General features: G+C 40.9%; 3 protein-coding genes, 1 long non-coding RNA gene and 3 pseudogenes across 4 annotated transcripts; 4 read left to right on the forward strand and 3 right to left on the reverse strand.

Annotated features, from left to right (window-relative positions):
• The first annotated feature begins 14,756 nt into the window (after positions 1-14,756).
• On the forward strand, positions 14,757-54,744 carry LOC129037256 (uncharacterized). The gene is made up of 3 exons (XR_008502765.1): positions 14,757-14,990; positions 48,433-48,574; positions 54,531-54,744. It is a non-coding gene; the product is annotated as an uncharacterized LOC129037256 (long non-coding RNA).
• Positions 54,745-59,787: 5,043 nt separating this feature from the next.
• Positions 59,788-60,381, forward strand: LOC129036140 (TATA-box binding protein associated factor 11 like protein 2-like; annotated as a pseudogene).
• A 4,191-nt stretch (positions 60,382-64,572) lies between these two features.
• Positions 64,573-65,606, reverse strand: LOC129037198 (histone H3.X). The gene is made up of 2 exons (XM_063664677.1): positions 65,478-65,606; positions 64,573-65,385 (listed from the first exon to the last, which is right to left on the reverse strand). Exon 2 carries the CDS (start codon positions 65,296-65,298, stop codon positions 64,855-64,857), a length of 444 nt encoding a protein of 147 aa, XP_063520747.1. The 5' UTR covers positions 65,299-65,385; positions 65,478-65,606; the 3' UTR covers positions 64,573-64,854.
• Positions 64,997-73,252, forward strand: LOC129037199 (TATA-box binding protein associated factor 11 like protein 2-like). Its single transcript, XM_054489113.2, has 2 exons — positions 64,997-65,178; positions 72,156-73,252. The coding sequence occupies exon 2, from the start codon at positions 72,231-72,233 to the stop codon at positions 72,609-72,611; it is 381 nt and encodes a 126-aa protein (XP_054345088.1). The 5' UTR covers positions 64,997-65,178; positions 72,156-72,230; the 3' UTR covers positions 72,612-73,252.
• A 5,163-nt stretch (positions 73,253-78,415) lies between these two features.
• On the reverse strand, positions 78,416-91,429 carry LOC129036141 (histone H3.Y-like; annotated as a pseudogene).
• On the forward strand, positions 81,976-83,684 carry LOC129037197 (TATA-box binding protein associated factor 11 like protein 2). Its single transcript, XM_054489110.2, has one exon. It carries the CDS (start codon positions 82,565-82,567, stop codon positions 83,159-83,161), a length of 597 nt encoding a protein of 198 aa, XP_054345085.1. The 5' UTR covers positions 81,976-82,564; the 3' UTR covers positions 83,162-83,684.
• A 5,929-nt stretch (positions 91,430-97,358) lies between the features above and the next one.
• LOC129036360 (histone H3.X-like) lies at positions 97,359-98,069 on the reverse strand (annotated as a pseudogene).
• Between the last annotated feature and the right edge of the window lie 4,322 nt (positions 98,070-102,391).

Here is a 102,391-nt window from a genome sequence, read left to right on the forward strand (position 1 = left end):
GAGCTCAAGTGATCTGCCCACCTGGGCCTCCCAAAGTGCTGGAATTACAGGTGTGAGCCACCGGTCCAGCCTAGAATGTCCATATTTCTAATCTAATGGTTGCCAGGGGCATCACAGCATGCCATAGTGGTTAGTAATGTGGGCTCTGGGAAAAAAGAGTTTGAGTTTAAACTAAGGTTTTGCATTTCCCACCTGGGTGATCTTGGACAGATGGCTTCATTTTATCATGTCTCAGCTTCCTTACCTGTAAATGGCATCTGATAGGAATATCTTCACCTGAAGGTACCAGAAAGTATGACTTACAGTAGCTTAAACAAAGAGAAACCCAAAGAGCAGGTGCTGCTGATCAATAGTGTGAGAGAAATGAGGTTTTTTGTCTCTGCCATACTTTGTGTGCGATTCTACTTTTCATACAAAAAGAAGGGAAAAGAGACATGGGAGAATTTTAGCTGAGTCGGCCTTTTTATCAGAAAATCAAAACTTTTCACAAATTTCCAATAAGCAGAAACTCCCTATGGGCCTGATTTGTGTCTCCTGACCACCTTTGCTTGAATTTGGGAGAGAAAGGAGATTATAGATAGGGCTTAAGTCAGATAATCGAGTGTGGGTTATTGTGTGTTACAGGATTCTGAATATTAAATGAGCGAACAGCTGTAACATTCTTAGAAAAATTCACAAGTGCTCAATTGTTAGCTTGTTATCATTATTGGTAATACTAATAGAAGTAGAATTTTTATGTACATATTGAAAATATCATCAGAAATAATTTTGATAAGACCTGTGGAAACAGGGGAAAAAGGACGAAGTCAACAGCTCCTTCCTTAGTTTCACCCTTGGAGAAGGCTTAGAAGGAAGTGAAGCATTGATGTGTAAACCACCTACATGCTTGCAAACACCTGTGACTGACCCGCTCTGTAGGCCAGGTAGGACTGTGGGACCTGCTTCTATAGAGAAGGGCTTGTAGATTTCAAAGAGGATGCTGGGATCCCAGAGTAGCACAAGTGGATGCACTTATTCACTTACTTTGATTATAATAATATATGTGGTCATCAGTTTCTCCCTTATTTTCCATGTGGATGGGCTATATTTATTTTGTTGGGGTTGGCTCAAAGTAGACACAACAATCTTTGCCTTGAACATTTTCGGTGAGCCATGTTGCCCCTCCTGGAAGTGGGGGTGCTTTGTCTGTCCACTGGGGCTCCACGTACACAAGTACACCCACATTTTATTGGTGGCTCTTTTCCAAGTTGCTAGCTTGGCGCTTTTCAAAATGTGCTGAATGGCTGTTTGGAACTTGTCTCTGCTGACTCCGCTGGGCTCAGTTTCAAATCTCTCCTAATCCACTAATGAACCTTTATTAAAGTGGGAGAGAGAGGTTGAATCAGTCTTTGGACGTGTTATTAAAATAAAGTAGGAGCAGTGAAATGATCAAAAGAGAACAATAACAAAGGAAAGCTCAGTCTCTCCACCACTCTCTATTCAGTTCTTTAAAGCTGATATTTTGGGGGAAGAAATGCCAATATTATTAGATTAGTTTTCAGTAGTCTTTAATTTTGTTTTATTTTAACTTTAATTTTGTTTTATTTTTCAGGGAAGAGACTGTCATTCACCAGCAAACCACTGCCCCCTCACTTTTTCTTTTTTGTAATTGGAAGTTCAGGTTGAACTGCTCTGTAGTTATTCACCCACTTCTGCCGGTCAAAGGCCCATGAGGATTTAAATGACTAAATAGGCCATAAAATGCTAAACTTTTAGAAGTCTAAAAAGTGTCTGCTGGATCAAACAGTCATCACGAACCACCCTTAGATTCCTCTGCCACCCACTTTGCTCCCTGTGTCTGGGACACCCTGAGTCCACAGTGACTCTGTGCCAAACTATAAAGAAACCACCATGTACCTTTTCAAAAATGTCCACTCATCCTTAAAGTCATGAATCAAGGAAGAGATGGCTTCCAGATATGCAACTGGACTTCCGACAGCCATCATCCTCTAAAATTTCCCTGTATTTTGACTGAAGTTATCCACTCACTTCTGCTGGTTCCTGGCTCAAATAAACACTGAGCAAGTAACTTTCCATTAGACCCAGAGGATAGACTAGGATAGACTTCTGAATGTCTGAAAATTCCTGGTCCCCAACAAAGCTGTGTTCTGCTCAATAGTTTATTTCGTAAGAAGAAGTTATAATAAGTCTAGTCATTAAATCGAAAGAGAAGAACCTTAATTAAGTATAATATTGCTTGGTAATTGTTTTTGTCCGTTCCATTCCTTCATTAACTTTTTGATTGGGAAAATAAAGATCATTACACAAATCTATTCTCAAATTTAGCCATGGATGATTTGATTTCTCTTTCTGTCTCTGTCTGTGCATACACACACACACACACACACACACACTCAGAGAACAGAGTTGTCTCTTTCTCTCTCTGTATATACACAGAGCATATATATGTGTATATATATATACGTATATGTGTGTATGTGTATATATATACATATATATATATATAGAGAGAGAGAGAGAAAGATAAAGATGCTCCTCAACTTATGATGTGTTATGTTCTGATAAACGCATGGTAAGCTGAAAATATTCCAAGTCAAAAATGCATTGAATGCACCTAACCTTTCAAAAACCATAGCTTAGCCTAGTCCACGGTAAATGTGCTTCGATACTTAACATGTAAATGTGGAATACTTACATCGGTCTACAGTTGGAGAAAATCATCTATCACAAAGTCTATTTCATAATAAAGTGTTGAATATTTCATGTAGTTTATTGAATTCTGTACTGAAAATGAAAAACAGAATGGTTGTGCGGCTACTTGAAGTACAGGTTCTACTGAATGTGTTTCACTTTCACACCATTGTAAAGTTGAAACCATCATAAGTTAGGGACCATTTGTGTATATACCTATATGAGATATATGTAAGTAAGATATGTATGTAAACAACATATATGTAAATGAGACATATAAAAACATATAAATAACACATAGATCTTGTTGAATCCTACTGTGTACAAGACATAATTTTTTATGCTGGGATTCAGCAGTGAAGAAAAGGGAGGAAAGCTCTTGGCTTCACAGAGCTCACACTCTGGTGAGGGAGACAACAAATATACAGAATATAAGGAGGTGAAGGCTGGGCATAGAGGCTCATGCCTGTAATCCCAACACTTTAGGAAGCCGAAGTGGAGGGATTACTTGAGGTCAGGAGTTCAAGACCAGCCTGGCCAACATGGTGAAACCTCGTCTCTATTAAAAATACAAAAATTAGCCAGGTGTGATGGTACATGCCTGTAATCTCAGCTACTTGGGAGGCTGAGGCATGAGAATCACTTGAAATCAGGAGGTGAAAGCTGCAGGGAGGCGAGATCGCTCCACTGCATTCCAGCCTGGGTGACAGAATGAGACTCTATCTCAAAGAAAAAAAAAAAAAAAAGAAGAGGGGAAGTATCGTATGCAAAAGCAGAGCCAGGTGGGGGACAAGAGTCTTGAAGAGTTGTTATTTACCCATTTAGACGATATGGTCAGAGAGGCCTCCCTGAAATGGTAATGTCTGAGCAGAGACTTACAGGAGGAGAGAGAACAGGGTGAGAAGATCTCTGGGGGAGGAGTAGAAAGTGCAAAGACACAGAGGCAGCGATAAGCCCCATCCGGTTGGGACAGAGTGAAAAAGGGGTTCAGCTGGAGGGGCCTGAGAGGTGAGGGTGGCAGGGCAGGTGGAGGTGTAAGCTCAGCAGATGGTGGACCCCCTGGAGGCCATTGTGAGGCTCTGGTTCTCCCTCTGTGTAATTTCAAGATCCATTGCATGGTTGCAGCTGAGAAGTGAACAAGCCTTATGACCTGGTTTCTCTTGAAGAGGATCATTCTGGTAGGTGCCTTGAGAAAAACATAGGAGGGACTGGGAGGATGTAGAAAGTCCTATTTGTAAGGGTTTGCGATCTGGGTATATGTCCACTGAGCCGTGAACTTACCGTCTCGAGTTCTGTATTCTAGTTGGGACTCTTCTGCTAACTGCTGGAGGATATTGACACAATCACTTAATGTTGTATTCAGAAGGGAAATAGAAGTGAACACTTAGCATTTAAGTTTGAGCCAGTTTCTTCTTAATCCTTATGATCTGTAGCCTGCTAGGATCCTCAAGTTTTTCTTTTTTTCCAACACCAGAGCATGTGTCTTTGCTTGCCCCACCTCTGTCCTCATAGTTTCTTTACTAACAGCTCTGACTTCCCTTCCCAACCTCTCTTAGCACATGCAGAAGATGAGAAGAGTGGACAATGGCTTTGCTAAGCCCTGAATTGTTCCGAAGTTTGAAGTTGTAACCCATGAGCTATCTCTTTTATGAAAACAGTCAAAACTGGATGTTAGAAAGGATCAACAAAATTGATAGACCGCTAGCAAGATTAATAAAGAAAAAAAGAGAGAAGAATCAAATAGAGGCAATAAAAAAGGATAAAGGGGATATCACCACCGATCCCACAGAAATACAAACTACCATCAGAGAATATTACAAACACCTCTACGCAAATAAACTAGAAAATCTAGAAGAAATGGATAAATTCCTCAACACATACACCCTCCCAAGACTAAACCAGGAAGAAGTTGAATCTCTGAATAGACCAATAACAGGAGCTGAAATTGTGACAATAATCAATAGCTTACCAACCAAAAAAAGTCCAGGACCAGATGGGTTCACAGCCGAATTCTACCAGAGGTACAAGGAGGAGCTGGTACCATTCCTTCTGAAACTATTCCAATCAATAGAAAAAGAGGGAATCCTCCCTAACTCATTTTATGAGGCCAGCATCATCCTGATACCAAAGCCTGGCAGAGACACAACAAAAAAAGAGAATTTTAGACCAATATCCTTGATGAACATTGATGCAAAAATCCTTAATAAAATACTGGCAAACAGAATCCAGCAGCACATCAAAAAGCTTATCCACCATGATCAAGTGGGCTTCATCCCTGGGATGCAAGGCTGGTTCAATATACGCAAATCAATAAATGTAATCCAGCATATAAACAGAACCAAAGACAAAAACCACATGATTATCTCAATAGATGCAGAAAAGGCCTTTGACAAAATTCAACAACCCTTCATGCTAAAAACTCTCAATAAATTAGGTATTGATGGGACATATCTCAAAATAATGAGAGCTATTTATGACAAACCCACAGCCAATATCATACTGAATGGGCAAAAACTGGAAGCATTCCCTTTGAAAACTGGCACAAGACAGGGATGCCCTCTCTCACCACTTCTATTCAACATAGTGTTGGAAGTTCTGGCCAGGGTAATTAGGCAAGAGAAGGAAATCAAGGGTATTCAATTAGGAAAAGAGGAAGTCAAATTGTCCCTGTTTGCAGATGACATGATAGTATATCTAGAAAACCCCATTGTCTCAGCCCAAAATCTCATTAAGCTAATAAGCAACTTCAGCAAAGTCTCAGGATACAAAATCAATGTACAAAAATCACAAGCATTCTTATACATCAATAACAGACAAACAGAGAGCCAAATCATGAGTGAACTCCCATTCACAATTGCTTCAAAGAGAATAAAATACCTAGGAATCCAACTTACAAGGGATGTGAAGGACCTCTTCAAGGAGAACTACAAACCACTGCTCAAGGAAATAAAAGAGGATACAAACAAATGGAAGAACATTCCATGCTCATGGGTAGGAAGAATCAATATCATGAAAATGGCCATCCTTCCCAAGGTAATTTACAGATTCAATGCCATCCCCATCAAGTTACCAATGACTTTCTTCACAGAATTGGAAAAAACTACTTTAAAGTTCATATGGAACCAAAAAAGAGCCCGCATCGCCAAGTCAATCCTAAGCCAAAAGAACAAAGCTGGAGGCATCACACTACCTGACTTCAAACTATACTACAAGGCTACAGTAACCAAAACAGCATGGTACTTGTACCAAAACAGAGATATAGATCAATGGAACAGAACAGAGCCGTCAGAAATAATGCCACATATCTACAACTATCTGATCTTTGACAAACCTGACAAAAACAAGAAATGGGGAAAGGATTCCCTATTTAATAAATGGTGCTGGGAAAACTGGCTAGCCATATGTAGAAAGCTGAAACTGGATCCCTTCCTTACACCTTATACAAAAATCAATTCAAGATGGATTAAAGACTTAAATGTTAGACCTAAAACCATAAAAACCCTAGAAGAAAACCTAGGCATTACTATTCAGGACATAGGCATGGGCAAGGACTTCATGTCTAAAACACCAAAAGCAATGGCAACAAAAGCCAAAATTGACAAATGGGATCTAATTAAACTAAAGAGCTTCTGCACAGCAAAGGAAACTACCATCAGAGTGAACAGGCAACCTACAAAATGGGAGAAAATTTTTGCAACCTACTCATCTGACAAAGGGCTAATATCCAGAATCTACAATGAACTCCAACAAATTTACAAGAAAAGAACAAACAACCCCATCAAAAAGTGGGCGAAGGACATGAACAGACACTTCTCAAAAGAAGACATTTATGCAGCCAAAAAACACATGAAAAAATGCTCACCATCACTGGCCATCAGAGAAATGCAAATCAAAACCACAATGAGATACCATCTCACACCAGTTAGAATGGCAATCATTAAAAAGTCAGGAAACAACAGGTGCTGGAGAGGATGTGGAGAAATAGGAACACTTTTACACTGTTGGTGGGACTGTAAACTAGTTCAACCCTTGTGGAAGTCAGTGTGGCGATTCCTCAGGGATCTAGAACTAGAAATTCCATTTGACCCAGCCATCCCATTACTGGGTATATACCCAAAGGACTATAAATCATGCTGCTATAAAGACACATGCACACGTATGTTTATTGCAGCATTATTCACAATAGCAAAGACTTGGAACCAACCCAAATGTCCAACAATGATAGACTGGATTAAGAAAATGTGGCACATATATACCATGGAATACTATGCAGCCATAAAAAATGATGAGTTCATGTCCTTTGTAGGGACATGGATGAAATTGGAAATCATCATTCTCAGTAAACTATCGCAAGAACAAAAAACCAAACACCGCATATTCTCACTCATAGGTGGGAAGTGAACAATGAGAACACATGGACACAGGAAGGGGAACATCACACTTCGGGGACTGTTGTGGGGTGGGGGGAGGGGGAGGGATAGCATTGGGAGATATACCTAATGCTATATGACGAGTTGGTGGGTGCAGCGCAGCAGCATGGCACATGTATACATATGTAACTTACCTGCACGTTGCGCACATGTACCATAGAGCCTAAAGTATAATAATAATAATAATAATAATAATAATAAAAAGAAAAAAAAATAAAATAAAATAAAAAAAAAGAGAAAAAAAATAAAAAAAATAAAAAAAAAAGAAATATTTTGGAGGTTAAAGGAAGAGCGACTTGAACCTCCCTACCACCGAACTGTTTAATATTCTAGAATTTATGTTACACAGTAAAAGATAGACAACTCTGTCTGCAGTTCTGGGACTGGGATATGCCTGTGCGTACACGCATCTGCTCTGTTTTGGTTTCACTTCACTTTAGTTATTTGATTTGGTGTCTGCAAAACCCTGTGTGCGCATTTTTATGAGCCTTGGGACAATTTACTGCCAAGCTTGCTTGAACTCTAAAATATGCCTCCAGTTTCGGAAAACCACAAATTATTTACCAAGGAGGCAAGGAAATGGAGGTCACTGGGCTCATTTCTTACATAATTTTCAACTTCCTTTCTGAGGCCTGACATCTCCCGGCAGTCACAGTGATGTCTTCTTTAGATAGATTCAATAATGGGGAAGAACAGATGAAAAGTGGCGAAAGTTGCTAACTGCTGTGTTCCTCTGCTTGCTTTTCATGCTGTGTGCCAGGAATCAAAGCTGGAGGAATGGAAGGTAGATAGAAAGTAACCCTATTTCCTAGGTTATTGTGTTTATAAAGCGTTAAATAGGAAATGCTAAAAAAAAAAACAAACCCTCTACTTTGTGGGAAACAAGGTTATTTAAGGTAGGATAACAACAGTATTAAGCTAAAACAATAGAATAAATAATCACTAAAATGAAAGTACAGAACAGGTATAGAAAGTCAATCTTTGAAACATCAGCTGTTGTCAGTTTCTTTCAAGATAATTCAAGGGTGGCTAACATATAAGTAGCAGATACATTCAACATACAAGAGAAAAAGAGTGAGGATAAAAGGGGGTAATAAAATAAATAGGGGAATAAGTGATGACCATAGATCAAATGGAAAGGACAAGGAAGGAGGAAAAGATAGCTCCTATGTGTCTAGCTTGGAAAGATAATGACTCAATTGAGTGAATAGGGGAGACACATTGAGGGTTTGAAAGCCAGGAACTCAGGAATTTTTATTTATTTTTATTTTTATTTTTGAGACGGAGTGTAGTTCTGTCGCCAGGCTGGAGTTCAGTGGCCTGATCTCAGCTCACTGCAACCTCCGCCTCCCGGGTACAAGGGATTCTCCAGCCTCAGCCTCCTGAGTAGCTGGGATTACAGGCATGCTCCCCCACATCCGGCTAATTTTTGTATTTTTACTAGAGATGGGATTTCACCTTGTTGGCCAGGGTGATCTCGATCTCCTGACCTCGTGATCCACCCACCTCGGCCTCCCAAAGTGCTGGGATTATAGGCATGAGCCACTGTGCCCAGCTGGACCTCAGGAATTTTTAAAGACATGGCAACATTCTTGTTGTACGGGTTTACTTATGACAGATGGGTACATAGGTCTGTCCAAAGGGGCTGGGACACTTTGTTATGTTTGAGGCATTTTTTCTGCTAAATTCTCTTTTCCCTTTCTTCTAAGGAGGCAGGGTAAGGAGAGGTACCAGGTGCTGGTGGATTGTTTACCCTGGAGATTCCCGCCTTACGGAGGAAATAGCTGGTAGAGTCAGCAGAGACCTCTTCTGGTGGGCCTCAGAGTTGTGAGTTGAGCACTTGGAGCAGGGAAATATTGGATGTTTTCATGACATCAGTAGGATTTAATTCAATCAATGAATAGGACCCAGAAATAAATTAGCTGAGACAGTGGGGGAAGAGCGGCAGAATCCCAACTGTGCTTAGTTATAATTTGAGATGTAGAATAAAGAGTGCTCCAGGAAGCACGGCTCCAGGCAAATGATGAGTTTTTGAATCCCTTCATGTTTATGATTTCATTTTTTTTCCCTTCATGCTTATGATTTTAATTATCTCTGTTTCCCAAAGTGATTAGCGGAGACAGTTTAAGACGAAATGAATATATGTGCTGGAAGGGGAGGCAAAAGTAGGGTGACATCCCACTTCATAGTCAGGCTTGTGGGTGGGGATGGGATGGTGCAAGTGAAGAGAGAGAGGGCTTGGTAGTGTCTGAGAGGAGGAAGAAGAAGAGGAACATGAGCTTAGTTCCTGAAGAAAGAAATCGATGGGAATCCAGGCTGATTCCACTCGGATCTGCAACACTTCAGACAAATCCAGAAGCTGGCAACTCGAATGAATGTTTATTTCTCAATGGAATGAAAAAAGAACTGAGATGGAGCTGAAGATATTGTACTGTCTGAAATGATTTACCTTATGGGCATTCAGGCTAATGAATGAGTTCATTTCCACATCCATGTGTGGTCTATGTGAAGTTCATTTCATATCTGCAATGCTCTCTGTAAGAAATGTAGTCTAATGCCTGGCACTATTAAGGGCTCAGTAAATATTGTTTTCTTACTTCTGATTCTACTTCTGATTCTACAATTATACCTGATTCTCTATTATTCTGGTATGTGAGCAATCTCAGTCAAGCTTTCTACAGTGTATATCTGTGCTTTCTACAGTGTATATCTTACTTTCAACATACAAAGTGTATATCTTACTTTCAACATACAAAGTGTATATCTTACTTTCAACATACAAAGTATATTGTACAGTGTATATCTTACTTTCAACATACAAAGTAAGAGTTAAGGCCGGGTGCGGTGGCTCACGCCTATAATCTCAGCACTTTGGGAGGCCAAGGTGGGTGGATCACCTGAGGTCAGGAGTTCGAGACCAGCCTGACCAACATGGTGAAACCCTGTCTCTAGTAAAAATACAAAAATTAGCTGGGCTTGGTGGCACATGCCTGTAATCCCAGCTACTCAGGAGACTGAAACACGAGAATCGCTTGAACACAGAAGGCAGAGGTTTCAGTGAGCCGAGATGGCGCCATTGTACTCTAGCCTGGACAACAAAAGCAAAACTTCATCTCAAAAACAAAAAACAAAACAAAACAGAACAAAGTAAGAGTTAAGATGTAAAGTTCTAAACTCCACTTCTTTTGAATTATTTTCTCAATGTTCCAATTCACTCATACTTGTCAGGCATAAAGTTTCTCCTTAAAATTGGTTTTATTTATCTCAGTTATGGGACAATTAGAAACAAATAGTTTCTATTTGTTTTGAAAAGCAGCTACAACCTTCAAATGATAAACACAATTTATCCATCTTTCATCTGTTCCTTGTTTTGACTTTGTTGAAATGAATTTCCTTTTTAAACTAGCGATATTCAAATAATTTGTGAAATATTTTATTTGGGTTTAAAATAAGGACTGTGGCACATTGATCATCTAGCCCATTAGAAACAGCAAGTCTTTCATCTTCAGCAGTTTAGTTGTAAAATGCCTAGCTATCCTGAGTTGGCTGAGATTCTTGAATGTGAAGATTGCTAGCTTTAAGAGTTTTGGGAAATTCTTGACTATGTTTTCTTTACATATTTGTCTCTCCCTATTCTTTCTCTTTTCTTTAGTAACTCCAAGAATAGAAATAAAGGGGTTTGCACTGTGATTTGCATGTGACTGATATGTGTATTCTTTTGTGTTCTCTGTGCTCTAGTCAAATACTTCATGTTGATCTGTCTTTGGGATCACTGAGCCAATATTCAGCTATACTGTTCAACTCATCCAATGAGGTCTTCATTTCAAGTATTGTATTTTTCAGTCTTAGAATGATTGCTTTTTACAGATTTTGATTCAATGATTAAACCCCACATCTTTTCATCACTTTCATTCATATTGTCTTTCAATCTCTTTAATATATTGATCATTGTATCAAAATGTAATTTTAAGATGCTAAATAAAATATCATTTTCTTTTTTTGCATCTGCTTATATTGTTTGTATGTTTCACCTGGTAATTGATCACAATCTCTTGCCTCTTTTTATATTAGTAATATGTGACTGTATGCTAGATATTGTGGACAAAGCACATGTCAAAGCTCTGTATGATGCTACTTCGACCAGATAGGAATCTGTGCTTTCTCTGTGGGGCAGGTAAGGTGAGGAGGTCATCACCCCAATCCAAGAGGCTGAGCTAGATCAAGACTGGGTTGACATTTTAGTAAGATCCCCTCCACCTCTAGCTATGTTTTTATTCCTCAGGCCTGTCTCTTCCACTCTGTTGATTGACGGCTCTGAAAGAAAGTGGAAGTTTCAGGCTGTGTGGTATCCTGCCGTATGCTCCATCCAAATTTGATGAGCATCTTGGGGAGACCAGCCACGTTCTGAGCAGACTCCTTTCCTCCAGTGGAACTTTTCCTCCCAATTATTATGGGACTTCTGAAGATTTTAACTTACTTTGCAGAAACTCCTAACCTTTTACTCAGCCTCAATTTAGCAAGGGTACTATGAGGAAAATTGGCAAGGCATTTGGGGATACTTTTGTTTCCAAATTGTTGTGGTTGCTTCTATGAATGCCACAAGCTTTGCTGGCTTCTCTTTCCTTCCTACAGTGCTTCTGCATGAACCAGATCTGATATGTGTTTCAAATCAGCAAACATCCCAAGAAAGCAAATAGCCTGTGAAAGGTAGCTAATCTTGGCAAAACACTCTGCTCTCTGGAATTTTTGTTCTTTTAATTCTTTTTGTTTCCATAATTCACTGATCTCTTTAAATGGATTTTTTGCAAGTAATTTGTTGTTTTTAGTTAGTCTAACAGGATTGTGTTCTCCTGCAACCAACGGCATTCTACTGATAACCACAAGTCCCCTTAGGGTCAACTTTTAAGAAGCCTTGGGCAGCTATGTCCTTCCAACCTAACAGTCCATAAGATCTTCCCCTATTTTTCCAGAAGCTTCAGATGAAACTATCACAAAGAAAAGTATGGACATATGTGACAAATAGAGGTTACAAATTAAATTCTTACTGTCCAACATGAAAAACTTGACTGTCCTTTTTTTCTGTGTGTCTAGAGATACGAGGAGTCCACGGAGCCTCCCCTGCAAGCATCAGTACAGAAGTCGATGATAATCTGGATGCAAGCCCAGGAGTGTGGAGTCCACTGACTCAGAAGACCTGCATCTAAGGAATTGGCTGTCCTTATCCTTAAGAATGATGACTGTGTTTTCAATTCCAGTAGACCCTTTGATGTGTTCTGAATAAATATTCCTTTTGGAATTGAACTTCTAGAGCCCTTAACTTTGGCCCACTCTAGCTTTCTGTCTGTTTTTTTTTTTTTAAATAATTTTTTTTTGTAAAGATAAGGTCTTGCTTTGTTGCCCAGGCTGGTCTTGAATTCCTGGACTCAAGCAATCCACCTGCCTTGACCTCCCAAAGTGCTGGGATTATAGGTGTGAACCATTGTGTCCGACCGCTCTCTGGTTTTTCTAACATCATGTTATTCCAACTCTGTTCTTTATGTAAATTTCCCTGATCACATGGTTGTATCTTGGCATTTCAAAATCCCTGACAGACTTTGTTTTGTTTGAATTTTACAATGAACTTACATGACTAGGCACGGTCCCCAGTTCAGTTTTATAGACAAGGATTCTGCAGGTCAAGAAGTGAAACACAACCAATAACAGCAGGTGACAGGATTTAAACCTGGGTCACTTTACTTATTTTTTTTCTACCCTATCATTACCTGAATCTATCCTACCTCTGCAATGACAGATGGCCCTAGAGCAAGAACACTTCCTTACATCTGGTATACAGTCAAAAAGTAAAAATTCCACACAAATAAATATGGAAAGAATTTTTACCTGCTCCTATAGCTTCCTTTCAGGGACCTGGCACCCACAAAGGTTGGGTAACAGAAAGAGGACTTATGTAACTTAACTCAGAGCAGAAAAGTTGCAGAGACTGTCTTAGCATAATATAGCATGGAGTGGTCATGCTTGGATGTGCAAAACGTCTGATGGTCTTGGACATGGCTTGACCCCGAATTACACTAGTGGGGCAAGTTGCCTGGGGCAAAGCAAACTTATTGGACCCAAAGCTCTCATTTGAGAATTTTGTTGCCAAAAATTATAAAACATCAGCAATTTCATATGGTTCAGCCTAATATTTTATCACTCTTCCTTTTTCTATTCTAAAACAATAATTTTTAATAATGTAAGCTATACACGTACATGCTTTAAACATACAACACCCCGACTATTATATAGTGGATATTTCAAGAAGTAAATGTTCAGCATGTCTTCACCCCCACTTGAAGACATAATGTATGTATTAGGCTGTTCTTGCATTGCTATAAAGAAATACCTGAGGCTGTGTTATTCATAAGAAAAGAGGTTTAATTGGCTCACGGTTCTGCAGGCTGTACAGGAAACATATTGGGTCTACTTCTGTGGCGGCTTCAGGGAACTTTGACTCATGATGGAAGGTGAAATGGAAGCAGGCACCTCATGTGACCGAAGCAGGAGCAAGAAAGAGAGAGCGAGCGAGGTGCGACACACTCTTAAACAACCAGAACTCTCTCTTGAGAATTCACTCACTGTCTTGCAGACAGCATCAAAGGGATGGTCCTAAACCATTCATGAGAAATCCTCCTCCATGATCCAATCACCTCTCACCAGGCCCTACCCCCGACACTGGGATTACAATTCAACATGAGATTTGGGCCTGGACACAGATCCAAACCCTATCAATACATTAGCCAGACACTTGCAGCCATATGAAGAATACCCTGGTTACCCAGCTACAAATGCAGATGTTATTGATAAGGGAGGGGGGCAGGGAAGTGCTGGGAGGAGAAAGGCAGGTCTCTGGTGAGGGCTCCACCCCGGTGCCTGTGCCCACAGACCTAGGTAAGGGCAGGCACTCCTGCCTTTGCGCCCAAATGTTGCATTTCCCAAGACCACCCTGGCCCGCCACGCCCCCATCTTGTGCCTATAAAAACCCCGAAACCCTAGTGGGCACTCACACAAGCGGCTGGACATCCAGAGGACGTCAAGAAGAGCATGCCGACAGGCAGACCCTGGCAGGCCATCGAGTGGCGGAAGGACATGGAGTTTGGCTGGGCGGTCGGAGGTGAGCCAGGCAGCTAGGTGGCCTGGCTCCAGGAAAATACACCTTCCCACTCCATCCGCCTTCTGTCTCCCCTGTCTGCTGACAGCTACTTCCTCTCAATGAAACCTTGAACTCATTCTCCAAGCCCACGTGTGATCTGATTCTTCCGGTACACCAAGGTAAGGACCCTGGAATACAGAAAGTCCTCTGTCCTTGAGATAAGCCAGGGGGTCTAATTGAGCTGACTAACACAAGTCGCCTACAGATGGCAAAACTAAAAGAGCACCCTGTAACACACGTGTGCCCACTGGGGCTTCAGCTGTAAACATTCACCCCTAGACACTGCTGTTGGGTTGGAGCCCCACAACCCAGCTGTCCGCATGCTCCCCTAGAGATTTGAGTAGTGGGGCACGGAAGAAGCGAGCCACTCCTCCTGTTGCACACCCTGTGGGTGGCGCAAGGGAACGTTTCCTGTTTCATCAACAGGGATATTGTATCGGTGTCTTAAATAACACTAGCATTTTGCCATATTTGGAACTGCTACTGGGCCAGCTCTGTTTCCAGGCCTGCCTTTCAATCTTTTCCTTGCTTCTGGCATGAGTTACCATCTCTCTTGAGAAATCGGTTATGCATTTGAAAATACATGTAGCTATACATACTTTAAACATATCATTTAGCAAGGATGCTCCTTATCAGACTGTCTTTCACGTTGCTGGGAACAGAGGACACGACAATTACAGGTGAGCGAAGTAGTGTGATCTCATACATGATGAAAGCTAAGCAGGCAACAGTTTTTCCATAAGTAAGCATTTCAAAATGTATTTGTAGAAAGGCAGTAAAAGAATAAGGTGCAAATCAAGCTATTTTTAAACCATCGTTTTCAGGGCCAAGGAAGAAATTATGAGAATGAATTTTTTAGAAAAACATTATAAGGTCTTTAGTGGTGTTTTTAGTTGAAATAATTTAGAGATGATTAGGTATTGCTATTTTTGATTCAATTCTTTAGAACAAAAGCTTACAGAAATAGAAAGCTTTGCCATTTCTTTTCCCCACAACTTTAAAAAGTAAAGAGTGAGTGTTGGGTCACAATAACCTTTCTTTTTTAGTCTCCTTTTTGTGCAAATTCATCCACCACCAAATTACATCGTACTCCTTCCTCCTCTGTGACTACCTGTGGAAGAATGTTTATATAAATAAACCCAAAGGCCTGTCTTTTTGTCTGTTGCTCTGAGTAAATGGTGCAAAATAGATGCCTTAGTCTGGTGATTTGATTTAATACAAATGGATCTTGTTAGAACACTTCTTTACACCTGAGATATTGAGAGATTTACTTGTAACCTTCCTTGCTATGTGAACAGCAGTAGTATTTGCTGTTTCTAAGATGTGTTGTAGTTTGAAAGATTTTGTTTGTATCATGCCAAAGTGACTGCATTAAGAAGTACCTAGTTGACTGATTAAAACAAAACAAAACAAAACTCCTTTAAATCATTCAGCTGTTTGACCTATGCTAGTGTATAGGTGCTATGCATAATTATATATTTTGATGCTTTCTGTTTTATTATGTGGCAGTGTGTAGTCCCAGTATTTATGCTAATTATATAGTTCTTTGGACTCCAGTTTTTCTTTTTGTAAATTTGGATTAAAGTCTATCATGGCTCCTTTCAAAGAGAGCACTAAATGTAAATGGAGGGTACTTTGATACCATTAGAGGGATGGGACTGAGATCTCAAAGAAATAGGCTGCACTGGCTCTGGGATGAATGGGTCCTATGACTTGTAGGGCTTCAGAGCAGGACACACAACTCTAGGGCTAAAGCTCAGGGCATTGGCCATGCAGTTGAACATTTCTGTCAGTTCTTTCCTGGTCCTGCCCTGTGCAATTTCCAGCTTCTGTAAATACATGTTGAAGGTATGTATACATAGCAAAGGTGTGCCAAAGTGTACAGTTGCTCAGATTATTTGCACAACTTGGTTTGGCCCTGGCCAGTTGAAGGAGTCATGAGGAAATACCTTGCTGAGATGACTTCTGTCGTTCATTTCTCTGTGTATATTGGTATTAATTGATTTTTTTTGGCAGAGTTTAAAGTACTTTTGAACTTTTCCCCTTTCTTCTCTCTTCTGCTTCTTTTTCCAGACTGTTTCCAAGATTGGATGAAGAGAATCAATTGACAATGCTGTGAAGAGAGGGATTTGGAGCATGTAGGGGGAGGTAGTGTTGACTTCCTTGTGCAATCTAAGATTAAGTGGGGGATGCAGTTGGAAGGCAAGAGAAGTAAGACTCCTCCATCTTCCTGGTCCAGAGAAATTATGCTGGATCCCCCTACCCTTAATGAGAAAGGAGGTGTTTGTGTTTCCACCATATTTGAGATCTGATTGCTAATGTAGCTACCTTTAAAGAATTCTGCTATTTACAATAAAGGTGAGATCTTCTTCCTCCATCCTGTGTTACACAGCCTGGGATTGCACCCTTGTTCCTGGCACCTTTGCATTGCAGGAGCCTGCCTTTGACTTTCTTTCCTCTCCGCACATCTTCTATTCCTGCTGCTTCTCTTTTCAGAAAATGCTGAGCTTCTAGGCTAGTGTCCCTCCCAACGGATGAATATTCAGCAGAGAATGGAGAGCTTTCTACCATAAGAATCAGTATGTGGCTGTTTATAAAGTTATTGCAGTTTTTTGAAGAGTGGCTGCAATTAGTTTTGGTGTTAGGCAGCAAAAACCCCAAAATGTTCTTTTTGATTTCACATTGCTTGCATAATACAGATACCCATTTACTGGAAGAAATCTTCATGGGTAAGTGTATGAGTGGGTATGCATAAGTGTGTGTGTGTGTGTGTTTGTGTGACTCCACATATATTTCTAGGGTGCCTTCTATGTGCCAGGCATGGTGTTAGTTGACATATGTAATTGAGAGTAAAACAGTCATGATCTCTGCTGTTAACCAATTTACAATCTAGGATAAAATAGACCTTCCATGTTCAAATCCACAATGACATTAATTGCAATATGTTCATTGTTGTGTTTGAATAATAGCTAAGAAAACACAAAGAACTTACAAGATGGCTTAACAGAAGAACTTCATCTAGCTTAGAAGCCTGGATAGCCCCTTTCTAAGAAAGCGTTATGAGTAAGGATGAATAAGAATAGGCTAGATAAAATACGAAGCCAGGAGTTGGAGGTGGACACGGAGGAGGGAGGTGACATTGTACTGATGGAGAGATGTGGAGAGCTGAGGAGGCTGATGAATGTAGAGAAAGTTGAAGTGTCACTGGATTGCAGTTCTTGGTAGGTAAAAGTGTTGTATGAGGGGACGAAAACAAGGCCATTGGAAAGGGAAGTTGAAGGTGGTGGTGGTGGTGTTTATGAAGGTATTTATATTATTGCAGAATTATCTGAAGTACAGTTTCCAATGTTGACCAAATTCATGGTGTGACTGTGGAAGTTGGTGCTTGAGGTGAATGATGACAACTATCAGTGGGTATCAGGGTAAGGAACTGCTGGGCAAGGTGTTGATGGTGCATCCAAGTGATGTTAAATCTGCTTAGCATGATGGTAGGGTTGGGTGAAAAGGAGACTATGAGTTGGGTGCTAAATTCTTTAAGGAGTGACCAAATGAGTAAGTGACGACTAGAGGGAGAAGAGGCTCTTATTGTCAACTACTCAAATGAGCAGCTTACAAAAGAGAATGCAGTCATTTGTCTGCAAGTGGCATTGGGTAGTCAGGAGGACATTGCCTTGGTTCTGATACTGGGCTATTTGGAGTTTGACGGAAAACATCTCCCAGCCCCCGCTTGAGAGGAGAAGCAGTATCCTTAGGGGACAGTGGGTTTCAGTGAAGTCAAGAAAGTGTGTGATGTGTGTGTGTGTGTGTGTGTATGTGTGTGTGATAACTTTGAGATAATGATGGGTTAGAAACATGTAGATTAAGGTAAGAAGAGACTACCCTCAGGCATTCATCCAAACTTTGAATTTCTTCTAGAAACCTCCTATCAACTCACAGTCAAGTGATCCAGCAATTGCGAAATCACTCTCTTCTAATGTGTACCATTTCACTTCATAGCTCTTTCTGTTGAATAAATGATACTCTATATAATAGACACGCAAACATTCTAGTATTTTCTATGCAAATGTGTAAAAAAAAGTGTTTGGGGGTATGAAGTCAGAGTAGGTAGGCTGAAAGATTATTTTATTTATTTATATTTGTTCCTGTAGTGCTCATGTGATTTAAAATATAAAAATTAGATATATATGTTGGAAAAGTGCATCAAAACCTGAAAAATTAATTTACAAACATTTTATGCTATGGCTGGAGTTATGAATGTAACTCGTCTGAAGATGCTTCCTGATTATTGTGCTTCATTTTCTTCTTATTTGTACTGTAAACATTGTACAGTTTTTATTTGACAGATGAACATTAGCACTGAAGAAGCAAATTGAATAAAATATAGACATTTAAGTTAATTTAAAATGTAAGTTTTTTATTTTTGGTTGGGGTCTTGACTACATCCTGAAAACATAGCTGATGTTTTTATTACCTTAGTGTAAGCTGTGTAGTCAAAAGAATAGTGGGAATGGTCACTGTGTGTGGATATTGTTGTTCCCGAGGTAAATTCTGTCCTAGGCAACTACTAACCAAAGGATCTTTCAGAAATGCCCTCCCAAACCACTGCCCATTGGATAGCAAACGCAGTATCTATTTTAGAGGAAATTATTGCATCAGATTAAAATGGTTAAATTGTCTTAATATGCCAGGATCTTATCTCTTCATGAAAACATTTTTTATTAACTTTTTTAAGGAGGACAACTGTTCTTTAGATTTTTCCCATGAGAACTGGAGATTAAACTTTGATTTTTCTCCTTTTATCCTCCCCGACAGAAGCTGTATATTTTGAGGATAACCACTTGGTTAAAAGCAAAACAGCCCTAAATAAACACACATACCTTAAAATGAATGAGCATTTCTGGTATAGTCTTAGATTTCACAGTGTCAAACTGACTGGGTTGAGAAAGCCACCAGAATTTCATAGCTCAAAGTTCAGGTTTTATACAGGGTTTATATGTCCTGTAGAATATTTTGTTTGCTGCTGTTTGAAATGATAGTATCTTCTTCTCTAGGAAACTAATGTTTAACAGATAAGTGCAACCAGATTGCTAACAGGAGCTGCAGGAAAAAATTTCACCATTTTGAATGGGGTTTGTGTTTACTAGTACACAAAATGTATGCCTGTATTATCGCTTATGTGAAATATTTATAATTGTTAGAAAGATAAAACCCATGTTTGCCAGGAAAAATCAATTTTTTCCATATCTCTCTTTGTGCACTGTGGTTTTAAAATTTCCTTTTCATTTTTAATGGTGTTTTCAGTTTAAAAAAGCTTATTTGAAAAAATTAAACAAAGAATATATGCATTTATTGTGCACAATGTAATATTTTAAAATATGCATATATTTGGAATGGCTAAATGTGGCTAATTTTCATATACATATTTATGATTTTTGTGGTGAGGACACTTAAAATCTACTCTGTTAGAAATTTTCCAGAATACAATACAGTACATCGTTATTAACTGTAGTCACCATATTGCACAATAGAACTCTTGGACTTACTACTCCCATCCAGTTGAAATTTTGTATACTTTGACAAACATCTCTCCAACCTCCACCTCTCTCCCCACCAGTTCCTTGTAACCGCCATTCTACTTTCTGCTTCTGTGAGTTCAACTTCGTTAGATTCCACGTGTGATATTTGTCTTTCTATGCCTGGCTTATTTCACTTAACATAATGTCCTCCAGGTTCACCCATGTTTCACAAATGACAGAGTTTCTTTTTTAAGGTTGAACAGTATTCCATTGTGCATATATATCACGTTTCCTTTATCCATCCCTCCATTGTTGGACATTTGGGCTGATTCCATCTTTTGGCTATTATGAATAATGCTGCAATGAACATGGGAGTGCAGATATCTCTTTGACACATGGATTTCATTTCCATTGGATATACGTGGTATGCTCAGAGATGAGATTGGTGGATCATATGGTAGTTCTTTTCAAATTTTTTTGAAGAATCTCCATATGGGTTTCCATAATGGATGTACCAATTTACATTCCCATGTGCATTGTTTTCTGACATTGATAAAGCAGTAGATCTATTCATTTCACAAACCTTTATTGTATGCTTAGTATGCATCAGCATAATGGGAGGTGCAGTTGATACAAATAAAAGGCACAGTCTTGCTCAGAAGCAGATATGATAACTATTTATTAAGCAAAGATGGCAGAGGTGGGCAACTGACCACATGTGAGAAGAGTAACAAGGAGAGTCGAATCTAGGATGATGTATATTTTGGCTTGGGCTATTGAGCTGATGGGGAATATGTATTTTTTGAAGTGGAATATACTGTCACCTTATTTCTAAGTAGGGTCAAGTTGGAAGCCAAATAAAACTTTCCAATATTGGTTCTTCTAGCACATTAATAAAATGTACCTTGTGATTATGAGCAGCTGGTTTGAAGATTGATTCATTTCTACTCCTGTTACCTTGATAAATAAGAAATAAATTTCATGGACAAGAACTCATCATTTGAAATAGATGGTAACAGTTGGATTGTCATTGATTACATGAGGTGATTTACAAGGAGGTCCAGCATATGCATGTAGTGTGCTAATCCTTGCCATGTCTGTTTTCTGTTAATTAATACAAATGTTGTTGTGTAGTTTTTGGTATTCTGACTCAAATTGAGAAAATGTATACACTTTTACATACGTGTATTAATGTAAAACTTGGACCTGGAAAAGCAGAGGTTTGTAATAAATTAGCCAACATTTTCTTTGAAGAATTTGTGGTACCCTGAAGCACTTTCTCTAATTATTGAATTGTTATTGTTGGAGGTCAATTCTCCACAGACTTTTTGTATTTCTGCATCTCTTGTGAGTGAGTGACTAATTGTTCTTCATTCTGAACTATCTTTTCAGGGATATTTGTGTTGTGAACAGTCTTGGAACATAAAGCCAGTGTCTCTCTCTGGAGCAAAGGCCAGGCATGCTCACTGCCCATTATAAAGGATTCAGATTCCCTAAATTCAATATTCCTCTTCTATAGCACAATCACTGAACATGTAGATGCCATCTGGTTCTCTTTGCATTACTTTGCAAAAATGGAGGCCTGGTTAACTGGTATAAAAAATGCTAATACTTTTGCTACTGCTATTGTCATGAGTACCAAACTATTCTTTGTCTGTGACCCAGGAGTCTTGTGTCTTCTACCAGCATTCATGAAACTTTTGTCAGGCTAACTGGTTAGTTTGCAAGAAGGGTGAACTCTCAGACCCTTTGCAGTTTTTGTTTGTTTATTTGTTTTGTTTTGTTTTGTTTTTTGAGATGGAGTATCGCTCTGTCACCCAGGCTGGAGTGCAGTGGTGTGATCTCAGCTCACTGCAACCTCTGCCTCCTGGGTTCAAGAGGTTCTCCTGCCTCAGCCTCCCGAGTAGCTGGGACTACAGGCGTGTGCGACCACGCCCGGCTAATTTTTTGTATTTTTAGTAGAGACGGGGTTTCACCATGTTAGCCAGGATGGTCTCGATCTCCTGACCTCGTGATCCACCCGCCTCGGCCTCCCAAAGTGCTGGGATTACAGGCGTGAGCCATGGTGCCCGGCCTCCTTCGCAGTTTTTGATGGTTAATGCACTTTAGTGTCTTATCTTCCAATCCATAGACTCTATTCAACCATAAAATATGAAACATTCCAACTTTTCCAGCATTGAGAGGATGGAACTCTAAGTTGTAGATTGACATGGTTTGGCTGTGTCCCCACCAAAATCTCAACTTGAATTGTAGCTTCCAGAATTCCCAAGTGTTGTAGGAGGGACCTAGTGGGAGGTAAATGGATCATGGGGACTGGTCTTTCCTGTGCTATTCTTGTGACAGTGAATACATCTCATGAGATCTGATGGGTTTATCAGGGTTTTCTGCTTTTGTTTTTTCCTCATTTTTCTCTTGCTGCCACCATGTAAGAAGTGCTTTTCACCTCCTGCCATGATTCTGAGGCCTCCCCAGCCATGTGGAACTGTTAGTCCAATTAAACCTCTTTTTCTTCCTAGTCTCGGGTATGACTTTATCAGCAGTGTGAAAACAGACTGATACACAGATGAAATAACAAAAAGTCAAAAACTACTACATCTGTTTGTCCTTGTGATTGCAAATGAATATGGTGCCTATGATACCTCACATTTATTACATATCACGATTTTTGAAACCTCTCGCTGAGAAATATTGGAGTGTAAGTGTACATTTAAAGCAATGGCTTTTGTGAAATGTGAATATTTACTACCACTCATAGTTCATTTATTTTCAGTGCATTTAACTTTTATCTAAGCACCACAAAGAAGTGTTTTGCTTTCTTCTTACATTCAAGTTTATTGAGGTGTAATTTATGTGTAATAGATTGCATCCAGTGTACAGTCTGATGAATATTGACAGTTTAACATGCCTGTAAGATCACCATCACCATCAAGACACAAAACACTTCCATCACCCCCAAAAGCTTACATGTATTCTTTGACTAAATGGATTTCGATAATGTGTGTAAGCCCTTGATATTGAGCAATTTGGGAATAATTTCTACTGAGGAGTTTTTTGCTAGTTTCCTATTTTATTTACTTTTTTAATTATCATAAGCATTAATATTTTTTTTCCTTGGTTATTCAGTTTGATTTCTGTTTTCCTTTTAAGGGTCCTCTTTTTGGTATTTCCTTCTCTTTCATATCTGTTGGAGCAGAAAGACCAAATAATATTTTCATGAACTCACGTAAATGAGATAAATAGAATAAATTTGAAAAAACATCAAGATTAAGTTGCCTCGAAGGAAAAAAAAAAGTCACACAAAAAAGAAGGTGGGAATTAGTGTACTTGAGTATGGAAATTGGTTAAGCCATAAAACTATAATGACATTTATTTTTGTAATTCAGTTATGAATTATGCTTAAAATGTGTACTTTATTCACTTTAATTATGGTGTTTGATTTTAAAGTTTTTCCTTCTCTCAATTATTGATACATTTTCTAGGGAAGCCTTTCTCAACTATTTGTTTTCATCTGACTTTTTATAATCATGACTCTCAAAAATCTAAGGATGGATTTTGAACAGCCTATTTCTCTCAGCAGTGTAAAATGAGTCACGTGGGTCACATTTGTCTTGAGTCCCTTCAAAGACTGGAATGTGAGTAGAAATCGCAGAGCAACTTTCCCACGGCACTAATTGCATGTGAAGGACAAGACACTTCCATATTGTAATACCATAGTGCAAAAAAAAAAAAAAAAGTCTTTAGTTAGAACAGTTCCATTTGTCATACGCCTTCTAATTTGTAAAACAAGAATTTTTCTCTCTTCTCCCACCCTGTTGGAGGATCAGCTTTATTTTTCAAAATTTGGATGGAAATCAGTCTTCAGTCTGCTCTATCTGAAAAGAGAAGAATGCTTGCAACAATTTGAAACACTATAAATTGGAATACTTGAAGTCAGTTATCTAGGATTTTTATATCACTCCTCTTCCAACCTCCCGCTTCTCACTGATGAGGTTTCTTTCTTACTTTGAGGGGAAGAATACATAGCAACTGTAAAAATGTAAAATAAAGTGAGTTCATCTGATTAGTCTGCAATCTCTCTCTTTTCGTTTGCATCTGGAAATTCTCAAGTAGACACATAGAAACTTGCAGCAAGCATGCTTTCTTCCTGTGTGTTTGTCTGCATCTTCCATGCCATTTTCCAGCCATGCTTGTCTTTTGTTGGGAATTAGATGGTCAGAATGAGAATAATTTAAAACATTTTTTAAAAACCTTATTTTTTAAGAACACTTTTAGGTTCATAGCAAAATTGAGAGAAAAAAACAGAGATTTCCCGTATATCCCTCCTGTCCCCCTCACCTGGCCTCCCCCATTATCAACACCTCTGACCAGAGTGGTACCCTTGTTACAATCCATGAGCCTATACTGACACATGATTATCACCCAAAGCCCAGAGTTTACTTTAGGGTTTCCTTGGAGTTGTATGTCCTAGGGGTTTAGACAAATTTGTAATGACATGTACACAGAAAAATAAAAATTTTAGCTCAACATCTCACCTTTCCTGTTCAGTATTAAATATGAAGCAATTGTGCCTTTTCCAAAAATAGTCTGCCATAAGGAGCAATAAGTAATCAGAATTTAAGGCGGAGGAAAACGGAAAATCAAGAGGCCTGCTTTACACGAACACACACACGTTTTATAACTTCTATTATACTTTAGAACGTTATTCCACTGGATTCTGGATTTCTAGATATCACACGAAAGTTTAACTGTAATTAGGAAGTACTTAGCCCAGGGTGTGGCAGGGTAGTCTGGGCTCTGTTTAATAGAATTGGGTCAACTTGCGATGCATTAAACACTCAGAGCAAGTATTTTTTTTGGGAATCATCCACCTGAACAGGGAAATTTTCTAATTTGCACTAAAGTGCAGTACCTGCTCTCAGAAAATGAGGAATTGAAGACAATCACACTCCCCCTCCTTTGCAGCAAAAGCATTTTTTACACTGGAGATCTCTGTGGAATTGTGCCTAGTTGGTATTATCTATGCAGGTTATAAGTATGAGATGTTTTGATCCAAGAAAAAAAGCATTTTTTGCCTTTTTCTTGTTTTTGTTTGCTTGCTTATTTTTATTTTTTTGTTTTCACTACTGTACCAGTCCAAGGAATCACTGGCCAAAAAGGAGGACAAAGTCATAATTGGGAAATAAAGGAGGCTGGCGGGAACTGGAAAGACCTGAATAAGTGGTTCATCAAACTGAGAAAACTGAGAAAGCAAAGCTCAGGGAAAGCAAAGCTCACTACTAAGAAAGCAAGGTTCACTACTGAGAAATTGTAGTAAGGATGGGAATGGGGTTGAAAGAGATGCAACTTTATTGTAGACAAGAGAAAGATCAGTTCAGTCACTAACTCATAAAGGCAGTGCATCTGCCCTGGTTTTCCTTTCATGAACAGCTAAAATACTAGGTGGCACTGGACATGGCAAAAGCACATAATAGGATGAGGAGGTTGGTTTTGAAATTTGGACTAGGTCAAGATTTCTGGCTCATAGAAGTTAGTTGATCGTGGAGCAGTCAATGTGCACAATGGGTCTCAGCAGCTAAGGCAGGCAATGGGGAAGTCAGGCAACGGATCAGAAACCCGGAGGAGAGGTGTGGTGAACCCAGAGTCTAGACCTACAGGCTGGGAAGAAAAGATCAATAAGCCTGGTCAAAGATTCCAGGAAGGAAAGATTTGGATATCAGCACAAGTGCTGAGTTGTGGGGTGTCAAGTACAAGAATGAAGCTTGATTCCAAGCTCAGTGCCGCAGGATCTTCTCTTTTCTGTGTATGCACAGAACTGATGTACAATTTCGACAAGGCCTGAGCATGCGGTTTGCAGAAAGTAAGTTCTGCCTGACCTAAGTGTGGTGTTTGAACAAATGGAGAGAAGTAAATTTCTGATGCATAATTCGAACTGGAATATATTTATAATTATAAAGGAAAACCAGAGGGGCACTGTCAAAGTGGATGGTTATGTTCAGGTAAGAAAAAGGTGTAATCCTCCTCAAAGTATCATTTCTTCATATTAAAGCCTAGAAATATTTTCTCATTCATTTATTCATTAGTTCATTTATATGTTCATCAAATATTTATTAAATGTCTACTACATGTCGATATGTTTAACATCTTGCAAATTCACTTTAATTAATAACTTTCATTATTTGTCTTTTTCAATTTTCAGTAATGAAGTCCATCTCTCTAATAATGTTAGCAATTAAAAATGGAGCCACTGTTGAGGTAAGTTCAAGCTCTGGGGAATTATGAAATTTACCAGAAAACATTGATGACAATGGAGAGAAACAGGATAAAATTATAAGAGCCTGAGGTGATGGTTTATAACTAAAATATTGATTTGAGAATGAATTAACTGAACCACTTAGCTACGATAATAGTGAGGTTGGACATCCGTAATGGGAGTCATGACTGATGGCACGGTCATATAGAAGCTGGTCAAAATCCCCAAACTGGATGAAGAAATCAATTTGGTGGCTTCCTTTACATTTATTATTTGAAATAATTTTAGCAGGAAATACTAGACTAAAAAATGTAATGGCATTTTTTTTCTGGGCTCCGGCTCAAGTGGTTTGCCAGAAATAAAGTCTAAAAGGCTCTCCTTACTGTTATATTTGTGACTTGCGTGTATGAGCCAGTTATTGTATTCTCCTGAAAGAATGGCTGTTTTTATTTAGTTCTGATTTTACCACAATGTGTGTGTGTTAGTGTGCATGAAAACACAGCATAGGATGTGTTGGGGTTGCAAGGAATAAACCTAGAACTGAGGCACGCTCCTCTATAAGCAAAGACTATTTTGAGTAGCAAATTATTTTAAACTACGAATTCTACCCAGGTGGTATTATAGTATTTTTCTTGGCCAAACTAAATGTGAATTATTCATCAGATAAAAATTCTATTGAAAGGAGATAAGGTAGGGATTTGGAAAGAGAAGTGTTGCTTATTTTTGTTTTGTTCTGGTAAACATGAGGGACTTTGGACAGCCAATGGGCAAGATGATGATATTGGCAATAGGAAGAACCATAAAGAAGAGGGAAGGGAAGTGGAAGGTTTCAGAAGGGAAGTGAGAGGATTCATGTTTGCCTTGGAACTGAAGTGCCACTACACACCGACTCTTCTTCCCAAGTTAAATTATAAGGAGAATTTGTATTTATACATTTAGGTGTCCTTCAATTTAATCCTTTATACCAGAACCATGTTAATTCAGCCCAGTCTTTTTCTGATGGGTTACTCCCTATCTTCTCCTCCATTTGGTGGGAAGAGAAGAGGAACAGACAAGAGGAAAAACAAACTAAAAATAAAAGTACTATGAGAAATTTATGGCTGAGCATGGTGGCTCACATTTTAATCCCAGCATTTTGGGGGGCCAAGGTGGCTGGAACGCTTGAGTCCAGGAGTTTGAGATTAACATAGACAACATAGCAAAACCTCATCTCTACAAAAAGTACTAAACATTAGCCAGGCATGGTGGTACACGCCTATTGTCCCACCTACTCGGGAGGGTGAGGTGGGAGGGTCACTTTAGCCCAAGAAAGTTGAGGCTGCAGTGAGCTGTGATCACACCACTGCACTCCAGCCTGGATGACAAAGTGAGAACCTGTCTCAAAACAAACAAAAAAAGAAAATTCATGGCCGGGCTTGGTAGCTCATGCCTGTAATCTTAGCACTTTGGGAGGCCAAGGTGGGCAGATCACCTGAGGTCAGGAGTTTGAGACCAGCCTGTCCAACATGATGAAACCCCATTCTGCTAAAAATAGAAAAATTAGTCAGGCATGATGGCCTGTAGTCCCAGCTACTCAGGAGGCTGAGGCAGGAGAATCGCTTGAACCTGGGAGGCATAGTCTGCAGTGAGCCAAGATTGTGCCACTGCACTTCAGCCTGGGCAACAGAGCAGGACTCTGTCTCAAAAAAAAAAAAAAAAAAAAAGAAATTCATAAGAAATATTTATCTGCATTTTCTTTGTTGTTAATGTCCTTAATTATTCATGAATACATGGATCTTTTCCCGATTTCTAGGACCCAGTGAATGCTAAAGCTATGCTGTTAAGAATAAACTCTCTTGACACAATGGATTCACGTTATATGCCCATTTAAGACATGCAAATTCTACTATAGCTTGACAAGAAATAAGAATTTACATATAGAAAATGACTATGCCTTTCATGTCACCCAGTGAGCATGTGCTCTGCCATGAGAATGAGATGGGTGATGTAAAGCTGTAATCTCAGCCTCAGTTTCTGGGTGTTACTCATGGCATGAGCATCTGAGTGTGCTGAGATTCTGGTAGTATTATTTAACCAGCCAGCTAATGGACTGGCCAACCAACTGACCTTTAAATACTGACCCTTGGCTAGGCAAGGTGGTTCACTCCTGTAATCCCAGCACTTTGGGAGGCTGAGGCGGGAGGATCACCTGATGTTGGGAGTTCGAGACCAGCCTGACCAACAAGGAGAAACCCCGTATCTACTAAAAATACAAAGTTAGCCAAGTGTGGTGGCGTATGCTTGTAATCCCAGCTACTTGGGAGACAGAGGCAAGAGAATCACTTGAACCTGGGAGGCGGAGGTTGCTGTGAGCTGAGATCACGCCATTGCACTCCAGCCTGAGCAACAAGAGTGAACTCCATCTCAAAAAAAAAGAAAAAACTGACCCTTATTTGGTCTTTATTGCCCAAATACCATTTCCTGTGCTCTTTTCTTCTTTTTTTTAATTTTTAATTTTTATATTTATTTATTTATTTTTGAGACAGAGTCTTAGTCCATTATGCAGGCTGGAGTGTGTTGGGGAGATCTCAGCTCACTGCAACCTCCACTTCCTGGGCCCAAGCAATTCTCGCACCTCAGCCTCCTGAGTAGCTGGGATTATAGGTATGCACCACCACAGCCAGCAAATTTTTGTATTTGTATTTGTATTTTATTTTATTTATTTATTATTTTTCTTTATTTCTTCTATTAAAAAATGGGATACATGTGCAGAATGTGCGGGTTTGTTACACAGGTATACGTGTGTCATGGTAGTTTGCTGAACCTATTGACCCATTCTCTAAGTTCCCTCTCCTCACCCCCCCACTCCTCAGCAGGCCCTGGTGTGTGTTTTTCCCTTCTCTGTATCCATGTGTTCTCATTGTTCAACTCCCACTCATGAGTGAGAACATGCAATGTTTGGTTTTCTGTTCCTATGTTAGTTTGCTGAGGATGATGGCTTCCAGCTTCATCCATGTCCTGGCAAGGGACTTGATCTTATTATTTTTTATGGGTGCATAGTATTCCAAGGTGTATATGTACCACATTTTGTTTACCCAGTGTATCATTGATGGGCATCTGGAGTGGTTTCATGTCTTTGCTATTGTAAATAGTGTTGCAATAAACATATATGTGCATGTGTCTTTATAGTAGAATGATTTATATTCCTTTGGGTATATACCCAGTAATGGGATTGCTGGGTCAAATCGTATTTCTGGTTCTAGATCCTTGAGGAATCACCATACTGTCTTCCACAATGGTTGAACTAATTTACATTCCCACCAACAGTGTAAAAGTATTGCTATTTCTCCACAGCCTCACCAGCATCTATTGTTTCCTGACTTTTTGATAATCACCATTCTGACTGGCGTGACATGGTATCTCATTGTGGTTTTGGTTTGCATTTCTCTGCTGATCAGTGATGTTGAGCTTTTTTTCATGTTTCTTGGCCACATAAATGTCTTCTTTTGAGAAGTGTCTGTTCATATCCTTTGCCCACTTTTTGATGGGGTTTTTTTCTTGTAAATTTGTTTACATTCCTTGTAAATTCTGGATATTAGACCTTTGTCAGATGGGTAGATTGCAAAAATTTTCTCCCATTCTGTAGTTTGCCTGTCACTCTGATGATAGTTTCTTTTGTTGTGCAGAAGCTCCTTAGTTTAATTAGATCCAATTTGTCAATACTGGCTTTTGTGGCAATTGCTTTTGGCATTTTTGTCATGAAGTCTTTGCCCATGCCTATGTCCTGAATGATATTGCCTAGGTTTTCTTCTAGGGTTTTTAAGGTTTGGGGTTTTACATTTAAATCTCTAATCCATCTTGAGTTAATTTTTGTATAAGGTGTAAGTAAGGAGTCCAGTTTGAGTTTTCTGCATATGGCTAGCCAGTTTTCCCAGCACCATTTACTGAGTAGGAGATCCTTACCCCGTTGCTTGTTTTTGCCAGGTTTGTCGAACATCAGATGGTTGTAGATGTGTAGTGTTATTTCTGAGGTCTCATTTCTGCTCCATTGGTCTACATGTCTGTTTTGGTACCAGTATTATGCTGTTTTGGTTATTGTAGCCTTGTAGTATAGTTTGAGGTCAGGTAGTGTGATGCCTCCAGCTTTGTTCTTTTTGCTTAGGATTGTCTTAGCTATACAGGGTCTTTGATTCCACATGAAATTTAAAATAGTTTTTTTTCTAATTCTGTGAAGAATGTCAATGGTAGTTTGATGGGAATAGCATTGAATCTATAAATTACTTTGGGCAGTATGGCCATTTTAACGATATTGATCCTTCCTATCCATGAGGATGGAATGTTTTTCCATTTGTTTATGTCCTCTTTTACTTCCTTGAGCACTGGTTTGTAGTTCTCCTTGAAGAAGTCCTTCACATCCCTTGTTAGCTGTATTCCTAGGTATTTTATTCTCTTTGTAGCAATTGTGAATGGGAGTTCATTCATGATTTGGCTCTCTGTGTGTATATTGTTGGTGTAAAGGAATGCTTGTGATTTTTGCACATTGGTTTTGTATCCTGAGACTGCTGAAGTTGCTTATCAGTTTAAGGAGTTTTTGGGCCGAGATGATGGGGTTTTGTAAGTATATAATCATGTCATCTGCAAACAGAGACAACTTGATTTCCTCTCTTCCTATTTGAATACTCTTTATTTCTTTCTCTTGCCTGACTGCCCTGGCCAGAACTTCCAATACTAGGTTGAATAGGAGTGGTGAAAGAGGTCATCTTTGTCTTGTACCAGTTTTCAAAGGGAATGCTTCCAGTCTTTGCCCATTCAATATGATATTGGCTGTGGGATTGTCATAAATAGCTCTTGTTTTTGAGGCATGTTCCATCAATACCTAGTTTACTGAGAGTTTTTAACATGTAGGGATGTTGAATTTTATCAAAGGCCTTTTCTGCATCTATTGAGATAATCATGTGGTTTTTGTCCTTGGTTCTGTTTACGTGATGGATTATGTTTACTGATTTGTGTATGTTGAGCCAGCCTTGCATCCCAGGGATTAAGCTGACTTGATCATGGTGGATAAATTTTTTGATGTGCTGCTGGATTTGGTTTGCCAGTATTTTATTGAAGATTTTTGGATCATGTTAATCAGGGATATTGGCCTGAAGTTTTCTTTTTTTGTTGTGTCTCTTACTGGTTTTGGTATCAGGATGATGCTGGCTTCATAAAATGAGTTAGGGAATAGTTCCTCCTTTTCAATTGTTTGGAATAGTTTCAGACGGAATGGTACCAGCTCCTCTTTGTATTTCTGGTAGAATTCAGCTGTGAATCCATCTGGTCCTGGGCTTGTTTTGGTTGGTAGGCTATTAAATACTGCCTCAATTTCAGAACTTGTTATTTTCTATTCAGGGATTTGACTTCTTCCTAGTTTAGTCTTGGGAGGGTGTATGTGTCCAGGAATTTATCCATTTCTTCTGGATTTTCTAGTTTATTTGCATAGAGGTGTTTATATTACTCTTGGATAGTAGTTTGTATTTCTGTGGGGTCAGTGGTGATATCCCCTTCCTCATTTTTTATTGCATCTGTTTGATTCTTCTCTCTCTTCTTCTTTATTAATCTAGCTAACGGTCTGTCTATTTTGTTAATTTTTTTAAAAAACCAGCTCCTGAATTCATTGATTTTTTTGGAAGGTTTTTCCTGTCTCTACACCCTTCAATTCTGCTCTGATCTTAGTTATTTCTTGTCTTCTGCTAGCTTTTGGATTAGTTTTCTCTGGTCTCTCTAGCTCTTTCAATTGTGATGTGAGGATGTTGATTTGAGATCTTTCTAGCTTTCTGATGTGGGCATTTAGTGCTATAAATTTCCCTCTTAACACTGTTTTACCTGTGTCCCAGAGATTCTAGTACATTGTCTCTTTGTTCTCATCAGTTTCAAAGAACTTCCTGATTTCTGCTTTAATTTCATTATTTACCCAGGAGTCATTCAGGAGCAGGTTGTTCTATTTCCATGTAATCATGTGGTTTTGAGTGAGTTTCTTAATCCTGAGTTCTAATTTGACTGCACTGCGGTCTGACAGACTGTTTCTTATGATTTCAGTTCTTTTGCATTTGCTGAGGAGTGTTTTACTTACAATTATGTGGTCGATTTTAGAATAAGTGCCATTGGCACTGAGAAGAATGTATATTATGTTGATTTGGGGTAGAGAGTCCTGTAGACGTCTACTAAGTCCACTTGATCCAGAGCTGAGTTCAAGTGCTGAATATTCTTGTTAATTGTCTGTCTTGTTGATCTAATACTGACAGTGGGGTGTTGAAGTCTCCCACTATTATTGTGTGGGAGTCTAAGTCTCTTTGTAGGTCTCTAAGAACTTGTTTAATGAATCTGGGTGCTCCTGTATTGGGGTACATATATATTTATAATAGTTAGCTCTTCTTGTTGAATTGTTCCCTTTACCATTATGTAATGCCCTTCTTTGTCTTTATTGATCTTTGTTGGTTTAAAGTCTGTTTTGTGAGAGGCTAGGATTGCAACCCGTGCTTTTTTTTTTTTTTTTTTTTGCTTTCCATTTGCTTGGTAAATTTTTCTCCATCCCTTTATTTTGAGCCTATGTGTGTCTTTGCATGTGAGATGGGTCTCCTGAATACAGCGCACCGATGGGTCTTGACTCTTTATCCAATTTGCCAGTCTGTGTCTTTTAATTGGGGCATTTAGCTCATTTACATTTAAGGTTAGTATTGTAATGTGTGAATTTGATCCTGTCTTCATGATGCTATTTGGTTATTTTGCACACTAGTTGATGCAGTTTCCTCATAGTGTCATTGGTCTTTATATTTTGTTGTGTGTGCAGTGACTGGTACCAGTTTTTCCTTTCCATATTTAGTGCATCTTTCAGGAGCTCTTGTAGGGCAGGCCTGGTGGTAACGAAGTCCCTCAACATTCGCTTGTCTGGAAAGGATTTTATTTCTCCTTCACTTATGAAGCTTAGTTTGGCTGGATATGAAATTCCGGGCTGAAATTTCTTTTCTATAAGAATGTCAAATATTGGCCCCCAATCTCCTCTGGTTTATAGGGTTTCTGCTGAGAGATCCACTGTTAGTCTGATGGGCATCCCTTTGTAGGTGACCTGGCCTTTCTCTCTGGCTGCCCTTAACAGTTTTTCCTTCATTTTGACCTTGGTGAATCTGATGATTATGTATCTTGTGGTTGATCTTCTCATGGAGTATCTTAATGGTGTTCTCTGTATTTCCTGAATTTGCATGTTGGCTTGTCTTGCTAGGGTGGGGACGTTCTCCTGGATAATAGGCTGAAGTGTGTTTTCTAGTTTATTTCCTTTCTCCCTGTCTCCTTCCGGTACTCCAATCAATTGCAGGTTTGCTCTTTTTATGAAGTCCCATATTTCTTGGAGGCTTCATTCGTTCATTTCCATTCTTTTTTCTCTAATCTTGTCTGCATGTCTTATTTCAGCAAGGTGGTCTTCCAACTCTGATATCCTTTCTTTTCCTTGGTTGATTTGGCTTTTGATACTTGTGTATGTTTTATGAAGTTCTCATGCTGTGTTTTCAGCTCCATTAGTTTGTTTATGTTCCTCTGTAGACTGGTTATTCTAGTTAGCAATGCCTCTAACCTTTTATCAAGGTTCTTAGGTTCTTTGCATTGGGTTAGAACATGCTTCTTTAGCTCAGCGTAGTTTTTTATTACCCATCTTCTGAAGCCTACTTCTGTCAATTCTTTTATCTGATCTCTTATCTAGTTCTGTGCCCCTGATGGAGAGACTTTGTAATCATTTGGAGAAGAGGCACTCTGGCCTTTTGGGTTTTCAGCATTTCTTCACTGATTCTTTCTCATCTTTGTGAGTTTGTCTAGTTTCAGTCTTTGAGGCTGCTGACCCTCAGATGGGGTTTTTGTGGGGGCTTTTCGTTGCTGTTGATGCTGTTGTTGTTTTTTGCTTGTTTGTTTCTCTTTCAATGGTCAGGTCCTTCTGTAGGGCTGCTGCAGTTTGCTGGGAGTTCACTTCAGGTTCTATGCATCTGATTCGCTCCGGTGCCTGGAGATGTCACTCAAGGAGGCTGGAGAACAGCAAAGATGGGTGCCTGCTCCTTTTTCTGGGACCTCTGACCTCGAGGGGCACTAACTTAATGCCAGCAGGACTGCTTCTATATAAGGTATCTGACAACCCCTTTTGGAGGGTCTCATCCTGTTTGGTGGCACGGGCAGCAGGACCCATTAACAAAGCACTTTGTGTCTTGGTGGAGGGGTTGTGCTTCTCTGGGGGGCAACCCATTCTCTAGGCTGCCTGGATTCCTCAGAACTACTGGGAGGAAAGGTTTGCAGAGATTGTGGCCACCCCCTTCCAGAGGAGCTAGGCCCAGGGAGATTCAGCTTATTTCCCTGAGGCTCTGGCTGGAGTTATTGGAGTTCTGCAGGGAAGCCCCGCCCAGTGAGGAAGGATGGGTCAGGGTCAGGCCTGAAGAGGCCCTCTGGCCGCTGACTGCCACAACTGGTGTGTTAGGCTGTGGGTACAAGTCTTGGGAGCAAGCCGTCCAGTCTCCTTGGCTCCAGCAGGGGAAAAGAGCAGCCTGGAGCTTTAGAGATGGATGCCACCCTTCCCCCACCCAGGGAGCTTCTGTGTTAGGCAGTTGCAAGTCCTAGTGCTGGCTGCTGCCCCTCTTCCAAGGAGCTCAAATGGCTTAGCAGGCAGCCTCAGCTGTGTTGCTGGTTGACCCTCCTCCCAGAGGTTCGGTGGGTTTAAGCAGATTCCAGCTGTTGAGAATCTGTGTGTTCTGGGGTTGGGACACTAGGCCCCGGTGGCATGGGTTCACAAGTGGGATCTTCCGATCCATGGGTTGCACAGTTCTGTGGAAAAAGCACAGTTTCCCTGGCTAGGTAGCACGCTCACTCACCGCCTCCTTTGGCTGAGGGGAGGGTGCTGCCCTGCCCCACGTGGCTGCAGCACCACACTGTTCTTCCTCCTCTCCGTGGGCCACACCGGCCTTCTAGTTAGTTCTGATGAGAGAGCCTGGATACCTTGGTTGCCGGTGAAGGAGTCACGTGCTTATTTTTTTTTACTTTTTAAAATTTTTTTTTAATAGGAGCCACCCAATGCTGCTGTTTCTAGTCGGCCATCCTGGCCCCTCCTATTTCTGTATTTTTAGTAGAGACAGGGTTTTGCCATGTTGGCTAGGCAGGTCTCAAACTCCTGGCCTCAAATGATCTGCCCACCTCGGCTTCCCATGCGGGCGTGAGCCACTGCACCCAGCCACTCTTTTATTCTTTTCTGCAGATTGGGCTTTTCATCTGTTGTCATTTCCTTCAGCCTGAGGAACTCGCTTTAACATTTCTGGTAGTGAGGTTTTGCTTACAATAAAATTCTCTAAGCCATTGTCTGAAAATGGCTTTAATTCACCTTCATTTTTGAAAAATGAACAGTTAACATTTTTCATTTAGCATTTTAAAGGTATCACTTCATTATCTTCTCTCTTTTTTCTCATGAGAAGGCAACCATCATATTTATTTCTGTCACCCTGAATGTAATGCATAATTTTTTTCTTTAATTGTTTTTAATATATTTTATTTTAATGATTAGTTTTCACCAGTTTGGCCAAAAAGTTCCTAGATGGGTTTATCTTTGTGTTTGTCCTGCTTGCAGTTTGCAAATTTTTTGGATCTGTTGATGTATTTTTATCAGTTTTAGAGTAGGTTTTAGCTATTATCTCTTCAAGTATTTCCTCTGTTTCATTCTAATCTCTTTCTGGGACCTCAATTACACATATGTTAGATGATAAAATATTGCCCCAGAGGTCTTGTATGCTCTGTTCCTGTGTGTGAATTTATTCTTTTTTTTCTATATTTCTGTTTTTAAGTTAATTTGCTTATTCTTTCTTCTGTAGGTCTGGCCTGCAATTAAACTGATTTAACAAACTTTTTATTTATGGTGATGTATTTTCAGTTTCATAATGTTTATGATTTGGTTGTTTTTTTCTTTTAGGTTTCTACATCTGTGCTGAGGTTCCACATCTGTTCACCTATTTTGTCCACCTTTTTCCCCAAATTTTTAATCAGAATTTTATTAACTGTTTTAAAGCCTTTGCTAATTTCAACATCAAAGTCAACACGTCAACATCACCAGTCTGAGGGTCTGCTCCTATTTACTATTTTTTTTTTCTGTTAGTTGTGGGTCGTATTTCCATGTGTTTTTGTATGCCTAGTAATTTTTGATTGGATGATAAACCTTTTGTTATCTTTTTATAGAGTGTTAAATTTTGCTTTGGAAGGAGACTAAGTTACTAGCATATTCCGTTGATCTTTTGGAGGCTTGGTTTTAGAGTTTTTGAATGGGCATCTGTTTTAGTTTTTCCCTTAGTTCTGTGCCATAGACCTTAGTCACGGTATGTGTTTCTTACTCCTAATGTGTGGTCCTTGTAGAGTCTTAATGAGCAGCAACGGTATTTATCAAGCTCCTCTAACCTAGCCAGACTTGAGCTGTAGGCTGGAGAGTCACTAGGTAGCTGCTGAGGTAGTTTCTCAGTTCTTTATCCTTTCAGGTGCTGCTTTCTTCCGGATTTCTTGGATTCTCACCATGAAAATAGACAGTTTAGGTAAAAGCCAAGGATTCCAGGACAGTTTGTTTGCAGATTTGGCAGTATCCCCTCTGTGTCTCCCTTTTTTTCTGAATATTTTTCTTCCAATTTCATGTTCTGCTAGAATCTCTGAACTTCAGTCTTCCTGTCCTTTTCCCAATAGGATTACATTTCTTGGTTGATTTTCATTTTCTCCGTGTACTGCAGGGAGCCTAAACGTGTTATCAGGGGAAAAGCCAACTAATTACGGAGCTCACCTACTGTGCTCCTTCAGTTTCTGCCTGCTTTGGATTGTACACCAGTGCCTTCAAACAGTTTAAAAAAATTTTGTCTGGAGTTTATAATTCTTATTATAGGAGATTTAGTCTGATACCAGCTATTCTACCACAAATGGAAATAGAATTTTTGCATAAACTGATATCTAATATTAGTTGCCTGCCAGTCCTTTGTCATGTGCTGTGGGAGAGATTTATGTACCTTAACAATGATCCCCATAACAACACTACAAGGTAAGTATCATCATTGTCATCATCATCATCAATCATCACCATCGTATTACTGAAAAGAAACTGAGGCAGAGAGTGATAAAAAACTTGCCTAAGTTTATAAAGTACGGGACAGATGCAGGATTCAATGTTGTGTGTGTGTATACGTATATATATATATATATATATTTTTTTTTTTTTTGAGAAGTAGTCTTTTTTTTTTTTTTTTTTTTTGAGATGGAGTCTCACTCTGTCACCCAGGCTGGAGTGCAATGGCATGGTCTCAGCTCACTGCAACCTCTGCCTCCTGGGTTCAAGCGGTTCTCCCACCTCAGCCTCCCGAGTAGCTGGGACTACAGGCATGTGCCACCACACCCAGCTAATTTTGTATTTTTAGTAGAGACGGGGTTTCACTATGTTGGCCGCGCTGGTCTTGAACTCCTGACCTCGTGATACGCCCGCCTCCGCCTCCCAAAGTGCTGGGATTACAAGTGTGAGCCACTGCGCCTGGCCTTGAGACGGAGTCTTGCTCTGTCGCCCAGGCTGGAATGCAGTGGCAGGATCTCTGCTCACTGCAAGCTCCGCCTCCTGGGTTCACACCATTCTCCTGCCTCAGCGTCCCGAGTAGCAGGCATTACAGGCGCCCGCCACCACACCTGGCTAATTTTTTGTATTTTTAGTAGAGACGGGGTTTCACTGTGTTAGCCAGGATGGTCTCGATCTCCTGGCCTCGTGATCTGCCCGCCTCAGCCTCCCAAAGTGCTGGAATTACAAGAGTGAGCCACTGCCCTGGCCCCCACCCGCAATGTTGTATATATTTTATGTAACACTTGTAATTATGCCAGTGATCATCAGACTTGGTTGGCTGCAGATTGAAATTTCTTGGGGAGTTTTAAAACTACTGATGGTTTGATCCCAACTCTATAGACTTTTTTTAAAAATAACCAGTTGTAACTATGATTTGGCTATTGAGATTTTAAAAGTTCCTCAGATGTTTCAAATGTGCAGCTGAGACTGAGAACCACGGTGCTATGCCATGGTTCCCATGATACCAACTAAATCCTGTAATCAGGTCCGTTGATGTTAATTTAATTTTTTTCTTTCTAAATAATTACAGAATAAAAAGATGTTTTATATAGTTACTATTCTGATACCATAATGATTAACAATGAAAGAAAGACTTTTTGAATATCTGAAATCAGTTTTTTTAAAAAGCCAATCCATTGCTAAGGGTTCTGGTTGCCATTATCTATATATGAGTGATAATGTTTATGAATGTAATGTATATTTCTATTTATCATGTAATAAGAGCTTTATTCTTGTTCACTTGTTTTGTGAATAAGAATAGGAAATAAAAGTAATCCAAGAGCTATTGGATTACTTTTTTATCTTTGTTACTTAATATGAAGAAAATAAATAGCTAATAATGGGAATAAAAGCCAGCCCAGAATGCGAGTCACTTGCCGATGCCTAATGACCAGTTGCTGATAGCGGCTGCTTCATGTTGATAGTGCAGTAAGGGGGCAACACATTGTGGGTGATGAAAAGTTTCTACAGAGAGTCTGGGGGCCTCAGTTTCGGTTTGAGATATTAGCCTGGTTTTCTAGTGTGACCTGAAACTGCCTCAACTTCTCTATACCGAGGTATAGAGACAGTTCCAAGACAGCAGTTAGAATTGAGGCCCTTCTGGCTCCAATGTTTTATAATTATAAAATTATTTCCTCCCTGAAATACTCTTTCTCTGCTTTCTCTGAAGACAGTAGAACAGTCAAAAGTCAAAGTATACCATTTGAATATGTTTTTAACTGCACCTATTTTGATGAATAAATCCTGTAATAAACTGATGATTTGGAAGTAGAGTGGATGCTGCTAAAAGCTCAGTTCATCTGAGAAAATTCCAGATAGGGGAAGCTTGATGTAGGCAGAGAAAATGAAGAACTGTGGTAAAATTTAATGAATAGCTGATGAAGCCCATCTGACCCTCTGTGTCAGGAGGTAACCAAATGTGTCTTTGTTGAGAAGTCCTGTGACACAGAGCTGTGCTTCCACCTGGCAGGAGATGCTGGTACTGGTGGCTGCCTGCATTCAAGCCCCTCTTTCCAGAATGGTAACATTGTGATTTGCTTTAGTCAGGGTTCCTATTCTTGCTGGGGGAGGTATGGCTGTGATAGAAAGGTAATAAACCCACCAGGAAAGGCTGATTTGCCTTGGCTGGCTGCAGCATTGAATTGGGAACAATAGATGGGATAATAATGCAGTGGTTGGAGGCTGTTTGGCTTTGACCTGGGTATCATTCATAGGTTGAACACAAAGCTGTTTTTACTCATAGTTAAACATTTGGCAATTGCTGATCAGTAACAATGTACTAGATGTCCTACTGGAGTAGCATGGTTCAGTGGGAAGAACATTGATTGAACTAGAATGTAAAAATATTTGTACTTAAGTGTGTCTGTTTTGCTATTGATTGCTCTTGTGAATTTGGATTCATCCTTTGCCATCTTGGCGTGTGTGTGTGTATGTGTGTGTGTGTGTGTCTGTATTCATTTGCTTTGAGATGTGAAATCAGGGGAGAGGGTAACTTCAGTAAGATGAGTTTGAAATACTTAAAGGAATGAACCAAAATGAAGGTCAAAATAAAAAAATTAAGAAAAAAAGATCAAAGATATGAAAAAGCTGAATGACAGTATATTTTTATGTAAAATATTTTCTAGACAGAATATTTGAAACATTGAGGTCCCAAAGCTCCAATGGTTAAGGCCCCCAAACACCAATGGTTAAGAACATAAATGCAATGAAAAGACAAAGGATTGTTGACTCATATATTTACTAGGTACATTACATATTACTTTACTTTTTACAGTCTTTGGGTAGTGTCAATTATGTGAGTATATTACCCTGTTCTTTTGTTTGTAAATCAAGGTTGCCAGTTTACAGGTGGAATTTGAGGCCATATTCCATTCTTTGAAGAAGCTCTCCAACATATCAGAGCTCTGCACATTTTACTCACTTGTTGCTAACTCTTACTTGGAATAAATACATGCATTCTGGAAAGAATCTTTAGTGTGCGTGTGTGTTTGTGTGTGTTGATTATTTATACTTAAGCAGCATTTTTATATACCTTCATTTTAACAAGAAGAACACATATATGTGATAAAGGCAGCATAGGTGATGTTGGGAGGAACATGAGTAGACAGTATGAATTCCAGGATTCTTCAGATCAGAAGTATTTAAGGGTGTGATATAGGTGTAACCCTGTTTATGTTCTACAGAATAGGGGAATTTGTTTTCAGCTTGGACTAAATGAGTAGTTCTTCGCTTGATTACCTGCCACAGGAGTTCAAGGGTTCAAACTTTTAGAATGGTGGTTTATAGCACCTGGAAGTGGGGAGGCATGGGGAATGGAGGGGATGCAGCCTCAAAGGCGGGTAGTCAGAACAAAGCCCTCTACCAAGAATAAGGAAGGTGCAGGATTGTGTGACTAGAACTCTCATCCCCAGTCCATTCCCAGGAAAATACAGCATATGAGCTGAAGCAATTCTTTCATTGGGAAAGAGTCAATGCTTTGAATAAACCTGGGGAAAGTGCATAATCAGTAACAAACTTTCTATCAAAAAAACCCCTACAACACAGTGAAGGGGCAATCTAAATATTGAGGCCAGGTTGTATGAGATAGGAATTACATAAGATACATAAAAGGGAGGATAAGAAAGCACTGAAAGAAGCTGTATCCAGAATGCAAGCTCTGATAATTTACTGTACTTGGGGCCCAGTTCTAAGCTGTAATTCTCACTCTGGCACAGGTGTTACAATATTTCACCTACTGGGAGTGCAGCTGCTCTCCCTAATCCAGAGGCAGTACTGGGAGTGCAGCTGCTCTCCCTAATCCAGAGGCAGTACTGGGAGTGCAGCTGCTCTCCCTAATCCAGAGGCAGTACAAGAGACAGAATAAGAGTTCAAGCTGTGCACAGTCCCTAATGCTGACTCTTCCACCTATTATCCATGATGCTGGGCAAATTTCCTATAGTCCCTGTACCTCAGTTTATTCAATTGTAAAATGCAAACATTAAAGTACTTCCCTTGTGCATTTTTGTAAGTACTAAATGAGATAATTCATGCCAGGAATTAGGAGAGTGCTCAATCAGTGTTAGCTATCAGTAAGATGGTGATTTCCTCTGAGAGAATGAGAGGCAAAAGGATTTCGATTATTGAAAATGTAACTGGGCCCTGGTGAGCCAGGAGATGGCTCATCATGAAGATGTATCACTATATGAACAGACAAAAGGATGCAGACAACTAACAGTACTTGGATTGGAATGAGAAAATTGACAATTTTGAGAGTTTCAAGAAGTATTGAGATTATTCTAACTTCTAAATTTCAGCCTCCATTGGAATTTACCACTTTTCTTATAGACATAGATACAGGTTGATATATAGATATAGGGATATCTATTTTGGTTTTGGTTCCTGGAGTGTAAGCTCTCTGAGGCAAGATCTTTGTCTGACTCTTCGTTCTAACCTCCCCTGTGCTTGGTGAAATATAGTGTCAAGATAGAAATACACTTTCGGTTGTGATAACATTCTGTAAACGGCTCTTGTTTTCTGGAGTTGCTTATTGTGGAATGCTAGACTTTGATGACAGAATTTATACAGTGATCTACATTGCTCTCTGTAACTGTGATTACACATTTTTTTTAAAACCCCATGGCATTTTGAGATGACTAAAAGTTTGATTGAGTATGACTGAATTATACCATGTAATATAAAGTATATTCATTTTACCAGGAAGTTAATGGAAGCTTAAATTGCTATAAAACCTTAAAACATGATTGCATATGATAATAAACTCATTTGCCTTCTAATTAAAGATCAGTGAAAAGCCCTCAGTTGGATATGATATAGAAAAATTTCTATTCAGATTTATCCTAGAATCCACTTTTTGTGTTCTACAAGTTCTTTAGAACGTATTTCTCTACTACTTATTTCTCTCATTGTTTCTGTTTTTGAGCCATGATAAAATCCAGTGGCTTAAGACTAGAAAACCCAGAAAGAAATCCATACATCTGTAGTGAACTCATTTTTGACAGATGTGTCAAGAACACACATTGGGGAAAGGACTTGTTTCTTCAATAAGTGGTGCTGGGAAAATTGGGTATCTGTATGCAGAAAAACGAAACTAGACCCGTATGTCTCGCCATATACAAAAATCAAATCAAAATGTATTAAAGACTTAACTCTAAGGCCTCAAACTATGAAACTACTAAAATAAAACATTGGGGAAACTCTTCAGGACATTGGTCTGAACAAAGATTTCTTGAGTAATACCCCACAAGCACAGGCGACCAAAGTGAAAATGGACAAATGAGGGCATACCAAGTTAAAAACCTTCTGCAAAGCAAAGGAAACAAACAACAAAGTTAAGAGACAACCCACAGAACGGAAGAAAATAATTGCAAACTATCCATCTGACCAGGGATTAATAATTAGAATACCCAAGGAGCTCAAACAATTCAATAAGAAAAAAAATCTAATAATCCAATTAGAAAATAGGCAAAAGATTTGAATAGACATTTCCCAAAGAAGACATACAAATGGCAAACAGGTATATAAAAACCTGCTCAATATTATTGATCATCAGAGAAATGCAAATCAAAAGTACAATGAGATATCACCCCAGTTAAAATGGCTTGTATCCAAAAGACAGGCAATAATGAATGTTGGTAAGGATGTGGAGAAAACGGAACCCTTGCACACTGTTGGTGGGAATGTAAATCAGTAACCACTATGGAGAACAGTTTGGAGGTTTCTCAAAAAACTAAAAATAGAACTACCATATGATCCAGCAATACCACTGCTAGATATATACCCAAAAGAAAGGAAATCATTATATTAGAGAGAGATCTACAGTCCCATGTTCATTGAGGCACAATAGCAAAGATTTGAAAGCAATAGCAAAGATTTGAAAGCAACCTAAGTGTTCATCAACAGACGAATGGATAAGGAAATCTGGTAATATACACAATGAAGTGCTATTCAGCCATAAAAAAGAATGAGATCCTGTCATTTGCAAGGACATGGATGGAACCGGAGGTTATTATGTTAACTGAAATAATCCAGATACTCAAACTTTGCACGTTCTCACTCATTTGTGGGAGCTAAAACTTGAAACAATTGAACTTGTGGAGATAGAGAATAGAAGTATGTTACCGGAGGCTGGGAAGAGTAGTGGGGATGGGGTTAGGGGGAAGTGGAGATGGTTAATGGGTACAAAAATATAACTAGACAGAATGAATTAGACAGAATGGTGGTAGAACAGGGTGACAGCCAGCAATAATTTATTGTACATTTAAAAATAAGAGTATAATTGGATTGTTAGTAACACAAAGGAAGGATAAATGCTTGAGGTGATGGATACCCCATTTACTCTGATGTGATCATTATGCATTGTATGCCTGTGTCAAAATATCTCATGTACCCTATAAATATATACAGCTACTATGGACCCATAAAAATTAAAAATAAAAAATTATTTTTAGTGCAATAGCTCGTGCTTGTAATCCCAGCACTTTGGGAGGCTAAGGTAGGAGGACTGCTTGAGTTCAAGAGTTCAAGACCAGCCTGGGCAACATAACAAGATCCTGGCCTCTACAAAAAATAAAAAAAAATTAGCCGGGAGTGGTAGTGCATGCCTATAGTCCCAGCTACTTGGGAGGCTGAGGTGGGAAGATTGCTTGACCCAGGAGTCTGACGCTGCAGTGAGCTGCAATTGCGGCACTGCAGTCATCCTGGGGGACAGAATGAGACCCTGTCTCAAAAAAAATTTTTTTTTTGAAATTTGTTGGTTAGAATGCTTCCTTCAGTGTTTCTATCAGGTCCCTCCTTAGTATCCTATACATATAATATAGAATTACATACAAAATACAAAAATTGGAAAACTTAGATGGATAAATTCCTAAACACATACACCCTCTCAAGACTGAGCCAGAAAGAAGTCCATTCCCTGAACAGACCAATAACGGGCTCTGAAATTGAATCAGGAATAAATAACCTACTAAACAAACAAACAAAAACCAGGACCAGACAGATTCATAGCTGAATTCTACCAAATGTACAAAGAAGAGTTGGTACCATACCTATAGAAACCATTCTAAAAAATTGAGGAGGAGGGACTCCTTCACAACTCATTCTATGAGGCCAGCATGATGTTCATACCAAAAACTGGAAGAGACACAACAAAAAAAGAAAACTTCAGGCCAATATCCTTGATGAACACTGATGCAAAAATCCTCAATAAAATACTGGCAAATCAAATCCAGCAGCACATTAAAAAGCTTATCCACCACGGTCAAGTAGGCTTCATCTCCAGGATGCAAGTCTGGTTCAACATATGCAAATTAATACATGTGATTCATCACATAAACAGAACCAAAGACAGAAACCACATGATTATCTCAATAGACGTAGAAAAGGCTTTTGATTAAATTCAACACTCCTTCATGTTAAAAACTCTCAGTAAACTAGATAGTGAAAGAACATACCTCAAAATAATGAGTTATCTGTGACAGACCAACAGCCAACATTATACTGAGTGGGTAACAGCTGGAAGCATTCCCCTGGAAAGCCAGCACAAGATAGGATGCCCTCTCTCACCACTCCTATTCAATATAACATTGGAAGTCCTAGTCAGAGCAATCAGGAAAGAGAAAGAAATAAAGGGCATCCAAAAAGGAAGAGAGGATGTCAAAATATCTCTGTTTGTAGATGACATGATTCTATATCTAGAAAACCTCATAGTCCTGGCCCAAAAGCTCCTCCAGCTGATAAATAAGTTCAGCAAAGTCTCAGGATACAAAAATCAATGTACAAAAATCATGAGCTTTCCTATATACCAGCAACAGCCAAATCTCGAGCCAAATCAGAAAGACAATCCCATTCACAATTATCACAAAAAGAATAAAATACACAGGAATATAGCTAACCAGGGAGGTGAAAGAATTGGCAAAATATTGTTCAATTACAAATTATAAAGAGAATTGCAAAACACTGCTCAAAGAAATCAGAGAAGACACAAACAAATGGAAAAACATCCCATGCTCATGGAGAAAAAGAATCAATATCATTAAAATGGCTATTCTCTCCAAAGAATTTACAGATTCAGTGCTATTTGTATCAAACTACCAATGACATTCTTCACAGAACTAGAAAAAACTATTTTAAAATTTATATGGAACCAAAAAGGAGCCTGAATAGCCAAGGCAGTTGTAAGAAAAAAGAACAAAGCTGGAGGCATCATGTCACCCAGCTTCAAACTATAGTACAAAGGCTACAGTAAGCAAAACAGCATGGTACTGGTATAAAAACAGGCATATAGACCAAGGGAACAGAATAGAGCGCCCAGAAATAAGGCTGCACATCTATGACCATCTGATCTTTGACAAAGCTGACAAAAACAAGAAATGGGGAAAAGACTCACTATTCAATAAAAGGTGCTGAGATAACTGGCTAGCCATATGCAGAAGATTGAAGCTGGACCTTTTCCTTAGATCATATGTGAAAATCAACTCAAGATGGATTAAAAACTTAAATGTAAAACTCAAAACTATCAAAACCCTGGAAGACAACCTAGGCAATACCTTCCTGGACATAAGAACGGGCAAAGATTTCATGACAAAGACACCAAAAGCAATTGCAACTAAAAGCAAAAATTGACAAGTGGGATCTGATTAAACTTAAGAACTTCTGCACAGAAAAGGAAGCTATCAACAGAGTAAATAGCCAACCTACAGAATGGGAGAAAATACTTGCAAACTATGCATCTGACAAAGGTCTAGTATCCAGTATCTGTAAGGAACTTAAACAGATTTACAAGAGAAAAACTAACAACCCCATGAAAAAGTGGGCAAAGGACATGAATGCACACTTCTCAAAAGAAGACCTACATGCAGCCAACAAGCATATGAATAAAAGTTCAATATCACTGATCATCAAAGAAATGCAAATCAAAACCACAATGAGATACCATCCCACACCAGTCAGAATGGCTATTATGAAAAAGTAAAAAAATAACAGATGCTGGCAAGGTTGTGGAGAAAATGAACATGTATACACTGTTGGTGGGAGTGTAAATTAGTTTAACCATTGTAGAAAGCAGTATGGTGATTCCTCAAAGAGCTGAAAGCAGAACTACCATTTGACCCAGCAATCCTATTACTGCTTATATACCCAGAGAAATAAAAATAATTCTACCATAAAGGTACATGCACACAAATGTTTATTGCAGCACTATTCACAATAGCAAAGACAGGAAATAACCTAAATGCCCATCAATGACAGATTAAATAAAGAAAATATGGTATATATACACCATGGAATACTATGCAGCCGTAAAAAATGAGATCTTGTCTTTAGAGAGAACATGGGTGGAGCTGGAGGTCATTATCCTCAGCGAACTAAAATAAGAACAGGAAATCAACTACTGCATGCTATCACTTATAAGTGGGAGCTAAATGATGAGAACTTATAAACACAAAGAAGGAAACAATGGCCTGGCATGATGGTTCATGCCTGTAATCCCAGCACTTTGGGAGGCCAATATGGGTAGATCACTTGAGGTCAGGAGTTTGAGACCAGCTTGGCCAACATGGTGTGAAACCCCATCTTTACTAAAAATACAACAATTAGCCAGGCTGGTGGTGCATGCCTGTAATCCCAGGTATTCAGGAGACAGAGGTGCAAGAATCACTTGAAACTGGGAGGTGGTTGCAGTGAGCCGAGATCGTGTCACTGCACTCTAGCCTGGGTGACAGGGTAAAACTGTGTCTTGTGAAAAAGAGAAACCAAAAAACAAAGAAGGAAACAACAGACACTGGGGTCTACCTGCAGGTGGAGGATGGGAGGAGGAAGAGGAGCAGACAAGATAACTATTGGGTACTGGGCTTAGTACCCAGGTAATGAAATACTATGTACCACAAACCCCCATGACACGTTTTTACCTGTTTAACAAACCTTCACTTGTACCCCAAACCTAAGATAAAGGTTAAAAAAAATTCACTGGTCTAAATGCTTCCTTCAGAGCACCCATGAGGTCCCTCCACAGTATAAAATACACATGTATTGGCCAGACGCAGTGGGTCACGTCTGTAATCCGCACTTTGGGAGGCCAAGGCGGGCAGATTGCCTGAGATCAGGAGTTCCCGACCAGCCTGGGCACACAAACTCCATCTCTACTAAAATGCAAAAAATTAGCCAGGCATGGCGGCATGCGCCTGTAGTCCCAGCTACTCAGGAGGCTGAGGCAGGAGAACCGCTTGAACCTGGGAGGTGGAGGTTGCAGTGAGCCAAGATCACGCCATTGCACTCCAGCCTGGGTGACAGAGCAAGACTCTGTCTCAAAAAAAAAAAAAAAAGCTACATGTATTACATACACAATCATATATTGTATGACACAGTGAAACTGTCTCAAAAAAAAAAAGCCACATGTATTACATACACAATCATATATTGTATGACAGAGCGAGACTCTGTCTCAAAAAAAAAGCCACATGTACTACATACACAATCATATATTGTATAAAATAATTTATATATAATTTTATAAAATATTAAATATATTACCCAAAATAGTATTGTATACCAATACATATGAAATAGTAGTATATACATGTAATATATAATATTTGGCAGTATTTAAATGCTATGGGATAAAGACAATAAGGAGAAAGTGGCTAAAAGATAGATATACATGTATGTGTACATAAATTTCAATATGTTAGCATATACATATTAATATGTTTGATGTTATTACTGTGTACTAATATCTATCTATATTTAGCTTGTTAGTAAATATGCTTGCTCAAGGCTAGGTTAGAGCCTTTGTTAATTATGTTGCTAAGGCGCTCTTGCTTTCCTCTGATATCCATCACCAGGCAGAGCTTCAGTTTATTTCCCATCACTGTCTCTAATTATTTGGTAGATGTACTATGGCTCGTTGCCTCTCATTCTGCTTTGAGAGGTTCTGTCTTCACCAGCTGCCAGGGTATTCTGTCCCTGGGTCTCCGCCACACTGAGGTATAGGGGAAGCTTGTTCCACTCCCACTCCCCACTTTTTTTTTTTTTTTTTTTTTTTTGCTGGAAGAATCATCTCTGAAGGTTTTTCCCTGACAACACACTCTCCTTGAACTGAACATGTCTAAGCACAGCTGGTTTCATGGACATTTGATCTGTGCAGTTGCACAGGGTCCATTCTCAGAAGAGCCTGGTACTTGACTTAATTCTCTGCTGTTTTGATATTCTGGATAATTTTTGAACAAGAAGCCCTACATTTTTATTTTTCACAGGTTCCTGCCAATTATAGAGGCAGTCCTATTTCAAAATGCCATTAAGCATCCTTCTGAGCTGCGGAAGGTCACAGGACCAGTCTTCAGCCATGCCCATTACAGTAGCAGTGACAGCACACCACTTTGCTCATGATATGGATCAGTAAGTGTTTAAGTGAACTCTGCTTTATCTGCAGATGTTAAGCACTCACTCCACACCCCCTCCCACACTGAGGCCCATGCAGTGAAGGGTAAGGGACCTTCTTATAGCCTCATGTGATGAATATTGAAAACTCTAAGACTGAACCTTACTTCATGCAAATAAGTTCTTGAAGGAATCCTCTTAAAGTCTGTCATCATGTTATTAGAGACACAAATTCTCTTCAACTCTAAGGTAGCAGCCAGTAGGATGTTGCATAGCTGAGTAGCTTTAACAGAAGGAAGGAAACGTAGCACTGCATTAGTTTCCCAGGACTGCCGTAACACATCAGCACACATTAGGTAGCTTAAAACAACAGAAATTACTTTCCTCACAATTCTGGAGACCAGAAGTCTGAAATTAAGGTATCAGCAGAGCCTTACTCCCCAGAGGCTCTAGGGATGAATGTGATCATTTCCTTTTCCAGCTTCTGGTGGCTGCAGATGTCCCTTGGCTTGTGGCTGTGTTTCTCCTTAATCCATCTTCATGTCACCTACTCCTCTTATGTGTATCTCTCCTCTGTGTGTCTGTCCCCAAACTCAGACCCTTTCCTAAAAGGATACAGGTAGTTGCATTGAGAGCCCAGAACATGTGATTGCACTGAGAGCCCAGACAGATGATACTGGATGTGCATCTTTTTGAGTGCCACCATTCAGCCCACTACAGGCACCTATGTTGATAGGAGTGTTTAAGATATTCAAGCAGGAGGCCAGGTGCGGTGGCTCACGCCTGTAATCCCAGCACTTTGGGAGGCCAAGGCAGGCAGATCACCCGTTGCCGGGAGCTTGAGACCAGCCTGACCAACATGGAGAAACCCCGTCTCTACTAAAAATACAAAAATTAGCCAGGCTTGGTGGTGCGCACCTGTAGTCCCAGCTACTCGGGAGGCTGAGGCAGGAGAATCACTTGAACCTGGGAGGCAGAGGTTGTGATGAGCCAATATAGCACCCTCACACTCCAGCCTGGGTGACAGAGAGAGACTCCATCTCAAAAAAAAAAAAAAAAAAAATTCCTGCAGGCAATGTGACAACATTTGGGAAGGTGTTCAGTGCACATGCAAGAAACCTTCATTTTTAAATGAGGTGTCTTTAAAGCACAAAACCCAAAGCTGTCTGTCACCTTCTCAAAGCTGATTCAGAGATCCATGTTTTCCATGTTTTCAGGAGTAGAAGGATTTGTGGTGTGCTCCTTTCTCTGCGATTTTTGTAGCAAACCTTAAAGATGTCTGCCCTAAATGTTCTACATTATTCTAGCTTGCTCACTTGTTCAAAGGCTGTAGTATATATTTTGCACAAATGGTTCATCTCAATTCTCTTGACCCTTGGAAAGGGCTCAATACACAGTCAGCTCTGGTTAAATTTCATGTTTAATACATGAGTTTATATGCTGTCATTTTCATCAATACTTTTGTGTAAGAAACTAGAAAACATGAAAAAGTCACTTAGTTTCTCTAGTTCCATTGAAGGGTGATGAGATTAGGTTAATTTTTGTTCAATTCCTTTGAATTGAGAATTCTTTATTTTGTAAAGTAGCACGTAAGCACTATGAGGGTAGAAATTAAAAAGAAACTTTTTATTATGGAAAATTTAAACATATGCTAGATAATGTGTCCCTGTGCACTCATTACCCAGATTCAACATTTAATAATTCAATTCAAAGTTAGCATCATCTAACCCCTCTTGTCATATTACTAAACATATAATAAGCAGTTTGTTGACAATTTAATCTCCAGTTTAAAAACATATACTGTGCAAAGAATTCTGCTTTTATCAAGATCTTCACAACCAAAGCCTGTAATGCAACATTTAGATGCATAAATGCTACAAATTTTTGGGGAAATAAAACAACTTCAAAGTTGGTGCCAGACCTATGGTGTGAGGAATACATTTTTTTATTCCTCTTTCCGTTGTGTTTCTTCAATTTTTGAAATTCTGTGAGCTGAAAATGAAGGGAGAAAATGGGAGGTGTATTAATTGCATAGAGATGGTTGTAAGAGGCAAGAATGGATGAGGTTGTCAGGAGAACCAGGAAAAGGAGGAAAGTAAGAGGCTGAGAGAGCGACCCTGATAACTGATGACCATTCAGCCAACTAGAAAAAGATGAGCTTAGTAGGAGATTTAGAAGTATGTCGGCCTAGCGCGGTGCTCACGCCTGTAATCCCAGCACTTTGGGAGGCTGAGGCGGGTGGATCACAAGGTCAGGAGTTCGAGACCAACATGATGAAACCTCGTCTCTACTAAAGATACAAAAAATTAGCTGGGCGTGGAGCATGCACCTGTAATCCCAGCTACTCAGGAGGCTGAGGCAGGAGAATCACTTGAACCCAGGAGGTGGAGGTTGCAGTGAGCCAAGATGGCACCATTGCACCCCAGCCTGGGCGACAGGGTGAGACTCTGTCTCAAAAAAAAAAAAAAAAAAAAAGGAAGTATGTCAACGCAGGGAAATCAACCTAGAATAGCTTGGGAACCTGATCCAGAAGCCACAGGAAGAGGATTTTTTTTAAAGGAAGTGAGTGGTGAACATTGTCAAATCCTGCATTTGACATATGAGAGGAATGTCAGTGGCATGATGAAGGCAGAAGCCAGACTTGAGAAGTCAACAGAAGTTGACCGAGAGGAGACAGGCCAGATTGACAACTCTCAGAAGGAGCCCAGTTCTTAGGTGGGAGGAGAATAGCCAATAGCTAGTGGGTAGATGAGGAGAGTGTAGTTAATTATTTTCAAGGCAGGAGATATTTGACAGTATTTAACTGCTTCTGGGATAAAGGTAGTAGAGAGGAAAGACAGAAATAAATAAGGGACATTTTCAGAGAGGCTACTGTGGGACTTAGACCACAGGTAGAGAATAATTATAGGTGGGGGAGGAATCATCATTGTGATGAAAGAGAAGGGAGAAATCTGAAAAATCTGATCTGGACACAGATGTAGACACCTTTAAGGGTAGGAACTGATGCGTTTCCATCTAATATATATGTGCTTTATATATATATATATATATACACACACACACATATACACACACATATATAGGTGTGTATATATCTATATAGGCATATAGATATACATACCTATATATAAAAATTATATATAATATATAATATATAAGTACTATACATTATACATATATATAATTTTTTAAGGGAGGTGACAATGTGGTCTGCTGAGAAGCTGGAGACTATTGCTATAATCTCGTGAACACTAAATACTTATGGAATAAATGCTAATAAGCAATGTTAAAAAAACAGATGTATTCTTAACAATTTGTTGGTAATTACCTTTTTCTCCCTTTTTTTTCTTTTTAGCTTGCATTTTTTCCCCTTTTTAATAACACTCAGTGATGGTACCTAAACAGAAATTATAAAATAAAAAATCATTTATTTTTATGGAGAAAAAGTAAAATAATTATTTATTTTTGTGGAGAAAAAATAAAATAAAATCAACTAACCGAAGTGTTAAATCTAAATTGGTCTTACTATATTCCAGAGAGTTTTAGTGGTAATACAATCCTTACACAACACATACATGCTCACACACACACCCCCCCCCCCCCCCCCAGAAATCAAATCATCCAAGGTAAATGCACCCTACAGTCAACCTGAAAGCCTTTAGGAATAAATACGTGTTTCTTACCATGCTCTGTGATTGTTACCCCCTTGGATCTTCACGCCCAATGCTAAAAACAAGTGAAGCATATAAATCTCTAAGACCCAGAGTTTGTCAGCTGATTCTCATTATTCAAGGATGGGGGGAGAGCTGTTAGAGGAACAAGGCAGGGGAAAGCTGGCACAGCATTGTTAGAGATCTCAGTACTGTGGTTCAGAGGAGGCAGCTTGCTTCGATAGGGAAGAGTTAGGGGATGGAGGGGCATAGTTGGGTTTGAATTTTCTTGTTCCACTCCTAAGGAAATGCCAGTTCCTATAGAGCATACGGCTCTTTCTTTTCTGTTCCCTTGCCCCTTATTTTCTTCTTCTTTTATTTTCTTCTGTCTTGATCTTTCCATACTCCGAAGTTAAAGGATGGGGGTGCCCACTAGAGAGCAGAGTCAATTCAGATCTGGTAGAATGAAGAGTTGGAATAAATCTTCCCAGTCCATGTAGCTCCTGTATTCTACCATGAAGGGAACTCATCTTTCTTTTCCAGCTGCCTTTTATATTGTTCAGCTAAAAAAGGAAGCATCAAAATAATTTGTAAGCACTGTGTTGGTTTTTGTAAACTTCAGCTTCGTTTTAGAGTCATCAGTGAGCTAACTTCTGCTTATACCTATTTGATACCCAACAAGAAATCTTGCGACAATAAAATGAAACACTTATGGTCTCTGAATATCATAAGCACTTTCAATTATGTGTTTAAATTCAGTGCCTGTGTAATAATTAAAGAAGTTACAACAGGATAAACCAAGTAGGAAATAAATGCCTGGAACTATGCTTGGTAGATTTAGGGCACCTAAGGCATTGACTGGTTTTCTGGAAGACCATGACAGTTAAGAAATTCCCCTGCCAGGGATAAAATTAAAAAAAAAAAAACCTTTAAAATATCAGATCTTTCATGTCTAGGCAGGAAGAGTTTAAATTTTGTACATATTCACACCATTTCCTCCACAATACATAGCATGTAGAAAAATGTTCAATAGATATTTGTTAAAAATATTTTTTGAGTATGTATTCAAAACAGAGGATACATCTAAAAAGAGCCTGTCAAGGATCTGAAAAACAGCCACCTAATTGGTATGTTTCTTTCTTATTTTTAATTTGAAAACCAGAGCCACATCATTAGTTTGGGGGAGTAACAGTTTTACCACTTTCCTCTGCCAGCACCTTTATAGATGTATCCAGAAAGGCTCTGATTGTCATGAATGCTTTTGCAAACATTCTGCAAAATAATAATGGCAGTTCTGACATAAATTTTTTTTAAATTTAATTGGGCATAGAACAGAAATGGAAGAAATGCTTTAAAAACATTACAAGGCATTTCAGAGCAAGAATAATGCTCTGAAATAAGCATAATGGGATGAAGAATGATGACAATTTTTAGTGGAAAAAATTTTAAGTGCTTTTATCCTTTTAAAAAGCAATTCAAAAATTATCCTGACACTGATGCTTAGAAAGTGTCTGTAATTTTTCTCTGGAGCACTATAAAATATGAGCTGGTTTTCCCCCTCTGTGATAGTTTACATGGAAGGTTATCTAATCTGTGCAGAAGATCACGTCCTTTTTTTTTTTTTTTTTTTTGAGGCTGAGTCTTGCTCTGTCATGCAGGCTGGAGTGCATGGGCGCAATCTCCGCTCACTGCAACCTTTACCTCCTAGGCTCAAGCTATCTTCCCACCTCAGCCTCCCAAGTAGCTGAGACCTTAGGCACAGGCCTCCACGCCCAGATAATTTTAGTATTTTTTGTATTAGCCTGGTGCAAAAGGAATTGAGGTTTTTGTAATAAATACAGGTTTTCACTATCTTGCCTAGGTTGGTCTCCAGATCCTGGGCTCAAGTGATCTGTCTGCTTTGGCCTCCCAAAGTGCTGGGATTATAGGTGTGAGCCAGTGAAATATTTTGGAATAAACCAGCACATATCTTGTTATTTATAAACTTTATTTATGTGCTATATTTTGTATATTAAATATTAGAAATTTAATTCTTGCTTTTTAGATAAAAATAAGCATAAATGGACATTAATTTTTTTCTTTATGCCTCAATTATCTCGCATATTTCTTGGGGTATATAGCCTCTTCATCCCCACTTCATTTTAGAAATCATAAATGTAGGCCTTTCTCTAGCCTGTAGGTAAAGAACCACATAGTCTTTAAGAGAGAAATGGGGGATATAAAAAGCTTAGATACATTCAGTCTCTCCTTAGAGTATAATGAGAGATAACTGTATACAGTAGTTTATTTTTATTAATAGATTATGTATCTCTGTTTTATTTCAGGGGTTAATTTTCAAGTTTTGGATGGCTCTCCCTCTTTGAGTTACCATTTGTTTCTGCTTATAACCTACTGATCATGCCTTTCATACTAGTAAATATTGAAAAGGGAAAGCCTTAGGTGGCTTGTGAAGGCTCTGATGCAAATATGTGTTGCTGAGATGGGGAAGTGAAGGTGTTGGATTATGCATGACTTTCACAGGTGTTCTTATACCACATTCATGCTCCCTCAGGTGAGTTAAGTAAAACTGGTTACTTAGTATCAAGGTATAATAAGGTCTCAGAACTTTGAGTCACTCTTTTCATTGACTGTCATAGATTCCATTTTAAGCTCTATTTATTGAAGACTATCACTATGTTATTCTCATTGTTAATCTTATTTCCGAAGCACTAGTAATCCAAGTGATTAGATTATCCTTAATGTTACAGCAAGGAAAAATTTTCAACAATGTTAATATTAAATGAACTTGAATTAAATATCATTGTCACATGAGTTCCAGGTCTTGCTGTCGTGTTCTGCATTCAATTAAATACCAGAAGGCAAGTCAAAGAAGCCCATATAAAACACGGACCAATTTTTACATTGAAGTATTAAAGTCTAGTTTCTTTAATACTTAGTATGATGTTAATTAGAGGCCAATATAATAAAATGTAAATTTATTTTTATTTTCTCAACAAAAAATAAAGAAAACCCATCAAAAGAAAGCTTCAACTACTTGATTCAAGTACAGACTAATATCTTCATATGCAGTGAAGTGCTGCCAAGTTCTCAGATTCTTTTAGGACCTTTGATTTTGTACCAGCAAAATCAGAATTAGGAAAGAAATGTTGAGAAGGCAAATTGCTTAGAATTTGAGTAATTCTAAGTTTAACATTTATATTAATTTATTGAACTGAGAAGCTGAGTAATTCTCAGTTTAGTAATTAATGGCATAAATAAAGTATGGGGGGCATTGGTCTTTAATCTTTAAAAGTTTTTAAATCTTTATAGTCTTCATATATTTTTATGTAGACATCTAAGTTTTCTTTTTTTTTTATGTTCATTGCATCTTTATTTATAATAGCAGAAAATTGGAGACAACTGAATATCAACATCAGGGGAACAGTTAGGTAAACCGGGCTACAGGTACTTGATAGAATAATATCCTGGATTTTAAAATTATATTTATAAATGATGTTATATACTTATGCTGTAAGATCAAGTGACAAACACTGGGTACAAAACTGAATATACAGAAGGTTGGGAAATTAAGTTAAAATGCACAGAGAAAATATGAAAAGAAAATGCAATGAAATGTTAGCAGCTCTGGGTGGTGGAATTATGGGTGATTTTTATTTTCTTCATTATACTTTCTAAATCATTTGCAGTGAACACCTATTACTTTACAATTAGGAAAACAAAGGAAAATGAAAACAAATGGAAAAGAATGAATCATGCCTTCCTCTCCATTCTTTTAATTTAATTTAATTTAATTTAATTTTATTTTATTTTGAGATGGAATCTTGCTCTGTCACCCAGGCTGGAGTGCAGTGGCATGATCTCAGCTCACTGCAATCTCTGCCGCCCGAGTTCAAGCGATTCTCCTTTCCCAGCCCCCCGAGTAGCTGGGACCACAGGCACACACCACCAAGGCCAGCTAATCTTTTTGTATTTTTAGTAGAGACAGAGCTTCAGCATCCTGGCCAGGCTAGTCTTGAACTCCTGACCTCGTGATCCACTCGTCTCGGCCTCCCAAAGTGCCGGGACTACAGGTGTGAGCCACTGTGCGCAGCCATTTTTGTATTTTCAGTAGAGACAGGGTTTCACCTCTTTGGCCGGGCTGTTCTCAAACTTCTGACCTCAAGTGATCTACCTGTCTCGGCCTCTCAAAGTGCTAGGATCACTACCGTGCCAAGCATATGCATTAAATTTAGCAATCACGTAAGCGTGAGGAAGAAAATACCTAAATAAATGGGCAAGAAGTATTACATTCCTTGCTAAACAGTGTAGGGTGGTGGCAAAACACTTTTAAATCTGTCAGATCTACCATCAGAACTTGCCGCCACTTTTTTACTGGCTGGAGATTTTTTTTTTTAAATTAAGTATTTATTGATCATTCTTGGGTGTTTCTCGGAGAGGGGGATATAGCAGGTCATAGGATAATAGCGGAGAGAAGGTCAGCAGATAAACACATGAACAAAGGTCTCTGGTTTCCTAGGCAGAGGTCCCTGCGGCCTTGGGCAGTGTTTGTGTCCCTGGGTACTTGCGATTAGGGAGTGGTGATGACTATTAATGAGCATGCTGCCTTCAAGCATCTGTTTAAAAAAGCACATCTTGCACCGCCCTTAATCCATTTAACCCAGAGTTGATGCAGCACATGTTTCAGAGAGCAGGGGGCTGGGGGCAAGGCCATAGATCAACACCATCCCAAAGCAGAAGAATTTCTCCTAGTACAGAACAAAATGGAGTCTCCTATGCTTACTTCTTTCTACACAGACACAGTAACAATCTGATCTCTCTTTCTTTTCCCCACATTTCCCCCTTTTCTTTTCAACAAAACCGCCATCGTCATCATGGCCCGATCTCGATGGTCGCTTTCTCTTCGGAGCTGTTGGGTACACCTCCCAGATGGGGCCGCATGGCAGAGGCGCTCCTCACCTCCCAGACAGGGCGGCCGGGCAGAGGCGCTCCTCACTTCCCAGTCCGGGCGGCCAGGTAGAGGCGCTCCTCACTCCCAGATGGGGCAGCCGGCCGGAAGCGCTCCTCACTTCCTCCCAGACCCAGTGGCGCCAGGCAGAGGTGCTCCTCACCTCCCAGATGGGGCGGCGGGGCAGAGGCGCTCCTCACTTCCCAGATGGGGCGGCCGGGCAGAGGCGCTCCTCACTTCCTCCCAGACGGGGTGGCGGCCGGGCAGAGGTGCTCCTCACTTCCCTGACGTGGCGGCCGGGCAGAGGCGCTCCTCACTCCCAGACAGGGCGGCCGGGCAGAGGCGCTTCTCACTTCCCAGTCGGGGCGGCCGGGCAGAGGCGCTCCTCACTTTCCAGACGGGGCGGCCTGGCAGAGACTCTCCTCACTTCCCAGACGGGGCGGCCGGGCAGAGGCGCTCCTCACTTCCTCCCAGACAGGGTGGCGGCCGGGCAGAGGCGCTCCTCACCTCCCAGACGGGGCGGCCGGGCAGAGGTGCTCCTGACTTCCCAGATGGGGCGGCCAGGCAGAGGCGCTCCTCACTTCCCAGACCTTGGGCGGCCGGGCAGAGGCGCTCCTCACCTCCCAGACGGGGCAGCCGGGCAGAGGGGCTCCTCACATCCCAGACGATGGGCGGCCAGGCAGAGACGCTCCTCACTTCCTAGACAGGGTGGCGGCCGGGCAGAGGCTGTAATCTTAGCACTTTGGGAGGCCAAGGCAGGCGGCTGGGAGGTAGAGGTTGTAGCGAGCCGAGATCACGCCACTGCACTCCAGCCTGGGCAACATCCGTCTGCAATCCCAGCACCTCGGGAGGCGGAGGCAGGCAGACCACTCGAGGCCTGGAGCTGGAGACCAGCCCGGTCAACACCACGAAACCCCGTCTCTACCAAAAACACAAAAACCAGTCAGGCGTGGCGGCGCGCACCTGCTGGGCAGGCTGAGGCAGGAGAACCACAGGAGCCCGAGGCAGGGAGGTTGCAGCGAGCAGAGATCACGGCAGTACAGTCCAGCTTCAAGTCCAGCTTCGGCAACAGAGGGAGACCGAAGAAAGGAGAGGGAGACCGAAGAGGGGAGAGAGGAGAGAGGGAGACCGAAGAGGGGAGAAAGCAGAGGCAGAGGCAGAGTTCTAAGTTTTCATTACGAGTTTAAATAATGCAAAAGATGTTTGACATATTGCAAATTCTGTTATTTAAAAATAAAATAACTAGATCATTATTTTAAATATGTTCAGCATAATGGCAATAATATAGTAATTTCATATCTTCTACCAAATATTTTAAAATATATGAAAGCTCTTTAAAAGTCAGGTATTTTAGTGTCTACTTTATCTTCTGAACTAATTTTATGCTTTTTACCCAACATAATTTTCTCCAAATGTGATACATATTTTTGTGCTTGAAATAATTTTATCTCTTATGTGCTTCTCTGCAACCTGTGTATACATATATGTATATAATATAAAAATTGAAATAAATATTTCCATATTCCCCTTACCAGCCCAGTTTATCCTCAGAGTACCTGATAAACAACTTGTTGCTGAATCAGTGGGGGATTTTTGCTCAGACATTTAGGTTGTCTAACATGCGACTTCACAAAATGTCAAATTTTCAGAGAAAATATGTTCTTTATTATTGTGAAATGCAAACATTCAGAATATCTGAGGCGGACAGAATTCTGAAATGTCCCATGCATTTCCTGCCCCTCAGAGGCACGCCGGGAATCTGCCCCTCCCCTGAGCGTGGATGAAACCATGAAATTAACGTGTCTATAAATCCCTGATTAGCTTAGGAATACCCTGAAACAATGGACATTAAGTACTGGTCTAATTCAATCATCTGAGCTATCATAATGAGAGATAATTGTATATAGCAGTTGATTTTTATTAAAAGATTATGTATCTGTTTTATTTCAGAGGTTAATTTTCAAGTTTTGGATGGTCTCCCCTCTTTGAGTTGCCATTTGTTTCTGCTTATAACCCCTGAAATGACAGAGCTCTCCAGCCAGAGGGAGACTTGCCCCCTTCCCCCATGTGGGAGATTCTCCTGTGCCGGCTCTGCAGATCCAGGGAGCCCCATGACCAGACCTGGGAGAAATTTTGGAAGCTGAGAGCATCCTCACAGCAGCAGGCAGAACAGACAAGCGGGCCTGGGTCTCACAACCCTAAGGCAATGGAATCAGATCACAGCCAGACCTTTCCCAGGTCAAGGCAACATCCACGCAGCCAGGCCCACCCTAGAGGTCCATTGTTCGACCTTGTGCAGGAGGCAGTCACTCGGCCTAGTGGGACTTCTGACCTGTGAGCTGGGATTTGATTTAAATATCCAAAATTTGTGAGAATTTATTATGCATTGATCTAAAACTAATATACTCTCCATCCACAAGTTTCTTCACATTGTGGAAGTGAGAAAAACCAGGGTGTGTGTTTGTGTGTGGGAGTGGGAGGCAGGGAGCTGTGTCCAGTTGTGGCTAAACTATGGCTCAGCAAACACAGCAGCCAAAATCTTTGAAAGGTTCTCACTGCACATCCATAATCAAACCACCCCAGCCGGAACTTCTGCCTCTACAGCTGCTGTCATGGAGCAGACTTGAATCTCATCCATGGAGACAGGCAGGCAAGCAGGTATGTCTGCTGAGATGTTTGCCATGCCCCGAGGTCTGAAGGGCAGCAACAAGGATGGAATTCCTGAGGACCTAGATGGGAACTTGGAAGAACCCAAGGATCAGGAAGGTGAGCTCAGGAGTGAGGATGTCATGGACCTCACAGAAGGGGACAAAGAAGCCTCAGCCTCAGCTCCTCCTGCAGCCAAAAGACTGAAAACAGATACGAAAGGAAAGAAGGGGAAGCCCACCGTGGATGCAGAGGAGGCCCAGAGCATGACAACCCTGCTGTCTGCCATGTCTGAGGAGCAGCTGGCCCGCTAAGAAGTGTATCACTGGTCAGCTTTCCCAAAAGCATGCATTGCAGGTCTGATGCAGTCTATCACCAGCTGATCAGTGTCTGAGAACACCGCCATTGCCATGGCTGGAATAGCCAAGGTCTTTGTTGGAGAGGTGGTGGAAGAGGCCCTGGACGTGTGTGAGATGTGGGGAGAAACGCCCCCGCTGCAGCCCAAGCATTTAAGGGAAGCTGTTCGCAGGTTAAAGCCCAAGGGCCTCTTCCCCAACAGCAACTACAAAAATATCATACTCTAGGCCCAAGGCCAGAGGGAAGGGTCTGTTTGTGCAGGAGTAAGTACTACATCAGTCTGCTATGATAGGACTATGTTTGCTGGAGCTTCTGAATCTGTCTACCCTGGATTTAGCCACAATCTTTCTCAAACTGTGACATTGTTTCATAATCGCCTTGACTAAATATTTGGGTTGCCTAGGACATATTGAGTCATTTTTATGTGTCTTCCTAGTTGGAAGAAGAAAGATGCATGGGTCTTGATCATCCTGTAGACAGATAGCTGCTTTCAGAGAGGGAAATCCCTTCCAAGAGTCTTGTATGGTTTCCTACTGAATCCTGGAGTTGCTGTATCTTAGCTTGTATGCTTATGTCTGCATTTCAATAAGTGAAGCCTCCAAAAACTTTTCCCTAGTGATGTTCTGCCCTGAAGGCTGTGCCTGAGCAGGGGCACTGGAATTGTTGTCCTTGTATGTATTTCAAATTCTGGTATGGATTTTGGTGAGTCATCTTAAAAACAGTTAAACTGTTTTCCAGCCTGCAGAAATAAAGATAAAATCACAAAGCATTTTTTTTCTCTCATTTGACTGTTCTCATATTCCTACTTACTGTGCTTTATATCAGCTAGTGATCCTTTACATTATTATAAACTAACATAATACAGGAGCATCTTATAAGACTAGAGTGACAGAAACAGAATCCAAAAACCACCTTTCTGCAAAGAGCCATTTGTAATGATCATCTGAGCAGTTGAAAAGACACAAATAGAAAGAGTGTATTGATAGTTCAGGTTTGCTGTGGTGTTTCTATAGGTACCCAAATTTGGTTCAAAACATTGCTTTAGAGTATTCTTTTTTTTTTTTTTTTTTGAGATGGATTCTCACTCTATCGCCCAGGCTGGAGTGCAGTGGCACGATCTTGGCTCACTGCAAGCTCTGCCTCCCAGGTTCACACCATTCTCCTGCCTCAGCCTCCTGAGTAGCTGGGACTACAGGTGCCTACCACCATTTTTTGTATTTTCAGTAGAGATGGGGTTTCACCGTGTTAGCCAGTATGGTCTCGATCTCCTGACTTCGTGATCTGCCCGCCTAGGCCTCCCAAAGTGCTGGGATTACAGGCGTGAGCCACTGTGCCTAGTCTAGAATATTCTTGATTTTATTCATTCTACCAGTGATCTGTTCAGAAAATCAAACCCAAGTATAGCAACAGAGGAAAAGAAGTTATTAAAATACCAGACAAAGTAGGTTCATCAGGAGTTACAAAGTTATTCCACACTCCACTTGTTCACACTTTACTTTACCTTTTCTGTGGAAAAGGGTACTTTTTCATCATAGCATAAAGATCTGAGATTTATTATGGAATCACTGTGAACCTTCCCAGCACAGCTCACAGATATCCACGGTGCTATTTCAGTCTGTTTACCTTTGCCATGTGCCCCCTGAATCACAGAGTATAAGCAAAAAGGATCTAAAAGCCCCCACAGTTCAGTCTCTCACATTGAGTGGAGAATAACATCTAGTCTTTCTACTTGAAGCCAAAGATACCTCCACAAAATGTTGTTTTATTTCCTCATACACTCAGCTTTTGCTCTTAAAATAGAATTTATTGTACATAGAATCTATCTTTGGCTGAGCATTACATAAATTTCTACATTTTACCAAGCATGGGGAAATTCTGTTTCATACCTCCATATTCTGACATTATTTAGCTTTCATTTTATTTTACCAACTTCCGTGTAAAGGCATCTAACAAGTTAGACCAGCGTGTCTTAGAGACACAAGGAGGGCACAGGTTCTTGGAAGAACTGATGGAGATGGGAGGGCTCTCTCAGGAATTAAAGTGCTCGAGCAACCAAAAGAAGTAAGATCCAAGAGACTCATTATCTCCCAGTCTTTAGATTGCTCTCAGCTCATTCCTTTCCCATGGCATTGAGGAGTCTTGGGAGCTGTGTTCTGGCAGACTTGGCAGGCCTAACAGTCTCTTAACACTAGAGAAAAGAAAACCTGGCCCCAGTAGCCTGAAGTGGGGATGAGCCACTGCAGAGAGCAGTGACAGTGGAGATTGGACACACAAGCTTAGAATGTTTTTCCTGCCCCCCATAGAACTCAATGCTTTGAGTGGGGTCTGAGTAAAGCTGAACTGCTGAAGACAGAAACAAGTTCCCATCAAGATCTCAGAGGTCAGCTCAGGAGCAGGAACACAGTGCTGTTTCTCAAAGAGGAAAAATGGATTAGCTGGGAAGGTTCAGTGTCCCCACACATTCAAAATCTTCTCAATATGTAATATCATATAGCCACAGCTCTCGAGAAAGGAATCTGTAGAAGGTGGTATCTTTCTAGGCAAAATCTTTGATAGCTTTCATGGCTGGTTGTATTACATGTTAATGACAATAAAGTTTTTCCTGGAGCTCCATTACTATTCTTAAAGTCTATCTCATAATGTGCCTTTGGAGACTGCCTAGAAAAATGTGGTGTCTGGTAAGGTGGTGATGAAATTTCTAACAAGTAAAGTGACTGTACTTGAATATTTTCAATAATTCAATATTTTGGGATAAGCTTAACATCCTCACTGCCTGCCTTTGCCCCCACAAAATACTTAGCATATGGCCAAATAAAGTTTAAGCAATCTATCTCCACTATTCTCAAGCACATAATATCTAGGGTCTAGTCTTTAAAAGTACAAAGCAAAAAGTTTAAAAGTATAACTCACAAAAAGTTGTATCCAAACTAAAAAAGCTGAAATGATAAATTGATGGATTTGTGTTTTCTACAGAAGAGAGTACAACGCTGAGTGCTAACATACATATATAGGAGAGAAGAGAGCAGGGCTTTTATAAAATGAATGCAGTCAAATCTTTTGTAGTAGTTTCTTAAGTAACATGAATATTAGAGAGACGATTCATGAAATTTTAAGTTAGTGCCATGTCTAGGAATATCAAGACATAGCTAGCATTTTGTAAAAAATATTTTTTTCTAAACAAATCTATTAATGAGATAGATAAGGTGTTTCTTTTTTCTAATTACTTAGTTTTTCTTAGTCACATATTCAAGGGAACATACTAATGTTGGGTAAAATGGTGTTTGTCAAATTCTACTTCTCACTTTCACCTACCATGCCATGTTCAACTATTGTACTTGTGAGTATTGGAAATTCAAGTATTGTTCATTTTAATATACTTTCACCAAAGTAGTATTTTTTATGAGAATGCCATAATCTCATCAGTAAGCCCTTTTAAAAATATCCAACAGAAAATATAAACTAGTAACTGATTATGATAAGAAAAGAAAACCCAGAAATAATCCTAAGGCAGAACAACTTCAGGCTTCAGTGTGAAATCATCACAGTCTCTTGGGAGTCGTTTCCCTCTCAAAGCAGCTGTCTGTTCAAAAGGTGCTCAGGGACCATGCACTTTTCTCCTTCCAACTAGGAAGATGTAGAAAAATGACTCAATTCACCCAAGAAGAGACAAATATTTAGTCAAAGTGATTATGATAAAGGCTGCCTCCATGATCTAGGTGAGACTGCCAGAGTTTGAGGAAGATGTTAAAATGGAGGGTGAGTCCAGGGTAGACTGAGATACGGAAGCTCTAGCACACAGAGTCTTCTGTCATGAGAAGATGGAGCCAGTACTTCTTCCCTCAGGAACAGAATTACTTTTCTAGTCTGGGGCTGGAAATCACATAATTTTTTGGTACTTGATAAAAATGTGGCTCTTAAACTTGAATGTGCAGGCAGGCTTTCTCAGGGGCATCTCTTTTTCAAATCTACACATGTCCAGAGCCTCTTCTACAACCTGCCTGACCAAGGCCTTGACCATTCCAGCCATGACAATGGTCACACTCCGGGATATAGACCACCAGGAACGGACTGCATCAGACTCCCAATGGGTGCCTCTGACTCCCTTCAACACACAGATATACCCCACTGGATTTTACCCACACAGCTTCCACAATGTGCAGTAACTTGTAAATAGAAAAGTCTATTCACATTTTAGAAAATAAAGCTTAATGTATTTTCATAGCCAACTCGGAGAAAGAGCACAGGAGAAAAGAAGCACTGAAAACATCTAGTCGGATACATAAAACCTCCAAGTATACTTGGAATCTATTGTTTCAAAAAACGCAATAAACACCGTTTAGCTCTCATTAATAAGAAATTTATTTTGTTTACAGAACATATATGCAGACATAGTAAAGAAAACAGAAACCAATTTCTTTATAATTTTATAGAGTTGAACGGAAACTCGCTCACAGAGACATTTCCACTTGACACTAGTGCCTTGGGAGCCTCAAAGTAGATGAGACGTTTACTAGCAAGCACACACAAACACAACCGCCACCTGATTTCTGCCTACGTTTCCACTGGCAATCCTCTGCTTAGCTACCTTTGGACCCCCGGAGGGAAAAGAAACCAAAACAGAACAAAAGTTCTCACATCAGAACTACCAGTTACAGGGGGAAGAGAAAAAAGAAAACACAACCAAACAGAAAAGAAGTCCTCTAGAGTGCAAGGTTTCCCAGGAGCGTGGGCTCTAAAGCACCCTCTCCACGGAGGCGGCGGGCCAGCTGCATGTCTCTGGGCATAATTGTGACGCGCCTGGCATGGATGGCACACAGGTTGGTGTCTTCAAAGAGTTGCACCAGGTAGGCCTCGCTGGCCTCCTGCAGGGCGCCAATGGCCGCGCTCTGGAAGCGCAGGTCCGGCCTGATGGCCTGGGCGATCTCCCGCACCAGGCGCTGGAAGGGCAGCTTGCGCAGGAGCAGCTGCGCGGACTTCTGGTACTTTCTGATTTCCAGCAGCGCCCGGGTGCCAGGCTTGTAGCGGTGAGGCTTCTTGATCCCTTCTGTAGGCGGCGCCCTTTTTCTGGCGGCTTTGGTGACCAGGGGCTTCCTGGGGGCCTGCCAGGCGGTGGCTTTGCGGGCGGTCTGCTTGGTGCGTGCCATGTTGTGGGGTCTTGTGCTCTCTCCTCTCTGAGGCTGAGCCTGGCCTGCTGCAGGTGGTACTGGCGTCAGAAAACAAGGGCAGTGGTGCTGTGGACAGGAATCAGAGGGCCTGTGAGTTGAGATCCATGCGCATGAGTCTGCCACACCCTTAGCCCCTGTCAACCCAGCCCCACACTTACCAGCTCTCAGGTCTGTGGGTCGGAGGCCGGGCTGCTTAGTCTTCCCGGAGGGTCCTGGGTTTCCTTGGTCTACACAGCAGCAGCCAGGAATCTCCCTCGCAGGCAGTCTCTTTCTGACTGGAGATCTCTGTGGTCTCAGTAAAGCCCTGCCTCTTATAAGGAGCTCAGATGATTGCATTAGACTCACCCAGCTACCTTCCATTGTACTCACTGCTTCACTAGATCCTCAACCTAATCAGGGCTGTGAAAACCCAATCAAGTCGCTGGGTTCTGCACACACCCCAGGGAGGGAGGAACCTCTGCCGTGTGCATCATGGAAGGGATGGTAGGTGCGAGTTAGATAAAATCTGAGTGCCAAGGAGATTCTGAAAGTTTACACATCATGACCATCATGGAAGTCATTACAATGAAAAAGACATTTGAATAAAATTGCATGTTACACGACATCGGTGACTGCTGCAAAACACCAAGGGTGTGATCATGAGGTGTCTCTCAGGTTCCCTGAGGATGAGGTGAAACGGGGAGGGAAAGATGGAAAACCTAAATGGTCACTCTTCTAACAGAGATGCTCCTGGGGGCATTTTTCTCCCCCAAAATGACATTCATGGGAATCTGCGGGTAGCCTTCAGGCAAAGCTATGGCTTTTTGATCAAATGGTCCTATGTGCCTGTCACTGAGGCTCTCTGGCTCTTTTTTTTTTTTTTTTTTTAACTTTGGTACCATAACAGTATATTGTTAACTATAGTCACCACGTTGTACCATAATTCTTGAGCTTGTTCCCGCTATGTAACTGACGTGTTGTGTGTTTTGACCAACATCTCCTCAAATTCCCCATCCCCAGCCACCACAGGCCCAGACAACCATCTTTCTTATTTTTTTGCATCTATCAGATTAACTTTGTGAGATTCCAGGTACATGGAGACCATGTAATATTTGTATTCTTATGCCTGGCTTATTTCACTTAGCATGATGTTCTCCAAGTGCACCCATGTGTACACAAAAGACAAGATTTCCTTCTTTAAGGCTGCATAGTATTCCCTTGTGTATGTATATCAGATTTTCCTCATCCTGTTATCTGCTTTTGGACATTTAGGTGGATTCCCTATCTTAGGTCTTGTAAATAGTGCTGCAATGAACATGGGAGTACAGATATCTCTTCAATAGACTGATTTCGTTTCCTTTTGATATACACTTCCCAGTGTGGGATTGCTGGATCATATGGTAGCTGTATTTATGTAGTTTTTGGAGGAAGTTCCATACTGTGTTCTACAATGGCTCCCTAATTTACATTCGCAGGAATAATGCAAGGGTTCCCTTTCTTCCACATCCTCTTCAGCAAGTGTTGTCCTTTGATGTTTTGATCATAGCCATTCTGAAGAGAGTGAGGTGATGCCTTCTTTTAGTTTTTATTTGCATTTCTCTGAAGATTGGTGATGTCAAGTATATATATATGCCTGCAGGTCACTTGTATATCTTCTCTCCCGAGATGTCTATTATTTAGGTCCTTTGCCCAGTTTTAAAACTGTGTTGTTTCTTGCTGTTGAGTCCTTTGAGTTCATGGTATATTTTGAACAGTAACTAATTAATCCCTTATTGGATATAGTGTTTGCAAGTATTTTTTCTCATTATGATTTTGTCTCTTCATGGTGTTGTTTCCTTTACTGTGCAGAATTTTTTTTTCATTTGGATGCAATCCATTTGTCCATTTTCCCTTTTGCTGCCTACGCATTTGGGACATATTTCAAAAATTATTGGCTTAACCAATGTCAATGAGGATGTCCCCTGTTTTCTTCTAGTAGGTTCATAGTTTAAAGTTTTGACTATATTTTTGTTGATTCTTGTATATGGTAAGAGATTAGGGCCCAATTTCATTTTACTGCCTGTAGATACCCAGTTTGCTATCACCACTGATGGAAGAGACTGTCCTTTTGTCATTGTGTGTTGTTGGTGCATTTGTAAAAATGTAATTGGCTGTACACATTTTGAGTGATTTCTGGGCTCTCTGCTCTGTTCCATTGGCTTTGATTTCTGTTTTGATGCCATTCTTGTGCCATTTTTGTTCCTACAGCTTGATAGAATACTTTGAAGCAAGGAAGGCATGGATTTTTTTATTTTCTCTATGGTTTGTCCTATGACAGCACCACTCAGACCGATGTCAAAGAGATATAGATTCTTTATTTTTTCAGTTTTTTACTGATTGTTAAGACAGAGTAATGACATGGAATCTTTTTTATGGGCCATCCTGAAAACTGGAACTCCATTTTATTGTTGCTATTTGTTAGAGTTTATCTTATATTCAAGATATTTGATCAATTACTTGTTCATATAATGACAAATAGGGTTCAATTGTAGAAAATACTCAATGGTCAAATCCTACAGAGAGAGAAAATTTTGTTTTTTATTTCTGCATTTCTTATATAATCATTTGAAAAATAAAGTAAAAATAGAATATTATCTGGAATAAAATATATTATTATTATATGCATTTCTGTTTTAGAGAAGGACAAAACAGAGATCAATATGTTATTTCAGTCATAAACAAAGGTTACTTTGGGACCAGTTCTTTGGAGGTGAAGGCATGGAAATGAATGCAGAGATTAGACAGGGTTTCTGAGGTCTGTGTTTCTCTGTCTAGTTTTCCATGTGGCTCCTAGAGTGTGTCACTATTCTAGCGTCCTCAAAGATCGTTCTCTGACATGAAACAATTTTGGCGGGAATGTGAAAAAAATCATTTTAGAGGAAAATCTGGTATTTAATTTAATTGTTATTTTTGCAAGCTCTAAAACTGTTGATTCCCCAGGCAAAGTTATGAAAAGTATAAATGTGTATAAGGGGAACTATTCCAATGCTTTTAGAAAGCCAAGGCCTTTAGGAAAAAGTATTATAAGGGAAGACTCTGTTTTATCTCCTACAAAGCATATAGGAGCAAAAACATCCTAAATCATAGCAACTTCAGAATTCAGTGTGATTTCATCAGTCTCTGAAAAGTTTCTTTTCTCTTTGTAAAAACAGCTCCCCATTCACACGATGCTCGAGGCTCATGCACCATTCTCCTTCCAAGCAGGAAGCCCCAGAACAATGCCTGCGCATGCGTGGACCTCAGAGCTCCAAATACGATGGTGATGATTGTTACTATTTTTGAGACAGGGTCTCACCCTCTTAGCCAGGTGTGAGGGCAGTGACACCATCTCTGCTCACTGCAACCTCCACCTCTGGAGCTCAAGCGATTCTCCTACCACAGACTCCAGAGAGAGTACGTGAAACAGCAGGAACTAGTGACCACGCCCAGATAATTTTTTTTTTTTTTTTAAAGAGAGGCGGTCTGGAACTTGAGTTCAAGTGATCTGCCGGATCGGCCACTCAAAATGCTGGGATAACAGGAATAAGCCACTGTGCACTGTCTGAGATACAAATATGATTGAAAGGGATGATCAAACAGGCTGCTGCCTTCATCTGGGTGTAACCAATGTAAGATGTAAGAAAGACGTTAAATCCCCGGTAAGTCCAGGATGGGCTGAGATACTGAAGCTCCAGCATAGCAAGGATGCTCTCATAGAAAGACTAGAACCAGTAGTTTCTCCTCTAAAATCAGGCCTTTCCATCTGGGCTGGGATCTGGAGGAAGATGAGTTTTTTGTTTTTTTTTTTTCTTCCTCGATGTTGGGGGAATGGGCCCTGGGCTGTCCCCTGTGAAAGGCCTCCCTCCAATGCTTGGGTTGCAGCAGGGACGTGTCTCCCCACATATCACACACATCGAGGGCCTCTCCTACCAGCTCCCGGACCAAGACCTGGGTCATTCCAGCCATGGCTACGGCCGTGACCACGTTCTAGGACACTGAACTGCTGGTGATGGACTGCATTGGACTTCTAAAGGCGGCCTCTCTCCCTTTTCCACCCACAAACAAACCTACACTGGGTTTTCTGCCTCCTGTAATGTGAAGCAACTTGTGGATAAGGAGTATTTTCACATTTTAGAAAGTAGAGGTAAATGTATGTTCATAGCAAGCTAGCAGGAGCAGTCTGTGAGACAGGGAACATTGCAAACATGGAGCTGCATATAGAAAAAGTCAAAATGTGGATCCCATCTACTGTTTGATCAATTGCAGGAGCCATTGTCTATTTGGCACCTATACATTTACTTGATTCTCAATAATATCAAGGAACTCATTTCTCCACAATTGCTCTTGATGTGAAATGCAGAAACGTGTTCACTGAGACATTTCCACGAATGCATTAGAACCTCAAAGTAGATTGAAAGTTTACAAACAAAACAAAATTGAAACACAGTCACTAACTGATTTCTGCTTCTGTTTTTACTCCCAATCATATGCTTAGCTACTTTTTGACCCCTTGTGAGAAATGATACTAACTCTGAACACAACTTCTAACATCATATCTATCATTAAGAGAGAGAAAGCACAACACAACAAAAAGGAAACCATTAACAGAGAAAAACACAACACAACACAAAGGAAACAATTTGCAATGCAAGACTTCCCAGGATTGTGGGCTCTTAAGCACCCTCTCCATGGAGGCTGTGGGCCAGCTGCATGCCTCTGGGCATAATTGGGAAGCTCCTGGCAAGGATGACAGACAGGCTGGTGTCTTACAAATGTTCCGATGTAAATATGTGTTGCTGGAAAAGAGGTTTTTCACCATGTTGTCCAGGCTGGTCTGGAACCACTGACCTCAGGAGATCCACCCACCTCGGCCTCCCAAAATGCTGAGGTTACAAGCATGAACCACCGCGCCTGACCAGTAATTTCATATCTTCTACCGACTATTTTCGAATAAACAAAAGCTCTTTAAAAGTCAGATATTTGAGTGTTGGCTTTATCTTCTGAAGTAATTTTTATGCCATTTCTCAACATAATGTTCCATAAATGTGATTTAAATCTTTGTGCATGACATAATTTTACGTCTCTTTGGTGCTTCTCTGTGACCTATGAATACATATACATGTAATATATAAATTGAAGTCTGGGCGCAGTGGCTCATGCCTGTAATCACTTCACTTTGAGAAACCAAGGGGGGCAGATCACTTGAAGTCAGCAGTTCAAGACCAGCCTGGCCAAAATGGTGAAACCTCATCTCTACTTTAAAAAATACAAAAATTATCCTGGCATGGTGGCGCGCACATTTAGTCCCAGCTACTCTGGAGGCTGAGGCAGGAGAGTTGCTTGAGCCAAGGAGGCAGAGGCTGAGATGAGCTGAGATTAGGCCACTGCAATCCAGCCTGGGGGACAGAGGGAGACTGTGTCTCAAAAATAAATGAATATATAATATAAAATAAAATAAAATTGAAATAATATTTTCATATTCCCCTTACCCAGCCTGGTCTATTTTCAGAGTATCTGATAAACAACTTGTTTCCCTATGAGTTAGAGATTTTTTTCTCAGACATTGAAGTTTTCTAATATGCAACTTCATAAAATGTCTCATGTTTACAGTAAATGTTTTCTTTATTGTTGTGAAATGTGAACTTTGCGATTCTGTGAGGAAGACAGAATTCTGAAATGCCCCCTGCATTTCCCACCCCTCAGAGACTTGCCCTGCATCTGCCCCTCCCTTAGGTGTGGGCGGAACCTTGAATTGATGAGCCCGCCCAAATCCCTGATTAGGTTAGGGATACCCTGAACCAATAGCTGTAAAGCGCTGGGTCTAATTCAATCATCTGAGCTCTTTATAAGGGACTGAACCTCCCTGAGATTACATTCCCCTGTGGGTGATGTCTCAGCCCTGGCTGTGCAGACCCAGGGAGCCTCACAGCCCAGACCTGAGGAACACCTGTAGAAGCTGAGAGCTCCTCACGGAAGCAGGCAGAACAAACAAGTGGGCCTGGGTTTCACAACCCTAAGGCATTGAATTCTGCCACCAACTCGAATCAGATCAAAGCCAGACCCTTCTCAGGTAAAGGCAACGACCGCATAGCCAGACCCATCCTGGAGGTCCCTCGTGTGACTCTGAGCCGGAGGCTGTCACTTGGCCTAGCACGACTTCTGACCTGTGAGCTGGTGTTTGTTGTAAATATCCAAAATTGGTGAGAATTTATTCTGCATTGATCTAAAACTAATATACTCTCTTTAATGCGCATCCGTGTGAAGAGACCACCAAACAGGCTTTGTGTGAGCAACATGGCTGTTTATTTCACCTGGGTGCAGGCGGGCTGAGTCCAAAAAGAGTCAGCGAAGGGAGATAGGGGTGTGGCCATTTTACAGGATTTGGGAAGATAATGGAAAATTACAGTCAAAGGGGGTTGTTCTCTGGTGGGCAGGGGTGGATCTCACAAAGTACATTCTCAAGGGTGGGGAGAATTACAAAGAACCTTCTTAAGGGTGGGGGAGACCACAAAGTACATTGATCAGTTAGAGTGGGGCAGGAACAAATCACAATGGTGGAATGTCATCAGTTAAGGCTGTTTTTACTTCTTTTGTGGATCTTCAGTTACTTTTGGCCATCTGGATGTATACGTGCAAGTCACAGGGGATGCGATGGCCTGGCCTGGGCTCAGAGGCCTGACATTCTCCATCCACAAGTTTCTTCACATTGTGGAAGTGAGAAAAACCAGTGTGTGTGTTTGTGTGCGGGAAGGGGAGGCAGGGAGCTGTGTGAAGTTGTGGCTAAACTATGACTCAGCAGAAACACAGCAGCTAAAATCTTTGAAAGGTTCTCATTGCAGATCCATAATCAAACCACCCCAGCCGGAACTTCTGCCTCTACAGCTGCTGTCACGGAGCAGACCTGAATCTCACTCATGGAGACAGGCAGGCAAACAGGTGTGTCTGCTGAGATGTTCTCCATGCCCCGAGGTCTGAAGGGCTGCAACAAGGATGGAATCCCTGAGAACCTAGATGGGAGCTTGGAAGAACCCAAGGATCAGGAAGGTGAGCTCAGGAGTGAGGATGTCATGGACCTCACAGAAGGTGACAATGAAGCCTCAGCCTCAGCTCCTCCTGCAGCCAAAAGACAGAAAATGGATACCAAGGAGAAGAAGGAGAGGAAGCCCACCGTTGATGCAGAGGAGGCTCAGAGGATGACAACCCTGCTGTCTGCCATGTCTGAGGAGCAGCTGGCCCGCTACGAAGTGTATCGCCGGTCAGCTTTCCCAAAAGCACGCATTGCAGGTCTGATGTAGTCTATCACCGGCCGATTGGTGTCTGAGAACACCGCCATTGCCATGGCTGGAATAGCCAAGGTCTTTGTTGGAGAGGTGGTGGAAGAGGCCCTGGACGTGTGTGAGATGTGGGGAGAAATGACCCCGCTGCAGCCCAAGCATTTAAGGGAGGCTGTTCACAGGTTAAAGCCCAAGGGCCTCTTCCCCAACAGCAACCATAAAAAAATCATGTTCTTCTAGGCCCAAGGCCAGAGGGAAGGGTCTATTTGTACAGGAATAAGTACTGCATTTGTCTTCCAATGACAGGACTGTATTTGCTGGAGCTTCTGCATCTTAGTCTACCCTGGATTTACCCACGATCTTAGTGTCTGGAAATGTGAAGTTGCCCTTACCTGGATGAAGACAGCAGATTGTTTCATAGGAGCCTTGGCTAAGTGTTTGTGCATCTTAATGGGATATTGAGGCATTTTTCTATGTCTTTCTAGTTGGAGGAATAAAGGTGCCTGGGCCTAGAGCATCCTGTGGACAGGTAGCTGCATTCAGAGAGGGAAGCGCTTCCCAGGAGATTTGGATGGTTTCATGCCGAAGCCTGGTGTTGCTGTGTCTTAGCTTGTATGCTTATGTTTGGGTTTCGGTAATTGAAGCTTCCAGAAATGTTTCCCAATTGTTGTTCTTCTGTATATTTTCAATGCTCATGTGTATTTTTGTGAGTCATCACAAAAACAGTTAAACTGTTAAACTGTTTTCCAAACTGCAGAAATAAAAATAAAATCACAAAGCATTTTTTTCTCTAAGTTGACTCTTCTCCTATTCCTGCCTACTGTGCTTTATGTCAGCAGGTGATCTTTATTATAATTTAATATAGTATAGATGCATCATAGAAGACTAGAGAGAAACCAATTCCAAAACCACCTTTCCTCAAGCCACCTTTTGTAACGATCATATGTGCAGTTTAAAAGACACAGAGAGAGCCTATTGATACTTTATATTTGCTACGCATGGTGATACTACCAGTGCTTCCAGAGACACTGAAATTTAGTTCAGAAGATTACTTTAGAGTATTCTTGATTTTATTCATTCTACCAATGATCCACTCCGAAAATGAAACCTGAGTACAGAGACATCGTAGAAGTTATTAAAATATCGGACCAAGTAGGTTCATCACGAGTTACAAAGTTATTCCATACTCTACCTGTACATACTCTGCTTTACCTTTATGATGGAAAAGAGTAATTTTTCATTATAGAATAAAGACCTGAGATTTATCATGGAATCACTGTGAATCTTCCCCACACAGCTCACATATATCCACAGTGCTATTTCTGTCTGTTTACCTTTGCCATGTGCCCCCTGAATCACAGAGTATAAGCAAAACTATCTAAAAGTCCCCATAGTTCAGCTCTAATATTGAATGGAGAATAACATGTACTATTTCTTCCTGAAGCCAAAGATACCCCCCAAAAATATAGTTTTATTTCCTCATACACTCAGCTTTTGCTCTTGAAATAGGACTTATTGTACATGGAATCTGTCTTTGGGTATTACACAAATTTCTAAACTTTACCAAGTATGGGAAATTGTGTTTCTTTCTTTTTAAGTATTTATTGATCATTCTTGGGTGTTTCTCGGAGAGGGGGATGTGGCAGGGTCATAGGATAATAGTAGAGAGAAGGTCAGCAGATTAACACATGAACAAAGGTCTCTGGTTTTCCTAGGCAGTGTTTGTGTCCCTGGGTACTTGAGATTAGGGAGTGGTGATGACTCTTAATGAGCATGTTGCCTTCAAGCATCTGTTTAACGAAGCACATCTTGCACCGCCCTTAATCCGTTTAACCCTGAGTTGACACAGCACATGTTTCAGAGAGCACGGGACTGGGGGCAAGGCCATAGATCAACAGCATCCCAAGGCAGAAGAATTTCTCCTAGTACAGAACAAAATGGAGTCTCCTATGCCTACTTCTTTCTACACAGACACAGTAACAATCTGATCTCTCTTTCTTTTCCCAAAATTTCCCCCTTTTCTTTTCAACAAAACCGCCATCGTCATCATGGCCCATTCTTGATGGTCGCTTTCTCTTCGGAGCTGTGGGGTACACCTCCCAGATGGGGCAGCTGGGCAGAGGCGCTTCTCACATCCCAGATGATAGGTGGCTGGGCAGAGGCACTCCTCACATCCCAGATGATGGGCGGCTGGGCAGAAGCGCTCCTCACTTCCCAGATTGGGCGGCCGGGCAGAGGCGCTCCTCACTTCCTCCCAGATGGGGTGGCAGTGGGGCAGAGGCGCTCCTCACCTCCCAGACGGGATGGCCGGGCAGAGGCGCTCCTCATCTCCCAGATGGGGCGACCAGGCAGAGGCTCTCCTCACTTCCTAGATGGGCTGGTGGCTGGGCAGAGGCTGTAATCTTAGCACTCTGAGAGGCCAAGGCAGGCGGCTGGGAGGTGGAGGTTGTAGCGAGCCAAGATCATGCCACTGCACTCCAGCCTGGGCAACACTGAGCATTGAGTGAGCGAGACTCTGTCTGCAATCCCAGCACCTCGGGAGGCTGAGGCGGTCAGATCACTCAAGGCCAGGAGCTGGAGACCAGCCCGGTCAACACAGCGAAACCCCGTCTCCACCAAAAATACAAAAACCAGTCAGGCGTGGCGGCGCGTGCCTGCAATTCCAGGCACTAGGCAGACCGAGGCAGGAGAATCACAGGAGCCCGAGGCAGGGAGGTTGCAGCGAGCTGAGATCATGGCAGTACAGTCCAGCCTCGGCAACAGAGGGAGACGGAAGAAAGAAGTAAAGGGAAACCAAAGAAAGAAGGGGAGAGAGGGAGAGGGAAATTGTGTTTCATACCTCCATATTCTGACATTGCTTAGCTTTCATTTTATTTTACCAACTTCTGTGTAAAGGCATCTAACAAGTTAGACCAGTGTGTCTTAGAGAGACACAAGCAGAGCACAGGTTTTTGGAAGAACTGATGGAGATGGGAGGGCTCTCTCAGGAATTAAAGTGCTTGAGCAACCAAAAGAGGTATAATCCAAGAGACTCATTATCTCCCAGTCTTTAGATTGCTCTCAGCTCATTCCTTTCCCATGGCATTGAGGAGTCTTGGGAGCTGTTCTGGCACATGTTGCAGGCCTAGCAGTCTCTTCACACCAGAGAAAAGAAAACCTGGCCCCAGTAGCCTGAAGTGGGGATGAGCCACTGCAGGGAGCAGTGACAGTGGAGATTGGACACACAAGCTTAGAATGTTTTTCCAGCCCCCCATAGAACTCAATGCTCTGAGTGAGTCTGAGTAAAGCTGAACTGCTGAAGACAGAAACAAATTCCCATCAAGATCTCAGAGGTCAGCTCAGGAGCAGGAACACAGTGCTGTTTCTCAAAGAGGAAAAATGTATTTGCAGGAAGGTTCAGTGTCCCTACACATTTAAATCTTCTCAATATGTAATATCATATAGCCACAGCTCTTGAGAAAGGAATCTGTAGAAAGTGGTATCTTTCCAGGAGAAATCTTTGATAGCTTTCATGGCTAGTTGTATTACATGTTTATGACAATAAAGTTTTTCCTGGAGCTTCATTACTATTCTTAAAGTCTATCTCATAATGTACCTTTGGAGACTGCCTAGAAAAATATGGTGTCTGATTGGTGCTGGTAAGGTGGTGATGAAATTTGTAACAAGTAAAGTGACTGTACTTGACTATTTTCAATAATTCAATATTTTGGGATAAGCTTAACATCCTCATTGCCTGCCTTTGCCCCCCAAAAAGTACTTAGCATATGCCCAAATAAAGTTTATGTGATCTAGCTCCACTATTCTCAAGCACATATTATCTATGGTCTAGTCCTTAGAAGTACAAAGTAAAAACTTTGAAAGTGTAACTCACAAAAATTTGTACCCAAGCTAAAAAAGCTGAAATGATAAATTGATGGATTTGTGTTTTCTACGGAAGAGAGTACAATGCAGAGTGCTAACATATATATATAGGGGAGAAGAGGGCAGGGCTCTTATAAAAGGAATGCAGTCAAATCTTTTCTAATAGTTTCTTAAGTAACATGAATATTAAAGAGACAGTTCATGAGATTTTAAAGTGCCCTGTCTAGGAATATCAAGAGCTAGCTAGCATTTTGTAAAAAATATTTTTTTCTAAACAAATCTATTAATGAGGTAGACAAGGTGTTTCTTTTTTCTGATTACTAAGATTTTCTTCATCACATATTCAAGGGAACATACTAATGTTGGGTAAAATGGTGTTTGTCAAATTCTACTTCTCACTTTCACCTACCATGCCATGTTCAACTATTGTACTTGTGAGTATTGGAAATTCAAGTATTGTTCATTTTAATATACTTTCACCAAAGTAGTATTTTTTATGAGAATGCCATAATCTCATCAGTAAGCCCTTTTTAAAAATCCAACAGAAAATATAAACTAGTAACTGATTATGATATGAAAAGAAAACCCAGAAATAATTCTAAGGCAGAGCAACTTCAGGCTTCAGTGTGAAAGCATCACAGTCTCTTGGGAGTCGTTTCTCTCTTAAAGCAGCTGTCTGTTCAGAAGGTGCTCAGGGACCATGCACTTTTCTCCTTCCAACTAGGAAGATGTAGAAAAATGACTCAATTCACCCAAGAAGAGACAAATATTTAGTCAAAGTGATTATGATAAAGGCTGCCTCCATGATCTAGGTGAGACTGTCAGAGTTTGAGGAAGATGTTAAAATGGAGGGTGAGTCCAGGGTAGACTGAGATACGGAAGCTCTAGCACACAGAGTCTTCTGTCATGAGAAGATGGAGCCAGTACTTCTTCCCTCAGGAACAGGATTACTTTTCTAGTCTGGGGCTGGAAATCACATAATTTTTTGGTACTTGATAAAAATGTGGCTCTTAAACTTGAATGTGCAGGCAGGCTTTCTCAGGGGCATCTCTTTTTCAAATCTACACATGTCTAGAACCTCTTCTACAAACCTGCCTGACCAAGGCCTTGACCATTCCAGCCGTGACAATGACCACACTCCGGGATATAGACCACCAGGAACGAACTGCATCAGACTCCCAATGGGTGCCTCTGACTCCCTTCAACACATAGATATACCCCACTGGATTTTACCCACACAGCTTCCACAATGTACAGTAACTTGTAAATAGAAAAGTCTATTCACATTTTAGAAAATAAAGTTTAATGTATTTTCATAGCCAACTCAGAGAAACAGCACAGGAGAAAGGAAGCACTGAAAACATCTAGTTGGATACATAAAACCTCCAAGTATACCCAGAATCTGTTGTTTCAAAAAAAAGTCTATTGTTTCCAGGTCAATGTATGTTCATAGCAAAGTAGCAGGAGCAGTCTGTGAGACAGGGAACATTGCAAACATGGAGCTGCACATAGAAAAAGTCAAAGTGTGGATCCCATCTACTGTTTGATCAATTGCAGGAGACATTGTCTATTTGGCACCTATACTTTTACTTGGTTTTCAATAATATTAAGGAACTCATTTCTCCGCAATTGTTCTTGATGTGAAATGCAGAAATGTGTTCACTGAGACATTTCCACGAATGCATTAGACCCTCAAAGTAGATTGAAAGTTTACAAACAAAACAAAATTGAAACAGTCACTAGCTATGATTTCTGCTTCTGTTTTTACTCCCAATCATATGCTTAGCTACTTTTTGACCCCTTGTGAGAAATGATACTAACACAGAACACAACTTCTAACATCATATCTATCATTAAGAGAGAGAAAGCACAACACAACACAAAAGAAACCATTAACAGAGAAAAACACAACACAACACAAAGGAAACAATTTGCAATGCAAGATTTCCCAGAAGTGTGAGCTCTTAAGCACCCTTTCCATGGAGGCTGCGGGCCAGCTGCATGCCTCTGGGCATAATTGGGAAGCTCCTGGCATGGATGACAGACAGATTGGTGTCTTACAAAAGTTCCGATGTAAATATGTGTTGCTGGAAAAGAGGTGTTTCACCATGTTGTCCAGGCTGGTCTGGAACCACTGACCTCAGGAGATCCACCCACCTCGGCCTCCCAAAATGCTGAGGTTACAAGAATAAGCCACCGCACTTGGCCAGAAATTTCATATCTTCTACCGACTATTTCTGAATAAACAAAAGCTCTTTAAAAGTCAGATATTTGAGTGTCAGCTTTATCTTCCAAAGTACTTTTTATGACATTTCTTAACATAATTTTCCCTAAATGTGATTTATATCTCTGTGCATGACATAATTTTATGTCTCTTTGGTGCTTCTCTGTGACCTATGAATACATATACATGTAATATATAAATTGAAGTCTGGGCCCAGTGGCTCATGCCTGTAATCACTTCACTTTGAGAAAACAAGGGTGGGCAGATCACATGAAGTCAGCAGTTCAAGGCCAGCCTGGCCAAAATGGTGAAACCTCTTCTCTACTTTAAAAAATACAAAAATTTATAGCGGCATGATTTATATGTTTATTGTGGCACTATTCACAATAGCAAAGACTTGGAACCAACCCAAATGTCCAACAATGATAGACTGGATTAAGAAAATGTGGCATATATACACCATGGAATACTATGCAGCCATAAAAAATGATGAGTTCATGTCCTTTGTAGGGACATGGATGAAATTGGAAATCATCATTCTCAGTAAACTATCGCAAGGACAAAAAACCAAACACCGCATGTTCTCACTCATAGATGGGAATTGAACAATGAGAACACATGGACACAGGAAGGGGAACATCACACTCCGGGGACTGTTGTGGGGTGGGGGGAGGGGGGGAGGGATAGCATTAGGAGATACACCTAATGCTAAATTGCGAGTTAACGGGTGCAGCACACCAGCATGGCACATGTATACATATGTAACTAACCTGCACATTGTGCACATGTACCCTAAAACTTAAAGTATAATAATAATAAAAAAAAGGAAAGAAAGAAAGGAAAGAGGAAAAATACATCAAAATAAAAAAATGCAAAAAAAAAACCCAAAAAAACAAAAATTACCCCAGCAGTGTGGTGCACACATTTAGTCCCAGGTGTTCTGGAGGCTAAGGCAGGAGAATTGCTTGAGCCCAGGAGGCATAGGCTGTAGTGAGCTGAGATCAGGCCACTGCACTCCAGCCTGGGGGGCAGAGCAAGAATCTGTTTCAAAAATAAATAAATAAAATAAAATAAAATTGAAATAATATTTTCATATTCCCCTCACCCAGCCCAGTTTATTTTCAGAGTATCTGATAAACCACTTGTTTCCCTATGAGTTACAGATTTTTTTCAGACATTTAGGTTTTCTAATGTGCCACTTCATGAAATGTCTCATTTTTACTGTAAATGTTTTCTTTATTGTTGTGAAATGTGAATTTTGCGATTCTGTGAGGAAGACAGAATTCTGAAATGCCTCCCGAGTAGCTGGGACTACAAGCGCCTGCCACCATGCCTGGCTAATTTGTGTATTTTTAGCAAAGACTGGGTTTCACCGTGTTAGCCAGGATGGTCTCAATCTTCTGACCTCGTGACCGAGCGCCTTGGCCTCCCAAGGTGCTGGGATTACAGGCCTGAGCCACCACGCCCGGCCTGTACTTGACTATTTTCCAAAATTGAGTATTTTGGGATAAGCTTAACATCCTCACTGCCTGCCTTTGCCCCCCACAAGTAATTAGCATATGCCTAAATAAAGTTTAAGCAAGCTAGCTCCACTATTCCCAAGCACATATTATCTAGGGTCTAGTCTTTAGAGGTATAAAGTACAAAGCTTACAAGTACAACTACACAAAAAGTTGTACCCAAACTGGAAAGGCTTAAGTGATCAACTGATGGATTTGTGTTTCCTGTGGAAGAGGGTACAAGGCAGAGTGCTAATATAGATATATAGGGGAGAAGAGGGCAGGGCTTTTATGAAATGAATGCAGTCAAATATTGGAAAGAGTTTCTTAAGTAGCATGAATAATAGAGAGATGATTCATGCAATTTCAACTTATTGCCATGTCTAAAAATATCAAGACATAGCTAGCAGTTTTTTAAAAATACATTTTTCTCAACAAAACTATTAATGAGACAGATGAGGTGTTTCTTTTATTTTTTTTCTTCCAATTACTTGGTTTTCATAGTCACATATTCAAGGGAGCGTACCGCTGTTTGGTAAAATGCAAGAATTCCACATCATGTTTTTGTTTGTTTTTAAAGATGAAAGAGCTGAACAACCTTGTTTTGTGTTAGCAATACCACCAGATTATTCAAATTTCTTTAGAATTGTACTCCAAAAATTTCACTGTGATTTAGTTTCAAAAATTGTTTGTAATGACCTGTGTATTGCCAGCTCATTAGGACATTCTTCAGTTTGGCTGAAACCAAAAAACCTGAAACCATCGAAATTGAAAAAAATGGAGGTTGCCAAATTCTGCTTCTTACACTTTCACTTACCATGCCATGTCCAAATATTGTACTTGATAAGTATCAGAAACTTAAGGTACTGTTAATTGAAATATAGTTTCTCCAAAGTAGTATTCTTTGGGAGAAAGCCATAATCTCATCAGTAATGCCTTTCTAAAAGATCCAACAAAAAATATGAACTAGCAACTCATCATGACAAGAAAGTAAAACTCAGGAAAAATCCTAAGGCAGAGCAGCTTCAGGCTTCAGTGTGAAACTATCATAGTCTGGATGCAGTGGCTCACGCGTATAGTCCCTTCACTTTGGGAAGCCAAGGTGGGGCAGATCACCTGAAGTCGGCAGTTGAAGATCAGCCTGGCCAAAATGGTGAAACCTCGTCTCTACTTTAAAAAATACAAAAATTTGCCTGGTGTGGTGGCGCGTACATTTAGTCCCAGCTACTCTGGAGGCTGAGGCAGGGCAATGCCTTGAGCCCAGGATGTGGAGACTGCAGTGAGCTGAGATCAGGCCACAGTAATCCAGCCTGGGGGACAGAGCGAGACTCTGTCTCAAAAATAAATAAATAAATAAATAAATAAATAAATAAATAAATAAAACAACTTGAAATAATATTTTCATATTCCCCTCACCCAGTCCATTTTATTTTCAGAGTATTTGATAAACCACTTCTCTGTGAGTTAGAAATTTTTTCTCAGACATTGAAGTTTTCTAATGTGCACCTTCATAAAATGTCTCATTTTTAGCGTAAATAGTTTCTTTATTGTTGTGAAATGTGAACTTTGCGATTCTGTGAGGAAGACTGAATTCTGAAATGCCCCCTGCATTTCCCACCCCTCAGAGACTCACCCTGTGTCTACCCCTCCCTTGAGTGTGGGCGGAACCATGAATTGATGAGCCCGCCCAAATCCCTGATTACATTAGGGATATCCTGTACCAATACTGCTAAGGGCTGGGTCTAATTCAATCATCTGAGCTCTTTATAAGGGAGGACTGAACCTCCCTGAGATGACATTCCCCTGTGGGAGATTCCCCAGCACTGGCCGTGCAGACCCAGGGAGCCTCACAGCCCAGATCTGGGCAACACTTGTAGGAGCTGAGAGCATCCTCACGGCAGCAGGCAGAACAGACAAGTGGGCCTGGGGCTCACAACCCGAAGGCATTGAATTCTGCCACCAACTTGAATCAGATCGAAGCCAGACCCTTCTCAGGTGAAGGCAGCGACCACACAGCCAGACCCATCCCGGAGGTCCCTCGTGTGGCTCTGAGCAGGAGGCAGTCACCTGGACTAGCAGAACTTTTGACCTGTGAGCTGGGGTTTGTTTTAAATATCCAAAATTTGTGAGAATTTATTCTGCATTCATCTAAAGCTAATATACTCTCCATCCACAAGTTTCTTCACATTGTGGAAGTGAGAAAATTCAGTGTGTGTGTTTGTGTGTGGGAAGCGGAGGCAGGGAGCTGTGTCCAGTTATGGCTAAAATGGCTCAGCAGAAACACAGCAGCTAAAATCTTTAAAATGTCATTGCAGATCCATAATCAAACCACCCCAGCTGGAACTTCTGCCTCTACAGCTGCTGTCACGGAGCAGACTTGAACCTCACCCATGGAGACAGGCAGGGAAACAGGTGTGTCTGCTGAGATGTTCGCCATGCCCCGAGGTCTGAAGGGCAGCAAGAAGGATGGAATCCCTGAGGACCTAGATGGGAACTTGGAAGAACCCAGGGATCAGGAAGGTGAGCTCAGGAGTGAGGATGTCATGGACCTCACAGAAGGGGACAATGAGGCCTCAGCCTCAGCTCCTCCTGCAGCCAAAAGATGGAAAACAGATACCAAAGGAAAGAAGGAGAGGAAGCCCACCGTGGATGCAGAGGAGGCTCAGAGGATGACAGCCCTGCTGTCTGCCATGTCTGAGGAGCAGCTGGCCCGCTACGAAGTGTATCGCCGGTCAGCTTTCCCAAAGGCACGCATTGCAGGTCTGATGCAGTCTATCACCGGCAGTTCGGTGTCTGAGAACGCCGCCATTGCCATGGCTGGAATCGCCAAGGTCTTTGTTGGAGAGGTGGTGGAAGAGGCCCTGGACGTGTGTGAGATGTGGGGAGAAACGCCCCCGCTGCAGCCCAAGCATTTAAGGGAAGCTGTTCGCAGGTTAAAGCCCAAAGGCCTCTTCCTCAATAGCAACTACAAAAAAATCATACTCTAGGCCCAAGGCCAGAGGGAAGGGTCTATTTGTGCAGGAATAAGTATTGCATTCCTCTTCCAATGACAGGACTGTATTTGCTGGAGCTTCTTTATCTCAGTCCACCCTGAATTTACCCACGATCTTGGTGTCTCGAACTCTGAAGTTGACCTTACCTAGGTGAAGACAGCAGATTGTTTCATAGTAGCCTTAGCTAAATGTTTGGGCCTCCAAGGGCATATTGAGGCATTTTTCTATGTCTTTCTAGTTGGAAGAATAAAGGTGCCTGGGCCTTGAGCATTCTGTGGACAGGTAGCTGCATTCAGAGAGGGAAGCCCTTCCCAGGAGATTTGTATGGTTTCATGCTGAAGCCTGGTGTTGCTGTGTCTTAACTTGTATGCTTATGTCTGGGTTTCAGTAAGTGAAGCCTCCAGAAATGTTTCCCAATTGTTGTCCTTCTCTGATTTTCAATGCTCATATGTAGTTTTGTGAGTCATCACAAAAGCAGCTAAACTGTTTTCCAAACTGCAGAAATAAAAATAAAATCATAAAGAATTTTTTTTCTCCAAGTTGACTCTTGTATTCCTGCCTACTGTGGTTTATGTCAGCAAGTGACCCTTTACTTTATTATAATGCAATATAGTAGAGATGCATCATGTAAGACTAGAGAGAAACCCATTCCAAAACCACCTTTCCTTAAGCCGCCATTTGTAATGATCATATGGGCAGTTTCAAGGACACAGAGAGAGCCTATTTGTACTTCACGTTCACTGCATATGATGATATTACCAGTGCTTCCGGAGACACTGAAATTTATTTCAAAACATTGATTTTGAGTATTCTTGATTTTATTCATTCTACCAATGATCCACTCAGAAAATCAAACCTGAGTGCAGAGACATTGGAGAATTTATTAAAATATCGGACCAACTAGGTTCATCACGAGTGACAAAGTTATTCCATACCCTACTTGTACATACTTTGCTTTACCTTTATAATGGAAAAGAGCAATTTTTCATTATAGAATGAAGACCTGAGATTTATCATGGAATCACTGTGAACCTTCCCAGCACAGCTCACATATATCCACGGTGCTATTTCAGTCTGTTTACCTTTGCCATGTGCCCCCTGAATCGCAGAGTATAAGCAAAAATGACCTAAAAGACCCCATATTCAGCTCTAATACTGAATGGAGAATAACATGTACTCTTTCTTCCTGAAGCCAAGATACTTCCAGAAAATATTGTTTTATTTCCTCATACACTCAGCTTTTCCTCTTAAAATAGGACTTATTGTACAAAGAATCTGTCTTTGGGTATTTCACAAATTTCTAAACTTTACCAAGTATGGGAAAATTCTGTTTCATACTTCCATATTCTGACATTGTTTGGCTTTCCTTTTATTTTACCAACTTTCTTTAAAGGCATATAACAAGTTAGACTGTGTGTCTTAGAGACACAAGGAGGGTACAGGTTCTTGGAAGAACTGATGGAGATGGGAGGGCTCTCTCAGGAATTAAAGTGCTCAAGCAACCAAAAGAAGTAAGATCCAAGAGACTTAATATCTCCCAGTCTTTAGATTGCTCTCAACTCATTCCTTTCCCATGGCATTGCAGTGTTGGAAGCTGTATTCTGGCGGATGTGGCAGGTGTAGCCCTTTCAGAATACTAGAGGGAAAGAGAACCTGGCCCAAGTAGCCTGAGGTGGAGACAAGCATTTGTAGAGAGCAGTGCTGATGGTGATTCCACACACAAACTTAGAACATTTTTCTGGCCCCTCATAGAACTCAATACTTTGAGTGAGCTCTGAGTAAAGCTGAACTGCTGAAGACAGAAACAAGTTCCCATCGAGGTCTCAGAGGTCAGCTCAGGAGCAGGAACACAGCGTTGTTTTCTCAGAGAGGAAAATTAGATTAGCTGAGAAAGTTCAGTGTCGTTACACATTCTTTTTTTTTTTTTTTTAACTTTAAGTTATGGGATACATATGCAGAATGTGCAGGTTTGTTACAAAGGTATACATGTGCCCTAGTGGTTTGCTGCACCTATCAACCCATCATCTAGGCTTTAAGCCCCAAATGCATTGGGTATTTGTCCTAATGCTCTCCTTTCCCTTGCCTCCCACCCCTTGAGAGGCCACGGTGTGTGATGTTCCATTTTGTTCGTCCATGTGTTCTCACTGATCAACTCCCACTTATGAGTGAGAACATGTGGTGTTTGGTTTTCTGTTCCTGTGTTAGTTTGCTGAGAATGATGGTTTCCAGTGCCATCCATGTCACCGCAAAGAACACGAACTCATTCTTTTTTATGGCTGCATAGTATTCCATGCTGTATATATGCCACATGTTCTTTATCCAATCTATCATTGATGGGCATTTGGGTTGGTTCCAAGTCTTTGCTATTGTAAACTGTGCTGCAATGAACATACATGTGTATGTGTCTTTATAGTGGAATGATTTATAACCCTTTGGGTATATACCCAGTAATGAGATTGCTGGGTCCAATGGTATTTCTGGTTCTAGATCCTTGAGGAATGGCCACACAGTCTTCCACAATGGTTGAACTAATTTACACTCTCACAGACATTGTAAAAGTGTTTCTACGTCTCCACAGCCTTGCCAGCATCTGTTGTTTCCTGACTTTTTAATAATCACATACTAAATCTTCTCAATATATAATATCATATAGCCACAGCTCTCAAGAAAAAAATCTGTAGAAAGTGGTATCTTTCCAGGAGAAATCTTTGACAGCTTTCATGGCTGATTGTATTACATGTTAATGACAATGAAGTTTGTCCTGGAGCTTCATTACTATTCTTAAAGTCTGTGTCATAATGTACATTTGGAGACTGCCTAGAAAAATGTGGTCTCTGATTGGTGCTGGTTAAGTGGTGACAAGATACCTAACAAATAAAGTGACTGTACTTGACTATTTTCCAAAATTTACTATTTTGTAATAAGCTTAACATTCTCAGTGCCTGCCTTTGCCCCCAGAAGTAATTAGCATATTCCTAAATAAAGTTTAAGCAACCTATCTCCACTATTCCAACACATATTATCTAGGGTCTAGTCTTTAGAAATATAAAGTACAAAGCTTACAAGTACAACTACACAAAAAGTTGTACCCAAACTAGAAAGGCTTAAATGATCAGTTGATGGATTTGTGTTTCCTATGGAAGAGGGTACAAAGCAGAGCGCTAATATACATATATAGGGGAGAAGAGGACAGGGCTTTTATGGATGGCACACAGCTAGGTGTCTTCAAAGAGGTGCACCAGGTAAGCCTCACTGGGCTCCTGCAGGGCGCCAATGGTAGCGCTCTGGAATCGCAGGACCAGGATGATGGCCTGGGCGATCTTGCGCACCAGGCGCTGGAAGGGCAGCTTGAGGAGGAGCAGCTGCGTGGACTTCCGGTAGTTTCTGATTTCGCGCAGTGCCACGCCTGCAGCAGTGCGGCTTCTTGATCACTCCTGTAGGCGGCGCCCTTTTGCCGGCGGCTTTAGTGGCCAGGGTCTTCTCGGCGCCGGCCAGGCGGTGGCTTTGCGGGCAGTTGGCTTGGTGCATGCAGTGGCCTGGAGCTGCGGCCTCTCTACTGTCCTTGGGCTGAGCCAGGTTAACTGGAGGCAGCGCTGGTTTCAGACAACAATGACGGTGGGGCTGTGGACAAAAATCAGAGAGCCTGTGAGTTGAGACCCATGCAGAAGACTCTTCCAGACATTTAACCCCTTCCAACGCAGCCCCAGGCTTACCAGCTCGCAGGTGTGTGGGTCAGAGGTCCTCTGCTCCCTCTCCCGGGAGTCCTGGGCTTCCTTGGTCTACACATCAGCTGTGGGGAATCTCCCTCCCCCCAGGCAGCCTGGCTCTGGCTGGACATCTGTGTAGTCTCAGCCAAGTCCAGCCTATTATAAGGGGCTCAAATGATTGCATTAGACCCACGCAGCTACCTTCCATTGCTCTCACTGCTTCGCCAGACCCTCAACCTCATCAGGGTTGTGAAAACCCAATCAAGTCCTGGGTTCTGCACGCAGCCCAGGGAGGGATGAACCTCTGGACTGTGCCTCATGGGAGAGCTGATAGGTGAGAGTTAGCTAGAATCTAGGTGCCAAAGAGATCCCGAAAGTTTACATTTCATGATCATCATGGAAGTTACAGTGAAAAAGACATTTCAATACAGTTGCACATTAGATGACTTCCGTGACTGCCGCAAAACACCAAGGGTGCCATGGTGAGGTGTCTCTCAGGTTCTCTGAGGATGAGTTGAAACCGGGAGGGATAGATGGAAAAGCAAAATGGTCACTCCTCTATTACGGATGCTCTGGGGGACATGTTTTCTCTCCCAAAGTGACATTCATGGAAATTTGGGAGTAGCCTTTGGGGGAAGCTGAGACTTTTTGATCAAATGGTCATATGTGCCTGTCACTGAGGCACCCTGGCTCCTTTTTTTTACCTTGATGCCAGGGCTGAGCCTTGTTTCCATTGCCCACTTTGGAAACGGCATGAGGCCCAGTGAAGGCCCTGAGTTCACTGAACTGCTGAACCCAGGTAACAGCTGCTACCTTCATACTTCTGGCTCCATGAGAAACACTAAAGCAAAGAAAAACAAACAATCAAACAATACACATACAAAAGGCCCCTATTTCGATACACTATTAACAGGCTTCTCTGAAACTTGCAGTAGAAATGTAATGCCCTTGTATGCAACGCACGTACCTTGTACAGAACAGGAAATCCCATGATAATCAATATTCACAAAATAAATTCACATTCCTGTTTTAAAAGGAGAGCTACTTTTGTAGAAAACCTTTAGGTTCACAGGAAAATCGGGCAGAAGAAACAGAGGTTTCCCATATCCTCTATCCCCACATATGCATAGCCACCTTCACTATCAACTTTCTGCCCCAGAGTAGTAGTTTGGCTACAGTCATTCAGCCTACATGGACACATCACTCTGACTCCAAGACCATAGCTCTTCTTAGGGACTCACGTGGGTGTTGTACATTCTATGGACTGAAGCAAAGGCGTAATTACATGTATCCACCGTTATTGTATTCTGTGGACTAGTTACATTACTGTACAAATGCACTGTGTTCCGTCTCTGCACTTCCCTTTCACTCTTGGTCTCTTGCAACCACTCAACTATTGATTTATCTATTTATATTTAAAACACACACATCTCATTGTATGTATTTCTTATGTACAAAATGCTGTTATAAAGTATGTACACATTGTCTAATATCTAAATTAGGTAACTGACAGCCATTACCTGACATATGTATTATTGTGGTGAGAACACTTCACATCCACACTAATAGTACTTTTCAGGAATTCGGTCTATTTTTAACTATAGTTACCATGTTGCAGTATAGTCCTTGAGCTTATTCTCCCTATGTAACTGAAATGTTGTATATTTTGACAAACATCTTCTCATTCTTTCACCCACAGCCGCCCAGCCCCTGACAACCAGAATTCTTCTTTTTGACATCTATTAGATTAGCTTTGTGAGATCCCACATATCATTGAGATGACGTGGTATTTGTCTTCCTACACCTGGCTTATTTCACTTAGCATGATGTTTTCCAGGTGCACCCGTGTGTCATAAATGACAAGATATCTTTCTTTAAGACTGAATAGTATTCCATTGTGCATATATATCAGATTTATCCCATCCTGTCATCCATTTTTGAACATTTAGGTGAATTCCATATCTCAGCTATTGTGAATTAACATGGGAGTGCACATATCTCTTCAATACTGATTTCATTTTCTTTTGGTATATACCTGGCAGTGTGGGAATCCTGGATCATATGGTAGCTCTATTCTTTCCGTTTTTGGAGGAACGTCCATCCTGCTTTCTATAATGTCTGTCCTAATTTACGTTCCCATGAATAGTGCAAGGGTTCCCTTTCCTCCACATCCTCATCAACAAGTGTTGTCATTTGACTTTTTGACCATAGACATCCTAATGAGTGTGAGGTGATATCTTCTTTCAGTTTTAATTTGCATTTCTCTGATGATTAGTGATGTTGAGCATATATATGTATATACATACCTGTTGGCCACTGTATGTCTTCGTTCCAGAAATATATGTTATTTAGGTCCTTTGCCCGGTTTTTAAATCGTGTTGTTTCTTGCCATTGAGTCATTTGAGTTCCTAGAGTATTTTGGACAGTAATTAATTCCTTATATGATGTAGGGTTTGCAAATATTTTCTCTCATTTTGATTTTTTCTCTTCATGGTGTTGATTGTCTTGTCGGGTTTGCAGATTTTTTTTTAAGTTGGATGCAATGCATTTGTCTATTTACCCTTATGTTGTCTGTGCTTTTGGGTCGTATTCCAAAAGTTTTTGGCTTAACCAGTGTCAATGAGGATGTCCCCTGTTTTCTTCTAGTTGGTTTATTGTTTCAAGTTTTTAATTTATTTGGATTTATTCTTGTGTACAGTAAGAGATAGGGGTCCAATTTCATTTATTTTCATGTGGCTACCAGGTTTTCCTGTCACCATTGATGGAAGAAACTGTGGTTTTGTGGTGGTGGATTGTTGGCACCCTTTTGAACCATCAGTTGGCTGTATATGGATGGACTGATTTCTAGACTCTCTGCTCTGATCCAGTGGCTTAGGTGTCTGTTTTTATGCCAGTATTATGCCATTTTGGTTCCTACAGCTTGATAGCATACTTTGAAGACAGAAAACCATGAAATCTTTTTATTTTCTCTTTGTATTTGCCTCTGACATCATCACTCAGAGAGATTTCAAAGGAGATATTGATTCTTTGCTTTTTCAGTTTTTTTCTGATTGTGAAGATAGAGTGATGACATGGAATTTCCTAAGGAGTCACCCCGAAAACTGGAACTCATTTTATTTTTGCTATATATTTATTACTGTTTATCTTATATACAGGGTATTTGGCAATTACATGTCAGTATAATTACAAATAGGCTTCAATTACACAAAATATTTAATGCTCAAATCCTACAGTGAGAGGACATTATATTTGTAATACAATAATCTGAAAAATAAACTAAAAATTAAACATCATGTAGTATAACAATATATTGTTATTATATGCATTTCTGTTTTAGACAAGCACAAAACACACATCAATATGTTATTTCAGCCATTAATATAGGTTACACTGGGACCAGCTCTTTGGAGGCGAATGTGTGGAAACGAATGAAGAGATTAGACAGGGTCTCTGGGGTTTGTGTTTCTCTGTCTTGTTTTTCATGCAGCTCCTAGAGTGTGTTACCATCCTAACATCATGAAAGATCACTCCATGACATAAAACAATCTTGGTCTGAATGTGAAAAAACCCATTTTAGAGGAAAAGCTAATTTTTAATTTCATTTTTATTTTTGCAAGCTGAAAAACAGTTGATTGATTTCCCAGGAAAAGTTATGTAAAAGTATTAAATGTTTACAATGTAACTATTCCAGTGCTCTTAGAAAGCCCGGGACCTTCTGGATAGAGTATTGTAAGGGAAGACTTACTGTTTGTTTTATCTCTTTAAAATCACATTTGAGCAAAAACATCCAAAGTCATAGCAATTTCAGCATTCAGTGTGAATCCACCATAGTCTCTTAAAAGGATGTCTTTTTTCTCTCTGAAAACAGCTCCCCATCCACAGGATGCCCAAGTCCCATGCACCTTTCTTCCTCCAACTAGGAAGTCCCAGAAAAACACCCGCTAATGCATGGACCTCACAGAACCAAATATAATGACAGTGATTGTTAGTTTTTTGAGACAGAGTCTTACTCTGTTGGCCAGGTGGAAGGGCAGTGATGTCAATTTGGCTCCCTCTAACTTCCACCTCCAGAGCTCAATCAGTCCTTCTACCTCAGCCTCCAAGTAGGTGAAAGCACAGGCACCAGCAACCACACCCAGCTAATTTTCTTTCTTTCTTTCTTTTTTTTTTTTTTTGGAGAGGAGGTTTTGCCAAGATTCCTGGCCTGGACAGGAACTCCTGAGCTCAATCAATCTGCTGCCCTTGGCCACCCAAAGTGCTGGTTTTACAGAAATGAGCCATTGTGCCTGGTCTGAGATATAAATATGATTGAAAGGGTTATGAAACCGGCTGCTGCCTTCATCTGGGTGAGACCAAGATCTTCCCAGAGGAAGAAGATTATTTTATTTTATTTTTGTACTGGATGTTGGGGAAGCGGCATCTGGCCTGTCCCCTGTGAAAGGCCTTTTTCCAATGCCCAGGGTGTAACAGGGGCATTATCCCACATCTCACACATGTCCAGGGTTTCTCCTACCACCCCCCCGACAAAGATCTGGGTCATTATAGCCATGTCCATGGCAGTAACCTGGTTTTAGGACACTGACATGCACCTGACGGAATGCATCGGACTTCTACAGGGTGCCTCTCTCCCTTTTCTACCACAAACACACCCACACTGGTTATTCTGCCAACCCTAATGTGAAGCGACTTGTGGATACAGAGTCTATTCATACAGAGTCCATTCACATTGTAGAAAGTAGAGATCAATGTATGTTCATAGCAAACTAGGAGGAACAGCCCAGACGACAGGGAACATTGCAAACATGGAACTGCATATGGAGAAAGCCAAAGTGTGGCTCTCATCTACTGTTTGATCAATCACAGGAGACATTATCGGTTTGACACCAATAAGTTGATTTGGTTTTCAATAAAATTAAGGAACCAGTTTTTTCACAGTTGTTATTGATTTGAACTACTGAAACGTGTTCACTCAGACATTTCCACTTGACATGAATGCATTAACTCCTCAATGTAGATAGAAAATTTACAATTAAAAGAAAATAGAAAAACAGTCACTACCTGTGATTTCTGCCTCGGTTTTTGTTCTCAATCGTATGCTTAGCTACTTTTAGACCCCGTGCGGGAAATGATACCGATACTGAACAGAACTTCTAACATCATATCTATCATTAACAGAGAGAAGAGGAAAAACACCACAGAACGCAAAGGAAACCATTTACAATGCAAGATTTCCCAGGAGGGCTCTTCAGCACCCTCTCCACGGAGGCTGTGGGCCAGCTGCATGACTCTTGGCATAATTGGGACGCTCCTGGCACGGATGAAACACAGGTTAGTGTCTTCAAAGAGGCGCACCAGGTAGGCCTCATTGGTTCCCTGAAAGCACCAACAGCCGCGCTCTGGAAGCCCAGGTCCTGGCTGATGGCCCGGGGGATCTCGCGCACCAGGCGCTGGAAGGTTAGCTTGTGCTGGAGCAGCTGAGTGGAGTTCTGGTACTTTCTGATTTCCCGCAGCGCCATGGGGCCAGGTCTGCAGCTGTGAGACTTCTTGATCCCTCCTGTAGAGGGCGCCCTTTAGAAGACACAGGTTGGTGTCTTCAAAGAGGCGCACCAGGTAGGCCTCATTGGTCCCCTGAAAGCACCAACGGCCGCGCTCTGGAAGCGCAGGTCCCCGCTGATAGTCCGGGGGATCTCGCGCACCAGGCGCTGGAAGGTTAGCTTGTGCTGGAGCAGCTGAGTGGAGTTCTGGTACTTTCTGATTTCACTCAGCGCCATGGGGCCAGGTCTGCAGCTGTGAGACTTCTTGATTCCTCCTGTAGAGGGCGCCCTTTTGCCGACGGCTTTTGTGGCCGGGGGGCTTCCCGGGGGCCTGCCAGGTGGTGGCTTTGCGGGCGGTCTGTTTGATGAGCCTCATGGGGGCGGGCAGTGGCCTTTCCCCTCTCCTTGGGCTGAGCCTGGCCCACTGCAGGCGGCGCTGGCCTCAGAGAGCAAGGGCGGGGGGGCTGTGGACAGGATTCCGAGAGCCTGTGAGTTGAAATCCATGTACAAGATGCTCCCACACACTGAGCCCCTTCCAACCCACCCCAGACTTACCAGCAGGAAAAGAGGCAAACCGAAATGGGCACTCCTGTATCAGGGATGCTCTGGGAGCATTTTTCTCTCCCAAAGTGACATTCATGGAAATCTGCGCGTAGCCTTCGGGGGAAGCTGAGGCTTTTTGATCTAATGGTCATATGTGCCTATCACTGAAGCCCTCCCTGGGTGTTTTTTTACCTTGATGGAGGGGATGAGCCTTCTTTCCATTGCCTGCTTTGGAAATGCCATGAAGCCCCGTGAATCCAGCCCTGAGTTCACTGAGCTGCTGAACCGAGGTCTCAGCAGCTACCTTCATACTATTGGCTTCATGAGTAAAAGCAAAGCAGAGTAAAGAACACAAACAAATAAACAACACACCAACCGAAGGCTCCTATTTCAATACACGGTGCACAGGCTTCTCTGATAACTTATAGTATTAATTTAATGCCCATGCATGGAATGCATATACCACACACAGAACAGAAATTTCCAGGATAATCAATACTCACAAAATAAGTTCACATTTCTCTTTTAAAAATAGAGCTCATTTTGTAACAAACCTTTAGGTTCATGCCAAAATTGGGCAGAAGGAACATAGGTCCCCAATATCCTCTCACCACACATATGCATAGCCCCCTTCACTATGAACTTTCTGCCCCAGAGTGGTACGTTGTCTACAACCTTTCAACCTACGTGGACCCATCACTCTGACTCCAGCTCCATTGCTCTCCTTAGGATTCACTTGGGTGTTGTATATTCCATGGATTCAAGCAAAGGCATAATTACATCTATCCACCATTATTGTATTCTATGGACTAGTTTCACTTCCCTGCAATCGTACTCTGTCCAGTCTCTGCACTTCTCCTTCACTCTCGGTCCCTTGCAACCACTCAACTATTGACTTGTGTATTCATATTTAAAGTGTAGACACATCTCGTTGTATATATTTCTTATGTAGAAAATGCTGTTTTAAAGTATGTACACATTGTCTAATGTCTAAATCTAGGTAATTGACATTCATTACCTCACATATATATTACCGTGGTGAGAACACTGCACATCCATGTTAATAGCATTTTTCAAAAATACGATCTATTGTTAACTATAGTCATCATGTTATCCAATAATCCTTGAACTTATTCCCCCTATGTAACTGAAATGTTGTGTATTTTGACCAATGTCTTCTCAAAGTCCCCACCCCCTGCCACCACAGCCCCAAACAACCACCTTTCTTCTCTTTCACATCCATCAGACTACCTTTGTGACGTTCTACATAGCATTGGGATTATGTGGTATTTATGTTCCTACCTATGCCCGACTTATTTCACTTAGCATGATGTTCTCCAGGTGTACCCATGTGTGAGAAATGGCAAGATTTCCTTCTTCTTTAAGGCTGTATAGTATTCCCTTGTGTATCTATGTCAGATTTTCCTCCTCCTGTTATCTGCTTTTGGACATTTAGGTGGATTCCCTATCTTAGATCTTGTAAGTAGTGCTGCAATCAATGTGGGAGTGCAGATATCTCTCCAATAGACTGATTTCATTTCCTTTTGATATACACCTCCCAGTGTGGGCTTGCTGGATCATATGGTAGCTGTATTATTTAGTTTGTGGAGGAAGGTCCATACTGTTTTCTATAATGGCTGCCCTAATTTACATTCCTAGGAATAATGCAAGGGCTCCCTTTCCTCCACATCCTCAGCAACAAGTGTTGTCCTTTGATGTTTTGATCATAGCCATTCTAATGAACGTAAGGTGTTATCTTCTTTCAGTTTTTATTTGCATTTCTCTGGAAATTAGTGATGTTGAGTATACATATATACCAGTAACAGCAGGTATATATGGATATATACCTGCTGGCCACTTTCATGGCTTCTCTTCAGAAATGTCTATTATTGAGTTCCTTTGCCCAGTTTTTAAATTGTATTGTTTCTCGGTTTCGAGTCCTTGGAGTTCCTGGTATATTTGGGACAGTAAATAGTTAATTCCTTATTGGATGTAGGGTTTGCAAATATTTTCTGTCTTTATGATTCTGTCTCTTCATGGTGTTGATTGTTTTGTCGGCTCTGCAGATTTTTTGTTTTTCATTTGGATGCAATCCATTTATGTATTTTCCCTCTTGCTGTCTCTGCTTTTGGGACATATTCCAAAAATCATTGGGTTAACCATTGTCAATGAGGATATCCCCTGTTTTCTTCTAGCAGGTTTTACATTTGTTACCGTTTTTCTTATATTCAGGATATTGGATCAATTACATGTCAGTAGAATTACAAATAATGTTCAATTACACAAAATATTTAATGGTCAAATCCTACACTGAGAGGGAATTTTATTTCTAATTTTTGTGTTCTTATAGAATAATTTGGAAAATCAAGTAACAATTGAACATTACCTAGTATGAATATGTATTGTCATCATATGTATTTCTGTTTTAGAGAAGCACAAACAGAAAGAAACATGTTATTTCAGCCATAAACCTAGTTTACACTGGGGCCATTCCTTGGAGGTGAAGGCGTGGAAAGGAGTGCCCAGATGAGACGGGGTATCTGGGGTCTTTGCTTCTCTTAGTTTTCCATGCGGCTCCCAGAGTGTGTTATCATTCTGACATCATCAAACATCACTCCCCGGCATGAAACAGTCTTGGTAGGAAAGTAAAAATAGTCATTTTAGAGAAGAAAAGTTTTTAAATTTCATTTTTATTTTTACAAGCTGGAAAAGAGGTGCTTGATTCCCCAGGAAAAGTTATGGAAAAGCACTAAATGTTTCCAAGGGCAACTACTCCAGTACTCTTAGGAAGCCCAGCACCTTCAGGACAGAGTATTGTAAGGGAAGACTTTGCTGTATCTCTTTAAAATCACATATGAGTAAAAATCCTGAGTTATATCCACTTCAGGATTTGGTATGAATCCACCATAGTCTCTTAAAAGGGTTTCTTTCTTCTCTCTGAAAACAGCTCCCCGTCCAAAGGATGCTCAAGGCCCATGTACCTTTGTTCTTCCAACTAGGAAGCCCTGGAACAATGCCTCCTCATACATGGACCTCAGAGACCCAAACATGATGATAATGATTGTTATTTTCTTGAGCCAGGGTCTCACTCTGTCAGCCAGGTAGGAGGGCGGTTGTTCCATCTCAGCTCACTGTAATCTCCACTTCTGGAGCTCAAGAGATCCTCCTACCTCAGCCTCTGGAGTAGCTGAAACAGCAGGCACCAATCACCACATTTAGCTTTTTTTTTTTTCCCATTTTAATTGTAGAGAGGAAGTTTTGTCATGTTGCCCATGCTGGTCTGGAACTCCTGAGTTCAAGCGATCCACCAATCCCGGTCTCCCAAAATGCTCTCTGATCGTAGAAATAAGCCATTGTGCCCCATCTGAGATACACATATGATTGGATGACATTATTAATCAGGCTGTTGCCTTCATCTGGGTGAGACTAATGTAAGATGTAAGAAAGATGTTAAGTCATGGATAAGTCCAGGATGGGCTGAGATACTGAAGCTCCAGCCTACAGAGGGCTCTGTCATAGAAAGACTGGAACCAGTACTTTCTCCTCGAAGATCAGGCCTTTCTTTCTAGGCTGGGGCCCAGAGGAAGATGACTTTGTTTTGTAGTAGGTGTTTGGGAAATGGTCACTGGGCTGTCCCCTGAGACAGGTCTCACTCCAATGCTTGGGCTGCAGTGGGGCATGTCTCCCCACATCTCAAACACAACCAGGGCCTCTCCTACCACTTCCTTAACCAAGACCTGTATCATTCCAGCCATGGCCATGGCTATGACCACGTTCTAGGATGCTCAGCTGTTGCTGATGGACTGCATCAGACTTCTAACGGGTGCCTCTCTCCCTTTCCCACCCACAAACAGACCCAGACTGTTTTTTGCCTCCCATAACATGAAATGACTTGTGTATGGAGACTCTATTCACATTTTAGAAAGTAGGGTGTAATGTATGTTCATAGCAAACAAACACAGGAATAGCCCAGGAGACAGGGAACGTTGAGAATATGGAGCTGCATATAGGAAAAGTCAAAGTGTGGATCTCATCTGCTGTTTGACCAAATGCAGGAGACATTATTTATTTGCCACCAATAAGAAATTTATTTGGTTTTCAATAATATTAATGAACAAATTTTTTCACAATTGTTCTTGATTTGAACTGTTGAAAGGCGTTCAGTGAGAAATTCCCAGTTGACATGAATGCATTAGACTCTCAATGTAGATGGAAAGTTTACAAACAAAAGAAAACAGAAACACTCATACCCGTTATATCTGCCTGTGCTGTTACTCCTAATCATGTGCAGGGCTACTTTTGGACCCCATGAGGGACATAAAACCAAAAGTGAAGAGAACTGCTAATATCAGAACTATGATTAACACAGAGACATTGAAAAACACAACCAAAGGAGATCGAAGCCATCTAGAGTGCAGCATTTCCCAGGAGCGTGGGCTCCTCAGCACCCTCTCCGCGGAGGTGGCGGGGCAGCTGCATGTCTCTGGGCATAATTGTGACACGCCAGGCGTGGATAACACATGGGTTGTTGTCTTTAAAGAGGGGGACCAGGTAGGCCTCGCTGTTCCCCTGAAATCACCAATGGCCGTGCTTTGGTAGCACAGGTCTGGATTGATGGCCTGGGCGATCTCGCCCATTAGGCGTTGGAAGGTCAGCTTGTGCAGATGCAGCTGCGTGGACTTCTGGTACTTCCTGGTTTTGTGCAGCATCAGGGTACCAAGCCTGTGGCGGTGAGGCTTCTTGATCCCTTGTGTAGCCAGGAACCTCTTGCTGGCAGCTTTGGTGGCCAGGGGCTTCCTGGGGGCCTGCCAGGTGGTGGCTTTGTGGTCGGTCTGCTTAATGTGAGCCATGGTGTAGGGCTGTGGCCTCTCCCTTGTCACTGGGCTGAGCCTGGTGAACTGGAGGCAGTGCTGGTACCAGACAGCAACAGTGGTGGGGCTGTGGGCAGGATTCAGAGAGTCTGTGTGTTGGGATCTATGCAGAAGATGCTCCCGTACACTTAGCCCCTTCCAACCCAGCCCCATACTTACCAGCTCACTGATCAGTGGTCCGAGGTCTCTGTATTCAGTCTCCTTGAGTGGCCTTGGGATTCCTAGGTCTAAACACAGCAGTGGGGAATCTTTCTCCCAGGCAGTCTTGCTCTAGCTGGAGATCTCTGTGATCTCAGCCAAATTCACTCATTTATAAGAGGCTTGGATGATTGCATTAGACCCACCCAGCTACCTTCCACCAGGTTCTGTGCTTCAGCAGATGCTTAACCTAATCAAGGCTGTGAAAGCCCATTAAGTGCCTGCATTCTTCCTCACCCAAGAGAGGGACCGACCTCCGGATTGTGCATTGTGGGAGGGATGGTAAATGAGAGCTGTCACTTAACGTTTTTTGTGCCGAATGGATTCTGAAAGTTGACATTTTATTTACATCAAGGAAATAGTTGCTTAAAGTTGCATGTTAGGCCAAGCACGGTGGCTCACACCTATAATCCCAGCACTTTGGGTGGGAGGCCGAGGTGGGTGGATCATGAGGTCAAGAGACTGAGACCATCCTGGCTAACTTGGTGAAACCCCGTCTCTACCAAAAATACAAAAAATTAGCCAGGCGTGGTGGCATGCACCTGTAATCATAGCTACTTGGGAGGTTGAGGCAGGAGAATCGCTTGAACCTGGGGGAAGGAAGTTGCAGTGAGCCGAGATCACGCCACTGCACTGTAGCCTGGGTGACAAAGTGACACTCCATCTCAAAACAAAAACAAAAACAAGTTGCACGTTAGACAACTTACATGTCTGTGGAAAAACACCAAGGCTTGAGATCATGAGGTCTTCATCAGGTCCCATGAGGATGAAGTGAACTGGGAAGGGGAATATGGAAACCTGAAATGGTCACTCCTCTATGAGGGATTCTCCTGGGGCATTTTTCTCCTCAAAGGTGATGCTCCTGCAAATCTGCTGGTAGCCTCCTGGGGAAGGCAAAGCTGTTCTGAGAAAACGGTGACATGTGACTGTCACTGATGCCCCCTTTGTCTTCTTTTCCACTTTGAGTGTGGATTTGATGCCTGAACTGAGCTATCCTGTTGTTGCCCAGGATGAAAACACCATGAGGTCCTGAGAAGTCAGCCCCGACCTCTCTGAATTGCTGAGCCCAGGTCAGAGCTTAGCTAAGTAAATATTGAAAACATTTCATTATTTGAATAGCTTCAGCAGTACCAAATTGTTTTGGGCACCATAGATGAATTGTATGGTGGTGAAGTCTATTTCAGTTTACCCTTAATGAATTTTTGTGATACCTGTAATAGAAATTATTGTTCCATTCAATGCAGACCTCATGCACAGAATCATAAATTTCATGATATCAATATTACAAAATACATTCCTGTTAGCGTTTTTTAAATTAGAGCTTAGTATTATTATTTTCTAGTTGTCTAGTTTTTAAAAAAAATTATGTTTCATTAGCTTGTAAAAACCACTCATAAGTGGTTTTTGTTCCATACATGAATTGTATAGTGTTGAAGTCAAGAATTTTAGTGCACTCATCACGTGACTACTACACCTACATTGCACCCAGTAGGCAGTTTTTCATCCCCCCATCACCCTGCCACTTCTGAGTCTCTAATGTCCGTGTTACCACTCTGTATGACTTTCCTACCCACAGCTTAGCTCCCACTTCTAAGTGAGAATGTGCACCATTTGGCTGTAGATTCCTGAATGACTCCACTGAGAATAATGGCCTGTAGTTTCATCCAAATTGCTGTAAAAGACATGATTTCATTGCTTATGGCTGAGTAGTAGTCCACGGCATATATGAACCACGTTTAACTTGACTCACTCATCAGCTGGTGGGCACTTAGGTTTATTTTATATCTTTGCAATTGTGAATTGTGCTAGGATAAACATATGTGTGCAGGTCTGTTAGGTAGAGTGAGTTCTTTTTCTTTTGTGTGTCTACCCACTATTTGGATGACTGGATCCAATGGGGGATGTACTTTGAGCACTTTGAGATATCCTCATGCTGTTTCCCACAGAGATTACACTAATTTGCATTCCCACAGCAGTGCCTAAGCATTCCCTCTTACCACATACACCCCAACATCGATTGTTTTTGACTATTGAATAATGGTCATTCTGGTGGGGTAAGGTGATACCGCATTGTGGTTTTACCTTGCATTTCTCTGATGATTAGTGATGCTGGGCATCTTTTCCTCTGTTTTTTTTTTTTTTTTTTTTTTGGCAATTGTGTCTTCTTTTGAGAAATTTATATGCACATCACTTGCCCACTTTATAGTGGGATTATATTTGTCTTTTCTTGTTTATTTGTTAGAATTCCTTGTAGATTCTGGATCTACTCAATAAGAAATTTGATGATAATAAAATGAAAAACTGATGGCATCTGAATATGTAAGGCAGTTTCAATTATGTGTCCACATTCAGTATTTGTGTAATAATTAAAGCAGTAACAATACAAGAAACCGTCCTGGAACTCTACTGGATAGACTTAGAGAATCTAACACATTGACTTGTTTTCCGACAGACCAAAACCATTAAGAAATTCCCAGCATGGCTAATGTAAACAAAAATTCCGAGTAATACTTGAAAATATCAGATTTTTAAATGTCTAGAGTGGGAGAGTTCAACTTCACAAATACAGCATTTCCTCCAGGATACATAGCATGTACGAAAGTGTTCAATAAATGTTTGTTGAAAAATAGTTTTTTGAGTCTGTTGTCTACAAAGGGGATGTCAGCAATCAAGAAAACAGCCATCTAATTAGTATGTTTCCTCTTCTTAAGTTAACAATTAGAGCCACATAATGGTTTTAGGGTGTAACAGTTTTACCACTTTCCTCTGCCAGCACCTTTATGGATGCATCCGGAAAGGCTCTGCTTGTTATGAATGCCTTTGTATACATTCTGCAAAATAATAATGGTGGTTCTGACATAATGAAAAAAATTTTTAATTGGCAATAGACAGAAATGGAAGAAATGCTTAAGAAAATTAAAAGGGATTTCAGGGCAAGAATTATAGTAATGGGATAAAGAATGATAATTATTTTCATGGGAAAAACTTTAAATGCTTTCATCCTTTTAAAAGCAATTCAAATATGTTCCTAACATTGATGCTTAGAAAGCAGCTAAGTGTGTTGTGGGGTACAAGGTGTCTGTAATTTTTCTCTGGAGCACTATAAAATATGACCTGGATCTGGCCCATAGGTTTCTGTGGAAGTCTATCTAATCCATTCAGAAGAGAGTGGATGGCTGAAGTTACTATCATCTGTGAGGTTTATTTTTTGAAGAGTTAATCTAGGAACCTCTTCTTATTTTTTTCTACTTGCATCTTATCAGTAAGAGCTTTTGTTAAAAAAAAAAATGAGATAGGTTCTTGCTCTATCACCTAGGCTGGAGTACAGTAGCAAGATCTCTGCCGATTGCAACCTCTGCCTCCTGGGCTCAAGGGATCCTCCCACCTCAGCTTCCCAAGTATCTGGCACCACTGGCATGCACACCGCGCCTGGCTAACTTATGTATTTTTTATAGAGAAGAGGTTCTGCTCTGTTGTCCAGGCTGATCTCAAACTCCTGGGCTTAAGTGATCTGCCTGCCTCAACCTCCCAAAGGGCTGGGATTACAGGCATGAGCCACCACGCCCGGCCAGTAAAACATTTTTGAATAGCCCAACATACATATCTTGTTATTTATAAGCTTTATTTATGGGTTACAGTCATTTTGTATATAAATATTGGTTAATTTAATTCTTTTTCCTTAGATAAAAATAAACATAAATCAACATTAAATTTTGTTGTTTATGCCTCGATTATCTTGCAAGTTTTGGTGGGTATATGGCCTTCTTAACTTTTCATTTAAGAAGTCATTAACTTAGACCTCTCTCTAGGGTGTTTATCTCTCTAGATAGAGACGCACTAGAATTTAAGAGAAAAATGAGGAGTATATAAAGCTTAGATAAATTCAGTGTCCTTTTAGAGTATAGTGAGAGATAACTGTATATGGTAATTAAATTTTATGAGAAGTTTATCTATCTGTGTTTGCTTTATTTCAGGGGTTAATTTTCAAATTTTGGATGGTTCTGCCTCTTTGAGTTGCCATTTGTTTCTGCTTATAACCTACTGATCATGCCTTCGGTACTAGTAAATTTTGGAAAGGAAAGGCCCTACGTGACTTACAAAGGTTCCGACGTAAATATGTGTTCTTGGTAAAGAGGGGTTTCACCATGTTGTCTAGGCTGGTCTCGAACTGCTGACCTCAGGAGATCCACCGAACTTGGCCTCCCAAAATGCTGAGATTACAGGCATGAGCCACCGCACCCAGCCAGTAATTCCATATCTTCTACCAACTGTTTTTGAATAAACAAAGCTCTTTAAAAGTCAGATATTTGAGTGTCTGCTTTATCTTCTGAATTACTTTTTATGCCATTTCTCAAAATAATATTCCCTAAA

The sequence above is a fragment of the Pongo pygmaeus genome, chromosome 4, assembly GCF_028885625.2.
Source record: "Pongo pygmaeus isolate AG05252 chromosome 4, NHGRI_mPonPyg2-v2.0_pri, whole genome shotgun sequence".
In the NCBI taxonomy this organism is placed as follows: domain Eukaryota; kingdom Metazoa; phylum Chordata; class Mammalia; order Primates; family Hominidae; genus Pongo; species Pongo pygmaeus.

Bases quoted from the DNA above. Each gene is read 5' to 3' on its own strand.
- LOC129037198 (XM_063664677.1), bottom strand. From the start codon at position 65,298: ATGGCACGCACCAAGCAGACCGCCCGCAAAGCCACCGCCTGGCAGGCC.
- LOC129037199 (XM_054489113.2), top strand. From the start codon at position 72,231: ATGGAGACAGGCAGGCAAACAGGTGTGTCTGCTGAGATGTTCTCCATG.
- LOC129037197 (XM_054489110.2), top strand. From the start codon at position 82,565: ATGGAGACAGGCAGGGAAACAGGTGTGTCTGCTGAGATGTTCGCCATG.